Genomic DNA, 144,179 nt, shown 5'->3' on the forward strand with positions numbered 1-144,179 from the left:
GACTAATTAACAACACACTCTGTTTAGTAAAACTTTTTTGCATGAGTTCGTGTCACTGCTGAAGGCATCAGCGAATACTGAATAAAGGGAGACAGGGTATGATTGTACAATGCGGTTACGATCAGTTAGAAATAGGGTACATCATACATGATTTTATGGATTTATAGTTAAAAAAACAAAACAATTTCATCAAAAAAAAAAAAAATCATCATTTTAGATCTAGATTATAATTTGATCTGTATGCAACTGTAAACACTTAAAAGACAAAACTGGTATTATATGAATCAGTAGGTTATCTTGTTTAATTTGATATTTAACGTTAACTTGAGGAGGGTTGTAATACTTAATTTCTCTCTTTTATTTATTTATTTATTTTTGTTTGCTGATTTTAACATTTTTAAACTAAAATGCTCAAAATGTGAGTTGAGCGAAGGGTTGATCGGAGTTGCGAGTAATTAAAAAAAAATGCTAGTAAAAGTAATTTTTTGATAAATACAGTATTATTGATAAAATAAAAACTTACAACAACACACTTTATATACACAATTATTTGCACAGTTTAGGAAGTTGTAGATTTTAAACCACTTTGATTTGTAGCAGATGTGGGAAAATTATTTTAAAACATGAGATAAATCTCAAATACAAAATCACTGAGTTACACATGTTAAAGCAAAAAAAGTATTACAATCATCCCTGACCTTTCATACCTCAGGAACATTTGCACAATCTTCACTGGCTGAACCTTTAAAAATCCATTTATTATTGCACATATTGCCTAAGGCTATATTGCTTTAAAAATGGTCAATACAGTTATTCAAACGTTAAAGCAAATTCTTTGGATTCACCCTTCTGGGATTTACCTCCCCAAGTAAGAACAGCAAAAAAGTGCTTGGCTCTTCAACTGGCACCATCCTTCCTCTATAAACAGCATAGCACATTTCACATGCCACTGGGAACTCTGTTTCCATCAGTTCATATTTATCCATCTCCCTCAAACTGATGGTGGAGCTCTGGAGACATCCTCAAATGCTCTAGCCTTTGTATCACTCCCAAAAACATCATCCTCTATGCTGTATGATCTCTTTCTCTCTGCCACCCCCCCAGAGCTCCAACACTCACAAGAAACACACTACACACATCTCTTTCCTTCTGCCTTTTTTCCTCCTCTCATAGCCTTTATCATCACACTGCAAGCGTATCAATGGCACATAATGGCTTAAAGCATGGCGCAGTAATTTCATTAACTGATGTTGTTTGATATGTTCACTTCTGAGACGGCAGCGCCTCATAGCAGACTGGGAAACATGCTGTAGCATTAACTGAACGCGAGCTATTATAGGGTTTCGAAGTCATGTGATCGTTTTCAATCTAACTCTGCCGCCTGCACTGCATCCCTTTCAAATTAATTAGCACAAAGAGTAGATGAATCGCTATTCATAAACAAAATATGGTATAAACTAACCACCTAACAAGCCCATGCTTCATGATTTCAATAAATTCATGATTCGTGATTTTTCGAATAAAATCTGTTCTTTTTTTTATTTTTCACTTTTAATAGATACACTGGGGAAAAATGGTTTAGAAACCAAATTCACTCAGTAATTGCTTGTTAATTTCACAAATAATTACAAAGAAACTAGAAAATATGTTTTTTTTTTTTAAGTGTAGGACAGTATAGATGAAGAAACGGTGTCCTGATGTGAAGACGACTGGATTACACTCAAACAGTAAGTGTTTAATGCAAAATACTACTAATCAAAATGATGACAATTCCATCACTATTTAATCACCCTCATGCCTTCATATTATAACTCTGTAATGAACAGACTGGAATTTAAAGGGATAGTTTAACCCAAAATGAAAATTCTGTCATCATTTACTCACCTTCATGTTGTTCAAAGCCTGTACTCTTATTTTTTCTGTGGAACATATAAGAAGATATATTTTTTAAGAATTTTGGTATCCAAACATCATTGGTGCCCACTGTAGTTACATTGTTCATTGTATCTTAAAATCTACTTTTATGTTCCACCAAAGAAAGAAAGTCATACAGATTTGGAATAACATAAACAGATTAATTTTTTTTGGTGGGGTGGGGGCGTAACCTGTTCCATAGGCACAATTTCTTATTTGGGAGTCACAATTAGAGGTCTTTTCATCACTTAAAGCTTTTCTATAACAATCCATTTAGACGACTTTTTGGCAGTTTCTGTAGTGTCTTTTGTCCTTTTTGGAGCTTGACAGCCCTTGGTCAATGCAGAAGTTTTGAAATTCTTTGGTTGTTCAATAGCAATGGGTTTGGAATGACATGAGGGTGAGTAAATAATGACAGAACTACTCGTTTAAGTGGAGAAGCAGGCCTATGTGTTGAGGTTTGTGTGTGCAATGTTGTTTACCTCCTATCATCAATGAGGCCAATTAAGGAGACGGGAGTCTAGCGCAAGGTGAGCAGAGTGTCTCGGTGTGCATGGAAGTCTCAATTCCACCGACACAGCTGGGTTTTCAGGGCAGAGGAGGGAGGAGAAGAAGAAAGAGGGAGAATGTGCCTGGTGTTTGAAAGAGAAGGGAAGGGATGATGAGAACAGGAGGGAATCTTCCTAATGTTTGATAAAAACGAGGGAAGATATACGGCACCCTGCAGGAAAGTCCCCAACAGGCTGTTTAATAAGCTTAATCAACAATGCTGTAGCTTAAAGGGATAGTTCACCCAAAAATCAAAATTCTGACATCATTTATTCACCCCCATGTTGTTCCAGTCCTGTATGACTTTCTTTTGTGGAACTCTTCATGCAATGAAAGTCAATGGTGTGCCATATTGTTTTGACCCGTGACTTTTAAAAATAGTTGAAATGTTCTTCAGAATATCATTTATTTTATTTTATTATTTTTTTTTTTTAACCCGCATTAGAAAGAAAGTGATTCAGGTTTGGAACAACATGATTAAATGTTCAATGACAATTTTCATTTTTAGGTGAACTATCCTTTTAGTGTGCTGCATGATATTGAAAACTCCAAAATACTCAGAAGAACAATAATTATTGGTTGAATTTTAGTGTAGTGAACTTTTGCACATTGATCTGTTGTTCACCCTCATACATCATAACGCATCTTGAATGTAGCCTCTCTTCAAACAATCTATAGGCTATATATCCAGTAAACAACAGCTATTAATCACCATTTAGTGGCTTCAGACTTCCTCCACTTCCATTCTGAAGGTTTCAAATGATGTAAGAGACACTAATTGCGGCTGCCCGAGGTTTTGGGACCTGAGCAGGGCAATCAACTACTTGATGAATGGATGTTCTCCTTGAACTTTATTTACGCAGAGTGGCTTTGGGTCAAAGCAATATTTCTGCAGAATGAGCATGAAACAGTAGATCTGAAAGGAGGTCACTGCCTACTTTTTCTAAAGCAAGACTGCACTATGAATGTCACTGTGTGTTATGGTTATGTGTGTGAGAGAGGGATGATGGGTAAGGCTCTGCATAGAGCACTGGGAAGACCTTGATGTAGTGTTATCGTACTTTGCATGACAGTATTTTGCAAATATACCTTTGGATCATTTCAAGGGGCAGTTCACTGGGAAATGTTGACAAAAGTAGACAGCTCCCCAGAGTAGCTTGTGGCTCAAGCACAAACTGCATTTTCCAACCAACCCCATCCTCTTTCATTTCATCTAAAGGTGCTTTTGAATGCTGAGTGCGTACTCAAGTCCATTACAAATCACCTCAAGAGCTATTAAAGAACCTAAGCTTGAAATGTGGTGTCAGAATGAAGCACAGCTCTGTAAAGAAGATTGTGTTTTCATGTATTTTAAAGCCCTGGTTTTCACAAAAATGAGCGCTCCATCATTTTCTCTCTCTCATGTTGTTTCAAATAATTCAGTGACAGTGTTCTCCTTTACTGCAGCTTTCAGAACTCATTCACTTTTGCATCTATTTAAATACAGTGCGTGAAGATGCATTGTTTTGATGTCAAAATGCCAAACAGCATCGGTTATCATGTCTTAACTGCAACATCTAAAGTTTGATAACCAGTAAGAGTGAGATTTTCAGCGAATACAAATGTTCATCACAGTTATTTCAGAAAACTTGACTATATACCCAAGTTTTCAAACTAGGATCTGGAGAATTTTACAAAAAGTATTTTTATTAAAGTCAAGTTAACTTGTAAGCGTATTAAATATGTTACATATATTTACATAATTACAGAATTTGGTGATTAAAATACCATTTATCACACCACAAATGATTTCAGATAATGCTGTTTTTCAAACTTTCTGGTCATCGAAGAATCTTGTGTTTCCACAAAAATAGCAGCACAATTATTTTCAACATTGATCATGATAAGCATATGTTATACTCAATAAATATCATTTTGTTTCAGGAAGGGGGTCCCTTTCAAAACGGATCGTATTTGGGGGGTCTTGGCATCAAAAAACAGCTGCGTGAACAACATGGATGAGTAAATGATGACAGGATTTTCATTTTTGGGTGAAATAAATCCTTAAATCTCAGTGGTTTGGCAATCAAAGTGTCTTGTAAATGAGCGTCTTTTTTGGTTTTAGTCCCAAGTGAGAAAGTTGCGCCTGCCGTATCTTATTTTTTCTTTACTTTGAGTGTCTTACCAGCTTAGAAATATGTCTTTTTGGAAAATACGGTTTTCAAAACTGACAATTTATATGAGCAAACATCTAGGCAGAAGATAAGAACGTTATTCAGAAGGTAACATCTGGTTCGAGCAACTTTGTATTGAAGAACTGTCAAGCTACAGTCTGTGAGAATGACTAATGATGCCTGTCATTTAGAATAAATAACATAAAACTAAACATTATCACTTGTTAAGATCAATTAGTGCAAGTCAGTGACCAAGAACTTGCCTACTGGTAAATTCACCCTTCAAGAAGCTCGATGTTATCTTGTTAAGTTGGAACGCAGTTATGCTCTGTGAATAATGTCCATCCACCCATAGACTTTAATGACCAGAAGGTCTTCCCAAAGGATCGACATTCTGTCATGATGGGGGTGGGAGTTTGGGGCTGATGGGAAGGATGACTAGTGAGGGAGAGAGAACTGATCTCCCGATGCTTGCTTGTGTCTCATTAGACACAATATGATTTGACATGTCTTGTCAAGGCTTGAACCCGTAACACAAATAACATGTGAGTACAAGGCTCCGGCCACCTACATCGACATCAGCTCGGCCCCTTGACACATGCAGACACGTGTACACATCCAGACAGATATGATCTCATCTCAAGAGGGGATTGCGAATCCAGTGGCGTGTGTTGAAATACCGAGCCAGTTCGTCGTTATCGCATAAACATTTGTGCGTCTGACTGTCTCAAGAGCCGGGGATTTGTATGTGTGTGTGTTTTTCACTTCTTCATGTGGGAATCGCCAGAAGGATGCCTGCCTGCTTCCCGTAAAAATGTCAGTCTCCCATAACTTAATGAGATAAGTTAAAATGTCGGCCAAAACCACAGAGAAATAAACACATGAGATGCTTGGGAATCTGTGCAGGAATGGAAATAGAGAAAAAGGCAAGTTCACATGGTGGGAAAGGTCATATGGTATCAGGGTAGTTTTATTATACCTGACGGGGGGCAGTTATGACCTATATAAGGGAGACTGGGGCTAGTTGTCACAACAAGGGCTGCATTTCAGTAACTAAAAGATTTTGAGTAAAAAAAAAATATATATATAATAAAAACTAAGACTAAGTAAATAAATATCACTTTAGCAGTCATTCCAGCAAGGGCCTATGGAAGCCTGTTTGTGCCACAAATGAAATAAATAATACATTTTTCTTGCAATTCTGTGATTTTGAATTGTGATATGCAAAATCGGATTTTGAAATGAAAGATATAAACTTGAAATATAAACTCACAATTCTGAGGAAAAATAGGTCAGAAGTCAAATTTACATCTGGAATTTCTAACTTTTTGTTTTCTCAGAATTCTGAGTTTACATCTCCATTTCTTTTCTCCTGCCATTGAATGAAAAATTAAAAGGGAAATTGCGACTTTTTATATCACAGTTCTTTTTTTTTCTTGCAATTATGACTTTGTTTATATAAGTCCAATTTGTAAGATAAAAACTCGTAATTGCATTTATTTTAACTAAAAGGTTGAACTGATGTTTTCCATGAATGTGCAAGTCTTTTATAGTCTTTTATATATATTTATTTTTATGGAACTTTCTTGAATATTTTTGTGCAATATTCATGATGAATATTTTTATTTTTTTATTTTTATTTAATTTTTTTAAATGATTAAGGCCGTTTAAATTAATTTTAATTATTAAACAGAACACATTCTATAAAACCTTTGTTGATCTTCTGCATCATTAAAAGTTTTTTGGTCACACTTTATATTAGGTGGCCTTAACTACTATGTACTTACATCAAAAAATTTGTACAATGTACTTATTGTGTTCATATTGTATTGCAAAACACTATTGCTGCTATTGAGGTGGGATACGGGTAAGGTTAGGGACAGGTTTGGTGGTCTGGGTAGGTTTAAGGGTGGGTTAAGGTGTAAGGGATGGGTCAACAGTGTAATTATAAATGTAATTACAGAAATTAATTAGAGATGTAATTACATATAGGTATTTTTAAAAATATAAGTACAATGTAAAAACATGTATGTACACAATAATTGCATCGTATCAAATGATTAATTTAAATGTAAGTACATAGTAATTAAGGCCACCTAATATAAAGTGGGGCCATTTTTTTTTTCTACCACAATAATACTTTTTTGTATTTTAAAAGAGTAAATTTGATCACATGTACTACATTGAATATTAACAACACATTTTAATAAGGTTGTAGTGCATCAATAAATATGTTTAATTTACCTTTGCTTCATTTTTGTGTGTAGACTTTTCATACAAACAGTGTGACAAGCTATTCTGTCGCCTCAGCATCAGCTCTCGTACAGGTATTTATTTATTTTAAAACCCAAAAACATTCTGTTCCTAACTGTCATACAATGTGGCAGGGAAAAAACATAGTCTCTGACAGTGGAAGCTTTAGACAAACAGACTCCAGGCAGTATGGATGTTTTTTTTCTTTCTTTTTTTTCTCTTTCCGTACACAGAAGGGCATTAGTTGCTGTGGGTAAAGGAAGCACCATGCGGTATCTCACAGAAGGAGTGAGGGAGGGAGAGTGCAGGTCTGTTTATGTGTTTACTCTCTCAGCTTGCTGTCCTTTACGTCTGAACTCTGTAAATGAGTGCAGCCTCTAGGGCTGCAGAGGTGATGGGCTGCAGTAAAAAGTACCAGGAGTAATCTCCAACTCCCTGATAAGGAACGGCTCTCATGAATGTCTTTCTCTCTCTCTCTGTGTCCGTGCCACCTTGGCCGCAACAGCTCATGTCCCCTGGCTCAGTACCAGCAGCTAAAAATAGCTGAGCTGGCATGTGTGTCCATGGAACCACAGTTCAGGACTTCATTTTTTGTTTTATTTATTTCATTTTTATCTCCGCTTCTCCCTCTCCGCTCTTTCCCAATGCGCTCTTTTTTTCCAACGGACATCTGTTCACAAATTTTTCATGAGGAGAAAAAAGAGCTGATTAACTGAGGATGAAACATCCTCAAGGGGAAAAGGAGGGAAAGAGAGGCATGAAAACACCCGCAGAAACAGAGGGATGAAAAGTGCCACTGTGAGGCCTTGGCGACAACTCTCAGAACTCATCGTAAATTATTCAGTGGGTCGTTTTTTGACATTAAAAGCAGCATTTGTTATTCAATTATTGACACAACCTTTGAAAAAGAACAATAAGAAGCTGACCTAAATGCACTGGATGCCATTCTGTACTGTTTACTGGACTGTTTTATTCTGTCTGTGGTCAAGAAAGGATAATGTGTCCAAGTTCCCCAATGTTAATCGATGTGTTTGCCCTGTTTTCAGGAAAAAAATATCTTATCATCCTAAAGCAAAAAGCTATTATGAGGTGCAATGAGACATTCAATACTGACCACAAAACTGCTGCTACTTGATGTAGGAGAGGGATTTTGGACCAATGACATTGCATGGTGTGCGGAGCTGTCAGGTGCTTATTGCTTATAAAATGCTGGCAACAGCAATATGATAAAAGCTACCAATATTTAATAAACATCAATTGGTAGTAGTAGCTGAAATAAATAATAGTACTGGCATGTAATATAGTTCATTGTTCAAACCTGGCTATTCTAATCATAGTCGAAATTAAGATCATTTGTCCTCAGTAATTACTGCATTAAGTCTGTCTAATGAAGTACTAATTTGCAGAAAATGTATGTAGAATCAATTCAATTGCAATATTGTTTTTAAGCATAAATTTTAGTTTTTATTTCCATTTTTGGCAGTGTAGCATCAGCTAAAAAGTATATTGTTTTTCTCATGAGGCAGGCATAGCTTTTCGCCTCCAAAACAAGGGCGTCTGTTCCTGTTTGTCATCTAATAAGAATGAATGGAACCAGCCAAGCTGAAAATATGCACCAGCACTAATATTTATAAAATGACTGCTATTATAATCCATACAGCAGCACCCAGATATGACTTTCCAGCAGTGTAATTGCACTGCAAGTATGTTTTGTGTGTGTGTGTGTGTGTGTGTGTGTGTGTGTGTGTGAATGTGGTTCTGGTTTTCCCTACATTTTGGGGACCAAATGTCCCCACAAGGATAGTAATACCAGTAAATTTTGATCTTGTGGATTTTTTATTTTTTGGTCCCATGAGGAAAACAGCTTATAAATCATACACTATGAAGTTTTTTTTTTTGGAAATATAAAAATGCAGAAAGTTTTCTGTGAGAGGTAGGTTTAGGGTTAGGGTAAGGGGATAGAAAATATGTCTATGAAATGTCCCCATAAAACATGGAAACCCAATATGTGTGTGTGTTTGAGGGCAGAAAAAAAAACATGTTTCTTCCCTTTTGCTTTCTGTTTCAATGTATTGATTGATTGATTGAGTCATTAATGATTCAATTAACACTGTTTAGTGTTGGTCTGCTGGTCTTAACTATATACTAATATATATATATATATATATATATATATATATATATTAAATTAATACTGAAGTACAGTAAATCTGAACGTGTATCACATTTTCACAAATCCCACAATTCTCAAGTTCACATACTGTAACAAACAGTTCTTTTTGAGTTGGCCATAAGTTATGATTTGTGGTTCAGTAAGTCTTTAGATGATTCAAATGGCAATTCATGAGTTTATGATCGATTTTGGCTGATTCATAAAAAAGAATTGTTCAATCAAAAAAGTAATTTTCTGCATATTACAAGTGTATTGTCTTATTTTGCAGCATCCAGTCTTTCGCTTTGAGTACATATTTGCAATTCAGACTGCAAGCTCATAAACTTTTTACATAATAAACATTTACTGTGGATTCAATAACAGTGCGGTTAATGAAACTGATCATCATCATAATCATTCAGTTATGTTATTTTTTTATTTTTTTATTTTTCACACAAAAGTGTCATATGGTTTTAGAAGACATAGAATATATTGCATAAGTCATGGACCAGTTTCATAGTGCTCTTTGTCACTTTGAATTGTCATCATGCTGCATAATGATTGTCGAAAAATTCTACTATTGTGTTTCACTGAATGAACAACAGCATATGGGTTTGGAACAATGCGAGTAAATAATAACAGCATTTTATTTTCTAGGTAGGCTATTCCTTTAAGAATGCCAAACAGTCACATAACAGCCATTTCCCTGCTGATAGATCTTGTTAAAGCGATTGTTTGTAAGGAAAAGAGATGCTTGGAGAATGAATTTGATGAAAAGAACCATTTTTCTTTGTTCCGCAGCCAGCCTCATCTTGCCAGCTAGAATGTGTATACAGTAGTTCTAACTTGGTCGAAACAATGATCATGGCATCAATGCTGTTTGAATATAATCGAGCCTAGCTCAATTAATTAGCCAGTTCTGTCTCTCATTTCACCCCTTTAATTAGCTGTGAGTTAATGAGCTGCACATTAATGGGAGTGATTCCTTATCAATTGAATAGCTTTCAGCAATTAAGGCCGTCTCAAATCAGCAGGTGAGAGAAAAAAAGGCTTCAGTCTCACATCCTGATATTGATTCGAGCATAAGGCAGTGATGATTCAACTGGACTTCATAGACAGTGGAAACCATTAGCACATCTTTAAGTAAGACACAAATCACATGCTACTCAGTGGACGGAAGACATTTTAGTGGCAAAAATTCAATGCTTTTCAATGCAGAGTAATTGTGAGTAATGTTGTTTACTATAGCAAGCCATGCTGTTTCACATGCATCTCTGCATGTTACCTTTTCACTAACGATGTTAGTAGCAATGACACATGCAATTGCACTTCTGTAAGCAAGTATGCTTTCTTTACGTTTATTTTACATCCTCTTGTGCATGATGGCACATCTTATGAGTAACATCAGACACTATAGACTGAAGTGGATGTCATTATCAGGCCTTGTTAGAGGTCGGCAGATTTCATGACACTTTTCTGATGAAGGCATGTTTTATTTCCCCCACTAGCCTCAAAATGTGCATCAATTCAGTGTGCAATTTGCTGTCTAATCTGACTACCTCCACTTCAGCATGTGTGCCCTGGGGTGGGGGAAATTGGTAACAAAAGCTTTGCATGCATTTCATGCCTTTTTGATCCAGCCGCTCATTTCTGTCTGATGAAGTTGGACTTTAATTCAAAGTGCCATTCTCAAAGCTGACAGAGCCTGTTGTTTTGAAGTATTACCCGCGTGCTGTCAGAGAAACATTCCGGCTTCTCTGATTACTTATCTCAAAAAAGAAAAAGAAAAAAAAAAGTCTTCTCGTTGTTATGCGTGGTCGTGATGATTTTGGTGGAATAAGGGAGTTATTTTCTTTATGCAACATGTATTAAATGGATGGTTTAGCCAAAAATGAAAATTCTGTCATTAACTCACCCTTATGTCATTTCAAACCTGTCTGTAAAAATTCATACAAATAATATGCATAATATAATTAAAAAATAATAATAATAATTTATAGTGTTTGAATTTATCACAGTTTCATTCTGCTTTCTAAATACTGGTGGACAATTGATCATTCACAAATTATATTATTCTATTGACCAAAAAGGATTGACAAAATCTATTGACAAAAAAACCCTGTCCACTTAATAGAAAGTAAATATTTTGCAGATAGTTTTTTTTAATATAAATATGAATATTATTTTTACTTTTATACATGAAATGTTTTAGCTTCTTTTACATTTTAGAAATATTAAAAATATATATTTTTTCCTTATTTGTAACAAGTTACATTCAAGGAGTTGTTTTGATTTGATTGATTGTTTGGTTTGTTGGTTGGTGAAAATTCCCATAATATCTTCTTAGAATGCAATGAGTTAATGCTCAGTTTTGAATTCCATTAGTCTATGCACTCAAAAAAAAAAAAAAAATTTTTGCTGCTTGCTCAATTAATTGAAATGAGCCAGTGCAAAGCAATTCTTTGTCTTTCCACAACTTAATTTCACTGCATGTCATTAAAAAATGTAAACTAGAAATTTACTTAATCCATTCTCTTTGAGATTTTAGGGTTTCTTTGTTTGTTTGTTCAGGAAGGGGATTTTCAATTTCCAGAATGCTTTGTATGCGACTGGATGGGGAGAGGAAAGGTGTTATCGTTAGTGTTTTTGAGAAAGATGAGAGCAGGAAGGACTTGTTAGTGTTCTGTAAGGTTGGGATTCAGGAGAGGTTTTGTTATTTTCTTGAGTTGTTTTGTGATTAAGTATTGAGCTTGTGTTCAGACTGATGTGTAGAAGTTGTTTTGTTTTAGTCTCTTCGTTGCACTTCTGTCCCACACTGAATACTTCTCAAAATATTAATTTTGATGCATAACAGTGACACAAGTTTTATGAAATTGTTCACCAAATATATTTGTTTATTTATTAATATATATTTACAGCAGTACAGTAGGTGGCAATAATCAAGTGCATTTTAGCTTTTTGAGCATTCAATTGTTTTGTTAATAAGCACAGTATTATGCTTTATTGAAATTTGCATGACAAGTCACCTTTGAATGTTTGTTGATTCAATTCGGTTTATTGTCTGCAAGTCAAATGAATGCTAGCTATTTCTAGCTAGTTAACTGCAAGAGCTTCAGTTGAGTTATTGTTATTGTGTGTATTCATTATTTTTTCCCCCCTATATGGTAAGGTATTTAAGCACAGATTATGGTTTAATATTAAGAAACCTCATTTCTCATGTGTGTAACCACTATATTCAACTGATTTAAGTTCTGCCAAATAATTATTTTGTTAATGTGCTTGTGTCAAAACGCTCCATATTGTCAGAGAATCTGAGTGTTTTACTGTGATGGACAGTAAGAGTCCCAGGCCAGGCCTCCAGGGGGATCTGAGAACCCTGTGACTGGGATTTTTTGCAAAGGGGAAAAATAGGGCAGTAAAAAAACTGACATCTTGCCGAGTGCTTGAAAACAGTGACTGTGGGTGAGGGCTTTGCTTAAATCAACCTCTCAGCTACATTTGAGACAAGGACAACAGGCTAGAGAGAATCAAGCTTGTTAGGGAGGTCACTTGAGCAAATAACCCTTCTTTTTCCATGGATATTGCATTCCTGTCTGAGGGTAATCTAATTTTAAAGGTCTTGCAGTAAAAGAGCATCAGAAGTAAATTATATATGTGAGACTGCAACAGAATTTCTTGCAGGTTGTACGGCCACCATAGGTCAGCTTCCTTGGAAAGCAGCTCTATTTGACCTTAGGTAAAAACATAGCTTGTTGGTAAATGTAACAAATGCCCAAAGGACAAAAATAACCTGCACTACCTCATTGCCTTGCTTGACTAACATGGAGATTTTGCTTTAGAAGAATGTTTAGAAGAGACATTTTTGATCTTGTCCTCAACAAAAGGAGATCTTTATCTACATAGGAAGCTACGTTCTAAAGCAGCATAGTGCATGCATGCTACATCGATTTAATATTAATGCTAAACAATACTATTTAATATTAATGTAAAACATGATATTATGCTAAAAACATTCTTTATTATTATTATTTAATAATTCATTTTTTTTTTCTTTTAATTTATTGAGCTCCTAATAGCCTAGCCATTTCCCCCATAAACTTAAAATGGAATACAAATCTCATTATCAGATAATTTTGCCTTCTCCAGTGGTACTGTTTTAATTAAACGGGCTCTGAACGGAGTGACGGCACTGCAGCCCCATTGTGTCAGCTTCCAGGACGTGATCTGGGGAAGTGGCTGATGCAGACTTTTCAGACTCTGTTGTGACAATGTACACATTATACCTCAAAGCACACAAGTGTCTTTCTATTTGCTTTCATCAGAATAGGGGGGGAAAGGGGTGACCCATTTCCTGACAACTCTAGGATATGGGTCAGGAAACTGATTGTATGGTCTACATGCAAGCAGCGTTGTGGGCCATGTGTGGTGCACTCTGTCTTATGAAGAAAACTGTGAGGAAATATTGGTGGTTTCACACAGTTTGTTACAATCTCAGCATGTTTGGCCGGAATACAAATGCATTTTGCTGAAAAAAGTGAAATAATAATATATGTATCCCTGTGTGTTTGTGTGTGTATAAATATAAAAAAATATCTATATATATATATATACACACTGTCACATGTCTGTTCCGTTTTGCCCTTATTTGGTCAGTTTCCTGTGTTCTCATCATTAGTTAATTATCGTTTAGTCTGTTCGCCTGAGTTCTATTAATCATCTCGTTTACTCCTTTGTTTCCTGTTCTTTATAAGCATTCAGTTTTGTTGTAGTCTTTGTCCTGTCTTAATTGTAACATTGTTTGGATACGTTGTTTCACTCTGCTCTTATTATTATTAAACGCAATCTTCTTGAACACCCACTTCCTGTGTCCACCGAAGAGGCGTATCGTTACACACACACACACACACACACACACACACACACACACAGAAGGAGGAGTTATTATTATTAATTTAATATTTATGTATATATATATTTTTGTAATATGCCATTTAAAATGATTATATATTTTTTAACTGTACTGTATTTAAGCTTCAATCTTAAAAAATATATTTAAAAATATATAATACTTTCCTTGTCTTTTCAGGCTATGTGGGATTTTGAGAGTTTTATATTCCTGGAGGTAAATGCTCACTGGTAGTAACAGACGTAGGACAGTAGAAGCTGTTTGGAATTTTAATAATTTGAACATGAGACGAACAAATCAATGGGCCGAGAAAAAAAATGAATGTGGCACCAGGGAAATGTGCTATGAACATTTAATATCTAGTATTTCCCTCACTCAAAATCCCAAACAATTAAGAACCAAACATCAGAGCTATTAAAAGGGAGACAATTCCAGTCCCTTTCCTTTCTTATTTGTTGCATGTATGTATTCAAAGGCTTTGATGGAAGAGAGTGTGTAGTATGAATAATTTAAGACTTGCTCATCTAGTGTTCACTGGATATGTGGTGCTTTCGTTGTGCCTTCAGATTTCAAAGCTCTTAAAGAATTTACTGTGTGAAAATCCAGCCTCAATCAAAATGTTGCTCAAAGATGTAAATGGTTGCCTGCTGTCTTCCCAAAACAAGTCCGTAAATTTGATATTTGACAGGAATCAGCTTCATTAGGTGGTTGTGGAATCCTTATTCTTGACCATAACTCTTTCTTTCCCCGTCGGTGTGGTTAATAATGCAGTAGTGTGGTATGTTAGCTTGCTGCTGGTGGTAGACGAACACAAACTCAAAGATCAGGTGTGACTGAGAACGAGGCGTCTGCTTGGCCTGAAATCTAGTGAACGCATTACGCTCATGCATCATCCTCTTTCAAGACTTCTTTCCATGAATAACCATCACTCTCACGGCAAGACATTAAAGAAGAATTAGTAAGATTGATATTTTGAAGGAAGTGTTGGTCTAGATCATAATTAACAGTTTTCTCACAGGTGCTCTCTTTCCAGGATCGAAAGACTGATGTAAGCCGAGGCAATTCGGTGTCTCGCTATAAAAATTATTCTGAACTCCCAGGTGGCAGCTTCACAGCGGTGTTTCCACTGACAGCCACACAAAAGATGACAAGCATGAGTGAGGAAATGACCCGTGAGGGAGAAAACATGAAACGTGTTAAAAACTTGGGAAATCCTGGAAGGAATGCCTGGAGCGAGGTCAAAAAGCATGTCCTGCTTCTTTCTCAATCTACACAAGTGAATGTATGTAACATGTCTATGTCTTGCTAAGGTTCAAGGACTGAATGCACCCTTAGCCCGAAAAATCAAACTTTGTATAGTGCTATAGATACCTCAAATTATGTGGCTTGTTACAAAGAGGTGCACTGTAGACTTAAAGGGATAGGTCGCCAAAAAATAACAATTTTGTCATTTACTCACCTTCTTGTTGTTCCAAACCTGTATGAACTTCTTTCTTTTGAACACAAGAAAAGATATTCTGAAGAATGTGTGTAACCAGACAACAACCTCATTTTGAATGGATAAACACCACTCACATTTTCTTCAGGAAGTATAACATTTTTTTGTTTGCTTTGCTGTTTATTCAAATCACTGAATGTAATTAAACAAGTGTTTAATACTATTTTTAAATCAACCTTAAATAAAATGAAGTGTCGTAAATATAGACATATTTTCACATTGGTTGTGCCATTGCCTATATCACAACAAACTGAGCTAATGTTTTCTTTCCCTGTGTGATTCTGTCATTAGGTGGTTAATAACCTGTGATGTGATATGCATAGATAGAGCGGCTTATCTGTGTATTACAAATACACTCTTTTACTCTTTTCTTTCTGTGATGTGAATAAGATATATTGGGTATTCATGTTGACGTTTATTAGCTAGCTCTGCCTTCTGGATGTGCACACTGAATCTGTCAAAGGCACAGATGAACAGGCTGCCTGCCACCAGTAATGGGGGTGGTTATGCTTGACGACATGCCAATAATCGAGACTTCATTTTCTAACTAATGAGATTAAGGCATATCAGCCTGAGAGGTACATGTCATGCTCTGTACATACTTAGACAGCTAGAGCTCGCTCTTTTTCTCTTTATTAAACATCATTTGAATTGCAACTACCCAAGTGTCACTGCTGTCTAATGCCTATGTGGGTAGTGATCTACATAAATAGCATTAGAACTTTAATGGAGATGTTAGAAATAACAAACACAATGTTATGAAACTTGTTGGTGTATCATATGATGGAGGGTTGTGTTTAGCATGGAAATGAAATCATGTTAACCATAGAGTTAACCATTTGTTTCTATGGGAAACATGATGAGAAATTTCTAACAGATTTGGTCATTTTAAAGAAGTCAGTCATGGTATAAAATTTTTATGTGGTGTTTATTTATTATTTTTCCTTTCTTTTCATTTTTTCAGTTTATATGATGGAAAAAAACAAAACAAAACATTGTACAGTACAGTTTATATATATATATATATATATATATATATATATATATATATATATATATATTAGGGGTGGCACGGTACACCGATGTCACGGTTCGGTACGAACAGGGGGGGAGGGGGGGGGTTGAGATCTACTATGCTCAGTTTCTTTTCATTTATTTTGAACAGACAGTAGTGCAAATTATAATTTTTTCCATCTAGATGAGAAAATACTAAATATTATTACATGTTAGCTATATATATCTAAAATCTGTTTTGTTTTCATTGTGAGTGTACACAAATAAAAGCAGACCTTTATACAGTGATTATTAATAAGACAATAAGTATTTACAGTTGATTCTGCTGGTATAAGGAAACAGTTGAAGCGCGCACACACACACACACACACACAACAGTTCCAGTATTGCTAACTTGACAGCGCAGTTGGTACTTTATCAAAATAAAATACAGTGAGCCAAACATCAGCGCGCGCGCCTCTGTGTCACCGTTGGAACGCGACTGAAGTACAAAGCCTATTGTTTACATAATAAATAATAGTTTAGCATGCAGATAGGTTACATCACAAATATGGAAATATTATGGAATATTTGGATTTGTGCCGAATGAGAGAGGTAGGATACAGGAGCACAAAGCTCCATTTCGAAAACAGTTGAGTGTGCAAGCCTTTAAAGTATACTTCCTTGTCAGTCTATGTGAGAGACGAGTTCTCAATCAGCACATGGTCACTGTCTAGGGAGCTTTGTTTTCAAGTGCGCAACTCATGGCATTCGCTGTACTTCTGCTGGCGGTTATCAAGCAGCGTTGCATTACTGCGGGCGCCCCCTTCTGGATTGAGGGTGAATTGCCTGTATTCGTCGTAAGGCCTCATGCACCGAACCGAGACAATACATGTACCGTCCGTGCCACCTAATATATATATATATATATATATATATATAATTAATAGTTTATATAATGAGCAAAAGCTATAAGAAATAACTAGAAATAATAATAGGTGATGAGACATCTGTGAAATCAAACATTTAAGTATGACATTTTTGAAAAAAAAAAATTAATAGTTTTTTTTTATTTTTTAGCAAGGACATATTCGGCGCACGGTCTGAAGCGCATGGCACAGGTGCACGTAGGGTGTGTCCGAATCCACTTTTGCTTGTTTAACGACTGCACCAGGTGCATTGTCCAAAAGGGTTGTCCCTATTCTCTTAATGAGTAATGTGTGTGTTTTGGGCGTAACATGCAATAAACCAATCAGAGTCTCATCTCCCATTCCCTTCAAAAGCCAGTTGCGCTTATGGAGTTATGTAAATGAAAAACGAAGTCGAGATGGATATGAAGCTTGAGTCTTAGACCTTTTTAATGATGTATAGTTTATGAAGTTAATTGCATTCTTTTACATTAAAACTAGCAGTAACTCTGAACTAATGTAAACAAAGAGCGCTGTGCACAGGTTAAGAGATTTTAAACAAGCACTATTAATGCACATTTAGTTAACCAAATGAAACAATACACATTTTAATGCTATAAAAGTGTGCACACCTTGAGAGAAATAAACAGCAGATGTTCATATTAACAACTTCTTTAACTTGAGCAAACGCTGCTAATACACATATACATTTGTTAATAAAATGAAAACATGCATGTTTTAAAGCTAGTGAATAAAAGGAAACGATCCACCCGCATGCCTCTGCTCAGTGACGGTGCCTGGATCCAACATGATCTCACAGAATTCCGTGTAATGTTCACGGATTTAATTAACCTCCGAATCTGTGGAGGTATCACGGAATCGCCGAAAATTCCGTGATGGGCTCACAGAAAAAAATCCGTGATGGGCTCACAGAAGTGATACCAATGTAAGTCAGTGACAGGCATCAGCCGTGCTCCACGCACGGATCCACTGGTTCAACACTTTAAATATGCCGACGCGATAATTTATCGTCATCATTATTGTTCAGAACTGGGTAGGTTTAGGGTAGGGGTGGGGTCAGGTACTCCAGTGAAAGTATAACTGCATCGGAGTCACTCTTTTTACGTGGTCCGATGCAGCGCTGGTGTTGAACCAGTGAATCCGTGCATGGACCACGGCTGATGCCTTCTGTGAGCCCAGCATGGAATTTTCGGCGATTCCGTGATGCCACCACAGATTCGGGGTTAATTAAGTCTGTGAACATTACACGGAATTCTGTGAGATCAGGTCGCTGGATCAGCTGTGATCTGCGTCTCGGTCCGATGACGTCACTTCCAGGGAGGCATGCCCAGGCCTGTTGGACACGCCCCCGTCCCCTGACTCCACCCCCATGTCAAAACAGCGCCACAAAGTGAGATGCGCAGAAACGTGAAGCGCAAAGGGGAGAACGGTATCGCAAGCTCAAACTTGACTGAAACGCAAAATAAAAGCTGCATTGCAAATAAATTAGTAGATATGGCCATGGAAAATATGTATTGCAAATTCATTTATTTTGCTCTGTTTTATTTATATTTTGCAATTCATTTATTTCTGTTTGCAAAACTTATTTTCTTTTTGCAATACTTCATTTTCTTTTGCAATTCTTTATTTTTCTTTGCAAAACTTATTTTCTTCTTGCAATACTTTATTTTCTTTTGCATATATATGTGGCATTAAATTGACTCCATAGTGTTGTACAGTATATCCTGCAGTATATCATTGACCATGTTGCAGTGTGCTTGGAAAGATATTGAAGTGGTATTTTTTTATAGCTACATGCAATAAACAGCAATTGCTCTGCCGTCTGTTTGGTAATGTCCTCCCCCGGCTTGTTATGAGCTTTTGCTCTGCTGAAGTCCTGCCTCAGGGTCTCAGTTTGGCTGCAATTTTGAGGCCTTCTCAAATACTGGCATGGCAAGTCTGTGTGTGTATACTGGCATGCAAGCCTTGGCAGTACAGCATGTGGATCAATGCCGTGGCCGAGGTCATTCATCCGAGCTGTCTGCTGTGTCCCAGAAACACTGAGTGAGAGAAAGATAGCGTACCATGAAAAAAGGAAAGGGAGGTTGGACTCTAAATGCAAGAGTCATTCAAAAAGCATGTTCACGGATTATATTAAAACAAGTAGCAACATCTCTGAATCTGAAATATCTTTCAGTCAGAGTCAGCATGGCAGGTAATCAATTGCAAAGCTTGTGATATAACACAGGGTCATGTCCTCACTCACATTTAGCGGTTTGAGGTCTATTACCTCCTGATGTGACTGAAAGACGTTACAAAACATTTCCTCAAGTATATAAGTGTTTGACATGGTATCTAACCCCAGTTAGACACTGGCTGCATCCTAATTTGCATACATATGACACACTGCAATGTCTTTATACCACAGATTCTTTTACAAATGCACATTTAGGATGGGTGGTATGCAAATTGGTATGCAGCCTCTGACTATAAAAGCTTTTAGCCATATTGAGTCTTGTTGTTTGGTTCTGAATCTTTGCATTTTTAAAAACATTAATATTCGAGGAATGGTACTGGCGAATAAACCAACTCAAAAAGAAATAAATAAATGAGCTTTTGGGATGTTGATTTCAACAATGTCTACTTTGAAGTGCAATCATCTAAAATACAGTTGTAATTTATTGTTTATTAATAGTTGCATGATCACAGGCTCTCGAATGACATCGAGCTTATAATTAATACCCCACTCATCCAAATCTCTTACATCAATGGAAATATTAAGTATCGCTCACATGGCTCATTGCGTGATGGATATTTGCGGTATTTTAAATCTCAAGACATCATGATCAAAGGGCAATTAAACTACAGAGTAGGCAGCAAGGCTGGACGAGAAAACACCCCTTTTATCACTCATAATAAATAAATAAATAAAAATTAATTAAATCAGATTTCTGCTGGAACACGGCAAAAACAAAAAGTATCATATTTTTTTTCAGACCTGCATGGTTCATGTTTTTTGGAGGTCTTATTTTGGACTTTTTCATGTTTTTGTAAATATATAAAAAATAATGTGCTTGAACAGGATACAGAAATAATATCATTTGGGAATATCATGGTACTGAAATCCCACTTAAAAAATACACCACAATACTATGTTTACCATGGTATTCAGTAAATTCTCTGGTATTTTTCAAATCACCATTGTATTACCACTCTTTTTTTTGGCATTCACATGTGTTCCAATGTACCACTTCAAAATCATAGTACTTTGGTCCCTTTTGTGTGTATGAGTGTGGTAATATCATGGTATTCTTTAAAAATATTATACACATAACATGTGAATATGATAATCCTGTATATTAATCAGAAAACTGAAAAAAAGTTGAAAGACTTAAATAGCATTTTCTTGTAAAGAAAACTACAGTAATCTTTATATATATATATATATATATATATATATATATATATATATATATATAGTTACAACCTCGAAAAACTTTTTTTTCTTCTTTTTTTTTTTATTTTATTTTATTTTTTACAGTGCATGACCATCACTATACCATGGTACTGCCACAGTTCTTTTTCTGTAAGGATTGCAGCAGTCACCTCTCAATTAATGCATGAAATGAAGATTTTCCGTTCATGATATGACTGTCAATTTCCCCTCAAATGTTGTCAAAACTCTACTGGGAGTGTCATTGTAAATAGAAGCTGTTCATTTTTCTTGCCAATTTCTTTTAACAGAGCATCAGCAGTGCACTGTATCAGAGTTGCAGGGGAGCGTTACTTGCTTCCACCAAACATCTGAAATGTTGTTCCAGCTTTTGATGGAGCGGTGTCTCCCAAAGGAATATTCTCAGAAGTGTTTTTGGAAGACAAGTGATGCAACACTGTCAGGTGGAGGTAAAAAGCTGCCTGCCTGACACTGAACCACAAACATAAACATGTCAGAATTCATCAGTGTCTTCGGAGGCAAATTGAGGATGCCTTGAAAGCAGAAAATATAACTGCAGGAGGTTGGAGGAGGACACTGCTGTGCACAAACTAATGACCAGAATTTGAGAAAAAATTCCCAACCTGCTGGAAGTCCTATTATATACAAATCTTGTAAGTGATATTAAAAAATTGAAACCCTTTATAAAGTAGCAAATTTTTCTCACTAATTGTAAACTGGTTCCTCACAATTTCTGCTTCATTACTGAAACATCTTTTTCTTGCTAGTTTTTCTAGTCACATTGGTTTTGCTCACTTGGGGTTTGGATTTTGTTTTTTGTAAATCTGCTTTTGAATCATTTGTAATGCAAAGTGCTGTTCAAATTAATTTGAAGTGAACTGAATTGAATTTTACAATGACTTCAAAACCCCATTAAATCAACATCGGAGTGCTGTGGTTTGCAATCAATGCACCATACCTAAAAGCATTTTAAGTAGATCTGCATTTAAAACTTACATTCTTTCTTTCCTGGAAAATAACCCAAAAATATTGACGACTCATCTTGTATCAAAGATGCATGCACTAATAAAAAACTTTCTAGAATGAGAATATTCTTTCCCTGATTACTTTGCTGTCTAGCAATAGCAAATCATGACTTTGTTACAAAAACTTTCTCCAGACAATTTTTTTCAGTAACCAAGCTGTACGTCCGGTCATTTTTGTCAGCTGTTTACAATCACAGCTACTAGCGATGCTTGATGCGCAAATGTATCACTCATTTGAGTCAGTACTTTTTAATAAATCAGTCACACAGCTCTGACTTTGTTTCCACTTTGTAAATTTCACACACACACACACACACACACGCACACACACACACACACACACATGCACACACACACAAAAACAAAAGAAAGAACGAACAGCAATTCAGCAACAGGGTACTTGCTACATTCTTTAAACTAATATTTTATTTTTAGCTAGCTACATTTTTGAGTAGTTTGTCCAACACTCATCACAAATAAGTAAATACGAAACTGTATATAACGTGGTAGATATTAAATTTTTATATTAACTAATGCTCCTTAGTACTTTACAACGCTCAAATTCAAAGCAAAAATCATGTCTAAAGTAACATAGTGCAAAGTAAAACAAAACTCATACAGTGTGAAGCTCCAGCCACTCCTCATGAGTTCAGCTCGTGATTGTGATGTTGAGAGCTTTGACAGTGACAGTGAAGAGTCTCTGAATATATATGAATCTGCATGCTGCTGTGTTCCCACTTAAGCTCAGCCTTATGTGTGTGTGTTCAGAGGCTCAGAAATGCTGGACTTCCTAATTCATATTGTCAGCTGGGAAGGGAAAGCTCTCCTAAAAGCAGAGCTGCTTCTAATCATGGCCTGCAATCAAACACCTGTCACTGGGGATGAATCCACCATCACTACTGCACAGGTACACCCAACTGCATCCATGATGACTCTAAAAGGTGTACAACTGGAGCCAAAACTCAGTTTTCAGGTGCAGTATGAAATCTTAGCTCTGATATTGTCATGAGACAAAGAAAACCATTTAAAGATAAGATTCTCTGAAATGAAGAAGCATTGTAAGCATTTACAAGGCTCTGGGAATTTAGTTTCCCCAGCACACTGCAAATCTATTGAACCAGCTAACCGTTTGTCAATATATATATATACACACTTCAGAACAACAAAGATTTTGTGGCGGTCCATTTCCTTTGGCCCAGTTTGGACCTGGTATTAACATCCAATCACAAGCCAGCGTTTCTAATTAGAGGTGCAAACAGGGTCCAAAGCATTTTGTGATCTGATGCTCAAACCACTTTCAGAGGTAGTCAGAAATTACCTCCTCGCATTTGTAACGTGAGTGCTAATGTGCCAACTACTCACCTCGCCAAAACAAGTTTAAAACTTTGCCAGATAGAGACAGGTTTAAATGAAACAACTGTCCAAACAAATAAATTGGAAAAGGCCATAGAACATTGTCATGCAGTGACATAAATAATAAGCTATGGTTAACAGTGTCTGTTAAATAATGTAAACGTAGATCCTGTGAAGTTCAGTTCAGTCAATAAGACTCATAAAGGAAAATATTTATAACTTGATGTTTTATAAATGGAATAATTACTAATTATACGATTTTAATGCACAACATGGAGGCCAAGAACCATCTGACGCGAAGCGGAGGGTGGTTGCCTCCGTGAAGTGCATTAAAATCACTTAATGCACAGCTAGCCATGCATTATCCTGCTTATACCATTGTCATTTACCAGCATTTACAAGTTGTTAATGATGTTCGCAGTGCAATATTTGACCGGAAGGGTAAAAATGACGGTTATTTTCGTCATTTACGACTTGTTAGCGCTAGCATTCTGCCCGCTTCAAATCAGATATCTTGTCTTGTCAAAGTATAAAATAAATATAAAAAAAGACATGCACATGGACCACCCACACTGCCTGATGTGTGTGTGTGTGTGTGTATATATATATATATATATATATATATTGTGACGGGGTGGAAGAATCACGCGACAAGGAGAGCTCAAATAAATACCCCGGAGGGTGGATTTATTCAATAAGGTAAGGAGTGCGATAGGTGCAAGGTGGCTGGAGGCCGTGGTGTGGTGCTCTCTGTGCGGGATTCGTGCTGTGCGGTGGCAATTCCGTCCTGCCCTCGTCAGGGCTGGGTCAGTCGGTCACTCGCTGGCTTCTGCAAAGAGAGGAGATAACACACATTAAGCCTCGGTCTGGAGAAAGTCCGATCTCTCTCTCACCCAGCCGCGTCCGGCTTATATGGTCGGGGTTTGATGAGCTTCAGGTGTGACCGGCCCAGCCCTGATGAGCTGGTGCAGGTGTTTCGCCTTTGTCTCCAGGGCAACGCTGATGAGAACTCAGGATACTCATCACAATATATACATACATACCATGGTCTGTCTGAACACTTGATTCTGATTGGCTGGCAGGTATGCAGTAAGTAAGGAATAATGCACGGCTACCTGTGCATTACATGATTTTAATGCACGACGTGGAGGCCAAGAACCTCCCGACGAGAAGAGAAAATGTGTGTGTGTGTGTGTGTGTATATATATATATATATATATATATATATACAAACATCAGGCAGTGTGGGTGGTCCATGTGCATGTCTTTTTTTTATATGACCAAGGTCTCTGACACAAGACAAGATATTTAGCAAGTGAACAGGCAGAAAGCATGGAACAAGATAGCTTTTAAAGGTATGCATGGGTAGCTATAGCAACAGAAAATTCGTTGTGTAGCGAGCGAATGAGACTTCTCTTGACAGACCTGCTGTTTATTGGGTGACAGGATGACCTGTGATGTTTGTTTGTTTGTTTGGAAAGTTGCATAGGCAGCAAAACTCCTGAGCAAAAAGAACGCAGTTCGGCGATAAACCTTGTACTACCAAAACCCTGTCATTTAAATCCTTTTGTCCACATCATCGCATGTGCATTTCACTCCAATTAGAGATGGCATTGCAGTCGTTTAGGCTTGAATTCTGTAGCAGGTAAATGATAAAAGCTGACAGACAAGAAGAAAATTCACAGCAAGCAGTGTAGGCAACCTATTACCAAATAGCATAACTGACAGGAAAAAGATATCCGTTCAAAACACCATTATAACATCTCACAGATTGAATGCAGTCATTGTTAGCTCAAAGTAGCATCATTACCCAGAGTAAAGCACAAGAGAGCTCGGGATCAGCAGTGTCTATCATGATCCACAGCTCCAGGGTGCCAAACACACTATGACTCAAAGAAAAAAAAAAGATCAGTACACTAAGCTCACTCTAGCACTGTGGCCTGTTCATAACATACTAATTAACCCACTCCAAGTGACCGCGTATGTGAACATTGATAATGATGATGCACATGCCTTCCCCCTTTTGGGCTCATGGGATTGCTGTTTTTCCCAGGCAACAGGCGAGACATCATTAGAGTCAACATGCATGGTTACACATGCCGAGGTCATGATGAATGACGTTTACAGCATAAGACTTGCAGCACAAGACATCGACTGCCCAAGATATGCAGCATGAAGTTTCCATTGTAATTTTATGAATGCACACCTCTTCAACTGAGATTTTTATACCCTGTGCACTTCAGCTGCACTGCAATCATTCACTGTAGTGTATCGTGAAGGCTGATTTCCTAGTTTCTGATTAGCATGAGAATGATACTAATAAGCTCTAATGAGGATAGTGAGAACCCATCTATGGGTGTTTCAGTGATGAGGACTTTTGGCCCTGTGGACTTCAGGCCGCTCAAAACACACTTTTTTAAATCTCAATATAGTGTATTTAACTTGTCAACTTACAATGTCTATATCTAGATGAATTCTACAAAATTTTTAAACCTACATTTTTTATAAATCAACAAATGTCATTTTCACCACAACTCAAATTATCTGTTTGATCTCCTTCACAGAATTCTAAACACACACACACACACACACACACACACATATATATATATATATATATATATATACAGTATATAATTTGCTGAATAAATCGTATTTGGAAATGATTTACAACAGAAAGTTATATTTACCATGGTTTTACTGTCTTCATATATCACAAACTTTTTCTAAGCCACAATACCACAAAATGCTTGTCAAACGTTATAAACTTTACATTTCCACATTCTAAACCCAGATGATGCCACTTCCTCTTGATCATGTAATTAACAAAAATGACACATTATTATTTAGATGTAAAGAAGTGACAGTTAAGTTATCATATTTAAAAAATTCTATACATTTTTTGAATCATTGCAAAGTGTGTTTTCTGCTCCTTTATTTCAGCATCCACAGTGGCAACTAAATATTTCCTCCTAACTGAATTTGATTAAATTCATGGCATGCTGGCAGGATGGTATTTTGTAGTGGACATGTGTGACCTTTTGCGATCACTCCAATAAAACACGCTCTGTGTACACTCTAACATTTTTGTCTCTGAATTCAAGCAGATTCATAAAATCCAGTGTTTGTGACTTGAATGCCAATGACTTTGCTTTTTTTGTGTTGAATATGTATAATTCATGTATAATTCACGTCTTGAGTTTTGTTCGCTTGAGGCTTATGTGCAGAACAGCAAATTAGAGTGTAGCCAAAGAACATATTAACATATGTCAACCCATGGGATCTGGGTTTGTGCCATTCATTTCAATGCAAACTGCTGCCAGTGCCCCTCTTAAATGTTAAAAGCCATTTTTAATTTATGAGCAAACAATATAATTATGTAGCCTGTGAATACAACCACAGTGTTTTGTAGATTTGTATTCCATGAAATGTTCATGACTGATATGTTTACCCATCAGTTTGCTTAATGATGAACATGTGCACATATTTAATAGATGATGATCAATGATTATAACTCAAAGCCTCATAAAATGACTTTTGCATTACATTTAAACATGTTTTATGCATCTGATATCATGTGACATTATTTAATGGGATAAATGTGTGTAAAGTCCATTTGATGCTTGATAAACATATGCTTATATTCCAAGTACTGACATCAGGCCTTGAACTTAGGGGTGAATACTGTTCAAAGTACAATGCAAGTAATGTATATTTGCAGTGTTAGATATTATTTTACTTTGCTGACTGTTTGCTGAAAGGGCCATTTCTGTTGGATAGCTGGTCACACGATTAAAGGCTCTGTTCTGAGATGAAAAAGAGGGACTCCAAGGATGCTTGGCCAGGTCCTGTTATTTTTTGTGTTGTTGTTGCGACTCACTGAATGGCTTTCATTTTTTTCTGCTTTGATGGTCATCAGACAGATGCTCTGAGAGCCATGATTAACACAATGGAACTAATCACACTGCTGGCCATCAGTGTGTCCACCAAACTTGACAGCCAGCTGTCCTCCCTGTATTAAAGTGTCTTGGCTCCCGATTAAAAGAAACTCAGCTCACACAAAAGCTCGGTTCAAAAACTCATCGAGCTGCCTTGTTGTGTACTGCCTACAGAAGATTTGTTCTTGTGTGCGTCTGTGCTGTTTGCTAATGGTTTTTCTATGTAAACATCCACTAGATCAGTGTTTCTCAACCTTTTTGACTTGAAGGCCCCCCATATTGCTGGTGGAATGATCTTCCCACCCATATTCGGAGTACTGGATCCCTGTCAATCTTCAAGCAACAGCTGAAAACTCATCTCTTTCGACACTACTTGACTTCTAATCTTTCTCCTTATTTATTCCTTCCCTTGCTAGCTTGTACTTATTTAAACAATGCCTGAGACTTGGTGTTACAAGCACTTCGTTTGTCGGATTGCCTCTTCAAGATGAATCGCTTCATGTGTTCCCCAAATTGTAAGTCGCTTTGGATAAAAGCGTCTGCAAAATGACTAAATGTAAATGTATTGGCCAACGTATCTTTGATATTTCTGCTGCAATTTTGAAAACACTACTTTTATTTTTTATTATTTCAGAAGTCTCAAGATTCTGATTCAGTATGTTCTTCAATAAAAAGAGTTGTTACTGAGAGGAACTACAGTATAATTTCAGTTCACATCTTGATTGTTTTGTGTTTTTAGAATCTCAATAAAGTTTGTTTATATAATAAATAATTGTTCCTGTTAAAAAACCCTGCGACCCCGTAGTTGAGAACCACTGTGCTAGATGGAGTTTGCTAATTGTTACAACATGTTTTTAGGCACCCTATGTCATGAGCACCATGTTTTTAGAAACTGTACGAAGTGAAACTTTTTCTCATAACACATGCATTCTGTTCCACTCTGTTGAACTGTCGAGCGTTTTTTCAATGCAAGAACGCATCCTGTGTGAACAGCCCCTACGGCACCATCCTAACTGAAATGGTCGCTGATTTGGAACACTGTATATAGGTAGTAACTCTATGTGCTATACAAATCCTCACTTATCTAAGCTAAAATAATTTGTAGCATGGAAGTAATTTATTTCATGTAATCATGGTGTATTTTTAAAGGTGTAGAAAAAATATTATATAGTACACTATATAAACAAAAGTATTGGGACACCAACAGAGACTTTAATGACATTGCATTCTGAATACATAGACATGAATATGGAGTTGTTCGCCCTTTGCAGCTATAACAGTTTCCACTCTTCTGGGAAGGCTTTCAATACAACATCTTTGATGTATCTGATATCATCCCAATACCATCAACACACTGCTTTATAGGCAAAGGATACATGGTATGCAGCCTTTAAGTTATGTCCAGAAACTAATTACTGTCTTTTGGAAGAGAGTGAATATCTGAAGGAGTCATAGCGTTTTATATGTCTAAAGCTGAGTGTAGAGCAACGTTATAGGTTATTCAGGTGTTTGGTGACGATACAAAGGTTATGGGGACACTTTAAAATTCAAACAAGTGATTCATGATTCAAATATGCAGGAGGTATAATGAGTTCATCATATTGTCAGACTCATTTGATCCCTAAGTAGTGTCCTTGTCTGACCAGTGAATGAGAAAATAATTGCATTGTATAACAACACTGCCCTCTGACAAGACTCTGTAAGTACGTCTCATCCGTGCCTGAGGGACTATCACAATGAGAAAGGCTGTGAAAATATTCATCAGAATGATTTGCTGAAATGCCATCCAGTATTAAAATGCGTCCCTTGTTGCAAAATCTTAAAATAGCTTCTGTAAAATGGCAGCTATTTCTTCTACCTTTCTCTCTACATCATTTCTGTTTTTTTTCTCTCCGTCTTTATTAGCATGAACAGCTGGTGTTTCTTCACACTCTGAAATCATGCCCAGAAACATTAACATGTATGGTGGACATGTGCCAAAAGATGTGGCCCAATTAAACAAGAGCAGAAATCTGTATTGATCTGTCTGACCAGGTTAAGTTAATTAACAGTCTTCTGTAGCATACCAGAAAACTTTAATATCTCAGAGATTGCTCATTCAAAGTGCAGGAGATTTAATGGAGGTCTCAGATGTGTTTCATTAAAATATTATTTTTTTCCTAAATATCTTAGGCTTTTCTGAGGATTTTTTGGCATACGGTTCATATGCTGCAAGTGAAACTGCATTTAAAATAGTTCACATCAGTTTTTTATTATTATTATTTGTTTGTTCATAGCTATGGTCATTGATTTTTAGGTCAGAACATGTTTGATGCAGTCTGCACACATCTGCCAAATTAGGCTAGCTTGTTAGAGTTTGACTAGATGTACAGTACAGCATGTACAGACTTTCAACATCAAAAGCTACGAGAAGCTTCACTTGTCTTGTTGTTCATTAATATATAATTATATCATAATTATCATCATCGCCGTTAACCTCTGTTCCCGATAACAGCCCAAGTACACTGAATAAAAAGCAATATATACGCACAGCAGCTTCTCCATGTAAACTTCTCTCTCCACCAGCATGTTCCTATGCACCAGAAAACCAGTCGTTTCAGTCAGAAGCTGGGTTAAGGGTGCTTTGTTAAACAGAACAAGTGCACAACACAGTTACAGTGTGCTTTGATCGCCGGTGGGCCTCGATATGATTTACTTTTACATGTCGTTATGCTTTTTGAAAAGATGTCATTACTTTAAATATGTTCAGTGGTAGCTTACCCACTGTAGTGTAGATGTAGCCCACCTGCTGTGAGAGAGGAAAAACTCTGACAGAGACGGGCTTGGAAAGAACTCTGGAAACAAGCATGTGAAAAATAAACATACAAACAAACAAGGTTGATGTTAATGCTGTAATGTTATGCAGTAGCCTATATGGCGACACAATTTTGTTGTTTCTTAAAGAAATAATAGGTTACGTATTCCAAAATCTCGTGAGGTGGTGTTAGTACATATTTAGTGAGCATCAGAAAGCGTTTTAGTCCCGAGTCACATAAAAGATCCGTTCATAATGAATCGTTGATCACCAACAAATCACTATTAGCTATTGTTAGTTGGTCCAGTTTATATTCAGGCAGTGTCACACGAGTCTGCTGCCTAATTAAAAAAAATAAATAAATAAAATGTGTGTGAGGTTACATAGCTATCTAATAAGAACGATATGTATGGACAGCAAATACAAACACAAAAGAGAAAAGCGATGATGGAAAAGTTAGTCATTTCATTAGATGAATTTGCTGAAAAGGAGGACCGGAGAGTGCAACTAAAATGAGTGAGTACTACTACTGTATTAATTTTACATCTGTTATGTGAATATTTAATTGGACCACTGTGCCAAGATTGTTTGTCAGTGCGTGACTGCAGTATTGAGTACTGACACTGTGGAGCCTGGTAATGAAAAGTTACAGGGTAGAAGTACTCACGGACGGTTGCGTTATATGGAGAGATAGTTAGTTTATTTTTAAGAGATTATTTTAGAGATAGGTAACTTGCTCAACGGACAATTTTTGATTATTACTAATACCTACTACTTTTGTGTTGGATCTGGATTGCCTGTTATTTTGGAAATGACCTTTGCAAAGCAAAGTGTTTGGTATGGTATTTTCCTGGTAGGCTATGCTACATAAATGCTTTTTTTATTGTATTTATTGTTTGCACTATTAGCTATTTGCATTTCTGTATTTCTGTATCACACGAGCAAGAGTTCCTTATACAGAGTAACTTTGCTTGTTACTTTGTCTGTTTTGCTCCACCAGTGAACCACAATAGTTCCACTTCTACGAGCAGGAAACGGCAGTGGTTTTCGTTTCTAAATGAATCGGTGCAAACAAATGATTCACCCATAAATGTAGTCACTTTTTGCAACCTACTGATGTAATGATGTAAACATTTAGAAACAGTCACACAAAAATTGTGAGGCTTCTGCTATACAATGTATACAATAAAATAAATAAAGCTAAATAGAACTAAAAATGATGCTATGCTGATATACTGTACTTATTTGGATATCTCCATCACCAGTATATAAAATAACCTTAATTGTTGTTTAGTCTATATACAATGGCCCATCACACTACATATCACTTACTGTTGTTAGAAGCTAAATTATGCATACGTCTTTCCTACAGGAGCGTATATAGTTTGTCTATTGGTCAAAATGTATAAACTTGCTATGCTTCACCTCAGTTTATTACATTGTCCTTTGTTCTTTGACCTATGCCATCTAATCTGTACTTGTACAGCTAAGCAGCAGGAGAGGAATATGTGGCTGTAGGTTTTACTTTTTCCTCAGTGGCTGAATAAAGAATTTTAAATATGATCAGCGCCATGGGGACCAAATTTATGAAGGTGATTCAATTTGTTTCTTATTGACACTTGCGTTCTCTCCAGCAAGAATTCTTCCTTTTTATTGATCCAGTGTTTGTTTATGTCCCTTTGGGGTCACAGAATTTTGAAAGATATTGGTAGTCTGTGACCCTTAGCTGAAAATCCAGTGTCATCACTTCTGTTGTGTCTTGTTTAACACAAATGACAGGAGACAAGCAGCACTGACCTTGCAAATAGAATGCAAAATGTCTCATGCATTGCCTAAACCAGACCTGCCTTAGTCAATTATAGCTGTGTAGTGGTTGTTTTATTCCCGAATCAGTATGCATATAATTTAACTGATGATTATTTTTTGTTTTATTTATTTGGCGGACTAATTTATCCAACTAAACTTGCAGTGATTTCAAGGTTCAACTGAACCCATGAGCTTGGCTTCACCTGTGCCATATTCTACCAAACAATTAAAAATTGTTTTGTTGGCATTCAGGCCAGTGTTTCGAACTGGTAACTATTCATTTAAGGCTCACAGGAGTCATTTGTTTCGGGAATCGGGATGCATTAGTCACTATGAAAGATTCTTTCCAACTCAGGATAAAACATAAAACATAAAAACAATGTCAACTATTATTCTAGAAATTCTGACTTTTTTTTGTCATAATTGCAGGTTAATGTCTCACAATTCAGACTTTTCTTATCAAAGTTGTTTAATAAGAAAAAGAAAGAAAAAAAACCTTTCTCCCATTTGAAAGTTCTAAAAGGTTCTAGAATTCTCAGATAAAACGTTGTATTTGCCTTTATAAATGTGTCCATAGGTCTCTCTGTATGTTTCAAGCTATCTTCTTAATATAGACTGCGAACTCACTTTCACAATTATTTTTGATTGAATTATTTTTCCTTGGCGCAGATGTAAAGCATTGCAGGTAACAGTGACACAGGAACCTTATGATGCATTATTAAAAAAATTCACCTTAAAAACTACTCTAGTAGTAAAAACTACTCTATTTTTATCCACAAGAACACAATAGCAAACTTTTGCACCATTCACATTTACTATAATGTCAATCGCCTAGGTTATACTCATAATTAAGTTAAAAATTTTCCATGAACATCAGAATAAAACCACTAGCTTTAGCTGTGCACTTAAATTATACACAAAAAGATGAGATGAGAGGTGTTCGCTACCTATTAACCTCAGTACTTACACGTGTGTGGCTTACTTCATCCCGCAGTTACTATCACAGAATACTCAAAGGGATAATGGCCGCGACCATTTGTAAAACAAGGCAGCCCTTTATACTGAGCAAAATAACGTTCTTCAAAATCGTGTCCCGAGAACAACGAGATGCCGTGACTTGTAGGTCTAACAAATACTTTTTTTTTTTCGACTGGGAAATGTCCTTGGATTGTTTTATTGAGTTGCTGAGAAGCATGTCACATGTAAGGACAGAAAGTTTAAGGCAGTCTAGGTTTGCCCTTGTTTAGTGTTTTTTTGTCCAGTGTTGCCCAGTCATACTCATTTCTTGGGAACAATATGTGTGTGTGTGTGCATTATTTATTTATTTATTTTTGAGTGTTTGAGTGCTGTTTTGTACACTTCTTTAAGGTGGTGAACACGTACGACCTTCATCCTCAAATCACATTTGCCCTTAAGCAGATGTAACAGACCTGAGCGATTTCGTAGGGGATAAAATTAACTCAAAGGGACGTTCAGCATCTGAATGGCTAAAATTGGTTCTGGTCCCATTCTGATGTATGCATAGCATGTATCGACCTTAAGCAATATCAACTTTTCATCCTTGTCAGTATGGGTTCAGTGTGAGAGAATTGTTCTCTCTTGATTTAATGGTGCCAGCATGTTGTCAAGAAAGGATATCAGGATGTCTAGCGAGAAGCAATCTGCAAGATAATTACCCTGGTGGGGAGTCTTACAACACTCAATATGGTAAACTGCCTCCTTCATGTCAGCCAGAATCACTTGCACAATGCAAAATCAGTATGATATTTATTGAGGGTACAAACCAAAACCTATGATCTGCATTAAGCCTTTCCCGCCGTTATACATCAGGGTACTAGTCGCATCAGAGAGGACGTAATTCGTAATGAAAATCCAGTAATAAAAGTCTTAACAATAAATTGTGAGAAAGACGATCGTGATGAAGCCACACAAACCGAGGCACATGTAAATTTTTCCTCACAGCGACTCTACGGAGAGTTTCTCTGAATTAAGATGTGAATATAACCTAACCCAAAAACCCCCAGAGGGACTGCTCACCGCTTTGAAAAGAAAATATTGAATATGAAAAAGGGAGTTTGAGTTCTCTCACAGGGATGCTGTATGTTCTGACGCTCTCATCAGTGTTATAACTCTTCTGTTGATAATCAAAACCATAATGAGCTGTAGGATCTGTTAAATGGATCTGTTTTAATTCTATGTAATTCTATCTATCTATCTATCTGTCTATCTGTCTGTCAAAACTGAATGTAAATGTAAAAACTTTTTTATTTTAGCTAGTTGCCAAGGCAACATTTCTCGAGTTGAAGTACTACTACAATAACTATTAAACAAAACAAAACAAACAAATAAAAACACTAAAACAAAACAAAAAACCCTAAAAAACAAACAAACAAACAGACAATTAAATTAAATAAAAATAAAAATGACAAAACATTACTAAATCTTTAATTGAAATTGAAATTAAAACAAAAACAGAAAACTTGAAAATAAAGTTTAATTAAAATAATATTAACATAAACTATAGTCCTATATAAATTATATTGAAACCACACCAGTTAAAAGAAATTGCAGACAATAAAATAATCTGTAATTGCATAACTATACTTAAGCAGTCATTAGCTCAACCATACAGAGCAGTAAATTGCAGAATTTTTTAATTACAGGTTGTAACTGTGTCTTTCATATTGCTTCTGCAAAGCAGTATTACTTTATATTTATTCATTTGTTGTATATTGTTTTTAATAATCAATATATATATATATATATATATATATATATATATATATTATTATTTTTTAATTTTTTGCAGATAAACTGGAAAGAAATGTTGAAAGAAAATATTTACTAGGGGAAAAAAACAAAAAACAAAAACCTAAATATAATATTCTAGCCTTCTGTTTTCAGCCAGCAGATTTGACCTTAAATTAACCTTTGAGAGCACCCATACTTTTTCCTAAAATTAAACATGAAAAAAATTTACAGTAAATTTGTGTGATGGGTCTTCTGTCCAGATGGCATTAACTTGTCTTAATGCATATCAGGAACACAAGCCCAAACTATAGCCGAGATAAGAGATGCAGTCCTCTTAAAACCCACACTAAAGAGTCCCTAGCGCCAGATATGACCCAGAACTCCATAATAATGAGGAGCATCGCCCCACGTCCTCACTCATACCACTACTTCAAAGCATCTACTTCTGTGCCAGCAGACCATGTTGATTAAGAATGTTAGTCCTCATCTGAGCAGAGCCCTAAAGCAGCTCTCAAAATGCCAACATGTCAGGCTTTTTCCAAAAGAAACTGGTGCCAACGTATGATATGATCTGTCATGAAACGTGCTGGATTTATACGGCAAGCAGAGTGCATGTCTGAAGACCTTAAGGCTAATGAGTGAATATATCTGTCCATTGAGACGGACCACAAGAGACTTACTGGAGAGATATTATCTGGATAATAATGACATTTGGGCAACTCACTTTGACAGCAGCGTGATGAAACGCTCAGTGTGCTTTCTGTCTGGTCTAACACAAACTTGTTATGGTTTTGAGAGGAATAAATTAGCTGTACATATCATGTGGAGTATAATTTTAAGATTAGCAATAGAGTGAAACATTATCATATGAGTAGCCATTCATTTTTGAATTTCTACTTATCAAAACCACATGAAACCAGTTAACAATTGCCATTTTCTTTTCTTTGTTGACATATTTCCTAACAGGGAGCTGGAACGGGACACACTGCAGGGCTTGTGTTAGCTTATGTCACAGCCACACCACACTTCTGTCTACGACAGCAACAAGGAGACTTAAAGTGAATAAATTGCAACCTCTTATATGCAATTGATAAATGAATGAGAAATAAAGTGTTATGACACATCAATGACACATTGAGAAACCTAATTAGCTGGTTGGAGGTCAGTTTTATAATTTAGGGGGAGGAGCTGTAAAGAGAACTTTATGGACCATCTTGACAGAAGAGAAACACTGTACGTTTCAAATGCATAAATGTCCAGTCAAACATTTGAAATAATTATAATTTTTTCTCTCATATTCACCAAGGCTGCATTTATTGGATGAAAATTGTAATGATATTTCAGTTTTTCTTAGTAATATTACACACAGGAAACCATTATACTTCCTCTTATTTTTCATATAGTGCTGGTCACCTACATATTAGTTATCTTTTTAAATAGGTGATGATTTTAAAATTACCATTCGTAACTGAAGTGGATGACATTCTCATTAGTAATGTCTAATTTGTGAATGAATTGCTCTGTTGAGCAGATTCAGTTTATTGATTCAGTTGAAGCAGTTCGCAAATTGAACTAATGTTTTGTTCACAGGTTGTACTGATCCAGTTCAGAGTTAGTGATCTGGTCCAAGTAGTTCTAATTAACTCTGAATCGATTTCCGGTCAAGTTTGACTCGAAATGAACCAGGAAAAGGGTTAAAGATGGCATACTATGTTTTAAAATTAAATTGAATTGAAAATTAAAACTGAATCATGATGTTTGGGAGCATGATATAAAAGAACCGGTTCACCCAAACAAACTGTGTTACCAGCATTTCTTGTTAATGCCAGTCTTGACCAGCCACAATGCTATATGCGTATGTGTCACGTCGGTGTGTATTTGCAATTAGGAAAGAGATGCAGACTTCCTCCAGACATGCTGTTTAGTAATAAAATCTCTTGCTGGCATTAAGATGGAGCCTGGGCGTCTTCCTGACGAGCTTGGCATTTATACTTAATTAGGAAAACACTCTGGTCTGCTGAACCTTTAATTACACACCATTCATCCAGCTGCTGGAGATGACCCAGACCAAGCCTTTTCCACACTCATCTGAAATTAGGCTTGTTTAGGGAGTGATACATCACTGCATATCAAACAAAGCGGCAATAACTGGCCCAAAATAAGTCGGTGTGACTCAGCTTTATCTGCAGCGAAGGTTAGAGTCCAGACATCAGCTCCCAGGCTACTTCAAATATTGATTAGCACGTCCAGCTAATTAAATTACCATTAGTAGCCTACTATTATCAGGATAATATCGCTTCTCAAAGGAGCTATTAAACTCTTTAACTACTCTTGACATTTTAAATGAATATAAGCCATCACATGACGCTTTGTTCCACTTTGTTCTACAAGCAGCCAAGGCAAAGCTTGATCCAGTTTAGATCCCGCAGATTAAAAAGGGTCAGCTTATTATTCATGTACCATTTAAGGCCGGGCAAAGATGCTCTGAATTCAACAATCTCGCATTGGATTACATCTAAGAAGCTACATATGAGCTAATTACGCATTGATTTCTCTGTCCTGCACAGGAAATATGGCGAATACAGACATGACATCAGCCCTTAAATGGATTTTTTCCTTCATCAAATTTGTTTACAACAGAGTAGACTGAAAGTAGTGATACTTTTTACAATTACAAATATATATATATATATATATATATATATATATATATACTGTATGTATATATATATTAATATATATTTTTTTAATGTGTTATTTCAATGTCTGCTTAGCATTTTTTGGTAGCAATATACCACATTTTTAACCCTTGTGCTCTGCTGAAAATACCTAATTTGATGTTTCTCGTCCAAAATTAATGTTATTTGTAAATCTCTCATTATGCTATATTATCACTAAATCTTGAATTCAATCTTTTTGTTGACTTGATTTCTTTCAGTTAGCTTAGGTTTTCCATTTCTTTTTGGAACTGACTGATCATAGCCCTCACTGATCCGAGTTTATGCAGCAGTGTTTTCAGTTTTTGAGTGAAGAAAAAAAATATAATAAATAAATAAATTGTCAATATTCGCTCAAAAACTGAGGTGAGGCCTATGATCAATCAGTTCCAAAAAGAAATGCAAAACCTGTGCTAAAATCAAAAGAAAACAAGATTGGATCCAACATTTGTTAATATAGCATAATGAGAAATGTAAGTTTATTTATTTATTTTTTATTTATTTTTTGGACTGGAAACAGTAGCTGAGTATAACAAGGTAGGGGAAAAAAGACAAAAAATATATATAAAAAAGTACAAAAATTATATATATATATATATATTTTTTTTTTTTTGTTTGGTTAGTGGTTATACCCTGTGTAAGCAAAGTCAGCAAGTTTTAGTCCAGTCCAATAACATTAACATTTTTAGGGAAAAGGAAAACCTCTTCAGCTCAACACGACATGAGGGTTAATTTAAAATAGTTTTTACAAAATAACATAATATTACATCAAATGTTGCCTGTGGTTACTGTTTTAGGTAAATTTGTTTTCTGAGATCCTGAGATCCTCATCGTTTTTATGCCAGATAAATACTGTTCTGATTGCAAAAAATAATATAGATAGATAGATAGATAGATAGACTGCTTTTTCAAAACAGTAGTTTAACATTAGAAGGGGCTTATGAGGCTACCGTTTTCCTACTATGTAATGTAATTCTATCCGTATAAAGCCCCTGATGAAATACAGTAGCCAAACAGGCTTTTGACATTTTTATTAAGTTTTTAACAGGATTATAAAATTCAACACATATGCACCAAACATTTTTCCACATGCACAGTTTTAGTATACAAGACAAAACAGTTACTTTTCAATATGAAAATGTCATGTTATATGTAAGTCATCTCACAGAGATTATTCATTAATACACCAGTATTAAATTCTCAGGGCCGTGTGCAGTAGAAAACGTCAGGTTATCAATGCTGGCCGACTCTAAAAATATATAGCCGCTATTTACATCTGGCCAAGGTATCATCATTTTACATTTCAGATTACTTAGAAACATAATTGGATTGTAGCGATAAGATCTGTCATTAACAGCTCAGATTTTTATATCATATCAAAGTTTTGCCAAAGGGAAACCATAACGTGTAGAAATTAAACTCACTGATTATACATTGTACACAAAATTAGGCAAATTAGACTTCACAATTTTAAGAGTACCAAAGAAATCATTGCTATTAAACAACAATTATTGTTTCAGTGTTTATATGCATCATTACGCAGATACTGTAACTGAGGGTCGGGGCACATTAGAACAAACCGAGAGCAGGAGGAAAAACAGAGCATGGAAAAACGAACATATCATTAGTGACAAGGGGTGAGATAAGCAGCGCTAACTTTGTAATTACTGTAATATGAAATAGTTATATTACATATCAAATGTCTATTTTCGTTTTCCTATGCTGAAAAAAACCCCCAATGTCTGAAAATAATAGATGAACTATAAATAATTAGTAATTTCAAAAAGACAAACTCAACTATAGAACTACAAAGAACACCATAAAATAAACTTAGAACTGTTCATAATACAGGCTTTAAAGTCATGTTTGCAACCCACTTTACTTCTGTGATATAACATAGGGATTTTATGGAATTTAGTATTTTTTTTTTATTCAGCAAGAATGTATTAAATTGATCAAAAGCATTTGTAATGTTACAAATGATTTCGATTTCAAATCAATTCTGTTCTTTTGAATTTGTATTCATAAAATAATTGATTTTCATCAATGAATCGTGGTATGAATATTAAACAGCACCACTGTTTTCAACATTGTTTCTTGAGCAGCAAATCAGCATGATTTCTGAAGGATCATGTAACACCGAAGACTGGAGTAATTCAGCTTTGCATCACCTAAATAAATTTCATTTTAAATTTAAAATAGAAAACAGTTATTTTAAATACTGTTTTGCAATATTACTGTTTTTACTTTTTGATCAAATATTCACCAAGTCTGTGTTTATGAGACTTCTTTTAAAGAGAAAAAGAAAGAAAGAAAGTACCGGGCCAACCCCAGACCTTTGAACATGTACGGCTGCATATCCTGAAATGTAGTTTCTGTGTTTTTCTCTTGCTTTGACACAGATGTAGGATTGCAAAATGTAACTTATTCTTCAAGAAGCTTCTCTTTGTTCTCTGCATCTTTCTGCTAAAACTTAAACTCTCTGAATGGGAGAAGGGCAAGGACATCTCAGACACTCAATGCACAAACTCCACACAAGACGGCTGACAGGAACACCGACATCAGTCAATCAAGAGTCTGCATTGTGACAGCCGCAATATAGAGCAGAAAAATCGATATCCCATTGACTGGGCCACTGCAGCCTAATCAAGGTTCCCAGACCTTTATGAAAGCTTGAAGGAGAACAGATAGGCTGTCCTGATTGGGACACTGCAGCATCTTTTTTTATCTCCTTCGCTAACGTTTTTAACATGTCTTCATGGGCTGTGCCGCACCTGTTCTGGAGACTTTGCAGGAAGGCTATGTCACCTTGGTTCACTACCTTGTGCTTTCTTCTGACGTTGAGGAGAACAAGTGCAAATTATGGACACTACAGCCTGATACTACCATGACAGAGCCAGGAACATATTGTCCAGTGAAGGCACTATTCCTTGGCAGCAAACCTCGGCATTAAAAGGTCACCCCCGAAGCGCCTCGCCTCTTGTCTCATTGAGGGTACAAATGAGAAATTCAGAATTCAGTGCGTGTTAGATGGGCATCAACATGATCGCCAATATACTAGTAATCCAATATCATCATGTGGCTGCACGATAATATTACCAATATTTTGCTCAAAATGTATACTCACAATTGTTAAGGTCCATTCATACAAAGAGTGATAACTACAAAGATAACTATAAACAATAACTATATTAGCGCCAACACCAAGGCACAATATTGTTATGTTTATTATAAGCTTGAGCAGTTTTGTCGTCTGTCCTTTTAAATGTTTGAGCTCTGTAAAAACAGGATGGATTCTAATTGGGTGTCAGTGTTTTTATCATTCATCAGCTGGGAAAAAATAAATAAAAAATTCTCTGTGCTGTTTTCACTATACTTGTATTTTGAGGAATTACTTTGTACCTTTAATTGGGACTATTGTATTTTCATGTAGGCAAGAAAACATCAGCTCATATACAGAGTTTAATTTACCTCATCTATTTTCCTGATTCATTACTGTATATTTATCCTATCATATAAAACAAATAAACATTATATTGCATTATAAATACTGGTAAAACAGGAAGCTTCTCCTAAAATATAAAACGTGTGAAATTCTTAATATTAGCTTTAAAAATTCCAAATTATGTTAATGTTTTTCTATTAAAACAACAACGAAAATAATTTTGTACTGTGGCACAGAGGTTGCATGAGTGCATCAATTCAGCAACCACAATCGCAAACATTACTGTCGAGATCCATGTTTGGATTTATTACAGTTCATCACAGAGAATGTTTGATTGCAGATTTAGTCACGGCAAACATGGCAAATGGCCTGTTGCTGAACTTTTTTTTTTTCAGATTATCAGTGCTTTTTTTTCTCAGTTTTGAGAGAGCACATGCACATGGCTGCCAGATTGGGGAGATTAAGTATTACACTGGGCAGAAAATGTGTCCTTTTAAAAGAAAATCTCTGATTGGGGAATTTAAGTTCTGCACATCTGGCAACCCCAAGCATGAAAGCTTGTAGAGGCTTGTTACCAATGCAAGATAACGCAAGCCAAAAAAAAAAAAAAGTATGATAAATAACCAGTGGGCGAATATCACAGACGCAGAAGCTTAATTAATCGACAGAAACAATAATCGTGATCACAATAAAAATACTATTTATAGTGCAACCCTACTGTGTCTTTTGAACAATACTACAGGTTTAGGATGGAAAACCACCTTGAACAACTCTGATTTTTTTCAGACTGGTAGGGAGCTCTGGGGACTTTCACGCATCAGTCTTGTACTTGTTTGCAAGGCTTTCAGTCTCTTCACATCTGCAAGGCTATTAGAGCTATAAAAATTTGATACCCTTCCAGCAATGTTCCACATCTTGTCACTTAGTTTTTGACAACTTGTTTTGCAGTTTATATGCCAGTTTACTAACACTCACGGACATAAGTACAGGTGGAAGTGTGTGAGGCATATTAATGCCTTTCAAAAGCTTACTTTTCTATGTGACAGAAACTTTCAAACCATATTCAATGACAATTTGGTATGTTGTATTTTGTTACAGTATATATTAAAAGGCATGAATGGGTTGCAAATAACACAAAAGTTTAAATCTGGTTCAGCTAGATGTCATATACAGAGCAAATACTCACAGGAAAAGTAAGCCTTAATTGTGTAGAGTGTCTATTGCGTAACGCATCAATAATTTAACCGACATAAAGCGTCGAACAAAATGCTAATACCCATCAAAGAGACTGAGAGGGAGCCTTTGGAGTCGATGGCACTGTAATAGAGGCGGGATGGTGACACTCTTTTCTTAACTAATGGAACATTCCCATTAGGACAAATCGATGCTTGGCTTTGTTAACCCAGACCCAGAACTTAGTTAGCGCAATGAAACCACAAGAGATCCAAAAATCTGCATTACATATAAGAGCAACTCCCACCAACACTGTTTTCTTAGCCCTTGTCCTCAACTGCAAAACTATTTTCATCAACTTTGGTGCGGACATGAATTTAAGGCATTGATTGTTCTCAAGGATCAGAGGAAAAGATGACGCACGCATTGGCACACTGCATAAAGAAGCGTATTATACAAAGAACAAAAGCGTTTTGTGTTTTTTTCCCCTGTGTGTAGGGTGCCAAAGAAACTGTCATATTATATGCAAAAAGTATTTTCCTTAAACAGTATTTTGTATTGTTTCCAATTAATAAGATTTGTTTTCAAAGTTTATTTTTCTTAACTCATTGGAAAATATGTTTCCTTGTTTTAAGCATAGTGATTTGGTTAGAAATTTGAAAAAAAAAATTAAATTACCAATGGGATAAGGAAAATAAACTTCAAGCTATATTCTCTGAAAACAAGTCTTAATATTTTATGCAGTTTTTCCCTCAAGGTAATTTATCCTGGATGTTTATTTTTTATTTTAAGTTTTTTTATTTTTTACAGGAAGAGAAACTAAAAATACTCGATAAGAAAATGTTGTTTTTTTTTTTTTTGTTGTTTGTTTGTTTTTTTTTGTTTTTTTTGCAGTACTCTATCATCCCAAAAACCATAATGACTCTCTTGCAGGGCTCTGCCATGTTTACTAATGATAAATTTCCCAACATTCCCATGACACTTCAATATCCGGCTCCTCCATACATGTTGCTGGAGCTGGGGAATCCCATCTGGTCAGATTTTGATGGGAAACATAAGCCTTTTATGAGCAAAGAGCAGAACGTGTGTTTTTCTTGGTTGCGGCTGGGTCTGGTGCTCAAGGGAGGCAAACATCAGGAGGCACTGAGCGTCGACAGAGCGCAAATGAGGAGCGGAGAGAGAGAAAGTGTGCACAGCCTTCCTGCTCTGGATCCACGGGCACCCATGCCTGTAAGCAAACGCAAACACAACCATTAAGAAACACTATTTAACCTCCCAAAGGAGAGAAAGAGAGCATTGTGGTTTCATTTCTCAGACAGCTCATTCCTAAATCAAAGAGAAATTGCATAATAATGTAGATAGTGGAGCGGACCTAATAGGCAATGTTCAAGAACAAAATATGGTCCGAAACTGTTGTAGAAAAAGATGTAGAAAATTGTTAGCATCAGGACGTCTAAACTAAATATAAATTAAATACATTCTAATTTATAATTATATATATATATATATATATATATATATATATATATATATATTCAAGTCAAGTTGTAAATATCATAATTTGTAATTATATACAAGTGTTTATTTTTAAAATATATTGTAACTATACACAGCTATACATTTCATCATATGTTGTTAAAAATACGCAATGTTTCAGTTGAATAGCTCAGTTTGACAAATGAAACATTTGATATATTCATGTTATAGCTTACCTAACATATCACATATCACCTTTTGCATTCATGGAAAGAAGCATTATTGAGGAAAGAATCCTCTGAAAGAATCGGGTTGAATCTGAAAGCAAATCTCTGTACGAAGGGGGAGGGAAGTCGAGCACATTTTGATTGCCTCCCATTTGAAGGAGTGAAGGAATTGGGGGTGATTCTCACTAATTTATATGCAGCTCTGGCTGCACAGTGACAGAGATAGATAGCGGAGGAGCGTGCATTTCTTAAAAGGTCGGATTCTTCAACACACTGAAAGACTGAAGCGAACAGAGCTAAATATTTAGGCATCCAAACTGACTGAATCCCCATTAAGAGCTCATCAATGCCGGCGGAAGACAAAATAAAAGACAGCAACAGGAAATGACTTACTGAGTTGGTGGATGTGGATGGGCTCGCTTCCTTCCCCCATGCCTCCTTCACTGAGGGTCTTGATCTGAATGACGTAGTTGTCGTTCGGATTGAGGGTCAACTCAACCGAGGTTTTGTTGGTGATGATGGAGTACATGTCGTTATTCCGGTGTCTTCTGTACAGCACCTGCATATGACAGCACCAAAATCAATCAAAAGCTTCGTTCAGAATAATTAACACTAGGGATGTCAACCTTTTTTTTTTTTTTTTTTTTAATAGAATTAATTACAGTATAAATCCACCAATTTAATTTAGTGCAATTAGTGGCATTTTTTTTTTTTTTTTTTTTGCTGAAAAAAGCCCCCAAATGAAAATAATTCTAAGCCATTTTATTATTGTGGCAATACAATATACAGACAGGACTCTGATTTGAGGCATCATTCATGTCTGCAGTAGTTTAATATTTAGAGATAGTCTCTAAGTATAAGCAACAACAGTGATGTAATGACACACACACACACACACACACATATATATATATATATATATATATATATATATATATATAACCATGAAAGGAGTTAAACACAGGTGATGCCCTGTTTTTCTAGATAATGTTTACTGATGCTAATGGCTAGTGCTTTTCCCCTGAGCTTCATGACTGTTTTCCCTTGTGGGGAAATTAGCACTGTGAGAGCTGTTAATTGCATGCATGTGTAATTAAGAGAGGTGGAACGAGACATGAAATAGCATATGCTGCACTCTTATCTATAAAAATACACAAATGAATGGTTTTCGGCCACGTAACTGCCATATCTTTGTAGCTAAATTACTGCACCCCAACAACCCTTATTATGTATATCAATAGTATCAGATGCAAATATGCATTGTAGTTCCTGCCGTCATTGCTCGGCACACAATGTAGGAATGGAAATGCCAAAGGGAAAACAACGGGTTACCTTCAGTGAAACTCTTATAAAATATCCCAAAGCATTTTCTGGGTGCAGAGAGATAATGTCACTCACTATGTATCCTGTGACCTCAGATTCAGTTTCGAGAGCGATGACGGGATCCCACTGCAGCACGAGCTGAGAGCCAATCAGATTCCACTCTACATTCTGAGGGGGCTGTCCAGGCGCTGAGGTTTGTTGTGTATGAAAAAAATGGGCAGAAAAAGAAAGAAAGGGTTCACAATGTGCGATCAATTGTGCAACTGCGTTCGATAACACCAAAATGTTTGACAAGCAGATTAGTATCGTCAGCAGAGGAAGTTTCTTTCAGCTCAAATCTGTTGCTAATTCAAAACCGTTTCTATCACAGACTTGGAAAATGTGATTCATTCTAATTAGAATTGGTTTCCACAGTTTGATATTGTATGTTTTATTGACTATTTCTCGTTGTTCAGCCCTTTTTTTTTTATTAGGTGCAATGTTTGAATTAAAAAAAAATGCTGCTTTCCTACAATGTTGTAATTAATATGGCTATGGATATGATATTATATGATATTCTGGTCTCTAGATATAGATCATACACAGTACCATTCAAAAGTTTTTTTTTTTTTTAATGTTTTTTAAAAGTCTCTTATGCTTACGAAGGCTGCATTTATTTGATCAAAAATATGACAAAAACAAAAAAACAGTAATATTGTGATATCATTTCAGTCAATTTCTGCTGCTTTTAAATGCTTTATAAATAAGCATGACTTCACTAGACTAATACAAAAATAGATGTTTGAAAACTCCTTCAGTTGGAAAAAAAACACATTTAAATCATGTCACAGCAGGTTTACAGCATGTGTGTAGACTTAGTGATCTGTCCAAAAGTTATAGGTTTTCAATCTTTCACAGACATAACTCAAAAACAAAGCGTGAATGTACAATTCTGCTAGTTTATGTACTACTAGGTGCCTCAAGCAAAAAAGCTTTTTGAAAACTTTGAAAGATTTGATGTTACCTAAAAAAAAACTCTGAGGCAGAAATAGATTCCCATAACATTCAGCAGAGTAAAAAATAAAGGTAAATGTAAGATAAAAAAGATCCAGAGAATGCTGTTCTTACACCCAACATGGATCATTTTACTAACGTACTGTGGATGGTTTGAAATGGACAGTACTTACGTGGTTTTTTGGTGGTGACATTGACAGGGACAGACTGGGGGCCAGTTCCTGCGGTATTGAAGGCACACACCGCTAGATAATACTGAGTGTTCCCCTGCAGGCCGCTGACATTCACTGCTGTGTAGTTTCCAGTGATCCGCACTTTACCCACTGTATCCGGCTTGGTGTCATCTTCCCAGTACACCACCTGTTCGCCAGGACACAAAACAAGGGCATTTTATATATCCTTGACTTTAGTTGTAAACAGCTCTCTGCCAGAACAATTACAATCACTCTTGCAACCCTTTGTGACCCGAAATATGCAGATTTTTCTCAAAAGAAAACTGCTACTATGAAAATAAAAATGTTTTGGCACATGCATTTAACTTAAATGGTTGCTATTAGAAATATGTTAATTGGGTTTACAGTGTTAAATCTCAGGAAAACATACAACGTAAATGCGAAGAATTTTTATCTGCTGCCAAAGAAAGTGATATGATTTGCACAGAATTTATTACATTCTATGACAGTCATTACATTTGAGATTTCTAATGAGCGAAATCAACATGACTTGATTTCACAGCAATCAATAGCAAAGTGATCAGTTCAGATATTTGATACACATATTTGACTTAATTTTCATTCTTCACTTCATTTAGCTGATCATTTGTGTCTTTTCTGCAAATTACAAGCTTGAGAACATATCTCTGGTTGCTGGAAATATGATATTCTTTTGAAATGGTATGTAGATTCTCTTGAGGATATGAAATTTCAATTAACATTTAGCTGTGTGCTAGGTGAGAAACAATTAGGCAGCGGAAATGAAATAATCAATTATTAACCCCGGGTCATATGTAATATCAATATTGAGGCATTAAGTATAGGAAGATTTAAGCCAATTTGAAAATTAGACATTAATGAGATCTGCCCAAGGGAGGCATATTTCTAAATGATTTATTTTCTACCTTTTGCTCTCTCTGTTTTTGCAGGATGTAGTACATTGCATCATTCAGACTTGAATTAAGAATTCAGTTATTCATTCCAATTCAGTTCTTAAATTTAACAGGATGCAGAATTTTAATTCAAAAGAGAATGCAAGGAAGTAGAACTAAAATGAACAAATTCAAAGGAAGTCATATGTATTTTGTCTTTTGGGTACTTTTAGCTGAGACTTTTTTTGTTTGTTTTTGTTTACACAACTAATTAAAAGTTTGGGGTTGGTAAGATTATTACTTTTATTTATTTATTTATTTTTTTAAGGAAAAAAATCCTACCTTTTGAAAGAAGTCTTCTACACTTACCAAGGTTGCATGTACTTGATAAAAAAAATAAATAAAAATAAAAAAACCAGTAATACTGTGAAATACTATTACAATTAATTATTATTTTTTTTAAATGTAATTTATTTCTGTGATTGCATAACTGATTGTTTTAGCAGCTGTTACTCTAGTATTCAGTGTCACATGATTCTTCAGAAATCTTTCTAATATGCTGATTTTCATGCATTTTTTGAATTAATATTAACGTTGAAAACAGTTAAACAGCTGCTTAATTTTTTTTGTGTGTAAATCTTGAACCATTTTATTCTGAATTCTTTGATGAATAAAAAATTCAAAAGAACAGCATTTATTTTAAATAGAAATTTTGTAATAATGTAAAAGCCTTTAATGTGTCCGTGCTGAATAAACGTGTTAATTAGTTAAATTAATAAATACAAAAATAAATAAATAAAACCTCACTGACCCTAAACCATTGAACAGTAGTATTTCATTTGAACAGTACATTTCATCATATTTAACAAACTTTTGTGGATCAGGGAAAAGTAAAAAAGTAGATGCATCTGTGTTAGCAGTCTCTGACTGTTGGACCTTACAATTTAGTTTTGTGCAAAAGGAAATGCAATGATAGTTTAAAAAGGAATTTTCCATTTCAAATGCTGCAGGTGCTTCAAAGGGCCGTGAGCACAAATAAATGGTATATACCCATACAGCGCAGTTCCTTGATCCATGCTGCTTTGATTTGGTCTTTCAGTCCTCGCTAACCAAAGACGAGACAAAAATAAAACCTAAAAAGTTTCCCCCTCATCTAGAATCCAGTGACATGATAGTTCTATTCTTTCCAGACAATATGGCCGCTACCATGGCAACGTGGCGGTTTTGTGCCGCAGGGCAGGGGTGACAGAGATGGAGAGAGTGGCTTGTGAGAAAGCGAGACTCTCTTTGCATTCTTGAAAGGCCAGTGGAGAGCTTTCATCCAGCTTCTAAGAGCCGCAGACATTTAACAAAGCAGCGGTGCTGTCTAAACACTGCCATTCTCCATGTTTGAGGTGGCATGGGAGAGGTGAGAAGCACTTTTAATAATCGCTTGAGATCCGGATCGCATTATTATAGGGAAAACATGACATTTAATGTGGCGAACGGGAAGACAATGCGAATCAAACCTCATATCCGAGAACTCTTTCAGGGGTCGACGCAATTGGCTCCCAGGTAACTTCGATGTCGGCCGCCGACAGACTTTTTGCTGACACTCTCTCCGGCACTACGCTTGGCACTGTGAAGAAACGGAGAGATGTTGAGGCTCTTATTCAAAAAGCTTTACACAGCCGTCGAAGCAAAATTGGATTAAGTCAGAAAACGAAGCCCCGGTCTCACCTGAGAGAGGCCCTACTTCATTTTAATGGGAACTGTGACTGACAGAGAAGGAGACAATCTGCTGGGAAAATTCAATTAACACTCTAGCACATGAATAGGCCTGTAAGTGTCTAGCAGGATTTGTTGTAACCTATAGCTGCAATAACTAATATAAGGTTGTCATTCGCGGCTTGAACGAGTGAGGAGGGCCGTAAGCTGTCTCAATCAACTTATTCCATCGTTCTCATTCAAGGTCACACCTGTATGTGCGAAGGGAGGGAACCGAGACAGTGTTTGAGAACGTGAAGGGACTACTGCTGAGTCTGACTGTGTTTGTGTGTTCCTAATGTTTTAGCTCCACGGGCCTACACAATGTATCGCTGGCTGGCCTATATTAGTATTTCCGGATGATTAGGCCAAAATTGAAAGCAGATAACATCAGGGCTCAGACTATTAGGCTTATAAGTAGGATTAGTGATATGAACTAATTGTACTAGAAGCAAATATGTGTTATTTTTGCTTTTGCTGAAATTTTCAGTCTAGTGGATGATAACAAAAAAAAAAAAAAAAAAAAAAAACAGACACAGATTTGCATACATTACCATTCAAATATATTTTTAAAAGAAATTAATACTTTTAATTAGCAAGCATACATTAAATTGATCAAAAGAGACAGTACATAATTGGTCTAAAAAATCAATTTCAAATAAATGTTGTTCATTGAAATTTCTATTCATTATGGTTTACACAAAAATAAGTAGCACAATTGATAATAATAACTCAACATATTATAATGATTTCTTAAGCATCTGTACACTGGAGTAAAGATGTTGAAAATTCAGCATTGCCATCACAGGAGTAAATTACAACATAAAATATATTAAATTGTGATATTATATCACAATATTACTGTTTTTTTTGGTCATATAAATATAAATAAATGCAGCCTTCGTAAGCATAACGGTTTTGAATGGTAGCGTATATGATCTATATCTAGAGACCAGAATATCATATAATATCATATCATAGCCATATTAATTACAACATTGTAGGAAGCAGCAATAAAAAAAAGTTTATTCATGGTAAAATCACTGTAATGTACTACCTCTCGTAAGCTTACTGCTTTTTGTAAATATTTCAATGACTGATCTAAAGTACATTCTATAATTGGAACATACTGTGTGTAACAGAGGCATGCAAAATAGTAATTATAATATTTTAATTATTTTATATATTAAAATAATTATATTATTGGCTATTACATTATTACATAAAAATGACCCTCTACACTAGTGTTCTCTATTATTTTTCTATTCTATCTGCTTGTTTTATTTTTATTTTTCATAAAAAAAACCTTGCTACACATATTGCATTAGACTAACCAAGATTTGTCATAGCACTTACATATTATTGCTTTTTTGTTGGTTTTGAATGCTCCTGTTGTCTTGTAAGTCGCTTTAGGTAAAAGTGTCTGCTAAATGACTAAATCTAAATGTATAGGGCTATTACTCTTAAAATAAATAATTTGCAGTTGTTTTTATCAGCCTAAACTTCGATATCACAACAAATCTCTAAAAATCTGGTTAAGAAATATGGTATTCCTTGTGAATGAGTTTGCAATTGTGAGTGTTGATGTACACAAATCCACTCTACCTTCCTCTGCAGAGAACACTGTTGCAATACTGCTGAAAGGTCCTTCTCCGCGGTTGTTGAACGCTCCCACTTTGACGTTGAATGGCGAGAACGGTGGGATAGTGTCATTTCGGAAAACGTAGCGGGTGACACTGGGTGCCGAGATCACGGCGCGGGTCCAAGTGACCATTCCCACTGGCCGGAAAGCGATGATATAACCAAAGCCCTCTCCATTCTGCAACTCCTCTGGAACAGGCTTAGAGTGGAACACAAAACTATAGTGATATTAAAACAAATTGAGGTCAACACACCAACTGACCCACATGAAACAGGGCTTTATTAGCACTTAGTTTAAAGTCGCTTTAATTATTATGCATGCAGTTTTCATGACTTCATATTAGCAGAGAGACTATATGGAACATTTGAAGGACTTTAGTTACCTGCAAAAAGTGAAATGATGACAAATATGGTGGAAAAAATAAAAACACACTTTTCCTCTCAAGCATACAAGACCACCAAGTTTGGGGTCTGTAAGATTTTTTTTATATTTTTGAAAGAAGTCATTTATGCTCACCAAGGCTGCATTTATTTGATCAAAATACAATAAAAACAGTAATATTGTAAAATATTATTACAATTTCAAATAATTGTTTTTGATTTTAATAAATTTTAAAATGATTACATGATTCTTCATGCATTTTAAATAAATAATAAAAGCTGATCTGGTGCTCAAGAAACATTTTTTATTATCAATGCTGAAAACAGTTAAAATACTTTATATTTTTGTAAGAAATATGTTTTTTTTTTTAGGATTACTTGATGAAATAGAAAGTTCAAAAGTACGGAGGCCCTAAAGGGACATTGGCAAAAAAAAAGAAAAGAAGAAGACTTTCGCGTGCGCACAATAAACTTTTTTGAGCTCAGACATTACAGTTTCCAGTTGCATCATTCTGCCATCTTACAAAGAAGAAAACAAGAGCATGCATGTGCATGAATTAGCCTAATTGAGATCTATTTTGGCCTTCAATACTAAAACATTGTTTCTGTTCTTGCATTCGGACACAGATAAATCATCACTGAACAGCATAAGAACAGCTTTTTCCCTCAGGCTATATTCCACCTGAACAATACATAGCCTAACATCTCAGGACTGTCCATCTGTACATAACGTCTCAAAACTTTTAATCTGTAAAATAGCACATTTATAATTCTTTCTATTTTCTCTGTATGTTGTACATAACCTCCTAAAACATTTGCACATTCATAATTCTATTTTATCTATATTTTTATTACCATAGTTATTATTTTTTAATGCATTGTCTATTCTGTTTATTATTAGCCTTATATTTCATTCTATTACCTAAAATTATTTGCATGACTACACTCTCTCTGTACTTTCTGCACTGGATGCTCCTGTCACCAAGACAAATTTCTTGTGTTTTGGTGTGTGTAAACACACTTGACAATAAATCTCTTTCTGATTCTGACATTTAAAACACATTTTGAGGTCTAGAACGATTGGTAGCTACAGTATAAAAGCTGAAATTTTAGATTTCGATATGGCAATAGCCTATTGTCCCACATAAAACTTTAAAAGCCAGTCAAATATGTATATAATGGAAAGCGATTATTTATTTTTGATAATTATTACTTTACTTCAGTTTGGTTTTCAATAACTGCTGTTAGTTTTGTTTCATTTTCGTTTTTTATTTCTTTGACATTTTTCTTTCTTTCTTTCTTGATAAATAAATGCCTTTATTTTTGTTAAATACAGTTCCTAATACAACATATTTTACCGTTTAAATATGTATACAATATTTCATTTAAACTGGTTTAACAAGCATTTTAGATTAATTAGCTAGTTTTTTAATCACTGACTGCACTTTATATATATATATATATATATATATATATATAAGAAATAAAAAACAAAAATGAAACGAAACTAACAGCAGCTCTTTGCGACAATAGACCTACAACATGTGGTGAGAAGCAGCAGTCGTCCAGAAGCGAGCATAGAAAAGGTACTCCTCTCAGAAAACGTACAAATAAAGATCATTTTAGATGTTTATTTACTATTTGGAGCACTGGGATCGCTAGAAGAGGGCTTAATGAATACATTTTTGTGAAAACCTCAAATTCGACCAAAACTGACATTTTTCACTTTTTTTTTTTTTTTTTGCCTGTATAGCTCAAAATTAGTCTGTGCGCATTCCGACTCATTTTGCCAGCACAGGTCACAAATACTCGTTTATATATATCTGAAATCTGTATCGGTCTTTTCGCGACGATTAAATGTTTAATTTTACTTCTAAAATGCTTGTTGAAAAAAATTAAATATTGTATACATATTTAAGGGGAGACACTGCAGGCAAAAACACTGTTTTTTCATGCACCTGTCAATTTTGAGATTAGGGGCTTTTTGGTTTTTCATAAAGTGTTTTTTCAGACTAGTAGAACGAAAACATCCAAAAGACACTGTTAAGTGTTTCTTTTATAGCACTTTATCTATTTGTGTCAATAGATTTCAATTACAACACATTTTTAAAGGCCGTTTTCTCAAAATGAGTTTTTTCTCCTACACTGAGCCATAAATCTCCACTTCAGTAGCACTTACAGACACCAAACTTTACATTTTTATTCCTGTCTATATCCTGAAGGTTTTTACAGAGGGATTTGTTCATATATCATTTGCTTGATTATATACAACATTTTAATCCCCCCAAAATTGTCAAAATATAGTGTTTTCTGTCTGTTCTAAGTATTTTCTGAATTATGGAGTGACAAAATGAGATACCCAAAATTCCCTCTGTAAAAACTTTTGACTGTAATATGTCAAAAAAATTCAACAAGAATTTTGAAACTGACTTCATCCAGTGTTTAGATTTTTGTACTAGAAATGTATGCAAATTAGTGCATATTTCATTAAATAATGCCTCATTTGCATATTTAAACCTAACATTTGAGAAAACTTGTAATACAAAAATTTTTTGCAATTATCAATGTAATCAATCAACTAGGTAAGTAAGGCGATAACTATTAGTTAATTTTTTTACCCTATTCACCTGCAGTGTCTCACCTTAAAAGGTAAAATATGTTGTATTAGGAACTGTATATAACAAAAATAAAGGCATTTATTTATCAAGAAAGAAAGAAAGAAAGAAAAATGTCAAAGAAATGTCAAAGAAAAAAAAACGAAAATGAAACGAAACTAACAGCAGTTATTGAAAACCAAACTGAAGTAATAATTATCAAAAATAAATAATCGCTTTCGATTACATACATATTTGACTGGCTTTTAAAGTTTTATGTGGGACAATAGGCTATTGCCATATCGAAATCTAAAATTTCAGCTTTTATACTGTAGCTACCAATCTTTCTAGACCTCAAAATGCATTTTAAATGTCAGAATCAGAAAGAGCTTTATTGTCAAGTGTGTTTACACACACAAAAACACATGAAATTTGTCTTGGTGACAGGAGCATCCAGTGGAGAAAGTACAGAGAGAGTGTAGTCATGCATATAATTTAAGGTAATAGAATGAAATATAAGGCTAATAATAAACAGAATAGACAATGCATTAAAAAATAATAACTATGGTAATGAAAATATAGATAAAATAGAATTATGAATGTGTAAATGTTTTAGGAGGTTATGTACAACATATAGCGAAAATAGAAAGAATTATGAATGCGCTATTTTACAGATGAAAAGTTTTGAGACGTTATGTACAGATGGACAGTCCTGAGATGTTAGGCTATGTATTGTTCAGGTGGAATATAGCCTGAGGGAAAAAGCTGTTCTTATGCTGTTCAGTGATGATTTATCTGTGTCCGAATGCAAGAACAGAAACAATGTTTTAGTATTGAAGGCCAAAATAGATCTCAATTAGGCTAATTCATGCATGCTCTTGTTTTCTTGTTTGTAAGATGGCAGAAGTGATGCAACCGGAAACTGTAATGTCTGAGCTCAAAAAAGTTTCCCCACGTGATAGTCTTCTTTTTTTTTTTTTTTTGCCAATGTCCCTTTAGGGGCTCCGTACAAAAGAACAGCGTTTTACTGTTCATTGTTTAAATGTTTTATTAACCCCCAAAAGGAGAAAAAAACAACGTTTGAACAGTAGTGTATATATTAATTTGAAAACAGTTTTCCAAAAGTGTTTTACTGTTTGTATCACTATGCTTTTTTACTGAAATTGTGCCACTATTTACAGAATAGTAGGCAAAAATGGCTCTCCAACATGTTTCAATATTTAGGTTAGCTAAAATAGACTAAATCACTAATACAGTTCATAAAAGGCTTTGAAAATTCAAATGAAAGCATTTCTTATGAATACTAGACTTTTTCCTTGCTAAACCCTTATTTCCTCCATGATGTGACTGAACAGAAAGATGCCTACAGTAACTGTGAAGGAAATACACTTCAAAGAAACCCTCTGGCCCTGAGTTAACTTCCATTTGGAGGAGAAGTAGTAAAGCCTGGAGTCCGGGTGCCCAGGAGGGAGGGGTCTTGGTCCGGGCAACGATCATAAAATGGCTACATTTCATTCTACACAATTAAGCACCGGCATTTAGCCCAGGCTGGCCGAGGGAGCAGTAAAATCTGACAAATGACTTACCTCCCATGTTATCACTAATTCCGATTTGGTACCTCCTCCGCCTCCGACATCAGTGGGAGCTATGTCAGGCACTGCGGGCAAAAACCCAAAGAAGAGATTAAAATGCTGCCGGCAGAGCTCTGATTGTGATTTTGTATTGTATGTTTGAGCATCAAAAGTGTATTTAAATTTTCATCACAAAAAGACTCTAAACTATCTCTTTCACAGAAGTTATACCTTCTTTAAACCATCCCTCAGAAATCTGTGAATAAAGGAATGCGTTTTTGGAATAGGTTTGAGTGTTGCATGTGGAATAAAAGTGATGGATGTGACAGATGACGGGAGAATTGAGGATGTATGGTCTGCTCCAGTGCTTTCAATTTCAGTGCCTGTCTGGAATAAGTCTCACACTAGCATACTCACTAGCATCTTCTGTTCTGATCTTGGTAGACGGGGGACTGGGCTCTCCCATCCCAACACTGTTACTGGCCAGGACTCTGAACTCATATTCCACCCAAGCGTTCAAACCCACCACGGTTGCAGTCAGAGTGTTCCCATTGATCACCTCAGGAACTGAGCATAAGAAGAACGGTAAAATACAATAGCAACTGAAACAAAATAGTTAAAGCATTAAAAGTTTACACACTAAAATGACTAAAATGAAAACTAAAAATAAAGCTAAATAAAATTCAGAACTAATAAAATGACAACATAAAATTATTAATGAAAATTACTAAAATAAAATAAAATTACATAAAACTAATAAAATTGAAAAAGCACATTAAAAAAACTAAAATTCTAATTCAAATTGCTATATATATATATATACAGAGAGAGAGAGAGAGAGAGAGAGAGAGAGTTTAAAATTACATAAAACTCATGAAATAAATAAATATAGATAACAAAATAAAATAAAAATAGTAAACATTTAAAATTTAGTTTACACAAAAATGTTAAATAACCCAACTTTATATATATATATATATATATATATATATATATATATATATATATATAATTAAAACTAATAAAAATTACAAAAGCACATAAAAAATGAAACAGCAATTCTAATTCAAATCGTTCACTCTCTAGTAATTAAAATCACACACACACACACACACATATATATATGTGTGCGTGTGATTTTAATTACTAGAGAGAGAGAGAGAGAGAGAGAATAATTTGAATTAGAATTTTATACTTATATATAATATATAACTATATACTATATAAGTATATAGTTGATTATATATAATTAAAATATTATATAGTAATAAAAATGAAATCTAATAAATGCCAGTAACAAAATAAAATAAAATATAAAACTAATAAAATTTTTAATAAAATAAATATAATATTCAGCATTTTAATTAAGATTTTAAAATGTATGCTGATTCAGATTTTTTTGTTCTTTTCACATTTAAAATGCCATGCAAAAACATTTTTGCATCTTTCTGTGTAATACTTCATAGTACAATTTAATTACCTAATTTATTTTATATTCCACACTAAAGGTAAATCAAGTATAAAATGAAGTTAAAATTGGAGTTAGAATGGTGTAAAACAAACAAACAAATACAGAACTGCCAAATTGTTTTATTTATTCTCATCTGTTGGCCTCCCATATACTGACACACAATGGCATATGTCTGTGATGGGTGATGTTGTACCTGTGTCGACAGCTTGCCAGCCAACAGTAAAAGGAGTCCTGGCCTGGATGACATATCCAGTAATGGGACTTCCATTGTCCTGGCCTGGGCTCCAGGACAGCTGGGCCGTGCTGTCGGTGACCTCCTCCACCACAACCAAGTCTGGGGGGCTGGGGGGACCTGACTCAATCACACAGCCCATATGGAATTGAATTAATTAGGGGTGTTTGATTATACTCCACACCTGCTCAAACGTTAAACTGGGTCCATGCATTGTGCATATTGATGACTTAGAAACTGTCTCACTCTGATAAGAAGACAACTATTTGTTTTTGGAGTGTGGGTTCTAAGGTGTTAGACATGGCGAGCGGTTTGTGCTTGGACATGCTTGCATGAGTTTTAGCAAGGGCAACAAGGTGTGTGTATGTGTGTACACTTGTATATGCGCAACTAAATGATTCGCATTTCTGCTCCAAATAACTCTCTGCCATTTAAATGTTTTCTCTTCATTTGCACTGCATTCTGGGGGCCGTCGTGCTGCTTAGCCGATGTGTAAATGAGCCAATTAAAGACATCCTCTATGATAAACAGCTCCTCTCCAAACACCTGGGACAGAACCGTGACGCGTAATGGCCATGAATACCAATGTGACTCACAAAAACAGCAGCGAAGACGAGGCCCCATAAAACATCCCAAGTGACACATTTAGCACTCTCTGAACTCTTGCTACATTAGCAGTGCCCTTTCATTGAAATACACACCTCGCAAGAAGCTCTTCACTGTGGAAGACGGTTGTGTATAGTATATATATATATATATAAAACAATGGGCGCAGACGGCAAATATATGTGGATATATAAACCGAAGACAATTTGTTCCTACCTTTAACAACCAATATTGCGTCAGCAGACAAACTCTCAACGTCTGTGTCAACGAGACAAACGTACTTCCCACCGTGATTAAGCTGGATGTTTCTAATCATAAGATCACCGGAAAAGCTCTGTAAGAAAAGTGAAAATTAAATTACAAATCTTAATTATTAATAATAATTTCTGTTGTTAAAGCACAAGGCACCAAATCCACTCTACTGATAAACAGTAGTTTCTGAAAGCATGATGCATTATCATTCCTATCATATTTCATGAATCAAAACATAACCTCAAGGCATGCTCTGTATTTTTTGGCTGGTGCCATGAAATTCTGGCACTATTTCAAAATATGAGAGAACAGGTACTAGAAACCAAAGATAATTCAGTGGCTGATTCAGATTTTTTTATTCTGTTCACATTTAAAAGGCCATGCAAAAACATTTTTGCATCTTTCTGTTTAATACTTCATAGTGCAATTTAATTAGTTAAATTATTTTATATTCCACACTGAAGGTAAATCAAGCATTAAAAAAGTTCAAATTGGAGCTAGAATGATGTAAAACAAACAAACAAACAAACAAAAAATGCACACTAAAGTGATACTGCCATTTGTTTTTATTCTCATATAGAAAAGTCAGAACTGTACATGTCATATTCAGTGGTATTTTATTTTGTATTATTTTTACTGTTTACTCCAGGGTTATTATAGTTAACTAAATCTAAAACTAAAATAAAAAGAAATATTTTACTTGAAACCAACTATACTAAAATTAAACTATGACTATACAGTATACTACTAACTAAAATACAAAAAATAAAAAGTTGCCAAGGCAGCATTTCTCATTTTTATTTAGTTTAACATGATGTACTAAAACAACTAAAACTGAAATAAAATAACTGGGGGAAAAAAAAAGAAGAAAAAAAGAATAAATAAATAATATATATATATATATATATATATATATACTCAAATAACACTAGTTTACATGGTCATCAAAACAAACAAACAAACAAATAAATAAATAAAATATCTGCTTTACACAAGAGAAATCAGATTTGGGACTTTTGCCAACTGCAAGTAGCTTGAGTAACAAAGGGCCTGTTTTCAACAGCAATCTGTGTCTAGTATAGTGTGTTATGATGTAATTATCACCAAAAAATGCAGCTGAAGCAGGCGTGCTGATGTTCCCTCTCATACTAGCTGCAGATTTCTGCAAACTCAGACACTCATCCCTTCCTTTAAAATGGCTGCTGTGCTCTGAGATACGTGTGGACCTAAATAAACAGTCTCAGTGACTAGCCTCCGGGATTCACTCAGATCCAGCTCTCTCAGCCACACAGGAGCTCAGTAAAACACACTCACTGTGGCTAATTGGCAAGACCATACTAATTATTTCACAATTACATAAACCAGGACCAGGTAAATGAGCAAAACACATGCAGAGTGAGAGTTAATATTGTTCCAGATAAGCATACAGCAAATTAAAATCATAACGAATCTGCATATCTAGTACAGATTTCAAAAACATGATCTTTTTATATTTTAAACGAAGACACTGCTAAGTATAACACAGCACAATGTGTGAAAGAAGCAAATTACATTTACTTAAACAGAAAACACTTGTTCTGTGGTTCTGATTAATTGACATTGACTGTCTCATTTTATCTGATCACATTCTAAAATTAAATAATTATAAATAATAAAATACAGCATTTATTTATACTACTTTTCCTATTAATTAAGGATTAATAAAAAAATACAAATAAAAATAATAATTAAATTAAATTAAATTAAAGTAGGTTTGCTGACACAATTTATCTCCCAGTTTCTCCCTGACTTTTTATCCAGAAGTTCATACAAGCTGAATCCTGTATATTGCATTGAAGTCTCTAGTGGTCTACAAGCCCCAAACCACAGAGCACTACTCTACTGTAATAGAACATGTAAGCATCTGATGCACTATAAGCTCTCATAAAAAATGACCAGCACTTATGTTTGACTGTGGTTTCCTCTCCATCAAGTTCAATTCCTATGAAAAAATGCCTTAAACTCAATCAATATCAAAAAGAGAGCCCATTCAATGGATAGATTCTAAAATTTCAGGATTGGATGAGAGGACTGCAGAGCGGATGATGTTTAATTATGGTAATGCACCCATCAGAGGCTGTTGAGAAGGAAGGCATAATCTTTGGGTGCAGAGGAAGTGTGAATCCCTGAAAACCATATCTCATATTAACCCACATCTGCATATGTCAATGTCATTTGTAATTGCCCTTGAGAGAAGCCCCATGTATCAACTTAACGTAGCCACTGCCACATGACAATAAAAGGCAAGGCTTGGCTGTGGGTTTGAGGGGCCTGAATCAAGATCATGAAAATGGGACAAAGCGGTGAATTATTAATAAATAATATTAATATTTATGTTTTTATTTTTATACTAGTGTTATAATATATTTTGTTTAAATAAATTAGAGAAGCTAAATATATAGTATAATATAATTTAAATAACATTTTCTGCTGAATTAAATTCAAGAAGTTATGAACTGCCCTGCAGCAAATGAACCATCTGGTCCTGTGATTTTCAGAAAGAACCTTAGCCTGTGCTCAGGTTTCAAATCCTCGAAAGAAAATTATCAAATGCTGTTTATTATTCTGCTCAAACCCCAAGCCAACCAAAGGAAAATCTAAACCAAAACAGCTAAATGGAATGCGACGCAACACAAAGCGTTTCTCAAGGCAACATTTCAATTCATTGGAGTCCTGTGGCAATAAGGAATTGTCTCCCCTGAGATGTAAAATGTCCTGTGAAACTGGAAGGGTAAAATGGGAACAAGACTCTTAATTGATCTGGCCTGTTTCCCTGGTTCACTCTGTAGAGAGCAGCTGTTTGGTATACATGTTGAATGATTCACATTCAATGTAGGTCAATGATGGAATGACCCAGAACAAGATGGCAAAATTTATCCCAAGAATCCAATTTCAAAATGCAGACATAATGGCAGGCAAGTCTTTTTGAGAGAGAATATTCAAAGTCCCAATGGCTTGTTCCTGTCCAGCACAATGATTAGATTAAAACCCAGTTACAGTACTTCAAGTGCTTGTGTTTGAGATCTGTTCAATAAGATGGCATTTTTTACATGCTGGGTTCTTTTGTTCGATTCAAATGATGAGCACAAATAACTAAAACTAATTCATCTGAAACTCCTACTCAGATAAAATAAATGCTCTAACTTATCTTTGAATTTGTCCAAAATATTACAACCTGCATTTTATTGTACAGAATTCTCATGCCATATTTCTTGTAATGTATTAAAATGACCATATAAAATGACTACATTTCTGGAGCATTTATTTATTTATTATGAAAAACAATTGTAACATTTCTTATTGTAATTTAGTCATTCATTTCAGACCTTTATAATTAAACAGACTGCACACGTTTTTGCAGTCTTCATAAATGATTTGTGAAGGTTAGATTATGTCCACACAGTACATCAAACCCTTTTTTCAAAACAGCAAGGAAAATCCTGTTTTCCGAGATATGTTCCCTATAAATTTTTCATGCTTGGAGTTGGTGGTGTGGGATGAGGGTGCTGAGGTTGAAATACAGCCCTAAAACCACAATACTCACCCCTCCCACTCGCTCGAAGTGGTTGGCGTCCTGATGGAAATCAATGGGCTGACCGTTGAAGGCCCAGGAGAAGGCCACGTCCAAGGCTGGATCGGCAGTCACCTGGCAGGGCAGCACGATGCTCTCACCCACCGTGATCTCTGTGCTGCTGCTGGGGCCCTGGCTGATCCTCGTGGGCTCTGTTAGTTACAGTGTCAACATAGTCTGTCAGTTTAGCTCTGGGAGACAAACTGAGGCGAGAGAACCATTTCTGTAGCCAGGCAAATAACAAGACAATCTTTTTTTTTTTTTTTTTTTAAATCTAGTGAGCTGCCACCGGAGGAAGCATTTTAAAGCATCATCGGCATGATCCCGACACATGGCTTCATAATTATTCTGCTTTATAATATATATAGTACATATAACAAGAATTAAGACAAAATAATGAAATTTATCAATAAACTATAGTTCAAAATAATTAAAAGCCACCCTTTTAGCCCAAGATTCTACACAAATAATAAACTAAAAAAATCTATTTATAATACAAGGATGAGCCACATTTGAACTGTTAAAAATAACTCAAAAATAAATTTTAAAAAATTATCAAGAAACTGAGAGGGAAAACCATAAATCTAAAATTGTAGTGCTGTCAAACTATTAATCGCGATTAATTGCATTCAAAATAAAAGTTTGTTTACATAATATTTGTGTGTGTACTGTGTATATTTATTATGTATATATAAATGCACACACACACACATGCATGTATATATTTAAGAAAAATGTTATGTTTATATATTAAATATATCTATAAATAATATAATTTATACAAATATACACTTATGCATGTAAATACATGTAAATATTTTCAAAATATATACATGCATGTGTGTATTTATATATACATAATAAATATACACAGTATGCACACGTGTTATGTAAATAAAAACCTTTATTTTGCACTAAAAAAACCCCAACAAAAACAAACAAACAAAAAAACAGAAAATCCAGCTTGAAAATTTTCATTTACAGAAAAAAATAAAACTGAAAAATTCTTAATAAATTGATTTAGAAATGTTAAAATGCTGGCACCAATGTTTTTCAGAAATGAAAAAATTCTAAATATTCTAAAATAATTGTAACAATATGTTACTTACATTACTGTTGTCCTAATGAGCAGCAGGCTGTGGGTTAGCGATTTTACCGCATTCTACTGTGGTTTATTGCTGTAATAAATAATCTTAATTTCTAGGTATTATACTTACAGTACTATACTTTCCATATGGGGGCTATTAATTTGAGAAGAACATAAAGTGGATTTTAATAAGAGCCAAATGAATTGGCAGCATGTCTTCTGTGAGCAGAATACAGTTGACTGAAGACACTTTGTGAGGGAAAGGTCATTTTAATTAAATTACATTAAGGGGGTCAACTGCTGGTGCATGACAAAAACATAATGAGAGGAAAATACATGGAAGGAAAAGAAAGAGAAACCCTATAAAAGACGTATGGGCTCACGCAGAGGCCTCAATGGTATAAAGCTAATGAGTTTCTTCTGATTTACCATGAAAATACTGCTGATTAAACCCATAACCTATATAATGAAGAATAAAAGTGAGGAATAACATTCATCCTATAGCTTAATGAGGAGATAACAATCCACACGGATAATGGCTACAGCAATTACGGATGACCTTAACAGTGAGTAATTAGTGAAACATGGACTGGAGGGTGTGGAAGACTGAAGCAAGAGGGCACATGAACTACGCAGAACACTAGAGAAGAGAATGTTATACCTTCCACAACACAGAAGGCTCTCTTAAAGTGACAATTCACCCAAAAAAGGAAATTATGTTATTTACTCAATTCCATGTTGTTCCAAATCCGTATGACTTTCCTCCTTAAGTCACAAAATGAGAATTTTTTTTCATGCAATAACAATTAACAAGAAATAGCCACAAAAGCATTATCAGGGCTCGACAATAAGAATTGCTTTATGGACCGGGCATGTACTGTATGTAAAACAACAAAATGCAGTGTTATTTTGATTATTCAATTTCTGTAACTGAAATCTACAAGAACAATTCATTGAAGTATCTATGTTTGATCTGTGAATGGATGCAATTTTTTTTTTTTTTATCAATAAATCAGTTTGTGTGGTTCACAAACCGAATAATTCATTCACAAATTGGAATGACTTCTCAAGTTCAACTTTAATGCCCAATTCCAATTGACTGGTAGTGACTGATAGTGAGCAAAGACATACAGACTTAAAATACAGCATGATTCATATGGACTACTTAAATGTGGTTGTTTTGTGTCCTTTTCTGAAGCTTTAAAGCTCCAGTCAGCATTTACTCTAATAGCATTAAAAATAATGTACAGTATGTTCTTCATATTTTCTTATTTTGTGTTCCACAGAAGAAAAAAAATAAATAAATCATATATGAGTTTGGAACGACTTGAGGATGAGTAAAAGATGACAGAATTAACATTTTTGGATGAACTATTCCTTAAATAGGAATTTGAAAAGATGTCTTAAAACTTTTAGACATAGAGACTTGATAACAAAAGCCATTTGTCTTGAAATAGTGTAGCGCTATTGTGTAGGAGTTCTCAGTGCGCTTGATTATATAAAACAAATCTTACGCTTTGTGATTTTTTGACTTGAAAGGCTGACAGCAGTGACAACAGAAACTTAGAAGAATGGAGTTGTCAGTTGGCTAATACATTTCTTGAAACAGCTGAAGCAATGCATCATGATATGTGCCAGATGTGGCATTTCATTCAAAGCTAATCATAGTTAAACCATCAAGAATACAGTATCTGAGTCAACAATAAGAGTGGACTGGACTATGTATTGTCTGCACAGAAAAAAAAAAAAACGCTGTTATTCATCCAAAACTACTTTAGGTCCTAAAGCTAAACGATTATCAAAAGAATCCAAGACTATTTCGAGAGAGATGAATCAGCTTTTTATTTTTTTACAACAAAGAAATTTCATTATGTCTTTGTTTGGATAATAAAAAATGCGTCTTTTGTCTGGCTTTTTGCTATTTCTGATAGTAATAGAGAAAAGAAAGGGGCTGTAAATAATGGGGTGAGAGAAAGAGTGGAGAAACCAGATCTGAAAAAAAATGTTGCAAGCCAAATTCGAACCTCAATATGCTCTAAACCACTAACGTTGATCTGAAAAACACAGTGACTTACCTGTGATTATCAGCCTTCCTGTTGTGCTAGCTGTGCCAAACTGATTTTTAGCGATGCATGTGTAAGTACCTCCATCTCGCTTAGTTACGTTGGCAATCTTAAGAGTCCCATTTGGGAAGAGAGAAATCCTAAAGGTGATGGATAATTTATTAGCATCGCAAAGACTCACATGGCTTCAGTGTGATAAAATATAAACTCCGAAGCTAAATACCTTTCGCTTCTTTGCAGTATCTCAGTCCCTCTTTTCCACAGGCTAATGGCTCTGGGCGAAGCATGTGGCCTGCAATCTAGGCTAACGTCACTACTCGAGCGAGCCTTAAGCACTCGGCTCAGAGGATTCTGGGAGAAGCTGGGAGCAGAGGCTGTAGGAGACAGAGAGATTTGGTCCTCAGACTCACACTTAAAGCCTCAATGGAATCTGTGATGAACAGCAATTGACGTTCAAACAGCCTCTGGCAAAAAAAAAGGAAGAAAGCCTTTTAGAAAAGTCTAAAGGACTTAACAAATAGAGCTGTCCACTTCCACTGGCTTCTTCCAGGCCATTTGTCTTAAACTAAAACTTACATTTTACTGTGCCGCTCTGTGCCGTGTCTTCAATAGACGCCATTTATTTGAAACTGGCCTCGTGCGCACAATACTGACCAATGTGTCATGATTAAAATGAATGAATTTCAGTATGCACAGACATAATTTCACAATCAATACTTGGGAAATATGAATGTAACAATGGAGCACTCAATCAGATGGATGTTTTCAGTGCTGCCTTGTAATTTGAGCCTGGGCTGTGACTGCACAATAAAGTTTTAGCATTCAAATGAAGGATGGAAAGCAGGCAGTGAAAACACAGAGGTCGTACCAAGCACCATCAGTTCGGCGCTGGAATAAATGATGCCGTGCTTGTTCTCTGCCACACACTGATACATCCCGCCATCTGAGAGGTTTAGCGAGGAGATGGAGAGAGCGCCGTTCTCTATTTGCACTCGGCCCTGTAGACATAAAAACAAACAAGGTAAAATGGTTGCTATGCGGTTGCTAGGGCATTGCTGGGCTGCTTGATTACATGGTTGCTTACTGGTCCAAGTCAAAAGAGCCAAGCACCAAGTTTCTATGATATTCTGGTTGCTAGATATGGATTGGATCCTTCATTCAATTAACTAAAACTAAAACTATAAAAAAGATGGATACTTGAAATAAAATAAATGTTAATAACATTTTTTATTTTTTTTAATTATAAAAAATTAAACTTAAGCCCTATTCGGATGGTACTAGTTTTCCAGGGGGTCGTTAGAGAAATTTGTGTTTCACAGACATAATTTGCAATTTTAATCCCGTCCGAATCTGCCACCTCTGTGTTTTTCTCACACATCTGTAATAATTCAGGAGCAAATTACTTACTGTTTTTTTGGCAAACTCAGTGATCCTCTGAGAAATCAAATCCCGTCTGAATGCGGATGTCTGTGATTGCGACAATATTTTTTATACAACGCGTTTCTTTGTGTGTTTCGGCCAACGTGAACTACCATAGATGCTCTAACTAATGCGTGCATTTTTGATATGTTTGTAATTGCACTCAATTACATAATGTTTTAATTACATATGTATCTTTACAAAAATTAAACATGGTTTTACTACAAATAATAATAATAATAAAAAAAGTTAAACTAATGTAGCCACAAATTAACCATGGTTTTGCTATACTACCCATAGCTTAACCATGGTATTCGTTGTAAAACTGTGGTTATACTAATAGTAATCAATCCGAATGATACGTAATGCACGCATACACGGCACGTAATCTCTGCAACGCCCAGATCCGAATCCAAATTGGTACATGAAAATCAATAAGAATCGAAACTCAAATGTAGTTTAGAAAAATAGTCCCGTCCGAAAAGGGCTTCATTTTATTTAATTTTCGCTAATTGCCAAATAAATCTGTTTTATTTTCATTTAAGCTGATGTACTACAATGTCTGTAACTAAAAATAAAATGCATAAAAAAATAACAATTTTTTTTTTTTTAAATTAGACAAAACACAGAACAAAATTACTAAAACTTTAACAAAAATAAAATAAAATAAAAATCTATTCATCAATAAAAACTTTAATAGTATTTCATTGATACTAAAATAAATAACTGCTTCAATGTAAGACTATGGGATTTCTTTGGCCCATTTTATCATCTGCCAGGAAAAATTTAATTCTGAACTATTTTGTGTAAATAAATTAAAAATAAAACATTTAAAGCTAAAATCAATCATTTAAAAGCTACACGTGAATTTAGCCATTACATCTTTATAATGTACCATATGAAAATTTCTATTTTAAGATTTTTTAACAAATACATCTAACAGAGTTATTAAATTGTGTTTTAAAGTGAGCGGAAGATAACGTCAAAAGTAATCAAAATGTAAAAACTAAATAAATAAATAAACCGAGCAAGAAAAATCCTATATCAGCCAATGTATAACCAATATCAACCAATAAAAAAACTCCAGTATTGGCTGATAGCCAATATATTGTGCACTCCACCATGAATGATATGGCTTTTTTTACAACACAGCTGCACTCTAACACTGAAAGTATGTAGAGTTGAATATCTAAGGACGGGTTAAGAGAGGGTGGAGGAGGTTATAAAAGAGAATAAAGAAAAATGCTGACCCTCTGCTCCAATGAACAGAAAAGAAATGTTGAACATAGCAGTGAAATACTAATGGCCAATTCATTTGGCATGGGCGCCCAGTCGGAAAAGTATGTGAGACAGGTAGGGAGGTGTTGAGCTGATGGTCCTGCTAATGGAATAGCAGACATTTAAGCCTATCGGCTGTTCTTAAGGGCTGAACTCAGCACAAAGAGTCACAAGGAGAGATTGACGTGATGTGTGATGGAGGGGTGGGGAGGAGGTACAGGTCACTCTCGGCTTGAATGCAGGTCACATCTAATGGAGTCTTTCTGCCTTATAACTGCTGATGTTTGTTGATGGGAGTCTCTCCTACTTAAACAGCTGTTGGCTTCTTTTTTGCTTCGCTTTTATGTCAGCAATGAGAATTTATGTTTGCATTGACCTTGAACTAAAGTAAGTGGAGATAAAGCTTTCAGTCTCATTAGGGGCCTTTCAGAAGCCGCAAAGTACCTCTGACATAAGAGATTCTCCATTCTTCAGCCAGCTGTATGAGGGTTTTGGTTTCCCATTTGCTTTGCACTCCCAAAACAGATTCTCCTCAATGGACAATGATGTGTCCGTCATCGTCTGCAGCCAATGAGGTGTGGCTATGGAAAGAGAGGATATTAATAAATCAAAAAATGAATGAAGGATCGATGATGGACAGATACAAGAACACACATAAATTAAATGTTACTTGCAAATTAAGACCAGCCATATTACCCAAGGCTGATAAATTCAAAGGCCTTGATGACAGAAACAATTAAAGTAAAAGTTCACCCAATAATGAAAAATTTGTCATCGTTTTCTCACCCTAAGGGTAATTTCAAACCCATATGACTTTCGTCTGTGTAAAAATAACTGAGATGCTAGGCTCTTCCTGGTTGCTCTTTTTACAGTAAAAGTAAAAAAACTAAATATAGCCTACCGTTGTGAAAGAAGTCTCTTTATTATGTGAAGAAAAATACAATAAAAACAGCAATATTGCAAAATATTATTACAATTTAAAATAACTGTGTTCTATTTGATTATAATTTAAAATGATTTATTTCTGTAATGGCAAAGCTGAGCAGCCATTACTCCAGTCTTTAATGTCACATGATCCTTTAGAAATCATTCTAAAATGCGGATTTGGTGCTAAAGTATCATTCCTTCTTGTTATTATCATCAGTGTGTTTCAACAGTTATGCTGCTTAATATTTTTTGATGAATGAAAGTTCAAAAGAACAGCATTTATCTGAAATAATTATTTTTAAAGTTTTTTTTTTAAATATCTTTCCCCATTTTAAACAATTTAATAAAACCTTATAAATAAAAGTATTATTTTCTTTAAAAAACACTGATTGAACCCAACCCCAATTTTTAAAAAGTATGCATATAATTTATATACTGTACATATAAAAGAAAAGAAAAAAACAACAACTCTGAGGCATAGATTAAATAACAGTATATACAAAGTATATATGAACAGTGTGTGTCACACACTGTTATATATATTAACTATTCCTTCAAATTTACTTGATGACATACTTTTGTTGCAAATCCTAACCCACATACACTCAAATTGCTCAAATCACACAGTGTGACCCCTGAACCCCTTTCCAATTCTGATTATTAATTATCATTATCAGAAAAGGCTGCAATATTAGAATCACATAAGCTGCTTCACCAGCTCTGAATGGCTTGCCATACACCCACTCGCTAGTCTGTATAATACTGAGAGCATGCTTGACGTTCCTATAAAAACAAACAATAGACGACCCATTTCACAAGAGCCATGTGAATATGAATCTAACTACTGAAGTGAGACGCTCAGTGAATATGTCAATTCTATCACACTATGGGCACATGCTCCATTCCATGCTACAAATCCTTTGACCTCCTTCTGGAAGCTTTATTATCCTTTCGGCTGGCAAACACTCCACTGCCACGTACAGAGCCTTGAGTTCAATTAACAAATTCATATGATTGCATTTCTCCCCACAAATGTTAATTTAAAAGGCCCAGGATAAGACCCACGAATCCTTTAAGACTGACACCAATCCAGTGCTTTTTAAACTGCTTGTTTTTTGCAGGAAGTCAAATAGTGGAACAGAAAATCTACTTTGGCAAGGCAAACTCGCTTTTTCATTTATCCTACTGAATTGTATTACAGTTTCACAGAATACAGACGCACAAATTGCATTTAGGCAGTCAGTGCAAATACAGAAAGCCCAAAAAGACTGCCAAGTGCGTGTTAGATTTTATTATAGGGTACAAAGGGTATAAAATTATTAATACAACAATGCCATACATTTCAAATTAAGCTTGACTTTTTATGGAATGCCACTGTGACCTTCTACAATGAGGTGCTCATTGCAGAAGGTCACAATCACGTGCATCATGAAATGTCATGTCTCTCAAGGACACAAGTCAAATGAGACCCTGGTTGTGACATGTTCTCACTGTGAGTTATGACACAAATGGCATAGCGAGGTCGAGTGCGGTTTTACGTGGCATAATGACAGTGGAAAAGTGTCATAATTATGCCACTCAAGGTAGTTTAGAACTTTACAAGCACCTATAGTATCATATTAAACTTACAATCTAATAAAATAAAGTTGTAAATAATAAAAATGTATATATATTTTTTTTAAATTTCAATTGCAATCTAATACTTATTAAATTCATTGTCTTAATAAACTGATATTTATACAGTTGGATCTGCTGCAATCTCATCTAAAATAAACTATAATCACTTATCCTGTTTTCATTTTTCTCTACAGACAAAACACAAATCATATAATGTTCTTTTGCATAAATGCAATTCGCATTCTATAAAACACCTCCAAATGAATAAATAACTGCAGTAACATAACCAATGCCACTATCTACTGATTTATTAGTGCAGTTTCAATGCAGTGCAGAAATGCCATATGGCAACAGTCATGTTTTTTCAAATTACTGTAAAGCTTTATGAGTTGTCAGCAAATCAAAGAACAAATTCCAGAGGTAGAAGAAATGCACACATATGTATAACAACAAATTGAAGGAAAATTATATATTGACAAGGTTGTTTGTGATAAATGGTAAAAGGAGACAGTTAAAATAAAATAAAAATTAATTAAAAAAATAGAAATCATGAGTGAACAAGAACAACTCACCATGGAAAGACACACGACCCCTCGCAGCATTCTTTCCGCGACTGTTTTCCGCTATGCACTCATATGTCCCTGTGTCCTCTTGTTGAAAACTCGGAATCTCCAGAATGGCGTTAGAATTTTTCAGTTTGACTTTGTTTGGGAACGAAACGTCACTGGTTCTTCTCCAGCTGATCTTGGGAACTGGACTGTGAATCCGGAACAAAGCCACCATTAGAACATGTTTATTCCCTGGGAATCAAATCATTACCTTGGTATTGATTTTATCAAAAACAACATACATTGCATTCAAGCTATACATTGTATTATTATGTGTAGGTCTTGCTTTTACATTTTGTGCATTTGGCACTTTTATTCAAAGCATTCAAGGTATTTAATCATTCATGCATTCCTTAGAACCAAATTCATGGCCTTGGTGATGCTGCCACAATATCCTACCAGCTACAGGAACTTTTTCTCATTCCCAGAATTCCATCTGTGGAATTATAAGGTTAACTCCAGAATTATGGTTCAACATAATGTTCGGTGAGAGGGAATCAGTTTGGCAGAAGCTTTTATACAAAGTGGCATACACTGCATCCAAGTTATGCTTTTTATTATTAAGTGCAGATGTTGTATTTATATTTATCCATTGGCAGACACTTTTATTCAAAGAATTCAAAGTATTTTATTAATCATGCATGCATTCCCTTGAAAACAAATTCATAACCTTGGCATGGCTAGTACCATATTCTAACAGCTACAACTTTTTTCATTCACAAAGTTTCATTTGAGGTCAAAATTATGGTTTAATGTAATGTTTGATAAGAGGAAATCAGTTTGGCAGTTGCTTTTATCTAAAGTGACATATATCGCATTCAAGCTATGCATATTAATAATAATAATAATAATAATAATAATTACCAGTATATAATTTTAGGGTCAGTACAGTTTTATTTTTTTATTAAAAATAAAAATAATTTTATTATTTATTTATTTAGAAATTAATACTTTTATTCAGCAAGGATGCATTAAATTAATCAAAAGTGTCAGAATTTATGTAGCAATGTCAACTTATCATTCCTAAAAAATCCAGAAAAAAACTGTCAACACTGAATATAATAAGAAATGATACTTTAGCACCAAATCAGCATATTAGAATGTTTTCTGAAGGATCATGTGACACAGAAGACTGGAGTAATGGCTGCTGAAAATTCAGCTTCGCCATCACAAAAATGTAAAATATGCTAAAATAGCAAGCAATTATTTTAAACTGTAATAATGTTTCACAGTTTTACAGTTTTTATTGTATTTTTGATCAAATAAATGCAACTTAGGTGAACATAAGAGACTTAAACATTAAACAATCTTACTGACCCCAGACTTTTATAGTAGATGCTTTTATCCATGCATTTAACTTTTTGCATTTTGATCTGTTCATGCATTTCCTAGGACACAAATCCATGACACACCATCCTGGCATTGCTAGCATCATGCTCTACCAGCTACAGCAACTTTGGAAGTAAAGTGAGGAAGTGAAATTCCATAATGTTTGGAAAGAAAATCCATTTCCCCCTCATTTCTTCAAAGCTGTACCCTATTAAGAAAATCTGAGTGTGAATGGATCTGATTCACGAGGGTGACGCGCTCCTTGTATGGTGTGAAAAGCTATCATCTCCCGCTTTTTGAAAACCTGCATTACCCCCATCTTTAAACGACAACCCTTCTGCTCTTCGTTTGAAAAGAAGCTTGCAGCTCTATTTCCACACTATTTAAGGAGTAAATCTTGCAGGTCATTGCTCTCTGCAAAGCGGGCCATTATGGTGAAAAGCTCTCTGTAAAAAGCTTCTGTGACAGATTGCAAATCGTATTAAGAATGAACCTGAAGTGCTGATCACAAATTCGGTGTATTTTATAACGCGGGATAAAAATAAATATCGCTAAGCAAGGGTGTGAACTCAGGCAACAGTTTGCGGCGGTAGAACGCAGACAGACGCAGGTGCATGCATGTTGGACTTACTTTCCCAAGGCAAAGCATTCTAGCTTCAGCGTGGATCCTTTAGCAGCTGGAATGGTGTCGGGGAAATGAAGCTCTATTTTGGGCTCGTACTCTCCCATCGCTCCTGCCATGGGCAGACAATACAGCACAGATGCATACGGCACTGTCATTCATGATTTATGATATACAAGCTTTGTACTCCAGAATACAAGCAAAACAACAACAAATGGCAAAACACAAAGACCTGTCAATGAGCAGGGAAGCTGAGAAGATTGTGCCAAAAATACAGAGACATGTTATTAAAGATTTATGGAACACACATAATAAAAACAGGATCCATCTCAAATGGAAATGTGGCCTCCTTTGAGGCATTGTCAAGGGTGCAGGTTAGTGTTCTTAAAAGAGGCAGTTTAGCTTTCAAGACAGTGGCATAAATACATCTCTGACATTTACGAATGAACATCTCCCTAAAAATGTCACAAGCTTCTTCGACCCAAGTGAGATATACTGTTAAAAAATCTGTGAAATCTATGGTAGTAAAACAAACAAACAAATCAGACAGCTATAGTTGCCAGAAATTTACTGTAAAAAAAAATAGGGTGCCAGCGTTTTATATTTTAGAGACTGAACTTAAATTTACAGATAAAAATGTATATTTCATTAACTCAAAAGATTTTAAATACAATGCTAAATATTAAAACATTTTTTTTTTTTTTACCTTTATAATGTACTGACAACCACCTTAAAACACAGGTGGTAAATATAAAACCACATAATTAAAGTTTATGATGAGTACCTTTGATGAGTACTAATATGTAGAAAGAACACAAAACATCATCATGGTAACAAACATGACACCAAAATAATGCAACTTTTTTTAACATAAGACGTAACAAAAAAAAAAACCTAATGTACGTATTTGATAAGAGAGAGAAAAAAAAAAAAAAAAAAACCTAAGGAGGAACAATTATTTTAATCATGCTAAGGATGTCAATTTCCATTTTCACTGTGAACTATAAGATGCCTTGTTCTTTTTCACTTCCAAAAAATGTAAATGTAACAGTATTTTACTGAAAAATTACATGAAATGTCCCATTACATCTATTACAGTTTTTCATCTAGAGGCCTGTTCACATCAGAAACGACAGCTATAAAGATAACTAGGCCTATAACGATAACTATATTAGTGTCCACAACATTCTGTTTATTATAAGCATAAGCTGCAGCTATGACATCTGCTACTTTAAATTCTCAAGCTCTTTCAAGCAGGATGGATTCTGATTGGATGTCAATATTTTTATCATTCATCATTCAAAGTGATTCCAATGATATTGTTCTCTGTGCCATTATCTTTATAGTTGTGGTGTGAACTATTCTTTTAAATTTAAAATGATTTTTAAAACAATATCTTCATCATTATAGTTATCATTCTTGGTGTTAATGGCCTTAAAGGGATAATTCAACCAAAAATGATTTGCTGTCAGTTTCTTGCACAGACCGATCTTTTCACGTCATAAGCTCTCAATATATCGTCATAAGCCACAGGTGTTCATTTTGTGTTCCTTGACAGGACTTTTTTCATGACTTCTCAAAAACGTGCTGCCGCTGACTTTTACGAATCACCAAGGACCACGATTTCAGCTAAAAATAATCAGTTAAAAGGTCACCTATATCTTGGATGGTCTGAGGATTAGTATTTTTGGGTAAACTATCCCTTTGAGGGAACTCACTGTTAGCAAATGAACAGGTTTTTAGCTTAGAATCTTTTGCGGTCTTTTACCATCATTTTTACAGTGTATACTCCTATATTGTGTTAAACGGTGCGGTATTTGACTGACACCCCTCTTACCGTCATTTCTCAGAACTAAAGGTGTTGGCGAACTGAACACCCTCTCCTTGGTAATAGTGTTATTAACCACACAGGTGTAATTCCCAACATCAGACGGTTCCACTTTAGCTATGTAGAGATTCCCCGTCTCTTGGGATACAAAACGCCGGCTGTCTTGCTGGACAAAGTGAGGGTATTCATTGAAGACCCAGGTGAATGTGAGCTCTAGAAAGATGTCAGAAACAGAGTGTTAGATCCTGACACAGACATTTATACTTTCAGAAAGGTGTTGAGTCACTTTGTTCGGTAAACTATAATCTCGGCTCAAAAGCGTGTACAAAGCGTCTGCATTACACCACTCGCTTTGCCTCGGGCTGACCTCCTTAGGGCAGGTAAGGCTCAGTAAACAGAGCGACTCTTCCTTTGTGAGGCGGCAGGAAAGGGAGCGAAACAAACTAGATTAAAGCGCCTCACTGGCACTCTTATGACACATGCCCTGTCCGGCTTCACCGTGGCTGGGGACGGAGGCTTCTCTGTTGGCGTCATTCATGCATGGCTGGCTCTTACTGGAAAGGGTTGAACCAAAGAAGACCGAAGGCCCTGCCACAGTGCATTAGCGTGTCATCTACAGAAGACTGAGAGGGGGAAGGGAACGGGAAAGAGAGGCTCGTGCACATGATGCAACTGTTGGAAAGGTGTACAGGATGGCTGCCACTCAAAAAGTGTCCCCCGAGACTGCCCCACCCATCCTAAGACGGGGAAACACGCTGGCAGGCTTTTTGTCGTGAAGTTGAAAGCAATTCTTTATGATCAGGTTGGCCCGGGAATCCCTGCATCAGAGCTCTGTTAGCTGAATAAGAAGCGATATCTTTTGTCAAATGCGCTGAACGTAGAGGAATCGAAGAGAGAAATTGCGATGGTTACTGAAAACACAAACAAACATGCTGTTCAGAAATACAATGGAGGATCTTTATGAGGGTGTCTGATGTTAGAGGTCTCCACTGAGAAAAATAGGGCAATCATGGGATACTTCACATGCAACACGGTCTCACTCCCAACTCGTCACATATTGACGTTCGGTCAGGACCCTTTGGCGTCACTTTTTGACGCACAGGGTACCTCTTTAGCGTATTTTTTCGACGTGCAGGGTCCTCCGTTGCTTTAAATAAGAAACCCTTAGCATCAATATGCCGACGTAAAAGGTTTATCGTCATGATTAAATTATATATTGGGCAATAATATTGCCATTATTGCATATATGTTGGGGTTTGTCACAACAGTTTTATTTATTTTACACTATTTACACATTTATGAGCACGTAACCCAACCCCTGCCCCTAAACCTACCATTTGTCAATAAAACACAAGATATAACAGGCAGATACAACTACTGTCATAATTATTTAAAAAAAATAATATATATATTCCAAGTCTCTCGAGGCAAAACAATTGATTTGTGAGAGGAATAGATGTGATCGCCGTCTCCGTCCACCGTAAAACTCTTCCTGTGTACGAATTCAAAAAATGCCGCCAGAAGAAGCCTTACATTAGCAATTGGCTCTTGTGTGTCTCGTGACGGATTGCGTCATGCTGTTGTGTCCTACAGCTGGAAAATAATGGCCAACAAGGTCAAAGTCAAGAGATACTTGTTCTGAATGTACTAAATGTGCCACCATTCAGTCTTTTTATTCAATATATCCATGTTTATGAATGTAATTCATAGAATTCAGCAACAGAAAGAGCCACACGATTGAAAAGGCACATTGAAAATGTATTTTGATCAAAAATACATATATTTAATCATCCAAAATCCTTCAGATCATTCTAATATGCAGATTTTTTTTATCAATGTTGAAAAAAGTTGTGCTACTTTTTATGGAAACTCTGATACTCTTTTTTCAGGATGATTTAATAAATAAAAGTTCTAAAAAACAGCATTTGTTTTGTAACATAGGCTAAATGTTATTACTGTCATTTTTTATCAATTTAAATTAAATAATTAAATAATAATAAGAAGACTAAGAAGAATAAGAAATCTTACTGACTCCAAACATTTGAATGGTAGTCCACTTTTAGCAGATGTGGAGCAGAGAATAAATTTGATCGCATACTATTTTTCAACATAAAACATACCGTTACCTTGGAAAATTTTTTGAATATGTTTTGAATATTACTAGAGTAGAACAATAAAGCTTCCTCTACTATGATAAAACAGGTTGGTAATAATAACCAATTTGTTTTTTTGAGTTCAGCAATCTCAGTAGACAGCTAGATCATGATAAAGCTTTTTTTATCTATCGGGCAACGGCAAATGTGGAGTAGAGAAAACTTATTTTTAAAACATTTGATCACACGCTATTTTACAACAATGAACATTCAGCATTGCTCTGGGGGAAAATAGTTTAGATGCTTCAAATATTACTAGTGTAAAACAATACAGCTTCTTCCACAATGATAAAACAGGTTGGTAATAATAACCCATTTGTCTTTTGAGTTCAATATGCAGCCTAAATCTAAACAGATAAAGAGCAACTACTGTATATTGTAATACTTAAACTTATACACAGCAAAAACTTTTATAATAGAATCAGTTGAACATTTGCAAAGCTTAGCATTCTTGTTTGCCTTTTGCAGTGATAAACAATTGATTACTACTTGCCACAGAAAATGCATTCGTATAAAAAAAAAAAACATATTTTTCACTAATTAGGTTGAGACTTCAATTTCAGGTCTTTATTTCCATTTGCCTCCAGATTCAGGTCTGATTGAAAAGAAAGTGATCGAAATGAGAAAACAAATTGAAGCCAAAGAAAAGATGGCAGGATCTGCGATCCATAGTAAATGAGTTTCTTTAGAAGGTCTAATGCTAACCAGCATGCTTACTCTGAGTAAAATGACCATCAGTGTTTCAGAAACGTGTCTCTTAACCACAAAGTGTGTTGATTAAATTTCTGCCTTCTCCAGCACTTTTGAATGATTTATTTAGGCTTTTTAGTCATACTTATCCCATGTTTTCAATCGTTGGTGACATTTAAGCCAAACTTTAAAGTATTCTCATATGAAACGCTCCTCTTCTGAGTTCTCTAATTAAACAAATGCTTAATTACAGATTTATCTCAGCAAACTATAATTGCCCAGCCTATGAAACCAATTCACATCTTCTCATTTCTGACATCTCATTTGTCGCAGTTAATAGTCACGACCTCTAATTGATATTGATGTCTCTCACTGCCTGGTTCTTGTTTGCACTTGGGGTCTAATGACTTCTGTCCAATTACAGCTGGTTGAATTACAACCTCAGTCTTGTCTAAGGATAGGCGCTATATGCCTAAGAGAACCTCAATTAACATGCAAACATGCATTTCTGCCACTTCTGGTTCCAGTTTGTGAAACAGCATTGGAGTGTGAATTTCTACTGAACTTTATCACACTTCTCAAACAGTAGAGTAAAAAACAGCCTGTATCAATAGCTGCGTTTCCACTGTCGGGCCAAAAGCAAGCGTGCTAGTGCGTGCCAGGGCCACTGTCACTTCCGGGGCTTGATCGTGCCTCATCGCTGCTTCCTCGGGCCCAATGGCCAGGGTTTTTTGGCCCAACAAAAACCTTGGGCCAAAGCAGGCCAACTGGGGCTAGAGGAGTGGCTATGAACAAAGGCGGAGTTTCTCCGCGTCTGGAAAGCGTCAGTGCCGCGGATCATTTCATAAAGTTAACAGCTATAACAACAGCATTAAAGACTTTTAAAATAATGTTAGCTCAAAACTCACTTTCAAACAGCAGCAGGTGTTTGAAATAACTTCTGTTTGAGATCCAATGTGGATTATGATCACCATACAAGGCAGAAATATTTATAAACGATGCAAAAGACTTTGCGCTAGCCATTAACGTTACCATCACATAGACTCCATTGTTAAAAAGGCCCATCAGAGGTTGTACTTCCTTCGCCAGCTGAGGAAATTCAACCTGCCACAGGAGCTGCTGAAACAGTTCTACTCCGCCATCATTGAATCCGTCCTCTGCACTTCAATAACTGTCTGGTTCAGCTCAGCTACCAAATCTGACCTCAGAAGACTACAGAGGGTAGTTCGGACTGCTGACAGAATCATTGGTACAACCCTCCCCACTCTCCAAGAACTGTACTCATCCAGAGTGAGCAAAACGGCTGGCAAAATCACTCTGGACTCCTCACATCCAGCACACTCCCTCTTTGAACTGCTGCCGTCTGACGCTACAGAGCTCTGAGCACCAGAACGGCCAGGCACAGAAACAGTCAGGCAATCCATCTCATGAACACCTGAAAATAATTGTGGAACACACACTATTTATACACTTATTTATCTAACACACATACTTAGTCTACATTTCAATTTGCACATAATATACCTGTACATACAACTGTCTATTGTTATATACCTGTACATACAATTGTCAATTTGTATATGTGACCCTGGACGACAAAACCAGTCTTATGTGTCAATTTTTTTCGAAATTGAGATTTATATATCATCTGAAAGCTTTCCATTGATGTATGGTTTGTTAGGATCAGACAATATTTGGCTGAGATACAACTATTTGAAAATCTGGAATCTGAGGGTGCAAAAACATCAAAATATTGAGAAAATCGCCTTTAAAGTTGTCCAAATGAAGTTCTTAGCAAGTTTTGATACATTTACGGTAAGAAATTTACAAAATATCTTCATGGAACATGATCTTTACTTAATATTCTATTAAAAAAAATCTATAATTTTGACCCATGCAATGTATTTTTGGCTATTGCTACAAATATACCCCAGCGACTTAAGACTGGTTTTGTGGTCCAGGGTCACATATTTTTATTCCTTATTTACTTGTTATATTTTTAATTCTTCTTTTTTTTTATCTGTGTTTTTTGTTCTGTCGCTGTCATTCTGTTGCACTGTGGAAACAAATTCCTCGTATGTGTAAACATACCTGGAAATAAAGCTCATTCTGTTTCTGATTCATTGTAAATATGGTAAATAAGGTCGCTTGAAGAAATCAGACGTCAGCTTCTCATTCTCTATCACAATTGTGTATTTATTTAGTAACATATTTTATCCTACCTGGCCTCATGGCATTTACGTACCTGGGTGCACATTTTAGCGTGACATGAAATACGTACCAATAAGTACATATCACTGCAGTTTCCAAAATAAATGAACACTTTCACACAAATTTACAGAGCTGCGATTAATAAAGCGTAATTTTCGCACAATTACTTGAAGAATATCATGCTATGACTTCAAAACAATATTAATATGCTGGGAGATTTGAAAATTGATACTTTTGAACATTAGCATCGCACACATCCAGCTTCATATCTATGGGTTTTCATAGATGATAAGTTTGTTTGGTAGCTCACGGAGGATGGAGACGGACTTAAGAGAAGAGAAGCACCGGTTCAAATCCCGTGTAACTATGGTTCGATAAAGCAGTTCAAATCTGCATAAAAGGAAGTTCAAATGGCAAAGTTGCATCAGCTAATACGTTTCTATATCAGTTTTGCATTTGTTAACACTATCGGGTCGGTTTAGGGTTGGATTTGGTGTAGGGCATATTTCCAACACGATAGAGCATTAACCTTTAGCGACAGTCCCCGGATATTTGATTCTGAACCGCCGCAATACGTAGCCTATCTGAAGCAACGTAATAAAACAACAGCAATACGTACCAATATCTACGTAATAAAAATGTGTCAGGGTTCACATATTGAACCTGTGTTTTAGCGCCACTCAGTGGACATTTATATTTGAAACTGCGGCGAAACGTGCAGCAAGTTACGTAAAATGGTGTCGCACAAAAAGTGCACAGAGGTACGTATTTTTATGAGACCAGGTTGATTTTATCTGTCTCGTCTCGAGACTTTAGCTCCGCGTATGTCATAAAAATATAGCCTAATAATGTTTTTTGTTCGGGAGCTCCCTCTGCTACTCAGGTCGTATTTTTGATGGAAAAAACATAGAAATGATCATTCTTTCTAAATGTGATGTATACTAGGACTACAAATAAACAAAAACAGACTCCTTCTTTTGTGAAATAACGATTCATACCGCTTTATTTCTGTGTGACTAATTTTCAATCCTGATAAATTAATTCATTATGATCAATGCATCACTTAGGATATTACTGTAAAACATTGGTTCTTCTGGATTTAAATCTGTAACAAAACATGCAAATAAACGGCCACTTTTATCATGTTTGTTTTGTGATTGCGCTAGTTCCAGTGACATATTTCTGATTAGTTTTCTGATAACTTCTCTTTGTTGGTGAAATAATGGGGTTGTGTGACATTGTTCCAGAGAGGCGTGAAAAGGGCGGGTTTTAGTGAAGCGCTGCAGAGCTTCTGGCCCGACGGTGGAAACGCATCGTGATTTTGGGCTCGGTGCTACAGGTCCGAGGCTATTAGCCCCGCCTGGCCCGTTTAAAGCACTGGCTCACACTGGCCCGGCAGTGGAAAAGCGGCTAATGGAGGTGACAAGAAACTATTGTGTTTTTTTTTTTTACAATTTAATTCACAAACAGTTCATCTGAAAGCACTACTGCAGTTTCATATAATTTCTCAGGGATGATGAAAAAGAAAAAAATGGTTTCATGTTATTCAATGGGATGAAAGGAAGCATTTTATGGATTGAAGAACAAGTACATATGTGTGTAGGCAGCACTTCACAGATTCTGACTACTTCTTTTATTGAAGTCGAAAGTGAATTGCTGTTTGCAACCCATTTTAGTTCCCTCATTTGACATTGTGATGCAGGATATTCAATAAGAAAAAAGAAAATAGAGCAGGACTTTCATCCATCAAGGATTGATTGGATTGTGAAATGTAGCCCAACTGAATGTTGGTTAACATTATACAATAACTTGCATGACCCAGTTTTGTTAACTAAAACTAAACTATTAAAAATCATTTTCAGTATTTGAAATAGAGCTGAAAAAACAAACAAACAAAAAAAAAACCTTTACATTTCAAAACCCTAAAAAAAATGAAATGTTGCCTTGGCAGCTAAGTTAAATTAAAACAAAAAATATATATAGAAATTAAATTAAAACTGCAACTATAAAATATAAGCTAATTGAAAGTATTAATAAATAGATATAAAGATATAGAAATAATACTAAAATAACACTGCTGCAGCATAAGTGATGTCAAATGAAAAGCAATGTCATTGCAGAAAAAGAGCATTTTGACTAAATATTATGAAGACAAATGTTCCGTTTGACTATCCAATGAATCATTCACAATAACACATTAGTAAATGGTGACTTATATATAATAATATAGCAACTTACCTCCGGAATGCAAAGGTGTGCCACATAACAAAACAACCCCTTGGCCTTCCCTTACATTCACAGCACTTCTTGTCTGCGTTTTGAAGCTTTCCAGATCTGTAACAGATTAAACATGGAATAAAATACATTTGCATGAGGCAATTATTTTGCATGCATAATGAAAACGGCATTTCATATTATAGCAAAACGAATGGTGAAGCAACGTCGACTGTAATCGTTTAGTAGCGCTCAATATTTGAGAAAGCAAAAAGAAGGAAACAAAATCAGTGATTGAGAATAATCCAAAGCATACAGTGGGTGTCTAACAATTCAGTCTAGTGAAACACTATGAGGGTGTATGAAAAAAGGGATGCTAACATCGCCTCCACCTACCAGGAGTAAGCGGCATCATTACCAGAGATATCTTAATCTCACCCACTGAGCCAGTAGCCTCCCTGTCAATACATGTCCACACGATTCATCCTCACAAATTAACAGGAGGAGAGGAAGTTGGAAGCCGGCTCGCATACCTGGCATGATAAAAACCTTCTCCTTGTTTCGTGACAGAGAAGGCCTTCTGTAACCGTAGCCTGCTGTGCCAATTCCACACCCTTAAGCAAACAAGCCAAGAGCCAAGCTCCCCAACACAAACAATATAGAGTCAATGTGACCGATAAGACAAATTACAGAGAGGGGAAAAAACAGAAAAACAAAAGAAGCAGAAGAAAACATCAGGATTAGGGAGAGGTGGTGGAAAACAGTGGGGAAGATTAATGAGAGATTCCCCGCTGAGTCTGACCAAAAAGAAGTCCCACACAGCCGGGTCGTACTGAGCCGTGGTGGAAGTGGAAAGAGCAGGACTTGCTCGGCTCATAGTAACAGGATGAATGGATTAAGAGCCGGAGCGGCAGAGCCACGGGCGCTGATTAATGGTCTATTGTGTTAAAATCTATAAGGCTGGACTCATGTGATGGCTGTAGGCCGTGTGGTAAGCCAAACATCTTCTCAGTGAATAGCATTGCTTATAAATGGAAAACATTCATATATGAATGTGAAGGACGCAGAGTTGAGTGTTTATGGATTCATTTCCATAACTCTTATTGATTCTTTCTTCTTATGAGATGGTGGAACATTAAACTTCAAGGTCCTATTCACTAAAGGCCTGAAGCTTGGCATACAACTGGTGTTCAATTTTATAAGTGTTAATAAAAAGTAAACCAGAAATAAATAAATAAAAAAATAATTTAAAAATTAACTGTTCATGAAAATAAAAATCCTAAAAACTGAATTATTTGAAATAAAATAAAAACATCCACAAATTAATTTTTGATTTTAATATATGGTTTGTTATAAAACTTGAAATCTTTACAAACATATTAACCATTAAAAAGCCTCTAGACAGCAAAAACATTTCAATATATAACTGTTATTTGATATTGTTAATGCGTTAAGCACTACAAGCGGTGAAACTGAATAAATGAAAACTACAAAAAAGTAAATTAAAAAACCTAAATGATTAAGTGAAAACTAACAAAAAACTAAACTAAATTAAAAGGCTAATTAAAAAATAAATAAATAAAAATTACAAAATTTAAAAAACAAAAATACAAATTAATTATTAATTATTCAACTATAATAACCATGATTGCTATGGAATTGCTATGTGGTTGCTAAACTGTTCTAAGCGGTGATATACAAAAATACAAATTTAACTTGCTTTTGATCACCCCCATTACAATTTTATTTTTATATAGGGTCTGCTGGTTAAAGATCTGAATAGGCTTTGAATTCTAGGGAGCTTGTGTGAGCCATGGTTTGTCAGGTCACAAATCTGCTCTGCTGCTATTGCACCCTTGAGAAAGGTACTCATTCCAAACTCGCCCCAGGAGAGGATTACCCCAATACACAGCCACTAGAAAGCCACCATGGAATAAATCTCCCAATGACAAATTTTACAGTTAAGCATGTATTTCAAACTGGATGCAGGATGCAGTTTTCAACAGCTGTCTGAAAGATAAGAAACGCCACAATGACATATTATCGAAGCCAGCGGCATTATCATCCTATTAAAATCATAATTCCCCTTTGACTAACCAATGATCAATATAGGAAATAAATGTCAAGCAAGTCCTGTTAACCAGTACCCTGAAGTGAGATTCATTATCCCACCCATAAAGATGGTAATCTGTCTCCTAAGGGGGACGTGGGATGCTCTGTGTATTCCCATGGTTGGATCAATAGTTAGATAGCACGAGAGTGAAGAGTCTTCGCTGTCAGAGAAAAGGAGTGCATGGTCAGGCTTGCTCTCATCCCAAACAATCCTTCTCCCATCTTAAAAAAAAAAAACTGATTTGAGCTTCTGATTTCTTTGAGCATGCACAAGGACAGAGTTTTAAATCATCTGCACAGAGGCCAGGAGGCTAGATGGCTATTCTCATACTTGGCAGTTTACTTTGTGAAGCAGACAGTATGGGTATTAATATGGCGAGTCAATACGCAGCGTACAAAGATGCTGTTGAAGCTGGTGACTAATGAGAATGAGTGATGGAGTTTGAAGTCGATGAAATGGTGCTTCACCCGGTGAAATTGTCACATTTGACAGCTCGTTTGATAGCTCTTTCTTCAGCAATGCCATGTGAATACCAAATACCAAAGCTGGTGCTTTTACAATATCGCTAATATACAGCCAAACGCTCCTCCAGACAAATCGAGCCACAAACTTGGTATTGGTTGAGCTTATGTTTAAATATTTCAGTAAGACTTCTATGCTCATTAAGGCTGCATTTATTTGATCAAAATATGGTAAAAATATATATATATATATTGATTTATTGTCTTTTATATATACAGTGGCTTTGGAAAAACGCATAGAATACATAGAACACATACAGCTGACCAAACTGATAAATCAATCAATTGACCACATTGATAAATTGACCAAAAACCCTAATTTTAACAAAAAAAAAAAGTGCTTTCACATAACTTACATGCAAACTGTAGTGTGACTCTCTGGCTGAGAATGGTTCCCCGGGTGTTGGAGGCAGTGCATTGGTAGACACCGCTGTCTTGGTCCCGATCCAGGTCGGTAATGATCAGGTTACCCCCAGACAGGCGACGCCTCTCGTCACCACGAAGATCAATGAGCGTTCCGTTTAGAGACCATCTGGAGAGACGCAAACACAATCAGGAGTGTGGTCTCCAGAGAAGCTAACTCACCAATATTCATCACATGCATCGATCTGATGAAGCCTGCTTCATTATACAGCCAGATTCAGCATGAAACAAAGCTCATTGCTGACATTTGTTTTCCTTCTTTGTTCTTCTGCAGTACAATCTGACTAATAACTGATGAAAGCAAGCAAAACAGTGCTGAAGAATAAGAAATATCTAATTATTTATTGACCTTGAAGATGTGCAATGTTTAGTCGTGAGTAGGTTGGTTTTATTTTCCAATAAAATTGCTAAGAAAAACTATGAAAGGTTTGTTATTTTTCAGTGTGATTTCAATTATTTAGCTACACTTATATGTGGAATATAAAAAGATTCAACATTGAGTGTGAAGAAATAGAGCAAATTAAACACAGCAACTAAAACTGCTTGACAAAAAAAAAAAATGCTGCTTTTTTTTATTATTTCATTTTACACACAAAATGTTTGAACTTAACATTAAACCAATGTGGCATCTGCAAACAAACAATGCAAGAACTGTCCTCAGAAGTTTTCTTTATAATTTTCTGTTCTTTTTGAAGTATTTGACTATTTTATCTCAAGTTTAAGAGTAACCACATGCGAAGTTCATCATATTCACTATGGATGTGCTCCAACAACATTCAGCAATTAGAAAACATATACTATAATATACATATACCAAATACTATTTATGTTAATTTTGAAAAGTGAAGAAAAAAGTGTTCTTGTGCTGTCTTTCTTTAAAATAAATGGCAATTGGTTTAATATTTTGTTGTGTAATGCAATAACATTCCTCCTAATTTGCGGGTTTATTATTCTTGCTGATGCCATTACATAGTAGGAAAATCATATTATAAAAGTGGAATGTTTTCCATCAGAAAACCAGATTAATTAATAACTGTAATCACTGTATGCCAACTTCTGTAACAGCGAAAAATGTATCAGCTCAGACCTTTTCAAATCATTAGATATCTAGCACTCTACTATTCAGAACTGACCTTAAAAATCATCCATAGATGCATCTGAGAGTCAAAACTTGGCAGAAAACCTTGGGAATGATGGAAACAATGAGGAAATAAAGGTGTTGGCAGGGTCTACATTTTTCCACTGGTGTGAAAAACTAATGAGTGTGGTGGACAATGTGGTTTTAAAAAGTAACCGGAGACTCTAGTCTCTCCCAAATCTGACAGACAACAAAGTGTAGTTCTACTGCAGCCCTCCGAAGCCCATTTCTGCTGCATTATTTATTGATCTCAGTGTGGCAGTCGAGTTAATCTGACTCCTTTAGTCATCATTTGTGAGTCTAATATCATAGCCACTGTATTTGATATCATTTACTGTGACATTCGGCCTCCAGGCTTACACAGTTGATTACTGCGAGGCAGTTTGTTGTAAATACAGACAATATTTGTGTTCTCACAAAGTAGTCAAGTATAATATTATAGCATCAAACTAATCTAGATTCGTAATACACTTTCAGTTTTTGTGATAAATCAACAAAGCTTATGCATCCCACATAAAGTGGGGCCCTCTGTATAAAATGAATGAAATAACCAGTATATTATCCTGAAAGGATCTAATATCATCTGTGTTGGTACATACACGCCTGCACAAAATAATGTTGTCATCTGTTTCTTAGTGTAGGCAACTCAAATCAGAACATCCACAGACCACCTAAACACAACAATAGTTCCTCTAATTTTTATGCAAACTGAATATTTGAGATTGCAAACTTAATAAATATGGTTACTATAACACCTTATATAAGTTCATATAAATATTTCTGTGGTTAAGATGCATGATGCTATAAGACACTTGTCTTTTGTCACTTGAGAAGCCAATGCAAATATATGGAAGAACCCTACAAGAGTAGCACCTGAAAAACACTGTATGCAATAATATTAACATTTAGAGAGGATTATAATATATTTGCATGTGTTAATATGCATATTTTGCTCTCTAAGTGGTATAGTCCTAAATCTGTTTCATTGCCTCAGCTAGACTGCTTGTTTGAAAATGTATTTATTTTTTTCAGTTTAGACCAGAGGATTGAATATATCACAGCACTCAGAGGCAAGCTGCTTCTGATGGATCAATAGCCTTAGAATAATATGGAAATAGGAAATATTGATTTCTAGCACGTGTTGAGATGCTGTATGAGTATTCAGGGGGAAATTATTTCATGCTAATGAAAATATCATGCCCTCTTCCACCCACTCTTCCCCCCTTCTCTTCATGTTAAGTGAATGTCATACAATTTTTTTTTTTTTTTTTTTCTTTCAAATGTGATACTCATTTTATTAATTACAGGCTGAAAAAAATAATGTTGGGAAAAATACATAGTGCATGTTTACTACGAAACAAAATATTTGCAGTGTAACAGAAGTAGCGGCAGATCTTTTTTCCCCATATTGTAACTTGCATCCAAGTGAAATGGTTTATTGAAAGAAAAAAAAAAAGTATGGCAGGGACTTGGTTCAATCCATCAGTTGTTGCCTGGATAACTTCAGCACATGTCACCAGAGAGAAGTCTGTCGTTTCACTGGTTGATCGAATTATGACATTTTGATTATAAGTTAATTTTTATGTGCATATGCATGGATGTATCATTCACAATAAGATCAATAACATGCATTTAGAAAATACAACAGCTTGATACTGGGGCAGTACCCTCCCCTCAAAAGTACCCTTATATCTACCTGTATAGGGTACATATTAGTTCCTTTTGACAGTGCTGAACTAGCACATTGTGTCTAAGTTTATTTTACAAGATTCAAAAGACTTTAACATCATACACTCTAAATCTCAAAGATTATTCATTGATTTGCCATGGATACTCTTTTTGTATTGAGTCCTATTTGAAATCATACAGAACAGCAATGGTCACAATCACAGTGGTAGGTTAAGGTAATAAAATTCACATATCCTGACGGTAATTGCTGCATGAATGATAGTTTTTAAAGGCTAGACAACGAATTACAAACAATCCAGTCTCCAAGGAGCCCCTTAACAAGAATCAAAAAGGCTTAGAAGTGACAGGGAGCCAAAGTATTTTCAGATAATGAGTAGAGGGCCTAGATCCTCCAGTGCTTTTCTATCTATGACAAAAAGTTCTCTGAAAAGTTTAATGGACAATTATGCTGCCCCCGCACACCGAACTGTCCAAGCCTCCATCAGTATCATTGACATTATGCTATTATTACTGTCATGATTAACGTCTCCATCATCATAATCTTTATTATAATCTCTATGTTACTTCAGACTACATTAACAAACTGCTAAGGCACAAAGCCTACACCTGCTCACTAGAGAAATATGAGAAAAGTGGACATGGAAAGTGCAAAAAATAAAAATAGTGATGTACAAAACAGTCAGCTCCAATTATCTTTCCAAAAGAATGCTCCGCAGTGCTTCGTACAACCGAGAAAGCAACCTGCGTTCAACAAAGATCACGCTGGAGCCGAGTTAATGAGGGCCGACACAAGAGCACCTCTGACTTTCTCTGTGTAATCTCTGCATTTTAACCAGCTCTCCTTCACATTCTCGTCTCTGATGACTGCCCGCTCCACGGACCAGGGTTCAAATCCTTACAATCTCGAAAGCATGCTAGGCAGGTTGAAAATCCTGTCAGGTTAAATGTAGGTTGGGAAAACAGATTCTGAGTTTTTTCAAAGGATTTAAAACAGCATCGCAGGGAGACCTAAAGTGAGTGAAACAGAACTTCTTTGGCATTAACAATGCCAAGGCGATGCGTTTGATTCTCCAGGAAAGCATAAACTGATAAAAATGCATACCATGTGTGCAAATTGTTAAAATGAATGTAAAAGAAGTTTACTTAGATGAACAACAGAGCAACGCTTTGTTGCTCTTTCACAATGAGGCACTCTCCAAAACCTTCACTCTCTGTTCTTCTCAGGTGGAATGAGCTGCAAACCTGCACTGTTGAGACCTAATTCAAGAACATATCTCTTCAGCAAGCACTTAAACAAATGCATTTGCACACTCACACACAAAGTTTATTCTTTGCATTCTCCCTTGCTTCCTAATCTAGTTGTCAAATAAACTTGCCATTGTACATTACGAATATTGTTGGCTCCTTGACGAATTGCGTTTGTTCCTCTTTTGTAAGTCGCTTTGGATAAAGGCGTCTGCTAAATGCATAAATGTATAATGCAAGTTCTTGCTCTAAGAGTGTTTTGCGACCACAAGAGCCCACAAATGATTGTTGATAAGAGCTGTCCTGTGGCCTCAAATTCCTTCAAAGCCTACCTTATCTGTCCCTGTAGACCCACACTACCACATTAATACAACTTTGCTTTTACTGGACCAAAAAACAAACCACAGATTACTAGAGAGTTGCTAGGGTCAGGGTTGTTACTGCTCTGTGTTTTTTTTTTTTTTTTTCTGTGTAATGTCAGCATGCTGAAAATTGTTCGCTCTGTGCTTTTACATGTTAAAGGGGTCATATGATGCAATTTCAAGTTTTCCTTTCTCTTTGGAGTATTACAAGCTGTTTGTGCTTAGATAAGATCCCTGAAGTTGCAAAGATATTCTTTATAAAAGTTAAGACTCGACCACGCCTCCCTAAAATGGCTCATTCAAACATGCCCCCACATGTCTACATCACGGTGTGGGGAGATTTGGAAAACACCGCCCAAACAAATATTAGAGTGTGTGCAGCACATTTTACGGAGGACTATTGCCTGAACCTGGGAGTAGCCTGCCAGCTATGCTCAAAGACTCTTTCTATAAAGTGGGGCAATTCCAAATTTGCAAGGACAGTCTGGTGCTTCTGACTCACAGTCTGTAAGTATGTTTTCATATTTAAAGAATTTGCCACTGTCTATTCAAACGCAAGTTTTGAGCTGTTTAGAGCAGTGCTTGTTTGTTGTTTCTCTGATCACAAATGCAGACATGGTAATGTTTATGCGGCGCGATACAACGCCAAAAAGACAGTATAAGTCGTTATTATCAGTAATTATGTCCCCACTGGATGCAACAAATGCCTAGTTTGTAATGGGTTTTATCGTTTTTGTGTCGTTGCGCAGGGGCACGGCATCACAATATGGTAAGGGCCGTAACATTTCCGTCTCACGCTTGAGGTATTCGGCCAATCACATATAGCTGGCCAATCAGAGCACGCCTCACTTCTCAGAACGATGAGCTTTGTAAAAATTGTCACGGTTCAGAAAGGCGGGGCATAGAGGTGCAACAATAATGTACAGTACAAAACGCAGACCAATTATTTAATCGGGGCGAAAGAAGCCTTGTTATGTGCGAGTGTCACATGAAGCACATCAGCATGTTCTGTAGATGTGTTAAATATAATTGCGTAAGCGAGGTTCTGGACAACACAACACAGGCCACTAAACCTGTGTGACACATTTGAACTCTATTGAGAATTTTCTACTTTAAAAGCACTATTGGGGAAGTCAAACAACTCTGCTAAACACCTCAAACAGCTAGACAACCTCAGCAAACAGCGCTGACAAAACAAGTGGAGAAACACCAACAGAAATTAAGGCTTTTCAAACTACACATCAACACCCTTACAGCAGTTTATCATGGTTTAACTTTAGTAACAGAAGCAGTGCTATTTTCACAGAAATGTCTGAAGGAGGACGTCTACTTAATTTTCATTACAACTGTGATTCTCTGATATTTAGGTGAAAAAAAAAGATACTTCAGATACTTCAAGAAATTAAATTATCACAGGCCTGATTAATGGAAAACAAATCAGCTAAGGAAAACAAATATATATATATATATATATATATATACACACAGTATATACAATAACATTGTTACAAACATTTCTATTTCAAGTGAATTTTGTTCTTTTTTTTCATCAAAACAATCCTGAAAAAAAAAATAAATAAAAAATAATTTAGCACCAAATCAGCATATTAAATTTATTTCCGAAGGATCAAGTCTAGAGTAATGGCTGCTGAAAATTCCACTTTGCCAATACAGGAATACATTTTAATATATTAAAATAGAAAACAGTTATTTTAAATTGTAATAATAGTTCAAAATGTTACTATTTTTGATCAAATAAATGCAGCATTACTGAGCATAAAATACTTCTTTCAAAAACATAAAAAATCGTACTAAGCTTTTGCATGGTAGTGAATATATGTGAATAATTTAATGTTATAAATTGTTTATTCTTTCTAAATAAATATGTAAGCAAAATAAATGTATTGATTTATATAATCATATGAATGTAATAAAATACAGCAACTCCGTATTTCTTTAAAAAGCTTTTTTTTTGAGAGAGAAAAGCAGAAGCCAGCCAACTGCTCTTCTCTGACTCAGCTCTGAGTTACTTTTCTATGGAATCTGAAACCAAGATGCAAAATAGCCTGGCGCGTTGTGTTCTCAAAGTTCACATCGGCCCCTGCAGACACTGAAATACCACCAGACTCTGCTGGAACACTGACAATTTCTCTTGACAAAGAAAGTAACTGGATGTTCTTTGGAGACTCTTCCTCCTCTTACTGTTTTGCAGTAGAACTGGCCACCCTTCAGTCAACACTGGTTGGCACAACAGACTCAAAATGAATGCTGGGGTGGACCGAACCTTTCGGGTGCCTTTTGACCAGATTGGCTCTTATAAGACCAGCCTTGAAGAATTTACTGTCAGCGATAACTTAGCAAATGTCTCTTTTTCAGCTCAAGAAATTATCTTTAGAGTGTCACTGATCTTATCAGTGTCTGGATGTATTGTTGTAAAGTTCACTGAATGATAGGTATAGGTTTTATCCACACCCAAAGAGAAAATGTCCCCAGAATCCTGAGATAAAATCTATGGTGGTCTTCAAACCAAGACAATACACAGCTGGTGCCAGTGTTGAGGAAACTACTCTGAAACTGTAGCATGCTATAGTAAACTATAGTAATACTGTTCTTTAAACAAAACAAAAAAAAAAGAAAAAAATGTAAATTACTGAAAAACTATATATTTTAAATCTATTTTCATAAAACATGCTAAAATGAATTAGGAATTAAACAGAATATTTAAAATCTGTGGAGAAAATCTGTGAATTTTTGGTTCATATTACATGAACTGTATATATAAGAGAAATGAACCATTAACTGGATTTGCAATCAGAAAATTTTCCATCAGTTACTCATTACACTGTTTCTCATTGGAAAAAAGTAGTTTGTTACCAGAAAGCATGTTATTTAACTGAACTACTGTCATGCTACTGACAAACGGAGTTAGAAGCATCACTTTTTGTTGTTGCTAAACTGTGACCTCCCTTTAACCGTGCAAAAAGGAAATGGCTAAAAATACGGAATGTTTAAAAGCAATCACACAGCCAGTTGGTTTGGGAACATGATTTTCATGACAATCCAAAACCAAATATACCTAATATCTGTGAGAAAGGAATTAAAGAATTAAAGGAAGTGCAGTGTATTTCAGAGTGACAAAACTGAAAATGACTATTTAGCATGTTGTTGAATATATGCATAAGCCACTTCATTTCCTTTCCACCAGAGTTTATTTATGGTTACAAATCTGCATAAATAACCAAGCGCTGGGTCGAAAGTCAAACTTATTCGACCTTGAAGACTATCGTTGTGCATAAGTAAAGGTAGTATCATGACTTCAACTGTCACTGTGCTCTTCTTCTTCCTGTATATTGATACTCTCGTAATGTTGAGTTAAATCTGTGTTTTCCACAAAGATGCACTAAAGGGAAATGTAAGTGTTTAAATCGAATGTCACTCACAAGGTTATTACTTCCCTCCCTTGTGCTTGCCTGAGCATTTACATGATGCTGACCCAAGCTACGAAACACAATATACCACAGAGCTGGAGCACGCTGCTATTTTCAGAGCAGACGCCTCACCAGGGAATATGCGGGACAGTATCTTAGAATCTCTTGCACAAATTAGTCATTTAGACCCCTCCCATTTTCAAAGCCAATTTCCGTCCTTACAGTAGCATGCATTACCCTCTCAGAAAGCTAATTCCTAAAGCTCTTGCTGAGATGTGTACACACCAAAGAAGTAATGAATCTTGAACATATCTCTCCGTAAGTAGGCTAAATTGCTGTTTTTTAAAAAAAATGTCTTTAGTAAAGCAGTTGACGCACATTTAAAATTGACACTGGTGAAATTCTGGAAAGCAAATGGAAAATGGGTCACAACAGGATGCCACTGGGATAGGCTGTTAGAAATACAGTAGTTTACTGGATTTATGCAACGGCAAACACGAAGGACAAATTAATTGCCTCTCACCTCGAAAATCAATAGCAATCAGTGCCATTACTTTTCAAACTGATCCTTATGGGAATAAGCTGCCAATTTTCCTTAACCAACCGCTTAAATGGTTTGTAATAGCAATGAAAGAATGCATAAATTGCTAGCATAGAACACTAGATTGGGCTCATACCTGTACTGAGGGGAAGGGACTCCCGATGCCTCACAAGCTAAAGCAGCCTCCTGCTCAGGAGAGTGGATGGGCAGTATCAGATCTTTGGGTTCCTTTCTCCAGCTTGGACCAAGAAAATTTGTGTCTTCTGCATGTGCTGATGAGACTGAGACAAAAAAAAAATCCATTTGTTGTACATTTAATAAAAATACAGTTCAATCATCTCAGAGTGAATGATTTAAACTAGCATTTACTGGCATGGGGAACGTAGCGTACAAAAGCTTAATTTTGGTGTACGAGACATGCTTCGTTGCTGCTGCTGCAGAGCAAATACAAGAATTAGTTTAGCTTAGTCAAAATAACAAACAAAAAAAGAGGACAGCCTATTGCAAGAAATGGTAAGACCCCACAGCAGATCTCTACAGGTGGTGCTGGGGAGGAGGAAGGAAGGACAGAAGTTTTCATAATCATGCTGCAGGGTGGCTTCAGGTAAGGTACATATGGTTACGTGGATTATGAAGTATACTTCTGATTGGCTAATGCTCCAGTATTGAAGGATATACATACATACACACACACATTTATACTGTGCATGCTTTGACAGCTGCTTTTATTTGATACTAAAAATATCCGGGACTACAGAAAAATACCATTATTCACATATCTTTCACACCTCCCTACACTTCTACATTTTTCTATAAGTGTGCTTCAGAAGACATCACGCCCCCATTGTCAGAATATTATGTAATATATCTAAATAGATTACCTCCAGCCATTATTTTTCTTTATTAATTGATATTATACAGAGATACACCGTGCAGCCATATTTACAATAGAATTCTGCAAACTCATAGAAACACAATACAACAGGAAAATAAACTCCAGTGTCAGCTGCTGTTGTGGTAATATCAACAGAAGAAAGATTGTGTGTATCATTTCTGAAATTACACACCATAACTATAGGATATTTGATGCATGTGTCGGTTATAATTGTTCTGTGTTTCAGTTTCATAAATACAAGATGAAAAGAAAATGATTTAGTCTGTATCTCTCTTCACAATAGCATCTGCACTCTCATTAATCAAACCTTCTGTTGTAAATACTGCCACCAACGAACAAAAATAAGTTTCCTCTGAGTTGCATTTGTAATCCACTGCTTCCAGAGAGGCTGGAAGAGGCAGCGGTTTCTAGATACAGACAAGCCTCCATCCCAGGAATCCTGATAATCATCTTTGACAAACACAGGTATTGGGCCACAATCTCACTGCAGCCTTGGGGAAACCAAATATAAATGGATATAAAAGGACTGGGTAAAAAAAAAAAAAAAAAAAGAAGATATATTATATGTACACTACCATTCAAAAGTTTGAGGTCAGTTTTTGCTTTTTGACAGAAATTCTGAACATTCCACCACAGGAATAAATTACATTTTAAAATACATTAACCTAAGTTTTTTGTTGTTGTTGTTGTTTTACTGTATATTGATCAAATAAATACAGCACTAATGAACTTTCCCACAATAATTTTGAAGAGGCTTTCAAGGACATAAAAATCTATGACTCTTGAAACTTTTGAATGACTGTGTATATACTGTATAAAGAAAAGTAAGTTGGGGTTCAAAATTAGGGTTGTTTTATTTTATTTATTTCATTAAAAAAAAATTTTCACATGAGTGGGTGCTTTCCTGTTGAAGTTTATTACTTCAAAAACTGAGCCCAAAAAGGCATTGCTTTCTCAATATCATATAGTTATTTCTTTTCATGAAATATGAAGTTCAATGAAATTCAAAACAACAATATATTCAACATGAATGCATGTATAAACTTATCTGACTTCAGCGTCGCCTGAAACCTCCTCCAAGGACTGAATGAATCCAAGGCATTCATAATGAAGATCATAATGAAATTCTTCCTTTTATGACAGTCCGTTACACATATACATTCAGCACAAAATAAAAACAGAATGAAAAAAAACAAAAAAACATTCAGTTTGAAAAACAGCAGGACAATCATTTACCTGCGAGGCAGCCAATGATTGATAGCACCACAAGTCGTTTCCATAGTAACGTCATCTTTAGTTGCCAAGGGCAAGTATGACTCTCATCCAATTGCTTGTGAATGGAATGATTTCTCCCTTGAATGTGAGCCGTATAATCTGTGGGGGAAAGTAATTACAGAAATAATTAAAATAAGACATTCTGAGTCAAATATGACAGATGGTCTGCCTTTATAGACAGATCTGAGAGATTACACCTCTGTTGAAGTGATCACCTCGACCGTGGGGACAAATACTGGTGAAATGTTGTTGGATCAAAGAGAAAGTTAACAACTGAGATGTTTTCAATGTGACGGCGACTAAAATATTAAAGCACTGCAAACAAAAGCCCTGGGAGACTGGAGTTAAAATGTGCAGAAAATCAATGCAATGATGTTTTGAGTGTGAATGACAGATGGGAGCGACGCTTCGATGGAAGAATAAAACAAGAAAGCAGACAGTTAGAAACCCCCAACTGTTAACTCTGTACAAAATATTCATTGCACATTTAAAGAGAGTAGCAACAGCTTTTGTTCTGAAGCTTGATGCGGTCTAAATTATGCATTATTATTCGTGATAGCAAAGAAACAAACAGAAACCTGCAACATCAGAGAAATCAGGGGGCTGGAATTTGTTGACCTCAAAAGCTACTTTCTCTTGACTATTAATAGGAGCTAGAAGCCAACCTAAATACTGTTAGCCGCTTTCACTAGCACATAGCATTCCACCCACATATACAGGCAAAATGACATCTTCTGAGGCCCTGCGTAGGGTTGAATCTGACAGAATAATTCGCAATGACTTCTCAGAGGACCTTTCATTTTGATTACCAGAAATGCAGCCATTTACGTATGAGGTTTATGCATATCTCAATTACAGTGTGATGCCATCTTGCAGAAAATATCCTTGCATTCAAAAGCAGATGGAGTGCAACCAAATGGAATAAAAAGCAGTGGTCTCGTGATGTGTGTTTCAAAGTTTAATTACTTTAAACTTAACACCATCTTAAAAAGTGCTGGGTATAGTAACTGATTACATGTAATCTGGATTACGTAATAAAATTCCAAAAATTAAGTACTTGTAAATGGATTAAATAACATTTTACTCATAATCAAACTACTTTTTTTGTCAGCTGAACCTCGTTCACCTAATATATTTACTTGAAGAACCCCCTGAGATTTTAAGGTAATAAGTTAATAATTAAGTATCATATTTGCATGCTCATGGTTATCTGACATTGGTTAAAGGTTACATGACATGCTGGTAAAGAAATAAAATAACCCTTGCAGTTTGTGTTTGGGAAACCTTGACGTAATGTAACGTTTAATGCACTTTATGTTGTTAATAACAAATGGAACATATTTTCTTTTTCCTTCCATATTGTGACGGATCGGTGGCCCTCCCCCTCATCATCATCACCACCCCGTCCCTTATTCGCCGCCCTTCACCAGGCTCCCGACTGGAGTGGGTGGATGAGAGGAGGGGCGTGGGATCAACGCGGGCTGGCGGCGTGTGATGAGGCACAGCTGGACTGAATGAAGCCTCATCACCGCCGCCGTTAAATGCCGAGCGCGCCTCTCCTCGAGAGACCGGTCTTTTCCCCCGTGCATGCACGCTGGTGTCCTCGTGGGTCCAGGAAGGGTGCGTAGAGGGACGTCGCGCCACCGGAGATGTGAGCTGCAGAACCCGCGGTCAGGGAGAAAGCCGCACCCGTATTACGGCCGTCGGGCCAGGATGCCGGGCCGTTCGAGGAAGAAGAGGAAGAGCCGCCGCTCAGAAGAAGCCTTCTTCTTCCCCCTGGACACTTTCTTTTATCATTTTTGTTTAATAAAAGCCTCTCCGAGGCCTGACGCCACACCCACTGTGTCTGTCGTTGGCTCCTCCCGTCACAATATTTATATCAATTATATCAAAGATTATCCTAGATAACAGACGAGTGATAGAGGAGTTAGGTCAAATGTAATCTAAAAGTAATCAAAAAGTAGTCTGGTTATATTACCTAAAATGTGTAATGTAACGGATTGTGTTACTAACTACAATTTTTGTTGTTTAATTTGGAATCAGTAATGGACTACAATTTGTATAAGTAATCTACCCAGCTCTGGTCTTAAAAAAAAAAAGTAGCATCCAAGACACACAATGCAATGTGTGGAAAAATCAATAATTCAAAACAGTTTTCAGATTGTAGAGAATAAAATACTTAAAGTGTAATAAAGCTCAAAATGTCTAATCAGTGCAATAGAATTATATTCAAAAAAACAAAAATTATTATATACGATCAATCTAGATTAATTATATTAATTAATTGTTGAAAAGCCCAAATAATTTGATTTAAATGTTTAATTAACTGGCATCCCAAACTTTTGTTAATGTTGTACAGTCACAGGTAACATACTGTGACTTTAAGGTATATTTTTTAATTTATTTCACTTATTGTTCACTAAAATATATAGCAATGCTTCATATGTTCTTCTTTTATATGCCATCATATGGGTTTCTGGATGAAAAAGCTACATTTACTTTATTTTATACTATAATAAAAGTTATCTTGACAGATTGGCATGCACTTTGGGAATTTTTATAGCATTTCACAAGGGACTGACTCCTGTGAGTATTGGAGATTTTCCTTTACTCGCTTTATTTTGCTTTGAAAATCCCTAACTGTCATAGTTCCAGCTCTATGGCCTGAGGCCATATGATTTTTTTTTTCTACAGAACCTGTAGCTTTCCTGTAGCTCAAATAGTAGAGCATGGCGCTAGCAACGCCAAGATCATGGGTTCGATTCCCAGGGAAAGCAAGAGCTGATAAAATGTAAAAACTGTAACTTGAATGCAATGTAAGTCGCTTTGGATAAAAGCGTCTGCTAAATGCATAAATCAAAATCAAATCAAATCAGAACCAGTTAGTCAGTCTTTATTTAACACCCTGAGATTTATAACCATTTGTGTACACTCTTTTCACAGTTCTTTTTCATAAAGCTTACTCATTTCTTCTGTACTGGCCCTTTAAATCAATAAAGGCATGAAGGCTTAGAGAAAGGGTAATCTGCTATCGTGTCATTATAATTGCATAATCTTCACAGAAGCCCCTTGTTTAATGCTGTATCCTAGTGGGACTAGGATATAGCATAACTGCTGGGTGTCTGTCGTAATTGCAGGGACAGGGGGTCTCTGGGTGGATTTGACTGGCGTCTTTTAAGTTTGGGGGGACATTATGCCGCAGGAAACTCTGTCAGATTGGATTACACAGCTCAGCTTTTGACTCAGGACAAGTGGGGAGAGGAACTGTAGCTACAGTCCTCCAATGAAAAACATTACAGTTGTTATTGTTTCTCATTATGACATCTGCATGTAACCTGCATGCAACCCAAACAAAAAAGCATGCTAACAGGCAAGGCGACAAAATAAAGGACAACTCACGCCCTACAGCAAGAGTTTCGAGAGCAGATTTCTGTTGGAAAAAGAAAATGCAAGTTAACAAACTGGATGTATATTTCAAATTGTGTGCATGTCTCATCCAGCAGCACACGAGATAGGGCATGAATTGCAGTTACAACCAATCTCTCATGAGTCTTCCAAAAAACTGAGCTGTGGTGTCATTTTCCACCAGCTTCCACCAACCATCTTATTAGGCAAAATGATGAGCATTCGACTAGCTACTGTAATGAGGCAGCATCACCTCTGCAACAGTGCTATGCAATAAAAGCCATTGCATGATTCTGATGCACCAGTAAATGAGATCACTACTTGGTTAGCATGAACATTTGGAATATAATTGATATAAGAAGTGGTTAAAGATGTCTGTTTTGCAATTCAGGCTGATTTCATTCGTGTCAAGATCTGAGAACTAGACCAGCATGCGCAACGGTCTACATGTGATTACAAACGGATAATACATTGTATTACAGAGATAGTCAGCATGGGAAGCGCTGATGAACATGCCAAGCAATGTAACTCTCATGATTATGCTGCATGATATGCCAGCAATCCACTGGTAGATGAGAAAAACTACATATTGAGCCAATCAGTAAATCTCCCACTTGAAGCTAAAATAGATTCCACAATAGATATTGATTTTATGGTTAAAATAAATCCCACATATCAATTTGATTCTAACATTATTAGGCAATTCTGTTAAGTAAGATGTGTTCCTGGATCAAAATCCTAGTTTTGGAATAATATTTTATAAACCAGATGTTTTTTTATTTTATTTTAATCAATCAAATTTCAGGGTTAGGTTTAGGCTAGTGGTTCTTAGGTAGGTTGCAACTTAAAAATAGGGTCATGAAAACAATGTTTTTTGACATAAATTCTGTCCAAAAACTATTGTTGATTGATGAAGGCAAACTCGTCTCTTGACAAACTGAGGTTCTGGAGAGAAGGGCCCCTGAAACCATCCCCGTCATGCTTTTGAGCAAGCCACTTAACCCCAGGTTATTCCATGGGGATCGTCCCTTTAATAAGTATACCTCGTTGGAAAGAAGTGTCAGCTAAATTACTTCTTACACTAAAGCTCTGAACCTGAGCATTACGTGTACTTTTAGACTATAATTACTGTAGATCAACTGCTTGGTGGTACTTCGACTGACATTAAACATTTGGTGTGGGAGCTAGATTCATACTCCAGCTATAAATCATCAGTTCTTGTAACAATGTGGTGATGTTGACTATATATATTGTGTTTTAGACAGTGAGAATAAATCATGTCCCATGCCTGACTATCAAACCTTAGCAATTCAATGGAGGAAAGAGTACTGTGATGGTGTCTACTGCAGCCACTGCTGTTATTGTTAACTAAAACTATTAAAAATAGTTTCCATTAAATTAAATAATAGCACAAAACAAAATAGAATAAAATAAATAAAATGTTGTAGCCTGAGTGCAAATGACCAACAATGAATGAATACAGAGGTGAGCACAACTAGAGCAGAATCCTTGAACAGCGGTACACACAATTTAACCGTGCTTATCCAGCACAGCATTTAGATGCGTAGACCAACATAGAAACATATTTCCTCTTTTGGTGATAAAATTGAAAGGTGCGTTCTATAGAAGTGTCATGGGGCAGCAAGAGAAAGTCCACAACAGTAAGATGGCAGCCAGCGATTTGTCCCACAACCCAATAAAAAAAAAAATGGTAGGTATGGTAGGTAAAGATAAATTGTGCATTCCTAAAAAAAATTTTTAAAAAGTGGTCCAAATAACTTTTGTGCTATATTACACGTTTCAAAGTAGCTTTAAAAGATCTTCAAGAAATAGTTTGATCTGGTTAACAAAATCAGTCTGAAAGATTTCTTCAGAGACAGTGATTGATTTGGTTGCAATTTTGAACAGTTCAGTGGAGGGGAAGATTATTAGTGAAAAATTACTTAATTGACTTGACGTCAGCAGACTTGGAATATAGCATCACATGGACCACAAGTAAGTTCTACAAAATTAATTTGTTTTAGTTCCAAAGAAGTAAGAAAGTCATACGGGTTTAGAACAATACAATGACAACTTTCATCTTGGGGTGAAGTATTCCTTTAGGCCTCAGCCAGAGATTTAAAAAAGATAAAGAAATTGCACTTAGATAACGAGAGAGAAAAAAGTTTGTGATCCGGACTGCAGAAAGCAAATTTGAGAGATGGATATTAAGAAAGGCAGAATATGGGAAAAAACTCACCGTTATATAAACTAACATTACTTTCATCTCTAATGAATTCCTCCCGCATGTTCAAATTTATCTTTAGTCTCTCTTTAAATAAACTTTATACGCCACAATGAGAGGAATAAATAGTCTCAGAGGAAGCCAAGCTGTGCTGTGGTGTGGTTCGACTGAATTCTGCACACTGCTGTTTCCCAGTGTTCTCACCTCTAATTTGGCTGTGCTTGTTAGCAACAAAATGAGATGAGCCATGCATCCCAGATGCATCCATAAATAAACATGAACACACGAGAGAAGGATCTCATTCCTATTTGAATAGAAGATGTGGTGCGGATAGAGAGCCGAATGTGTATTTTCTCCTGTGTGTCCTTCCTCTCTCTGTGTCTCACTCCTGCAATACATAATGGCACTAAAGTTCCCGAAGCTTAGTCACACCTTTGTGAGATTATAAACCAGGCCATAGAGGCAGTGTTGGCTGATCTATGGAGAGGATGATAGTTTATTGATCCACATAACACTTGTTTGAGGGGGTTTACTTCAAAAGAAACTAACCCAGGACGGATCATAAAAGTATTACATGACAGTGTGGTTTTACTCTCTTACTGACAACTGTAGTGTTCTCAAATGTTTCAACAAATTAATTTCCATTCTTTTTCCAGTCATTCCTTATTACTTTGTGGAATTAGATTAAACAATTATTCTCTCCCTCAACTAATTGATGTTTCAAGCTGACAAGTTATATTCTACACAACCATTTACAAAAGAGCAATATCTATCCGTTTAAATATTTAGAATAGAGCAAAACCAGAAAAATCACTTTTCCAGGCCTGCACAGCACAATTCCATTAAATTTCTCTCCATGGGATTCAATATGCGCCATCCATACTGTGAGGGATGCATTGATAAGACAATTTTGTTACGGATGACTTGAATCAGAACAAATGGAGATGCTGAAAACCTATAGGTAGCACCTGCCAGTTTTTACCCCTTATACATCATATCTTGAGTCTGAGGAAATACAAGGTTATCTGCAAGATAAGAGTAATGTTTGTGCCCCATGTGATATCCTGCCCTAAATGACTGAGATCAGTGCAGTTCACATAATAAGTCACACATGTGCTGCTACTGCAATAGCATATGGCTCTGTCAGAGTTCACATAATATAATTTAAAAAGTTGAAAAATATAAAATGGCCACAAAATGTGCTTTTTTTTTCACATGCTATATCCAAATGAAAGTTATTGTTACTTGTGGTTAAACTGTATTCGTTTAACAACAGCTGATTATATTATTTTCACTGTTGTTGATAAAATGTCATTGGTCAAGGAACATACTGGTAAAATATCATGCCAACATGGCGGATGTAGGCTACTATATCGGGGAGTATCACTACTACACACCTGCATATCTGATCGCCCATCATCAATCCAGAAGTCCTCTAATGAATTAAGTACACACTGCACTTTAAAAGTACGAGATTTGTGGCGCAGAGTTTTTCTACAGTACTATTTAACCGCTACTCTACAGCGCAACCAGTTTAGTCTGATTCTCGAAGAATTACGATTCATGTTGAGTGAATAAAAAACTTCGTGTAGTGTAACCTACGACTCTCTAATGAATTACTCTCTTGTGATCCTGTTCTTTTTAGTGAATGCAAAACATACAGATCTATGAGTGTAGTCCGATTCCAGAAATGCATTTTTGTGATCCGATTCAACGAGCACGACATGGTCCAATTCTCGAACCAATTACTCTTAAGATCTGAATCTTTTTTTTGGTGAATCTTATGGATTTGTCGTGATGTTATATGAATAGTTTGCTTACAAAAACTCAAGTTATTAATTTTGTATTCTTCACATGAAACGAACTATGTTGTTACATTTAAATCTCGTAGGCTACGTGAGACAGGTTTTGTTGATACATATGAAAGATAGAGTTCTGTTCTAATTAGTGGTGTCATATGAATCATGAATGACTGAATGAATTTAATCACCACATTTTTGTTTGATATTTGACACTCAGAAAAGTCTACGTGAAAAGTCTATGCCCGTTTAAACACACACACACACACACACATATATATATATATATATATATATATATATATATATTTGCTATCTATCTGTCCTTTGAAATCTCAAATTATCCCACAGAGCCCACATACTGCAGAGTAGCCCAATGCTTTAAGAATTACATTTCTTTTCTCCCCCTATTCCTTCCTTAAAAGTACTAAAAGATCGTAAGTGGAACTGGGCTTGAAGTAATTATTCAATTCCCATCCCTATAAATACGTTGAATTATAAGTCATTGGGGTTGTGGTCAGGATTTCAAGTGTAAAAGCAGCGCTTGCTTTTCATATTTAACATAAGGCATTGTACATTTATAAAGATATCCATAATGTATGAACATTAGATTATTTGGCATTTCGAATAAAACTTGCGCTTACTGCTTAACTTTAAATAATCTAATAGCGCACGAATAAAGAATAACTCACCGTGACGCGCTCCCGTTCACTGTATTCCGAGTCAAAATAAGAGAAGACGTGGGAATTTACTCCATATTCAGTGATGGGATGAACCTCAGCACCTCTAACCCCCTAATGTCGTCTGTAACATCTTTCCTGATATCGTTCTCTCACTTTTAGTACCAAATAAATGCCCTCTAAATCGAAGTCTGTGTGGAGACGGACAGGAAAACGAGATTTATTCCCTCTCGTGCACAGAGATGCTCCTCGTATTCCCGCAAGCGCCCCGCAATTAGTCCACGAATCACAGCGCTCCGGCGTATCCACTGCACGCACGTGCCCCGTGATCGGTTCCGACCAGCAGAGTGATCCAGAAAGACGGTTGGTTAGGTATATATGATGCGTATCTCCTCCTCCAGCAGGCTCTCAGTGGATGAAATGCGCAGTTGTGGTACCTTACATGCTGATGCACCTCCAGCTGAGAGTGTCTTTGTAAGCACGCCCCAAATTCGATGAGCAAAGTGCCTCTAAGGAAAGATTTTTATGTGATAGTGATCATTTGCACCACTTGTCTAATGCCTGCCCTCTCCTGCAGTGCCATTTGCTTTTTTTTTTTTTTTTTGGTTTGTGCGTTAGAAATAGGATGTCTGTCATAATCCGGACCCTTGCAGTCTTTCAATATTAGAACTGTAATAGCATGTAATGTCTCTGCTTTAATTCCTCCTACATTTGAATACAGCTCATACTGTATATGTGCTATGCTGAGATATGACAAGGGCAGCTCAGGATAAACCTAATATGTAAGAAGATTCATTTGTTCCACAAAAGCATTCCCCCTGTAGCACTTGCAGCTTGTTCACAGCTCGACTTATAGGGGAGATGAGTGCTAGCTGTCACACGTTTTACTCCTGTGAATATTTCTCAGGGCAGGTTTATTTTTGAAAGTCAATTAAAGGCACAAGCTTTAAAGTCTCCGCTACAAAAAAGCAATTAAACGTGTCCACCAATAAAAGATACAGTTCATTGAACACACATCAATCAACCCAATGGGACACGTTGTCACTCTATAGCCTAACAAAACAGTTCATGAAACAGCAAAAATTTGTAGGCTATATATTAAAGCAATATTTTGGCATTAAAATAACATTGAAACAACATGTGACAACTTGCCTCAATAAATGAAAACCTACCTTAAGCTGCTATTTTGGGTTTGTTTGATTATGCAACAACAGTTATAAAATTATGATAATTGGAATTTTTTGTTTGGAGTACAGAATTCTTTAACTTTAATGTAGCCTACTGTAAGATGGTTTTGAACTACAGCTCGAGAAAACATGCATTTGCGTAATTGACTCAAAACCTTATAGGTACTGACATATAGCCCTTGTGAATGTCCATGTGTGACAATTAGCCCCAGTCTTCCATAATTTAAACTGACTAGGAAACCAGTGAATCTCAGATAACCCTACCATTCCAGGTCATTTGGAATTCAGCTACAAAACAGCACACCCTACTGCTGAATGCCACCATAACACAGTTACTGTTCCTCTTGTGAACCTTGCACAACCTTTGTACTTTAATGCTATACACTGCTGGAAAAAAATATATAAATAAAAATCCTGCCTAAGGTGGCTTGCTGGTTTTAGCTGGCTAAGTTCTGCTGTCCAGACTGGTTTGATGGGTTTGGGGCCACCTGGTAAAGCTAAGAGACCAGCTAAACAAACTTAAACCAGACCGAAGTGTTGACTAAACTGGACTCTGACTCAAGTCCATCTCGAGTCAGATTTCAAGACCAAGTCCAAGTCCAGGCCAGGTCCAAATGCTCCTGAAGATATGGTCTTAGTCTCAGACCTGAGTCTAAATCTGCTCTTGTCCAGACTGACGTACTAAAACACTTAAAAACTTGTTTAAGCTGTAATTTTTCATCACTAAATTAAACTCCATTTACTGTTATAATTAAACCAAGCAATGATCCTATAGTCTTTGCAATAGAAATATTTAAAGGATAATCGAGAATACATCCATATCATTTTGCAGAGTGAACCAAACTCTTAAAGGGATAGTTCACCCAAAAATGAAAATTCTGTCATCATTTACTCACCCTCAAGTAGGTCCAAACCTGTATGAATTTCTTTGTTCTGCCAAACACAAAGGAAGATATTTTGAAGAAAGTTTGTAACCAGGCTGTTTTGGGGCACCATTGACTTAGTAGGAAAGAAATATACTATGGAGGTCAATGGTGCCCCAGAACTGCTCTGTTTCCCACATTCTTCAAAATATCTTCCTTTGTGTTCAGCAGAACAAACACATTCATACAGGTTTGGAACTACTTGAGGGTGAGTAAATGATGACAGAATTTTCATTTTTGGGTGAACTATCCCTTTAACAGTGTCAATCAATAAAACCTGTGGTATTTGAAGGCTGGATTCTGTTGTGGCTCGGGGTTGGAGATTTTTCTTTGACCCTGTGTCAAAGCCCAGAGCAATCTCTAAGAATCAGTAAAAGATAGATGAGGCACTGATGAGAGATGGAGCAAAAGGTCTTTGAGAAACGTCTGGTAAATAATAGCACATTTTTTTCATTTTAATTATGTGCACTGGACCCTCAGTGAAAATTTAGTTTGAGGTGAGCATAAACTGATATTTTACAGCTGTAAAAGAAATATCTTAAAAAGAATAGTTCACCCAAAATGAAAATTCTGTTTTTACTCACATACAATTTTCCATTAAACACATAATAATTTTTTTAAGAATCATATTTTAAAATACTATTTCAGTCTTTCTACTTCAAAATGTTATGGTTATTTCAATGTGTTAAGTTAAATTATGAGTAATTTCAGAGTGAAAATTGTTTCAAAGAAAGTCATACACTGAAAAAATTGGTGTAGGAACTGTTTTTGTATAGAATATACTGTAGCTGTGTGAAAAAGCAATAATTATTATGGAAAAATTATACAGACATACAAGTTTGGAATGACTTGAGGGTGAGTAAATAAATAATATTATTTTAAGGTTTGTTAATATGAACAAGGATGAACGATATATTTAACACTTGCACAATTCATGGGTTGATGGTTTACATAAATATTGAATGTCTTTAATAGACAAGTAACTTCAGGTTGTTGCCTCCTAGCTGAGCCAGCGACCGAAACATCCAAGCAAACATTGTTATGAAATGCAGCCCTAACCTCAGATTTCATTATCCAGACTTCAGGATAAGACACTGGCTATGTGCAATAAAGACAAATCTTCTCACGTTATTTTATCTTCCAATAGAGAGAAAAAATGGCATCAAACAGAATTTGATCCCTCATTTGGTGGATATCCTGCTGGGGCTTGTGAACTTCAAAGCTGGGCAGGTGACACAGATCCATCTGGTTCCCCTATAGGCTCTGAGTAAATCAAGGGCACCTCACTGCTTATTCAGCATGGCGTGTCTTTCATTGTATTCTCTAGACAGCGCACAATGTCTTACTTGGGCACTCTTGAGACACAGATGAGCTGTTCCAGTATCTCTTATGATGTGTTTTCTGAGGCATCTACAGCTTAATCTAAATGAATATATTTTTGGAAATCATTGTTTCCAAATGCAGTTGATGTTAACATTGTATTCTGAATGGGTTGAGATTAAATGAGGTGAATGAAGTACCAAATTAAAGCTAATCTCGTCAGAAGAGGAGTATTGCACCACATATTTTAAGTTTGGTTTCATTTATTTATGAACCCATAAATCTCTGTCTCCTAATTTGTTTCCAATGCCCTGAATTCCAAGAAAATCATTATTTCTGGCTTTCAAAATATATTTAGTAATGAAACTCCTGAACGACCTGTCAATCATGGCTCATCATTAATCATAACCAAACAGTTGAATAAACTTTTAATGACTAGTCATCAATCATTAATGTCATAATCATCAATCACGATCAAACTGTTGCGGGAAACTTTTAATTAAACTCTGCTTGACCTATATATTTATTTATTTGGTTAGTTTTAATTTTTAACAAATTAATTTGGAATTTTATTCCGAAAAAAAGTGGCATTTACAAAAAAGATAAGCCTTAAAATGTCATGTAATATCAATTGTTTGTTCAATGGTTTCAATTCAATTCACCATAGATCAATAAATAAATAAAATAAAATAATCTTTCATGCTAAATTTGATGAAATACACTGAAAGTACCAGAAAAATGTAATTATTATTGTGTCAGACATTGGTTGCCTGGCCAAGGAGGTAAATTAAATTCATTTCCAAAGAGCTGTGTACCTGTTCATGCCTCCATCAAACTGCATAAGTTAAGCACAACTTGCTGTTCATATCAGCCTTCAGTTTTAACCCTCTACTGCATGATGTTCCCTCAGGGTAGACAACTCATTTTCTTCTCTTTTAAAGCTCATAATGCTCATAAAATGGCAATAAAGTGGTGTATAATGAACAGATTACTTTGAATAAACCATGTAAATGCGTTTCTTCATCAAATTACATCATGATGGTCACTTAAAAAAAAAAAAAACTTCTGGGATGGTGCACCATGTGATATGTTTATTCAAGAGTTAACCCAGCATTATTTTATTCATTCAACAATTAGGTAATACCAACAACCACAATGTCAAACAAAATTACAGTTGGGGTTTCATTTTGAGTTTCACTGTTAACCCTTTGTATGTTATTGTTATGCATTGATCTTTTATGACACAAGTATGGTGAAAAAGTGACATGGCGGTCAATGTTTAGTTATTGTGCGATATTGCTTGTCTTATACACATGTCATAACTCAGGACTGTTGGAACATTTCTCAATGTGCCGAGCTCACCAAACAGCCCTATTGGCTAAATTGTTTGATCCAAAACAGAGAATACAGAAGCAAGAGCAGAGAAACACAGGGAACGGGGCATCAATACAAACACACATAGTGCCTTTTTTCAGATAGCTGCATGGTCGACTGCACACTCATCTTTCATGACTTCTCATTTGGAGGCTGTGACAGCCCACTGGTATTAATTAAAAAGAGAGGGAGATCTGTACCGCTCAGCTCTGACCCGCTCCCAATTAGGTGCCCTCCTAAGTCTCTCCCGCTAAGGCTTTTTGGCAACATGGTTTTCAGAGTGATGATTTGAGGTTGTAAATGATAGCATGGCTGTGGTCAGGACTCCAGTTTATTCTGAACACGATGCAGTGCTGCGGACTCTCTTGAAATGTCTTACACTCTACCTCAATAAAGTCTTGCTGAGGGGACAGTCGTCTAATATTAAATGTTTTTCAAAAATTAAATTCATTATTTATCTCTATGTTGCTCAAACCTGCTTGACTTAGGCCTACTTTCTTACGTTGAAGACAAAAAGAGAAATTCTGAAGATTGTGCTACTTAATATTTTCCAAGCAGTTACGATGAATGAGAACTGAATCTTTCAAGTTTTTACTGATTGATTAATTACTGATGAATGATTCTTTTATTTTGAACAGATTTTTATATGAATTAGGAATAACTGTTTCAGAGAGTGATTTGTTTATTTAATTGTAGCTACAAATGCACAACACCAGTAAAAATCTCAGTGAAAAAAAGATCAGAAAAAAGTCTTAAGGCTGCTAATACCAAGAACAATAACTATAAATATAAATATAACTATAACAGTAACTACATTAGCATCCACACCAACTTAAAATAACGTTATATGTGCCATTATGTCATCTACTGCTTTAATGAGCTGGATGGATTCTGATTGGCTATCAATGTTTGTTGTGAAAGTGATTCCAACGATATTGTTCCTCTGTGCCGTTTTAGTTGTGGTATGGCATTGTCTATTCTTTTAAATGTAGAACAACTTTTAAAACTATCATATGTGTTTATTGTTACCATTATAGTTATCGTCCTTGTTGTGAACAGGCCATTACTGCATGTTCTGGTGTGAGTTTTTTCATTCATTAGTCACATAAAGGAAACAACTAATTTGTTCTCCTCCCAAGTGCATTCAGCTCTGCAGACTCGAACCAGGAAACGATACACTATTTTAAAAGTGATCCATATGACTTGTACACTGTGTTCCAAAGTCTTCTAAAGAATGAATCTGTGTACACACACAGAATAAAAAAAGTCATACAAGTTTGAAACATGATGGTGAATAAATGATGACAGAACATTCATATTTTGGGCAGACTGGTCCTCTGGGGAAAAAATAAATGGGCTCAGACTGTCAATAAGCAAAGCCACATAAAATGTCTGTTGAGTCCTTTAGATATGAAATATCTATTGTGCCTGTTTGAGTGTTGCAGCTGTCAATATCAATCTTATCTCTGCACAGTCTGAGTTTGTTTAGTGTCTGTTTGCTTCTTTTAGCAGATAGAAGAATTTTCTTCCTGACTGAGCATGTTTGTAACATTCACTCAGAAACCCAGTGCCAGCTTTTCAATCCATTGCCTCCCACTTCATCTTGTGATAAAACAATCTCTGAACCAAGGGTGTCGCTAGACCTTTTTACCAAATACTTCAGCGGTACATTTTAGTGAAATACCACTGTGCTCTGGCAAAATATTACTGATAATAATCCTTGTCTGATGACGGAGATTGCCGTACTGACCTGAAAATCATTTTCAGCAATATATCCTCTGTTTTCTATCAACTGTTTAAAATCAGAACCAGCAGCAATGCCACGTTCGTACATGAATAATCGTTGCTCTAAATCATCAAAAATAATTTTTTTGCGATTCAGTTTGATTCATTTGGACACTTCACTCAAAAATTGTTTGATGTTTACCTGCAATCAGAAGGAAACAAAATCATTTGTCAAAAATGAAGCTGCATTTTATGGAAAGTGTAGCTTGTGAACAACTCTGTTGCAGAGAAGACTATTTATATCCATATATCCAAAACAGAAGCAAAATAAATAAAAAAAAATCAAGTTTGTATATCAGTGTACCAGAATATTGGGACATGGTTCTCTGGAATACTGATTCTAATTCAGAGGTAAATTCAAGCTAATATTCCATATGAGTAGGCTTGCTATTTACTTTTATTTATTTATTTTGTGAGTAGCCCTGTTACTCTGAGATCCTGATTGGCTGACTAAATCCTCACTAAACTGATTATCAAAGAGTGGTAGGCCTATTCATTTAATAACTGAGGACTAGCCTACTCATTTTTCAAATATTGTCAAAACACTGTGCAAATGAACATCCTGCCCTTTCCAGTGTCTTTTTCTCTGGATTATTACAAAGTTACTGTCAAATAGAAGTGTACAGTGTTTTCCATTTCTGCTTTTTGACACATGCTTATTAATAGCATGTGTATCACCACTAGGGATTCTGAATTTCCTAAGGGGATCTTTAAAACTGGATCATATCCCTGGAGATCCCTGCTAGCCTGCATCTGACAGCTAAAAGATCACTATATTTGTATGCTCAACAACAAATCATATGCACATACAAGTCAGAAAGGCAAGACCTTAATGCAAACTAGCACTTTGAATCCATCTCCTTCTCCTGCTCTGTTTGTAATGTGAAATGTTATAAATGATGCTGTATTCCCATGGAGCTGTTCTATGCTGGAAGAACAGGAAGTGAGTGAGCTTTTGATGTTTTCTTTCTCAATGTAGGTTAGAGGAAGTGTGAGGCCCAGGTGGTGTGGGATTCTACAGAGCATTGTCTGAACCAATACATATGCTATTATAGTGTGGCGTGTCTTTTGTTTACGCCTTTGAAAAGGATATGCAAAATGGAAGCACCAAATTTATGCATGAATGTATGTATGAATGTATTAGATGTTTGGCTGCTCTCCAAAACAGAAAAAAAAAAAAAAAGAAAACAAAACAAAACAAAAAAAAAACGGTTACAGTGTTTTATTTCTCATATCCTTTTCTCTCTTTCTCACTCTTTCTGATGGCAGTTCTAATTAGTGTTTTTATTGAACGAGCATTTGGATTTGTTACTCATCCACGTAAATCACTCTTGTGCATCATTGCATTCTCTAAGTGAATTGCAATTGGTTGCTTTGTATATTTCTAGGCATATGGCAGTTGTTATTTATTTATTTATTCCTTTTGTTTATTTAAAACGTTCAATTACATATATCAGATCACCAGTATGCATATGTAACATGCATCAGATCTGATTATGGACTGCGCAGAAAACAGAAATTCAGAAAACCTGGAGGCAGCTTTCTGCCAGTGGTATGAGTTAGGAAAACACGGAGTGTTTGTGAAATGTGGTTTGCAAAATTCTTTATTTTGCTCATACATTTTTAAATTCGTCTGACCGCAAACTTTTTTAAATGTAGACACATCGTGTTACATAACAAGACACTACAGTCGTTCAGTTAACAATTACCTTTACAGTTCAATTACAATTAGTCTGGTGAAGTGAAAAGCTGTGTATTGTGTAACAAACATTTTCACTTTAAAGCATCACTTCTGGACAAAATACCAGTCTATAATCTAACAACGCATCCTCCAGTGAAAATGTCCATCCCCTGTTTTCTCTCACATCAAAATAAATCCACTGACATATTTGTTTAGAACTGGTTTCACCTGTAAACGGTGCTTGGTCTGTACATATTTCTCGCCTGATTAAGACAAGGCTTTTTTTACACTGGAGGAAGCAATATTATGTTTAGAAGACTCGTATTTTACCCAGACGCAACAGTTTGAAGTGAAAAAGATTTTAATTATGAATTTGTTTATTACAAACATGCAGCTTTTCAGTTCACAAGACGTTAACTGACGGGCTGGAGTCATGTGGATTACTTGTGGATTATTGTGATGTTTTTTCAGCTGTTTGAACTCTCATTATGAAGGCAACGATTCTCTGCAAAGAATCCATTGGCAAGTGATGCACTGTAAAGCCAAATATCTCCAAATCTGTTCCGATGAAGAAACAAACTCCACATTTGGGATGGCCTGAGTACATTTTCAGCAAATTTTCATTTTTGGGTGAACTATTCCTTTAATTTTCCAATTCTGTTTGGCTGCCTCTAAAGGTGCAGAAAAGAAAACACTAACAGCAGGTTTAATATTTTGAGAAATCTCTGTTAAAAATTTTGGTCAGCATAGATTTTTGTCAAGGGCGAGTTTTTCCTCCCTCACGCAAAACTCCTAATCCTGTTGAATCCTATTGGAATGACTGGAACTCATATGCAAATTTTTGCAGAGCAACAGTAAGTGTGACCACACCTTTTAGGTCCATTGATCAAATTTTTCTTCTGTTATGACCTTACTTGTTTAAACCACTTGCAAACATTGTCTCTGAACCAATGCTTTTACTTAGTGTGAAGTGGGCCAAGAAGGCAGGATACAGTAGTGCATCTCCCTTTATCACTCCTTTGTCTCATGAGAAAGGGGCACCCCAGCCACAACCGATATCTTCACTTATTCAGCGTGGCATCCTTTCAAGCCAGGGCGTGCCATTCGCCTATTTATTTAAACGCCATCAATATTTAATTTGCGAACGTGTTGCAGAAGATCACAAGAGCACTCACAAAGGACCTCAGGCTGAATATGCAACGCCTTGATAAATATTTCAGCACTCCATTTCGCCAGCTCCCCCACTGACTCACTGTGTGCCTCGAGCTGATGCATGCAAGAATTAAATATGTTATAGAAGTATTTGTTCTTGAAAAAAGGAGCAAAACAAGCAGGGCATTGCTGAGGTGAAGCGTTCAGAAGAAGAGCATAGGCTTGATATTGCTTCATTATTGTGAGGCAATTAAAGACACACATACAAACACCCTCACATACTGAAAATCCGTGCATTTATTTCAGTCAACCATTTCACTTATGCACATGGGTAATTTCTATTATGCAGTACACTGTCATTTTAATATGACAGCGGCAATTTGCACTAAGTGTAAATAGCGATAGAGGCACACAAAGTTGACACAATCATATTACTTTAACTGACTTTTTCTGTCATTTTGTAAATAATTAAGATCAAATTCACGAAGATGCATGTGTAACAGACTTGGGTCTGTTATCATGTTCCACACTACTCACCACTAGGGAGTGCAAGAGTGCTCATGCATTGGGTTTAAAAGTAAGCTGTGTAGTAGAAGTAGTAAGATTTGTTTGGGCAGAGGAAAGCATGGCTTTCCTGTTGCATCGCCAAAGTGAAGCTGTCCTGATTGAGAAACTTCTAGTTGCCTGCTCAATCGAAGCAAGATTATTTTGTGTTATTTTCTCAATGCCCTTTAGGTCTGTTTTTTTTTTTCCCCCAATGTTTATGGTTTTCATTATGATTGCGTTTATGTTTTCTATGAGGCTATGTTTTGCTAATGTTAGTTTATCCTTTTTATTTATAGAAAAGGACTTCTTGATACATATTATTGTCAGCTTTCTGGGTTATTCGTGAAATGAGAGATCAAATGGATTTCTATTCGTGACACTTTGCTGGCATCTCTTGTGGATCCTATTGGTTTTGGTGCATAAGAATGAAGAACAAACTTTTGGTGTGAATCTTGGATGGACTATTTTGGATCATTATTCTTCTCTCTTGTATTTCTCTGCATGCAAGGATTACAAGGATCACTATCATTCATCAATGGACAATTTCAAGGTTTCTTTTAATCATCATACATACATGCATTTATATTTCATTTTTTACAATTTTTTATTTTCATTTCAAAGATTTGTTATTTGCTTGTTTTCTTTGTTTTGTAAATTCAATTGTTGGTTTATTTTGTGCTGTCGATTACACACATATATATATATATATATATATATATATATATATATATATATATATATATATATATATATATATATATATATATATATATATAATGTATGTGTATATATATATATATATATATATATATATATATATATATATATATATATGTGTAACATAACATGAAGCATCCATAAAGCTTTAGTGTTTTGTGTTCAAGCTATTGAACTATTGCTATTGAACTATAAGCTATTGATTCATGCTAATGGTTAGTTTTCGGCCCCTCCCAAATTCAGATTTATAACATCCTTTTTACCTCTGCAGTTAGGAATTGTTATATAGTGGCGCCTGAACAAGGACCTGAAAAACTAACTTCATTTGCATTTATTGAACTGTGTTTGAGTCTTTATAGAATATGGAAAGCCATAATGCCCAGGAGGGGGATGAGACTGGACCTGATTTAAATTTCTCTTCTGAACCTTTTACCCGCCACCGAGAACCACTCAAGGAGCTGATTCATACTTTCAGTGAGTTATACATCAGGTCTGAGGAAGAGAATGAAGGGTGCATTGATGAGAATCTGGATGATTTTCCTTTACCACCACCTCCACCTCCTGAAATAGAACAAGAGCCATGTCAGGACACAAGCATCTCGCTGACAATTTTAATAGATCATCTGTCACAAAGAGTAACAACCCTTGAAAATCGGTGTGAAGACTGTATTCAGAAGGTGAGTGAAAGTGTTTCCTATGCTTAAATGGAAAAGAAATGTAGGTCTGTGGAAGAGAAATTGAAGTATTTCATAGAACGTGAATGTGATAGAGTGAAGAAAAAGTTGGAACTTGCAGTACAAGATGTAGGACAGTCTATGGTAGACTGCTTAAAAAGAAGGGATATTCAAATTGAACAAAAACTCAAGTCCCGTTGTCCAATAATATCTACTCCAAACCCGCCACGTCCACACTCATCATTACCCTCCTCTGTTACAAACTCCAGAGAACAAACATATACTGTTCAGCCTAGTCACATATCGGTCTCCGAGCATCCATCCTCAATACAATATAACCCACCTGTGAAGATCGACTTCCCCAGCTTTAGTAACAGTGAAGATGAAGATCCTGTGGTATTCATTGAGCGTTGTGAAGAGTACTTTGCTGTGTGTCCTTTCTCTGACAGTGAGATACTTGCTTCGTTAACTGCTGTACTAAAGGGAACTGCTAAAGAGTGGTGGCGGGCTGAAAAGAGGATATCAATAGTTGGAGACAGTTCAAAAGAATCTTCTTGCGCTCTTTTTTTTTTTTTTTTTTTGAGTGAAGACTATGAAGGTATGGTTGCAAGGAAGTTGTTGGAGAGAAAACAAGGAGCTAAGGAAAGCATCTGTGATTTTACCTTCCAGTATCGGGCATTATGTATGAGGTGGAAGAGAGAAATGACTGAAAAGGAAATTGTACAAGCAATTCTACGGAACAGTAACCTACGTTTAGCCAGTTTACTGAGAGGTACAGTGAAAGATGTTGGAGAGTTGGTAAGGATTGGTACTCAAATAGAGCGTGATTTTGATGAGTCAAATTAATGTTGAGGAACAGAAAAGGAAATCACAACCTTCTCGAGAACCTCAGTGCAAGCTTCCTATCGCAAACACCAGATTTGTGCAGACTATGCAAGGTCCAGTACCTCCAGACATCAAAACACATCATTTGTCCTTCCGTGTCACCTTGGGCCTCACCTATCATGGTAGTTCCAAAGAAAGATGGTGGATCAAGACTTTGTTGATTATCGGGGGTTTGAATACCAAGAGACATCTTGATGCCTATCCAATGCCACAGATATCTGATATTTTGGAGTCTCTACATGGAGCCACTGTGTTCAGCACACTTCAAAAGTGGCTATTGGCAGATGGAGATGGAAATGGATAGCATCAAGAAAACTGCATTTGTTACCTTAGCAGGTTTATTTGAATTCTCACGTCTACCATTTGGTTTGAAAAATGCCGCTGCTTCATTCCAGAGATTGATGGAACACGTTCTCAGAGCATTAAAAGGAAGATGTTGTCTAGATGATATTGTCATGTATTCACAGCATGAACTGGAACATCTACAACATCTCAATCAAGTTTTCAAATGTCTAAATGATGCCAGACTCGCATTAAATCTAAAAACAAAAATTAACTTTATCCAACCAGCCCTTACATTTCTTGGTCACATTGTTTCTGCTGATGGAATAAAAACTGATCCAGCCAAGGTAGCAGCAGTAGTAAATTAATTCCCAGTTCCACAATCTCTTAAAGGGATCCCTGGGTATTAAGACATGTATAGATTAATATAACGTAAATGATGTCTCTTATTTAAATATGTAGTAGAAAACCCATGAAAATGTATGTTATTTTTTTAAAAATCGACGTCGTTTTTGGACAAAGGGGGGCACCATTATTTTATGTGCACAGTACATTCTGCGTCAATGACATCAAATGGTTGCACTCAGTGAGTTACTGGTGCTTTTTACCACAACACAACTCCGATTACACAACTCAGAAAATAAAATACTGATACGAAACCACATTGTGTGGCTTTTGGTTGTAATTTTCAATCGAAGGGCAACAAGAGAAGCAATGTAAGACTTCACTGCTTTCCTAGCGATAAGAAGAGGAGAAATGAATGGGAAGATGCCTGTGGATGAATAAAACTTCCTAAAGACCAGCTTCTTTTTAGAGTCTTTTAGTAAACCACAGCTACTGAAAGAGCTTACAAACGGCTGAGACAAGACATCCTTACATCTGTTAGGATGTAAGCATGCCGATGTTAATCATGATGCGCGGCCGCTAGAGGAGTTTCTCAGCGCAGATTTCCCTCGATATCCGGGGCGTTTAGACTCCTTGTGGGGAAAAAAAATCAATGGTACAGCATTTGGTTTAAACCTATACTTATATCATTGCCACGCGTAAGCTCTTTCAGTAGCTGTGGTCATCATATCAGTATTTTGTTTTGAGTTGTGTTGTGGTAAAAATAGCAACAGGTAGTAACGCTAGTAGCTCACCGAGTGCAACCATTTTACATCCTCAGAATAATGGCGCCCCCATAGTCCAAAATATGTATAAAACGATGTGATTTTTTCAAAAAATAACATAAATCTTTAATGGGTTTTCTACTACAAATTTCAGTAAGAGACATCGTTTACGTTATATTAAGCCATACAAGTCTTAATACCCTGGGATCCCTTTAAGGATGTTCAACGCTTTCTAGGTTTGGCTGGCTGGTACCATAGTTTCATTCCTCACTTTTCAGAAAAAGCTGAACCATTACATGCCCTCAAACAAAAGAAAGCCACATGGATTTGGTCTGAGCAATGTCAACGATCTTTTGAGACCCTAAAGCAAGACAATACAAGCACCCATGTTGATTCCACCAGACTTTAATAAAACCTCCTGCCCGAAGGGAGGTGACATGTGGAGACACTGATATGGACTGACCCAGGCCTGGGGCAGTACTACATACAACTGTACCCTGGGGCAGATCCTGCCTAGGGGTAGGGAGGAGAGCTGGGAGGAGAGCTGCCAGCAGGGCTTGACAGAGGGTTCTGTCAAAGGGAAGACACGGGTTTACCGTGAGGGAAACCTTACCGTGGTAGAATACACATATGTGATTACCCGAAGGGAATCAAGCCATACGGACACCTAGCCCAGTACAGGGGCTGACTGGAGACCTGGGAGAGCTAACACAAGTACTGGGCCTGGCGTCAGACTGCTCCGCCCAGTCTGACTGCCAGGGGTGCTGGAGGAACTCCACCGGGGTACGCCGTCCGGGGAACTGAACTGGAGGAGGAAAACGGCGCTCGTATCTCCGGGTGAGGGGGAATGGCGCAGCAAGCGTGACACCAGCCAGCTCTTCCCGCCATTTACCTGTTACCCAACTTACCTGTTACCCAACACACGGGAAGAAACTGGCTCAACGCGGAGATTGTAAAATCTCACGAAGGCGTTCGGTGTCGCCCCAGCCCGCAGCTCTACAGATGTCTACCAGAGAGGCGCCGTGTGCCAACACATAGGAGGAGGCAACACTCCGTGTGGAGTGAGCCCTCACCCCCAGGGGGCACGGCTCTCCTTGAGATTGGTACACCAAGGTGACATCATCCACTATACAGTGGGCCAACCTCTGCTTGGAGACAAACTTCCCTTTCTGCTGACCTCCGTGGCAGACAAAGAGCTGCTCAGAGCTCTTAGCAGAAGGCTCACTGGGGGAAACACATATTTGCGAAGAGCCTGAGGCCAGCTGTGTGCCAGTGCGTCTGTGCCGAGGGGCGCCTCAGTCAGGGAGTAATACAGCTGGCAGTGGGAGTACTTGCGGGAAGCCAACAGGTCTACCTGGGCTTCCCTGAATCGACTCCAGATCAGCCGGATCATCTCGGGATGGTGTCGCCATTCTCCGGGGAAAGTGAGCTGTTGTGAGAGCGCGTCGGCTGCACGATTGAGCTCCCCCGGAATATGAACAGCACGCAGCGACTTGAGCCGCGTCTGACTCCAGAGTAGGAGATAGCGGGTGAGCTGTGACATGCGACGTGGTCGTAGACCTCCCTGTCGGTTGATGTACGAAACGGTCGCAGTGTTGGCCATGCGGACCAACACGTGCTATCCAAGCAGCAGCGGCCGGACCGCCGCAAGGCTAGTAGCACTGCCAGCAACTCGAGGCAGTTGACATGCCAAAGCAGTCGAGGTCCTGACCAGAACCCCGAAGCTGCCTGCCCGTTGCATGTAGCGCACCAGCCCGCACTGGAGGCATCCATCGTGACAACGACATGCCGAGATACTTGTTCTAAGGGCATTCCGACCCGTAGAAAGACAAGGTCTGTCCAGGGGCTGCATGAGTGGCAACACGTTGGCATGACAGTCACGCGAACTATACCACAGCGCCCTGCCCATCTCGGGACTCGGGAGTGTAACCAGTGCTGAAGTGGTCTCATATGAAGCAATCCAAGCGGCAAGACTTCAGCTGCGGATGCCATATGCCCCAGGAGCCTCTGAAAAGGTTTCAGTGGTACCACCGTCCTGCCTCTGAAGGAACTCAGGCAGTTCAGCATGGACTGGGCACGCTCGTTGGTGAGACGTGCTACCACACTCACCGAGTCTAACTCCACACTGAGAAAAGAGTTTCTCTGCACGAGGCACTGGGTCCCTGTGATCACACAACTGTTCTCGCCCACGGGCCATGCTCGAGATAGTTGAGGATCCTGATGCCCACTTCCCATAGCATAAGGGTGCCCTCCGTGACCTTCGCGAATACACGGGGGGACAGGGACAGCCTGAAGGGGAGGACCCTGTACTGCCATGCCCGACCCTCGAACGCAAACCGTAGGAATGGTCTGTGTCGTGGAATGATCGAAACATGAAAGTAAGCATCCTTCAGGTCGATCGCTGCAAACCAATCCAGGGGCTGGATGCATTTCATTATGCATCTGTTCATCAGCATCTTGAACGGGAGCCTGTGCAGGGCCCGGTTCAAGACTTGCTGGTCCAGGATTGGTCAAAGACCACCGCCTTTCTTGGGTACGATGAAGTAAGGGCTGTAAAACCCTTGCCTCATCTCAGCTGGAGGGACCGGCTCAATTGCATCCTTTGCCAGGAGGACAGCAAAATCCTCGCGCAAAACAGAAGCGTTCCGAGCTACCACTGAAGTCTCGAGAACGCCGCTGAACTTGGGAGGTCGCCTGGCGAACTGAATCGCGTAGCCGAGTAGAATCGTGTGCGTGAGCCAACGAGATGGGCTGGGCAGCGCGAGCCACGCCTCCAGACGCCGTGCAAGTGGCTCCAACGGCACGATCGACGTACCCGCAGTGGTGCAGCGAAGGGGAGTAGAGCTGGATGGTACAGAAGGCTGTGCGTTCTGAGGCATCCTCGCAGAACTCCCTGGGTCCCAGGGGGGACTGGCTAGAGGTGCGTGGAGGAGGCACTGCGTCTCCTGAGCTGCACTCTCTTGGCCACTGGCAAGATGGGTCGTGGGCGAAAGTGAGGAGGCAACGCGTTGCACACTATCGGCCCATGGACCTGAAAACCCAGAGGAAAAGGAAATTGCTCTTTCTTTTGACAATGCGGGTACCGCTGGCCAGACAGAACCAGAGATTTTCCACCCGGCCCTCCTCCGGGGGAAGGAGCGGAACTGTCCCCGCCGTCTCTTGGGAAAGAGCAGCTTCACACATCTCCGGGTTGCCCGTGTCAGAGCCGCTTTGTTGCCTATCTGGAGGATTAAGGGCCGACTGGGACACGGGAGGGCACCGCGCTCCTGCGAGAGGCTCGACGTGCCGGCATATGGGACGATTCCGCACAGGACGGAGCAGCTCTGGAGGACGCGGGAGGGTGCCCACAGCGACAAGCAGACTGGGGCTTGCCCTGCGGTGAAGCGGTGCATCACGCCGGGGCAAGATGTGTTGAATAGCCTCGGTCCGCTTCTATACTGCCGAGAACTGCTGGGCACAGTCCTCGACAGTGTCGCGGAACAGTCCAGCCTGGGAGACGAGAGTGTCGAAACAGCGCACTGTTGACATCGCTCCTCTCAAAAAGGCTGAGCCATAGATGGCACTCTTGGACCCCAAGTGTGGACATCGCCTTCCCGAGGGACTGCGCTGTGACTTTCGTCGCCCATAGGGCACGGTCCGTCACCGAGCGCAGTTCCTGCATCAACCTCGGGTTGGTACTACCCTTGTGCATTTTAATGCCTTGGCTGGTGAACTCGCAGGATAGCCATGGCATGCAGGGCAGAGGCAGCTTGGCCCGCAGCACTGTAAGCTTTGGCCGCGAGCGGCCGTCAGCCTACAGGCTTTGGACGGGAGACGAGATGATTCCTCCAAGTGGCGGCGTTTTGCGGGCACAAGTGCCCCGCACACGCACTCTCCACCTGGGAAATGTCAACGTACCCCTAGCTGCCCCGCCATCGAGGGTAGCGAGGATGGGGGAGGCAGACGAGCCGCTTGTGGCCATAAAAAGGGGCCATCCACGACTTCGTCAGCTCCTCATGCACTTCCAGGAAGAAAGGAACCGGGGCAGGGCGTGGTCGCGAGCCACAGCCCGTGCTGAGGAACCAATCATCTCGCCACGAGGGCTCAGGACTAGGAGGTGTGCACGCCTCCAGCCGATGCTCGCGGCGGCCCGGGAAAGCACGGCCGTCAACTCTGGGTCCGAATCTTCATCCTCAGAGGACGACTGCCCATCCCCCGATGCTGCGATCGACATCTGATCCTCTATCGGTGCACCGAATGAAACGCTGCTGCGGGAGGAGTGAGAGGTCCGTGGGGACTGGCCCGGCGGAAAGGCTCTCACTTTAACCCTCAGATCGCCCAGAGCACTAGCCGATGGTTCTCTGCTCGTGGCAGACAAGCCAGCGTGGGTAGTGACAGAGAGAGGTGAGGAGGAGAGGTGCGATCGCAGCGCTGCCATGGTTACACACTCAGAACGAATGCATAAACCATCCACGAACGCAGCTTCAGTGCGCTGGATGTCCAGACACTGAAGACAACGATCGTGGCCGTGGACGGAGGATAGGAAACGACCGCAACCAAGAGGACACGGCCGGAACGGCGTCTTTAAAAAGACGCGAACCGACAGTGATTTGCTCTTTTAGGAAATCTGCTCTTTTAATTGAAGTGCCCAGGGGAATCGCTGCAGACAGGGACACTGCTGTTCGCACTGTAACGCCAACCAGAACATCTTCCAGACAGATGATGAATGGCTTTTTGTGGAGATCAACACGTTCATCCACTCGGCTCCGAAGCAAAAATCCAATGAGTGGATGCACCTGCCACCTATTTATACCCGTGTGCATGAGGAGTGGCGCAAGTATGCAAAATCCACTAGCCAATATTCATTGCTGTTTTCTCTTGAGTCAGAGATGATTGGGGCTTCCAAGTAAATCCCCTATGTCGTCACAGCATAACTTGTAGTGACCGACAGATAGGGAACTTCTAGTTGCCTGCTCAATCGAAGTAAGATTCTTTTGCGTTATTTTCTCAATGCCCTTTAGGTCTGTTTTTTTCCAATGTTTATAGTTTTCATTATGATTGCATTTGTTTGCTATGAGGCTATGTTTTGCTAATGTTAGTTTATCCTTTGTATTTATAGAAAAGGACTTCTTGATACATATCATCTGCTTTCTGGGTTATTTGTGAAATGAGAGACCAAATGGATTTCTATTCATGAAACTTTGCTGGCATCGCTTGTGGATCCTATTGGTTTTGGTGCATAAGGATGAAGAACAAACTTTTGGTGTGAATCTTGGATGGTCTATGTAGCATTTAGACCAATCAGACACACAATTTTGCATTTGATTTAACAAATCAATTAGTTATTAGATTAACAAATAGTCACAGACCCCTCACACAATACACATACTCGGTGCCAGTATGTCTGTCAATAACTTCAGGCCCCCGGGTCCATAGCAACCCATCAGATAACACCAGTTTTATTGCTCAAAGGAATGCAAGCAGAGCAACTCTCACTAGCTTTTTCCTATAGGAAAGACATTATGCCATAAAAATGGACTCTTCTCTAATTAATTCATAGAAAAACCTTTCTTTGAATGAACACGCATATCATTCAGGTCATTGTGTATATTATTACTGTTCTTGTATGTGTTTCTGTGTATTGTATACTGTTTTATGCATGCTTATGATAGATCACTTGTTAATATCACTTTAACTCATACCATGTCTGGTCTCTATCAATTCGTCTTCAGATGATCTAATTGAGAGTGAATATTACATTTTAATACCTATGCAACATTTTAGTGTCCTAAGAATCTTTAATAGTTTGTATATCAACTTCCAATCCAACCCCTTTGCAAATTACCATGCTCTCAGACAAAGGGTCATAAAACCCCCCAGTATTTCTAAACTCCCGCTTGGAAATTCAGCCTCTCTCATTGGTCAAGCCCATCCTGAGAGGCATGACTCTTCTCAGACCTTAAAGGGCTCACGCACAGTTCGGCCTTTGCTCTTCTGCAAAATCTCCGGATTGCTGCCCGTATGGAGAGCCTGAGCCGGTACGGGTGTGCCTGGTGGGCTCCAACATATCCCAGTCTGCGGTCCTTATCAGATACTGAGAAGATGAGGATGTGAGCTAGAACGCTTCTGGACCCTTAAGTTTTTGTGCCCGGCATTGCAGCCTTGACTTTCCATTCAACCAAAGGTCCTCGGACCTCAGATGATCTCTTTCTTAGCTCTTTTTCACTTTCTACCTGGGAAGGAACTCCCAATCACCACAGAGCCCGAATAACATCTTTTGGAATTCATCACTCTTCAACCCGGGAGAACGAGATCGCGAGTCCAAAACCTTGAAACCATCAAGACTTTTCATCCGAGACTGCATTCCGGACATTCACCAAGGAAGTGCAAGTATGGTACATCTAACTTAACTAAACAGAGGATTAGTATAAGTTATAGACCCCGTTATAAACGGCACTGATGGTTTTACTCAGGTGGTTAACTGACTCTTTCCATAACTGCATTCTGTTTTCTCTAATGGCTTCATTAATCTTTAGCTCCCCTTTTGTATATACACATGAGTGTATGTATGTTTGTTGGTTTGTTTAGATTAGTTATGAGTGTTAGCGTTTAGTTAATAAAAGTTGTGTGCACAAATTACATGAGTTTCTGGTTCTGCCTTGCAAATTAATGTCCCTTTACGATTTTTGATCCTTACAACATGCTCTGATGCATTAATACTTAGGAAGGTATTTTCTGTGGCCACGAAAATATCATTTCTTAGAGTTAATATGAACTTACACCGAATGTTCGCTGGACGAACAGATCAGTTGATGGCAATTTAATTCTGCTACAGTTATTACTGTCAGCCGATATAAATAATTGTAATTAATCATAATTAATTGTAATTATTTATATACATTTCCCTTTTGAGCTGATTTGCTACAACTATTTTGGATCATTATTCTTCTCTCTTTTGTATTTCTCTGCATGCAAGGATTACAAGGATCACCTTCATTCATCAATGGACAATTTCAAGGTTTCTTTTAACCATCATGTATTTATATTTCATTATTGGAATAGTTTTTTTTATTTTCATTTCAAAGATTTGTTATTTGCTTGTTTTCTTTGTTTGATAATTCAATTGTTGATTTCTTTTGTGCTGTCGATTACTCATTTACAGTGGCGTACCGTGGGGTTTCAGTCAGGGCCTTCAGTAAGCAACTGTAAACTACATGTACACATCTTACACATCTCTGTTACAGCTAATGCAGCCATATGCATATAATGCACATATTATGCCACACACAGACTCTCAACAACAATGACGGCTGATCAAGAATTTCAACAGTAGGCTAGATTAGAGTGGGTTAAATGCCGAGTAAATTTCCCTACATGGATCAGTAAAGTAACCTGCCAATAAACGGGTCACTATGCACATTCACGTCACTCTAAAATGACAACGTGCCCAAAGCAGCAAAACTGTACAAATTCTGGACATCCACACACTACAGTATTATCAACGCACCATGTACACCTCCATAACAATGTGCATGATACTGTTCTCATCAAATAATAACGCACTCACCTGTCACTTGTAAATAAAGCCCATGGGTCTGTCATTCCATGTCCCTTTACTCGTATTAAAAAGTAAACAAAGCCAACAAAATAACTTGTGCTCGGTGCTAGCTGTTAGCCACTCATAGTTGCAATCTTTAAGATGGCGCATAAAACCTTTGCTGGCCTTCGTTAGCGAATTCAGTTTGGGTGTAGGGTCTTCCTTTCTCAGTTATTCTCTTTTGTCTGCAAAAGATTTTTTTAGTAGATTGGCAACAAGATCCGGTGTAGGCGCAGACGACTGCGGCTGTCATTTTCTTTTCATTGACTTTCACTTTCGTACCTTGGAAATTCCTCACTAAAGGGGCGGTCTAACGCTGGGGTTGCACTGGGCATGTCGCTAGACCCAGAGGGCGGGCTGTCACTGAACATCAAAATTTGATTGGTTGATGATTCTGTCACTAATGTTCGTAACAAATCAGATGTGACGTCTTTCAACAAAAGGGTAGCACTATCTGTAGTGCTGGCCGAAGACTTTTTTATGTAGGATATTCCAGTTGCTTAAATAATCAATAAAGACATTTTCACACAATTTTTTTTTTTTTTATAGGGCCAGCAGAGAAGGCCCTGCTGCCCCTTACGACCCACCACTGCTCATTTATGTGTATATATATATATATATAAACATGAAGCATCCATATGTTATGAGTCCGGGTCCGCAATGATCCCTCTCACCACCAGAGGTCGCCACTTCCCGTCTTCCCGGACTCAATTACCATTACTCCACACACCTGCCACTCATCACCTCCCAGCTGTTCTCCATCACCATGGACTATTTATACACCTCACTCCCGCTACTCTGTCTGGTGAAATAATAATTGTTCGTTGTTTGTAGTTGCTGTTCTGACTCTGGGGATACATGCACTGTGTTGCCGTTTCATGTATCCCACTCCTTTACCTGTTTTGTTTTTGCCCTGTTGGCTTTTTCGTTGTTTATTAAAGTGTTTTTTCCCTGCATCTGGACCCAGACCTGGTTCCTTCATTGCACATCCCTACCGTGCCGTGACACCATAAAGCTTTAGTTTTTTGCTTTTTGTTCAAGCTATTGAACTATTGCTATTGATTCATGTTAATGGATAGTTTTCGGCCCCTCCCAAAATCCAAATTTATAACAGCCTTTTTACCTGTGCAGTTAGGAATTATTATACATGAATTAAACATTTTTGAAAGTCTAAGATACCCTTTTATAGAAATATTACAAGCATATACATTTTTGAGAGGTTCAGGTGCTGCATAACAAGAATGGCCCACATTATCTTCTCTGTTCCCTTATAGCACTTCTAAGAATCCATAATAACAGGAATTACAGACATTATAGCTTCACATATACACACACATATACATATATATATATATATACATATATATATACATATATATATATATATATACATATATATATATACATATATATATATATATATATATATATATATATATATATATATATATATATATATATATATATATATATATATATATATATATATATATATATAAATAATCTTATATAAATCATATAAACATATCGAGGATGTAGCCAACAAACTAGAAAATCCACAAGGCCTTAAGGAGCAGCTCCTGTAAAGATTCTCTCTCCACTCATACGTGGGCATCCATCAATAAGGCAATTGTTTAAGCTCCCAGCAGAGCTCGGCTCTGCCTGTGAAATTTATGAGAGCCAGAGCAAACAGACGAGTGGATGAATGGCGAGAGTGAATCCCGCAGGCAGACGGAACAGAGTCCTTAACAATAACAACACAATCAATCAGGTCATACACGCTTCACACTCAAGCCTAAGACTGCTCCCAACATCCCCTCTGCATCTTCTGCCTAGCTCATCATTGCACTTCATGGTAAAAGGCTATTGAGGATGAATGATAGGGCACAGGCTGCTGTGTTTATACCAGATTTAGTGGCTCAAAGGTGGCATTTGTTACCATCATCAGCAAGTAACTAAGCAAATGGATGCAACTTCCTCTGCATATTTTATCTCTTGTTGCACATCTCTAGATGATTGGAGAAGGATTTATGATACGGTAACAACCTAAAATGACAAAATTGAGTGTAGATGTAAGAAAGCAGTTTGCACTAAATTACACAAATTCACTGTGTGGATGATGTTAACATCTTCAATTTGTTTTCGCACTGGAAAAAGCCCCATGGTTAGCCAAATAGCCGCTGGCATCCCAACAGCAATCAGTCACTGTATTTTACTCATTATGCAGCCCACAGGCTGCTGAGAGAAGCTCGGAGGAGGGTTTTATCCACATTGCAGCTGTGAATAGCTAAGCTTAGCCAGGGTTCGGGTGAAGGCTCTTGAATTTACAAAGGGTACGAAACATACATGGCTACAACTGCGCATAGATTACTACTAGCATGAAGACTGGAGGCAATGCAGAAAATCTGAGGTCTAGGGTTGCAAGTGCACAAGGGATAGAAGAACAGACAGCATAAAGTCTTGCCACAGAAAGGAATTGTGTTTTGCCTACAAACAATGATGCATCTTTTGAACAGAAAAGATGCTACAGGATCGAGACACAATCTGTCCCCACAGCAATGCGGCAACACGGCGCGTGGGGACTTCATTATAATCTTGACTGTAAAACTTTGAGATGATCACAGAGAATTTTGTCTGTTTGTTTGTTTCTTTTCTCTCTGCCTATTATCTGTTTGGATTTGTTTTATCTCTCTTATTTTTGCCTCTTTGTTTAGGCATGCATTTTGTTCCTGCCTGACAGTGTTACTGGCCAGTTCTACCTTAGCAACTGTGGCCATCCACGCTATTATCAGACAAATTTTTGATCTTTTCTAAAGGATGTCTTTGAAAGTGTTTGGTAAAGTGTATTTTATTTTATAATGGCATCTTGTGGAAATTTCCAGAAATACAATATAATGTTACTTGTAACAGCCATCCAGAGGTTATACACATAATATTTGTCTCCTTTTTCCATATCTTTAAATAAATCCTGTTTGTGCATAATCTGTTCATTGCTCATTCCCAAATGGAGACATTACAGTAATCAGTAACATCAGTAATGTCTACCATACATTTATTTACATATATAGTAAGTAGAACAGAATCGTCAGTATATGTTGAACTACTGTTCAAAAGTGAGAAAAGAAAGAAATTAATACTATTATTCAGATGTGACGTCTTTCAACAAAAGGGTAGCACTATCTGTAGCGCTGGCCGCAGACTTTTTTTATGTAGGATATTTCAGTTTAACCTCAACGAAACTAATCATAGGCAAATTTGTGGGCATTACACAAATGAAAATGATGCTTAAATAATCAATAAAAACAATTTTCACACAATTTTATTTTTTATAGGGCCAGCAGAGAAGGCCCTGCTGCCCCTTACGGCCCACCACTGCTCATTTATGTGTGTATATATATATATATATATATATATATATATATATATATACACATATATATAAACATGAAGCATCCATAAAGCCTTAGTGTTTTGTTCAAGCTATTGAATTATTGCTATTGATTCATGTTAATTGTTAGTTTTCGGCCCCTCCCAAAATCCAAATTTATAACAGCCTTTTTACCTGTGCAGTTAGGAATTATTATACATGAATTAAACATTTTTGAAAGTCTAAGATACCCTTTTATAGAAATATTACAAGCATATAAATTTCTACTGTTCAAAAGTGAGAAAAGAAAGAAATGAATACTATTATTCAGCAAGGACATGTTAAATTGATCAAAAGTGACAGTAAAGACATTTATAATGTTACAAAAGGTTTCCATTCCAAGTGCTGTTCTTTTGAATGTTATATTTATTTAAAAAATAATTAAAAACGGTACCATTTTCCACAAAAATATTACGCAGCTGTTTTCGACATTGATAATAATAAGAAATGTTTTCTTGAGCAGAAAATCAGCATATCAGAATCAGTTCTGAAAGGTCATGTGACACTGAAGACTGGAGTAATGACTTTTTTTTTTTTTTTAATTGTAAAAATATTTAACAATTTTACTGTGATTTTGATCAAATAAATTGTCGTGGTGACCATAGCTCAGACATTACATTAGATTTTTTTTTTGGCAAAGTCTGTTCCTTCTAGCTCACCTAAGAATAATAACCATCTCAATTTCCATCACTTTATGAGCATTTTATGGGCACTGTTTATGGAAATCTGTGGTTCAGTGGGTGTTATATAAAACTTGTCTGAGCAATCAACAGTAACCAAGGGAGTCAGAGCTTAGCAAAAGCGTAGTTCTCTTTTTCTTATTTCTGAAATTCTCTACTTGCCTTTAGTTTTGTGCACCCTCCAACCTGTTTGCATGTTTTGCTGCAAGTATCTATCACCATGGTGACTATTTTCTTCTTCTGTTGGAGCACTATATGACTGTGTGACAATTGCACGAAGACTAAAAGCATAAATGGGACTTTGGCTGTGACTTGACTTTACCTGAACAAGTTTGATCAAATGTGGCCAAAAGACCAAACCAAAATCACTCAGTGCTAAGCTAAGTGTATATATTTTTTGTTATATTTTTATTATTTAAATATAAAATACAAAAATATATATCTATCTTGGCATATGAATAAGGTAGCGTAACTCAAGACAACAGATATGGTGGAAAAAAAGAAATACACCTATCTGGTGTGTTTTTTTATTGTTGTTTCCATTTAAATGAAAATACATATCAGTGGTGACTAGAGATTAATATTATTATATTTCCCATTCTATGGTATGATATGCCAATATGTTTGTTTATCTACATGAAATGAAACAGTGCTGTATGTTTATGCCTGCAAGCCTCTCTTTTTCCTGAGAGTTGTGTAAAGTCTGGCGTTCTTGATTGTATGTCAGTGTTTTTTGAGGAAGATCTTACATCACCAAGGCCAGTTAATTTAAGCAGATATCTCTCCACACCTCTTTCTCAAATGAAATTTGGTTTTCACTCTCTAAAGCGGTTGTCTTGTTTTAGATGTATTCAGAATAAGCTCTGCAAAAAGAGAAATAGAATTTCTTTCTGGGTTGAATGAAACCTGGGGGACAGAAAGTTTTTCCTAAAACAGGTTAAGCATCCTCAGCCACACACCTACTCACCTTAAAAAACGGAATATATGCAACCAGAGGCAAATGAGAGAGGCTTTCTATGCCAACAATTCACTGCGTCGAACTTTTAAATACACATTGTTTCTCATTCAAAATTGATCATGAAGTTCAACACTTGCTTAAAAGCTTAGAAAAAAAATGCATAGGTGTTGTTCTGTGAACACTTCCCCACAGAATCCATAAAATACACTCATGAGTATGACTAAAAGGCTTGTTAATGCCTTGGACTGCATTATGACAAGCCTTGCATACATTAAAGCTGCTAAAGAATTGCTGTGCTGTATTGACTTTCACTGTGAAGTTATTTAGTATTCTGCTGCTTTCATGTTTGTGCTATACTGCAATGCATTTACCTTAAGTAAAGCTATTGTGCAAATGAAAGGAATAGGAGGACTGTAATTAGCTGCAGTTATTTCTTCATTTCTCTTATTGATCAAGCCAGTGTGCAAATTATTTAATACAGCCTAAAGAATCAAACATGCTCTTAAGTGTCTAACAGCTGAGAAATTACATCTGTGATCTATGGCAAGCACAAACACAGTGTCCTTGTCCTTCAGCTGCATTTATCTGCTTTGCATTGGGAATCCAAATAAACCCTCTCACCACTCTTGTAAATAATGAGAATAGGGACTTGCATTCCTCTGTTGCTGTTAATCACATCATTTCTCAATCTAATTTGGCTTATCTCGCTGATGGAGAATGTGATGCTTGATGAAGTAATCCAACAGAGGTGTGGATGTGTAGTTGTATATACAGAATGTATTGCAATTCAAAGATCTCTTTGCCTTAAAGAAATAGAATAACCCCAAAATGAATATTTGCTGAAAATTTACTAACCCTCAGGCCATACAAGATTTAGATGAGTTTGTTTCTTAATCAAAATGGATTTGGAGTAATCTACCATTAAGATGTTTTAACTTTAAACCATTACTTCTGTACAAAATACCAGACCATAATCCATAATAGCATGTCCTCCAGTGAAAAAGTCAATCCCTTGTATACATCAAATTCTACTGAAAATCCAATATAACTGTTTTGAATTTTTCCATAGAAGCAGCAGAAATTATTCATACAATTTTGAGTGAACTGATAGGCATGTTCCATATTTGTATTTTATTGATTTCTTGATTATTTAATTTTTTTGTATATTTTAATTAATATAAATACATTTGAGAGATATTTTCATTTATATATTTTAATTATTATCAATACTGCAAAAATATTCCAAAATAAAATATATAAATGTGGCCATGATCAACACTTTACCTGTTCACATCCCACAACTGCACAAAGCAATTTTAAAATCTGACATTAGAAATAAAATATGGGGAAATTAAAATAACTAAAATGGATATATTTTGTATTATTCTACCCCCAGTGGTACTAAGCAACACTGATCAAGGCTATAGGCATTTTGAGCACAGTTTTCAGACAGTAACAGCAGGCTCCAAGCATCCATAGTGGGTGTAAAGTGAACATTGCTGCTCCCTAATAGAGACTCAGGAAAACAGCCGTGTTTCCTAGAGCCTCTTTAGGCATCTCAGGAACATTCTGGGCTAAGATCACTGGCTTGTGTAATCCTTTATAGAGACAAAGGGGTTGTCTTTAGCGCTTCGCTGATGCTTTGCTTGGTGTAAGCTTCTTGTAAGTACTTTCACAAAGTCATTTCATCACAAAAACAGGATTTTGAGAAACTCACAGAATGATGCTTTTGCTGTCATTACGGCCTTTCTGAGTAGCGTTGGGGATTACTGTGCTCGGCTGGCTGAAATAACAGCAAAGGAACAAAGTTCTGATTGGTATCTCAGGCCAATAGGTTGAAATTTTGTTACAGAGGCTGAAATGGAGAGGTCACTTTTAAGAAATACTAGATAAATAACCATTGTGAACATGATGAAATGGTTTGAAATGGTTCTATTATCAGCAGCCTGTTATATCTGCTCTCTGCCTATCTGTGATTTTATTGGTTTCTAGAAATTCTGGCTTATGTCATAGATGTTTGTGTAATATCCTTTCTACATCCTAGAATATACACTGTAAAAAACGATCAGTTGACTTTACTTTAAAAAAAAAAAAAAAAAAAAATTGAGGAAACCTGTTGCCTTAAAATTAAGTAAAGGAAATTCATGCATAATTAAAAGAAAAAAAGTTAAGTGAACTTGACAATTCTGAGTTACATTAACAAATAAGCAAAAGAAAATGTGTTGTGGTAACTTTTTATTTTAAGTTGGACTAAATTAATTCATTAAATTGCGATTACTTAAAAGTGTGAGTCTACTTAACTTAAAACTAACAAGTTAATCTGAGTTCTGTCTACTTAATTAAATTGAGGAAACCCATTGCCTTGAGAAAATTAAGTAACTACAACTTAAAATTCACTTGAGACTGATTTGATGTAATCTTAGAGCCTGTTTACACCAGGGCCCGCATGTATAAAACGTCTCAGAAATGCTCTTAAGAATAGTCTTAAGCTTTGACTTAAGTGTCAAAAAATTCTTAGTAAAAAGTAGGACTTTTCTAAGAGTAGGAGACTTTTATAAAGAAGCTAAAAGCAACTTTCTGATTCTTAAGTGTTGACTGAGGTGACCCTTAAGTGAACTAAAGACTACAATGATGTCAACACAAAATGGCTGACCTCTGAATCAGTCAATAGTGAGCCTGTTCATGTAAAGTCACAGCAGCACAACACCAATCATTTAATGTAACTAAAATAAAATCATTTAATTAAGACACTGAAATATTTTAATATTTAAATGTGTTTTTTTAAATGCTTTGCATTGTGCAAAATTATCACAAATTATTACTGATGCTTTGTTTTCTATTGGTATGCCTCTTTGTTTAAAGTTGGAGCAATGATGTGAACATAAGTTCCATCAATGGCTCCAACAACTCCACGTAAGCCCACAATCCTCATAAAACTGGCTTGTTTTTGTAATATGGTTTGGCAGTCAGTTGGAAAGTCAATAAACTGCCATATAGTAGTGGCCAAAAGTGATGTCCGTCCTAGGAAATTTGACATCTTCAACCTTAATAAAAAAAATGTAATTAAATAAAAAAATGTGCAAGATTTTGTAAGCATATTGCATAGCTGCTTAGAGTCAATTGTTTTATTTGTGATAATGCAGTGAAACATGCCAAATTGTGTGGTCATAATTTTTGTTCATACAAAAAAAATCATACAAAGAAATTATGAAAACATGCAAAAACAAGAGGACTAATTAAATATTAATAACTTATGTTGTAGTCAATGTGCCAATGTTGCCAATTTAGTGATTTCTCACTAGATTTAGTGACTTCCTCATCCCTTTAGAGACTTTTTTTTTTCAAAAGCCTAGCAACAAAATCAATTTCTTGGACAAACTTTTTCTACATTTAGAGACTTTCCCATGACGTCATAACAGCGGGTTCACTGATCTATATAAATATAGATCAGTGAACTCGCCTTCATATAGTCAGCAACATTAAGTGACCAGTTTTAGCTACTTTCAATTGAAAGCGGTTGGCAACACTGGTGGTCAGTGTTTTTTTGGCCTTTGTATTTTAATGGTTATGTTTTTTTTTGTGGGGGGGGTTGTTAGTGCCACAATATGCAAGACCCTGCTTACAGTGTCATCACCGGTGCATTGCTGCATTTTTCCAATTTTCCAGCCAAAGAAAAATTATTACTTTAATTTCTGCAGTTTGAGCATTGATTTGTTGAGTGGAAGAGGTTATTAAATTTCTTACTTTGTCAGTTACAAAAAAAAAAAACTTTTTGATCTTGACAATCAAGTTTGTATCCTTTTATCAACTCCTTATCATCATATACTTCCAGTATGTCATATCTTCGCTGGAAAGTGTTTGTCTCCTCTTTGCTGCCATCTTGTTACTCCTAACTAGGTTAGGAAACCTCTTCAGCTCTCTTAAATAATTTAGGACATGAGACCTAGTCTTAACACTTAAGAACCTTTATGAATCACTCTTATTCTTAAGTCTAGAAATAAGAGTAAAATTAGGAGAGCGCGTGACATCAGCACTGAAAAGATAGGTTTGTCTTACTACTTTTAATGAAGATGATTGTGTGTCGACGGTCTGTGTTTTACTTTCAGTTTCATTCGCGGCAGTTTGCGCATCGGCTTGCTGAAGAGATGCACAGCTGCTCATCCGCAGCGATTTGTGTTGCATTAGCGCAGTCATATCTGACTATAACATGCCATATAGCCTATAATATGCCATATAGCCTATAATATGCCTCCTGAAGTGGTTTGAGCGATCGGATTTATATCCGTCTCGAATGCGTTTCGGAGGGCATTTACACCTGGGCCCGTATTCATGAAAAATCTTAGCGCTAAGAGTTGCTCCCAGTAACAAAATTCTAAGAAAATTCTTAGAAATGTGGGTGTTTCCTCTTAAAGTTAAAGAAAAGATCATAGTAAAGAAAGTAATTCAAAAAGCATCTTAACCCTTAAAAGAGGTCTTAAGGGGAGACACTACAGGCAAAAACACTGTTTTTTTCATGCACCTGTCAATTTTGAGATTTTGGGCTTTTTGGTTTTTCATGAAGTGTTTTTTCAGACTAGGAGAACGAAAACATCCAAAAGACACTGTTAAGTGCTTCTTTTATAGCACTTTATCTATTTGTGTCAATAGATTTCAATTACAATACATATTTTTAAAGGCCGTTTTCTCAAAATGAGTTTTTTCTCCTACACTGAGCCATAAATCTCCACTTCAGTAGCACTTACAGACACCAAACTTTACATTTTTATTCCTGTCTATATCCTGAAGGTTTTTACAGAGGGATTTGTTCATATATAATTTGCTTGATTATATACAACATTTTAATCCCCCCAAAATTGTCAAAATATAGTGTTTTCTGTCTGTTCTAAGTATTTTCTGAATTATGGAGTGACAAAATGTAATATGTCAAAAAAATTAAACAAGAATTTTGAAACTGACTTCATCCATTGTTTAGATTTTTGTACTAGAAATGTATGCAAATTAGTGCATATTTCATTAAATAATGCCTCATTTGCATATTTAAATCTAACATTTTAGAAAACTTATAATACAAAAAATGTTTACAATTATCAATGTAATCAATCAACTAGGTAAGTAAGGTGATAACTATTAGTAAAAAAAATTACCCTATTCACCTGCAGTGTCTCGCCTTAAGGTCCAAAATCGTTAGGAGTACGGACGAAGACTTTTAAGAGGCTTAAGAGTTTGTTTAGCTGTGGAGAAAATGGACGAAACAAGAAGAGGGAGAAGAAATGTGTTGCACGCAATGCATGACTGAGTTAATAAAACGCTACACATTAGATCGTGCAGGGATCATGTTTGTGACCGATCTTATTAAAGATATGCTAACATCTCCGACACCGCGCTGAAATGCCATAGCGCCAGAAATGAACGTAATCACTATATTAACATATTTGGCAACTGGAAAAATGCAACTATGCAGCAGTGATGATTTGGGTCTGTTACAGCACTTATGTCGCTGTTAATTTCCTATAAAATACATTAAGTATGACAGCATGGTGAATAAAAAATAAAGAATGTGAGTGTGTGTGTGAGAGAGAGAGAGAGAGAGAGAGAGATAGAAAGAGAAAGAGAAAGAGAAAGAGCACGGTAAAACAGGAAAAATTATGCCTGTAATTTCAAAGTGAAGGCTTATAATAAACCCTACTCTTAAAAGCGCTCTTTTATTTCCTTCCTGGACAACCAACCAATCACAGTCTTCAAAAGACTCTGTCATCGCTAGCAATGGGGTCAGCCCCACCTCCTCACTAAGATAAAAGTTTTTGTCTTTTCCTCGCTCAGAGTTGCTCTCAGATTGGTCCTGAATCACTTTTAAACTAAGACTCCTAGTTAGAAATGTTTAAGCTAAATTAGGAGCTCTCTAAAAGAATTATTAGAATCTTAGGAATACGGGCCCTGGTCTTTTCACAATTGGATAGCTATCCGATCAGACAAAACGCATGAAGTGACCAGGTGTAAACATCCCCTTATTTTACTGATTTATTTCACATTGAAGGCTAGTAATACAATTCTCAAAAATACAAAATTGTTCAAAACGGACAGCACACAAACATTTCTATGAAGAATTGTCAAAAGCAAGTCAACTCACTCACAGATGGTGTCATTAGGGGTCATTAAAGGGGGTTAGGGGGTGTGCCCGAAGCACGAATCCATATTCAGAAATGGACAGAAAACAAATAATTATTGCTAACGGTTGCCTGTTACATTACAGTTCATAAAATTTCACTTACCACATAAACAGAGTAAGGAGAGATGACTGAGGATGATGGCGAATGATTTGCAGATCCTGAGCACCACTGACAATCTAATCTTGTAAAATGTGTGGTAAGCACTGCCGCTCCATAGTATAAACAGAGTAGCCTACCTGCGATCGCGAATCTCAAAAGTGAAACTAAAAAGTGATTGTGCATTCGAAAGCAGTTTCAATGCCAGGCATAATAGCAGCTCCCTGATGCCTGTAATTTATATACAGTATAATATACATTTATGAACAGGGGGGGAAAAAAAAATCACGATTTTGAAGTCTCAGCATCCACACGTAAGTATACAACCATGGCAACGACAATCGCGGAAACAAGCGAAGATGACACACAAGCATATTCAAGCAAAAGCCAACACGGATAAGTTGTGTGAAACAAAGCAAAATCAACGTTACTCACCTATAAAGAAGAAATAACGCAACCTCGGCGTGCGATTCGAGCCCTTCCTGCTCCTTGAGTTCTCTCCACCGCTGGAAATTGCTCCGATATTTCTTACCTCTTGCCTGATTGTAACCCTTCTTTTTAATGTTTTGTTTCTCTGATATTTTCCTCTTTTTTTTTTTTTTAACTGCCATCTCTCTCTATCTATAGTCGATCTGCTAATATCCATCCTGTGCACTCAAATTGAGCACTCTCTTCTCTCTATCAGTACAAGACATACCCCCTTACTGCTGATTGGCTACAAGTGTGTTTTGGGACTCGGTCAGACACTGCGGTCAAAAGCGTTTTTCAAAAATCACTTAGTGCACCTTTAAGGAGCTACGGGCTAGGCCGCCACTACTGGCTAATGTACATAGCGGAAACCCTGATTAATCCTCTGTTTACCAATGTCGCCTTTCAAAGAGACAGTGAGGGGGACGGATCGGGTCACTATGAATCTGGGGCGGTCATGTCCCCCGTCCCTAGTGCCACCTGCATGTTCTTGGCATATGCCTGAAATTATATGAGAACTATTAACACAAAATGGTTAACTAGGAATAACCGCAGTCTCATTTAGATATAATTTATACTGCTTGACAAAATCAACACTCTTAAGCCCTGTTCGGATGGGATTAGTTTTACATGGAGAGGTGGGGTAAAGTAAATTTTACCAGAGCTTCTCAGTGATTTTAGTCCCGTCCGAATGTGCCATCTCAGTAATCATTACGGACGATGTCAGTAAAAATTACGGTGACTTTTAACTTCTGATAACTTCTGTAAACGCTGATGACACACAGCTCTATCTCTCTTTTCAACCAGATGATCCAACGGTAGCTGCACGGATCTCAGGCTGCCTGGCGGACATCTCGGCATGGATGAAAGAACATCACCTGCAGATCAACCTGGCAAAGACTGAGCTTCTTGTCTTCCCTGCCACTCCGACTCTACAGCATGACTTCACGATCCAGTTAGGTTCAATAACCCCATCAACTTCGGTCAGAAATCTTGGTGTAATCTTTGATGATCAGCTGACCTTCAAAGACCACATTGCAAAGACTGCTCGATCTTGCAGGTTTGCACTATACAACATCAGAAAGATCAGGCCCTTTCTGACAGAGCATGCTGCACAACTTCTCGTCCAGGCCCTTGTCATTTCTAGGCTGGACTATTGCAATGCTCTTCTGGCTGGACTTCCGTCAAACACAGTCAAACCTCCACAAATGATTCAGAATGCAGCGGCACGACTGGTCTTCAACGAGCCCAAAAGAGCCAATATTACACCTCTCTTTATCTCCTTGCACTGGCTACCGGTCGCGGCTCGCATCAAGTTCAAGACACTGATGCTTGCATATAGAACAACCACAGGCTCAGCACCTGCTTACTTGCACTCTCTATTAAGAATCTACATCCCCTCCAGAAATCTGAGATCTGCTAGTGAGCGACGCCTCGTGATACCATCACAGAGAGGCTCAAAATCACTCTCCAGAACATTTTCGTTCACCATTCCTGGCTGGTGGAATGATCTTCCCACCCCTATCCGGAATGCTGGATCCCTGTCAATCTTCAAGCAACAACTGAAAACTCATCTCTTTCGACAGCACTTGACTTCATCCTAAACTTTAAAAAAAAAAAAATCTCTCTCTTTACTTATTCCTTCCTTTGGTAGTTTGTACTTATTTGAACAATGCCTGAGACTTGGTGTTGCAAGCACTTCGTCTGTCTGATTGCCTCTTCAAGATGAATCGCTTTATGTATTCCCCAATTGTAAGTCGCTTTGGATAAAAGTGTCTGCAAAATGACTAAATGTAAATGTAAAACGCAGGCGGTTTTGATGGCGGCGTGGAGGCGTAGCGCAAGCGGTGCAGGTGCACCCAAAATCATGCCACTTCCACGAGCACGGCGCATCGCGGCAGGCGCCGCCAAAGATAAAAATAGGCTTGTTTGAGATGAGCAAAATCTGCGCAGAACCGATCACCGGTGATCACCGCGAGATGCATGCCGGTTAGAAAAGTGTCCGAGTTAAGTCCGCCATGACGTGTGCCAAAAAAACTCTAGCGACGGCGAGGCGGCTGTGTCGGACTGAGCAGTCGCGCGCAGTTGCTCTCCACCGACTGCGCTGATCAAAAGCATGATGGGAAACGACTGACTGACGACACAGCTTAATGCTCATTGGTTCAGACAACCGTGATGCTGCGTTCTCTTCTAAAATTATTTATTTTTTAAATCTGATTTCATGCGATTATGTATCTAAATTATGCATGAATATTTCCAAACACTATGACAGTGCAATCTCTGGGTGAGATATGTGATTGTTGCCATATTTCAATAAAAATCTAAAATACACGTTTGTATTAAAGTAGAAATGGATGACAAATACGCATTTCATATGGAATTAAATAGCAAGCACTTTGAGTGTCTTGTTCATCACATTATATTCATATAAAGCAACAGAACTGAAATCATATCATGTTTATCAGCAGCACAACATATGAGTGAGAATAATGCGATATCTGCCTTTGATCACGTTGGTATCTGTTCCACTTCGAGAGGGCAGAACTGTCTGTCTTGACTGCGCTTATTTCACTCCTCCCCTCACTGCAGCCGCCTGCTCTCGCCTTACATTTCAGACGAGGCCAGGCGCATCTCAAACAAGCCTAATATTTTATCTTTTTGTGAGTGGCAGCAGCAGCCACGTCGGTTTCAACCAATCAGAGAACTGATTATTAACAACCAATTGTAACATTTCACTGAGCTCGTGTCAGAGTGTTGAAAACCTGATGAAGATCGCTGTAAATGTAGCCTACTGGAATTCCCTGAGTTGTGTGATCCATCAAAATCTCAAGAGATATAAATAAAAAAAATTTAAAAAATCCAGCATGTCAGTGTACGGAGTTTGTTAGGTAAAATTCAAATAGTCCTATATGTAAAATCTCCTATACTCTATACTCTCCCATAGCAAAAAAAAAAAAAAGATAACACCAATACAAGACTTACATTATGTTTTATTTATTTAGTTTAGGCAATACAAATGTGATTTGTATAACTAAGGTCCGCCCCTAGACCGCGACGCGAGCTCTGCCTCGACTGCACAAAATGCTTCCACTACGAGAGAAAGCGGCAGCCGCGCAGCTATTTGCCGTGTCCCATGTGAAAGTATGACGTTCAGCCGGGGTCATTAATAGGTGCGTTCGACTTGAAGCGCGGCTACAGACGGTGGTCAACGAGAGTAGCCGCTTGCAGTTGGGCGGAGTTGAAAACGGAGCCGTTAAGCCGGACACAGTAGGTGTGTTCGACTTCATGCGGCGCCATCGGCGGCTGACTTGAAGAAGTGCATGCCGGTTAGAAAATTTGTCCGACTTGAACCGGCGCTGACGCCACGTCACTGTCACGTGTGGCATCAAAGTACCGCGAGAGCGTTTCGAGAGCAGTCGGCTGACTCAGATCGCGCAGTTTCTCCAGAGCAACTGCAGGAACGCTGATGACGACACAGCTGTTTCATGATTGGCCAAATTCACCACATGACAAAAATGAGGTGTGTTTCTAACATCTTCAATTCCAATACAGCTCACAAATATTATTTTACTAGGAAAATATCACAATCGTGTGAAAAAATGGAAGCTAAGCCAAACTTGGAACATTTTATAAAAAGAGATTAAACAAAGGGTACTACTACATTAGATAAAATTAAGAACAAAAAAGCAAGAAAGACCTATGAAGCTTTTTGTTACTTTAAATTTTTGTAATTTTACCCCTGGCATGAATTGTTTCACTTTACATATTCTCATGAATGTTTATTTGTTTTTGTACTTGTTGTGAGTTGTATATGCTTATACAAACCTTTGTATAATTTTTGCATAATAATGAAAAAATACTGCCCACAAATCTGTTTTTAGAACAGTAAAAGCTTTTTTTACTGTATAGTCACAATGTCATAATGAGTCACATTTAACCCTTTCACACGTGAGTTTAAAATATTCTATCTGAGCCCCCGGCGTGAGTTTTTTTAGGCGACTGTTATTTTAGAACTTATAGCCTTATTGTTTCCATGGCGACGCGTCATGCTTGTCATGTGACACACCGCAGCCGTAATAGCGCTGTATGACACATGGATTGCTTTTATTTCGTTTTTCCTTTTTTTATTATTAATATTCACAAACATACTCGCTATATTATTAAATATCTGATATTCCGATTCTGAAATATATGCAAGTAAATGTGTTTGGTTGTTTAAACAAGTTTATAATGATCGTGTTAGTTGACCTATACCGGGTGATGGGCGCCGCCATGTTTGCTCGCGCTGAATCCAGCTGTGGGATTTACAACACGTAAATTCATCCTCTCCTCCCGAAACACGTTAAAGTAAGTCTCCAGTAAACTGGGAGAAGAGCAGAGTAAACTTTAAAGTATCTACACAATCTGTATATGATATCAATAAAAACATGTCGTCAGATTATATTTGTAAGGATCATTATTGCTGCTTCCATAGACATCAGCGCATATTTTACAAACTATAAATGTATGGCTTTGCTAGTACTTATGTGTATTTAAATGTCTGAAATCTAAAATAAGCATCATATGGTTGAAAACACTGAATAATTACAAATATATTTGACAAATATAGCATGTTATTCACTTCATCTGTGATAAGAGTATCCAAACACCGCGAGAGCATCACTACCGGGAGCAGAAAGTGTCCGACTTCACTTCTCCGCTTTTAGTTCCACCCCCGACTGCAAGCGGCTGCTCTTGCCTAGTATCCAAACACCGCGAGAGCATCACTATTCTGCCCTGACTGCAAGCGGCTATTCTTGCCGATAGGTATGCGCGGCGTCTCATGAAGTCGAACACACTTGTAGTCCCTATGGAGAAACGCGCTCTCGCGGCACTTTGATGCCACACGTGACAGTCACGTGGTGTCGGCGCCGTCTCAAGTCGGACAAAATTTCTAACCGGCATGCACTGCTTCAAGTCAGAATTTGATCGATCTGCGCAGCGCTGCGTTAAGTTATTACACAGTCTTCAGTCTGTCAGATGACCGTTACGGTTTGAATTTCAAAATGTTAGTGAAGACCGCTGAGGCATCCTCTGTAGGTTTTATAAAGTGTCCTCAACGCAGAATAAAGTCAGTTACATACAGAATCTTTTGCGGTGGTATTATCTTCAGTCTTTAGTAATATACAGAATTAATATCTTCAGTCTTCGCGGTTGCTTGCGCCATCATGTTTAACTCGCCTCCCTTCAGAACGAGACAAGTTCATTTCGTGGCTAATTTCAAAGGGTTTATTTTGCTTCAATTACCACCTGACACAGCACTTTAAGCATTACCATTACAGTGTTTTTGCTTACATATTTATAGACTGTGGAAGTAAATAAAGGTGCGTTCACGCCATATCGTAATAACCGTAATTACGAGATACCAACTTGTAAAAAGCGTTCACATCCTCGCAGAACTCGTAATTACAACTTGTGAACTGGGAGCTTTCCGAAAGCTTGTTTTGCTAAGTCATAGTTTCTCAGGCTTATAGCCTCTTTCAGACTGTTAGCCCAAATCAGATTTTTGTGCAAATCCGATTGAAATTCGATCATATTTAAATAGTCTGAACGGCAACGAACTACATGAAATCCGATTTGTGCAAATCCGTTTCGAGCTACATTCTATGTTATTTGGAATCCTATTCAAATCGCATTTCTGGAAATCCGTTTCAGTCTGAACGGTCAGATCGGATTTAGCGTAGCTTTTTCACGTCCTCAAGCCACGTAAAACGTAAACACGTCAGATGTTTTTGCAGAAAACATGCTGAACATCTTTGCAGAAACAAGCTTGTGTCGTTGCGAAGTGCAAGTCAAGCGGTAAAAAACAATATACTGCTAGTACATACCTCTTTGTGTTTTGAAAGTAGCAGAGACCAAAAAAAAAAAAAAAGCAAGTAGCGGAGACAGCATCACGGAATAAAGCTGCACATTCAAGCTTCCTGCGTTTCTGCCGCTGCCTCACACGAGAAAATAATACTACAGCGCAACCACGACGGTAAGACAACATCTGTATTGCAAACTGTATTACTGTTACTGTTGTTTTTAGCGTACTCATAACAACTCAATGGCATTACCATAGAAACCAATGCACATTCAGTAAAAACAAAAGAGCACTTATGGACACACAAATCGGATATGAACAGTTGCGATATGCTTTGTGGATAGTCAGTTATTCAAATCCGATTCCATCCGGATATGCACAAAATCGGATTTGGGCTGACAGTCTGAACGAGGCTATATAGCATGAACAGGGATAAAATATAAGTTAATTTCACATAATTTATATTATCAGTAACTTCCAATAAATTATGCGTTGACCTTCAGTGTGCACATTGAATTACAGAAATTAAGTTACAAAGCATGGCAGAACCCGTCTGCCGTGGCACTGAAAATCAAAGCTTTAAGCTTTAATTAAACTTTAATGAGAAAGTTTTATATATACTATATTGACTGCTTCGGGTAGTGCTTTTTTTATTTATTTATTTTGGTCCAGAACTCTATCAGTAAGGCTCGAGTACCCCTTTATCGACAGTTTTGTATTCTTTAAAACTCATTAGCATTAATGCTATTGTCATTAAAGTCTGTGTAAAGTGATATTAAAATATGTGTTCTGAGTTTGTCACACTACAGAAAAATGTGTTATTAAGCACTCAGCCAAATTTCAATGATAAAAAAACCCGCCAAGTATCTAAAATAAGTTATCAAAATCTTTGAAAAATAAGCAGGACTCTCTGCTCTCAAACGCTGGGGGCGTGTCCGCTGTCGGAGCTGAAACCACGCCCACTCGTGGGAAAGCGGCCGTCTCTCTCAACTGTCAAATACCTGAATGGATGCTAGCTACTGATGCTACCTCTAGTAGTTTAATTGGATTTATACAGCCATACATGTTTGAGCATGCAAGTTCCTTATTTAATTGTAGACGCGCGGAAAGCGCGCTCAACACGCGTCAGCGCTGCAGTGAGTTGAAACCTTCTCGTAGTCAAGGCGAGCACGGCTCATGGTTGCTTAGCAACGGCAAACACCACAAGAGCGCAAGCTCCGGTGCGCTTTGAAAGAAGAGAAAGCGGTACAGCTCGTGTTTCCATGCGTTTTTAGATGCGAATTGTGAACGCTCCATGTTTTTAAATTGTATGTATTCTGCCACATATTGATGTCTCTGGGCTAAGACCCGGGTATCCATTCACCCTAGAACCGTCCCTGCCTAGAATCTGTATATCTAACATCACAGACATTCAAAAAGACGAACGAAGAACTTGACCTCTCAACATAGTTATTATAGTGTTAGGGGCGGGGCCACTCTCGGTGGCTCCATTGCGTCATCGAGCCACCGTTTTAGCCCCACCCAAAAAATCCTGAACACAGAATTGGTGAAAAACTGTTTAACGGTTTAACTCCACAATTCAGTTCGGAGTCTTTGTAATGTGTTTCAGCAATACATTTCTAACATTTGTAATGTGTTTAAAAGCAATTCTCAGAATTCTCTTTACACGGACTTTAAATTAGTGTTAAATAAAAGCACCATGAAACACCAAGAAGCTTTCTTTCTCTTCAACAAGCCACTTGAGCTTGTGTGTCTTTCACAAGTATAAAAGAGAATGCAAATTTATTTATAAATGAAATCCGGGCAGGTGGAACGATTGAGAAAAGTCATTTGCACTCTTTGTAGGAATTTAAAAACTGCAGCAGTTCGACAATATACAAAATATCACCCATGAGCACATACACTCTCATTAGTACAAAAATAGTATCATTCATTTTACATCTTTAGCTCAAATCAGAATGTTAAAAAACTCAACTAATGTGTTTTTTTAATTAAGTGGGTAACACTAGACCACCTTTGTGTTGCTTTTGAAGCTTGAATGCCTTAGTCCTTTTTTTTTTTTTTTAAATAAATGTATGGAAAAGAGCGACCAGTACAGCTCTTAAAAATCTCAAAAGTATTGGGGTGAGCAACTGACAATATAAACTTTACTATAGTAGTAAGATAAAATGATAAGGAATAGGTTTATAGACTTTGCCATATGCAGTAATAATACACTGTTTATTTTGCATCCATATTTCACAAACTTGTCGTGACTGTTACAGATCGGGATAAAAAATAGTGTAAATAGAGTTTTGTCTATTCTGAAATGCAGTGTGCAGATGGCTCTGGCCTCATAGAAAGATCTGTTAACTCACTCTGTATGTTCTCTGACCATCTGCGATTGTATTAGTTTCTAGAATTTCTGGCTCATGTCATACACATTTATAATATCTTTAGTACATCCCAGATTATAGATGTTTAGAATAATATTTCTAACATGAAATCTTTACTCTACAAACTTTGAGTGACTATGTGATAGTACAAAGAAAATAGCATAGAACAATTGGTTGTGCAA

At 36.8% G+C, this 144,179-nt stretch overlaps 1 protein-coding gene across 5 annotated transcripts; it reads right to left on the reverse strand.

Annotated features, from left to right (window-relative positions):
- Positions 1–38,186: 38,186 nt before the first annotated feature.
- On the reverse strand, positions 38,187–103,211 carry cntn3b (contactin 3b). Of its 5 annotated transcripts, XM_058779963.1 has the most exons (24): positions 102,786–103,211; positions 98,065–98,095; positions 94,627–94,764; positions 92,632–92,776; positions 84,026–84,201; positions 81,060–81,155; positions 73,777–73,980; positions 71,949–72,051; positions 69,953–70,137; positions 67,281–67,417; positions 65,008–65,137; positions 64,363–64,513; positions 64,152–64,279; positions 60,963–61,141; positions 57,344–57,461; positions 56,483–56,641; positions 55,236–55,385; positions 54,834–54,904; positions 50,237–50,471; positions 48,394–48,503; positions 45,975–46,161; positions 44,884–44,996; positions 43,879–44,044; positions 38,187–43,010 (listed from the first exon to the last, which is right to left on the reverse strand). In XM_058779963.1, exons 3-24 carry the CDS (start codon positions 94,679–94,681, stop codon positions 42,916–42,918), a joined length of 3,093 nt encoding a protein of 1,030 aa, XP_058635946.1. In that variant the 5' UTR covers positions 94,682–94,764; positions 98,065–98,095; positions 102,786–103,211; the 3' UTR covers positions 38,187–42,915. The 5 variants fall into 5 exon arrangements, with proteins under 5 accessions (XP_058635946.1, XP_058635947.1, XP_058635949.1 ...); XM_058779964.1 differs by lacking the exon at positions 98,065–98,095; XM_058779966.1 differs by lacking the exon at positions 56,483–56,641.
- Between the last annotated feature and the right edge of the window lie 40,968 nt (positions 103,212–144,179).

This window comes from Onychostoma macrolepis, chromosome 06, assembly GCF_012432095.1.
Source record: "Onychostoma macrolepis isolate SWU-2019 chromosome 06, ASM1243209v1, whole genome shotgun sequence".
NCBI classification, from domain to species: domain Eukaryota; kingdom Metazoa; phylum Chordata; class Actinopteri; order Cypriniformes; family Cyprinidae; genus Onychostoma; species Onychostoma macrolepis.

Excerpts from the sequence above, each read along its gene's own strand:
- cntn3b (XM_058779964.1), bottom strand. The coding sequence starts at position 94,681 with ATGACGTTACTATGGAAACGACTTGTGGTGCTATCAATCATTGGCTGC. Across the intron at positions 84,202-92,631 it reads GTCCCTTCCCCTCAGTACAG|ATGGTCTCTAAACGGAACGC; the intron begins GTATGAGCCCAA and ends GCGTCTCTCCAG. Across the intron at positions 43,011-43,878 it reads CATCCACATCCACCAACTCA|GCATGGGTGCCCGTGGATCC; the intron begins GTAAGTCATTTC and ends GTTTGCTTACAG.